At 54.9% G+C, this 108371-nt stretch overlaps 8 protein-coding genes across 9 annotated transcripts; 5 read left to right on the plus strand and 3 right to left on the minus strand.

Annotated features, from left to right (window-relative positions):
• Positions 1-36084: 36084 nt before the first annotated feature.
• On the minus strand, positions 36085-53088 carry PPCDC (phosphopantothenoylcysteine decarboxylase). The gene is made up of 6 exons (XM_086471568.1): positions 53059-53088; positions 51303-51469; positions 46250-46345; positions 43742-43870; positions 41541-41709; positions 36085-36761 (listed from the first exon to the last, which is right to left on the minus strand). The coding sequence occupies exons 2-6, from the start codon at positions 51453-51455 to the stop codon at positions 36676-36678; spliced, it is 633 nt and encodes a 210-aa protein (XP_086327694.1). The 5' UTR covers positions 51456-51469; positions 53059-53088; the 3' UTR covers positions 36085-36675.
• Positions 53089-56250: 3162 nt separating this feature from the next.
• SCAMP5 (secretory carrier membrane protein 5) lies at positions 56251-60149 on the minus strand. The gene is made up of 5 exons (XM_009951163.2): positions 60020-60149; positions 57761-57917; positions 56897-56998; positions 56563-56680; positions 56251-56445 (listed from the first exon to the last, which is right to left on the minus strand). The coding sequence occupies exons 1-5, from the start codon at positions 60048-60050 to the stop codon at positions 56251-56253; spliced, it is 603 nt and encodes a 200-aa protein (XP_009949465.2). The 5' UTR covers positions 60051-60149.
• Positions 60150-68789: 8640 nt separating this feature from the next.
• Positions 68790-69446, plus strand: RPP25 (ribonuclease P/MRP subunit p25). The gene has a single exon (XM_009950137.1). The coding sequence runs from the start codon at positions 68790-68792 to the stop codon at positions 69444-69446; it is 657 nt and encodes a 218-aa protein (XP_009948439.1).
• A 3052-nt stretch (positions 69447-72498) lies between these two features.
• On the plus strand, positions 72499-80493 carry COX5A (cytochrome c oxidase subunit 5A). Its single transcript, XM_086471665.1, has 5 exons — positions 72499-72583; positions 76298-76414; positions 77475-77596; positions 78994-79116; positions 80324-80493. The coding sequence occupies exons 1-4, from the start codon at positions 72499-72501 to the stop codon at positions 79105-79107; spliced, it is 438 nt and encodes a 145-aa protein (XP_086327791.1). The 3' UTR covers positions 79108-79116; positions 80324-80493.
• A 721-nt stretch (positions 80494-81214) lies between these two features.
• Positions 81215-85802, plus strand: FAM219B (family with sequence similarity 219 member B). Its single transcript, XM_086471631.1, has 6 exons — positions 81215-81292; positions 82886-82988; positions 83266-83356; positions 83761-83838; positions 84119-84167; positions 84527-85802. Exons 1-6 carry the CDS (start codon positions 81215-81217, stop codon positions 84683-84685), a joined length of 558 nt encoding a protein of 185 aa, XP_086327757.1. The 3' UTR covers positions 84686-85802.
• Positions 85803-86348: 546 nt separating this feature from the next.
• Positions 86349-89681, minus strand: MPI (mannose phosphate isomerase). 2 transcript variants are annotated; one of them, XM_086471636.1, is made up of 8 exons: positions 89666-89681; positions 89124-89251; positions 88584-88784; positions 88356-88497; positions 88006-88188; positions 87711-87884; positions 87358-87566; positions 86349-86912 (listed from the first exon to the last, which is right to left on the minus strand). In XM_086471636.1, exons 1-8 carry the CDS (start codon positions 89679-89681, stop codon positions 86694-86696), a joined length of 1272 nt encoding a protein of 423 aa, XP_086327762.1. In that variant the 3' UTR covers positions 86349-86693. The 2 variants fall into 2 exon arrangements, with proteins under 2 accessions (XP_086327762.1, XP_086327763.1); XM_086471637.1 differs by lacking the exons at positions 88006-88188; positions 89666-89681 and having other exon boundaries at positions 89124-89246.
• A 428-nt stretch (positions 89682-90109) lies between these two features.
• Positions 90110-103510, plus strand: SCAMP2 (secretory carrier membrane protein 2). The gene is made up of 9 exons (XM_086471853.1): positions 90110-90208; positions 95435-95515; positions 96179-96268; positions 97264-97381; positions 98111-98239; positions 98776-98935; positions 99445-99546; positions 101099-101216; positions 102284-103510. The coding sequence occupies exons 1-9, from the start codon at positions 90152-90154 to the stop codon at positions 102428-102430; spliced, it is 1002 nt and encodes a 333-aa protein (XP_086327979.1). The 5' UTR covers positions 90110-90151; the 3' UTR covers positions 102431-103510.
• A 355-nt stretch (positions 103511-103865) lies between these two features.
• Positions 103866-107205, plus strand: ULK3 (unc-51 like kinase 3). The gene is made up of 16 exons (XM_086471646.1): positions 103866-103967; positions 104230-104370; positions 104574-104694; positions 104810-104914; positions 105006-105149; positions 105241-105323; positions 105422-105577; positions 105650-105755; positions 105876-105916; positions 106037-106139; positions 106258-106322; positions 106445-106523; positions 106613-106653; positions 106733-106780; positions 106864-106918; positions 107181-107205. Exons 1-16 carry the CDS (start codon positions 103866-103868, stop codon positions 107195-107197), a joined length of 1407 nt encoding a protein of 468 aa, XP_086327772.1. The 3' UTR covers positions 107198-107205.
• The last annotated feature ends 1166 nt before the right edge of the window (positions 107206-108371 follow it).

Below are 108371 nucleotides of genomic sequence, written 5' to 3' on the forward strand. Positions count from 1 at the left end.
GGAGCCTGAAGCTGGCCAGGGGAGATCCTGGTAGGCTGGCTGAGCATTTCTCCATCCGTCTCCTTGGAAAAGCCCTGAAAAGCTCTTGGCGCTTTGGTTTCAAAGCCACAATGAGCGTCTGTTGCAGGCAGTGGGGAGCAAAGCCGGGTCGGCTCAGGTGAAGAGCCAGCAGACTGTGTCGGGGCACAAACAGAGAGTGCCCAAAATTCCCCCCCCTCGTTTCACTTTTCAAGCTGATTTGAGGCTTTTAGCAGTCTGCAGCTCAGGGGGACCCGCTCCCTTATGGTCTCCTGAATTTGGGCTGCCGCTGCCGTGGGGCCCGGGTGCTGGCCCGCAGAGTCAGGCAGTGCATGCCAGCAGGTGGAGCTGGCAGACCGTCCCAGCACAGCCCGATCTTCCCAGGAATCGCCCTGCATCCCCTAAGCAGCCCCTAAGCATCGCGAGTATCCTCCCAGTATCCCCCGGCATCCCCCCAGCATCTCCCCCAGCACTGTCCAGCATCTCCTGAGCATCCCACTGAGACACCCGTGCACTGCTTGTGCCCGAAGAGCATCACTGGACCATCACCCAATATCCCCCCAGCATCACCTGACGCCAACTGAGCATTGTATACATCACCCAAGCAAGCCCCAAGACCTGTCTAAGAATCACTGGACCATGGCTCAGCATCCTCCCAGCATGGCCAAACATCACTCAGCATCTCCCAGGCATGGCCTGGCATCCCCCAAACCCATGGCTGGGCTGACTGCAGTAAGATCTCATGTCTGTTCTTCACCCCCTCTGTGGTTTTATTTTCCTTTTATGGCAAGAGTTAGCAGAGAAGCAAAGAAGGAAACAGAGGAAGAGAGCATGGAGATAAGATAAAAGCCTTCTCCACAGAACGGGAAACAGAGTAGATATCTGGGGAGACTGCCGAGGGTAGCTAAGGGACCCGAGCGTGGTGGCTCTGCTCTGCAGCATAGCTGGAGTCCAGGGCCGAGCCGCACACCGCCTGATCTGGCAAACCACACGCTACACCCTGCCAGCTCTCCCTGCCGTGCAGGCAGAGCCCTGCCAGACCATGCACAGGCAGAGACAGAGGTCACAGCTCCACCGGCCACCCAGCCGCCAGTGTGGGTGCCCCTGCCCAGCTGCAGCTCTGCCACTCCGCATGCCCAGCCTGGCCTAAGGGGACACCAAGGGATGGTCCCATGCAGACCTGCCTCTCCCCAGTCCCAGCTCAAACCCAGTGGTTTTCCTCAAAACAGCAGCTCTGGCATGATGGAGCAGGCTGTGCCCCTCTGTCATTCCTTCAGGTTGGGTTTAAAGAAATTTGAACAATTCCTCACTTTTCAGGAAGGATGCTGCTTCCCTGGACTCCTCTGAAAACCTCTCTGGAGGGTTGATGCTTCCCTGCAGTCGAGAAGGAAGCCTATCTCCTTGCTTGCACCCTCAGAAGCTGCTCCCCAAAGAAACGGGTTGTGGGGTGACTTCATCATTTCCAACAGCTTTATCCTTGGGGTTATTTCCAAGATATTCAGTGCCAATTACATTTGCCACCACTTAGATCCAGGGAAAATGCTCACCTCGAATTGAAAAATATAAGAGAAAAACCCCAAAAACCCCCAAAACCCTGCTGGCCACACAAGACCCTGGCCCGAGGCCAGAGGTTGACCTGAACAGTCCCTCCTCGCCCCGGCCCGGGGCCATTGCTGCAGGCTCCTCCATCCCCACATGCTGGCTGAGAGATTTTGGGGGCCTGTGCCCAGAAGAAGTCAGCTGCACGTTGCCACATGGCCCCCCCAAAACTAGCCATGGGCCTTCCTTCTACCCTGACTGGGAGGATGTGAAGTGGAAGAGGGCTCAGCCAGATGGGGGGGTGTGTCTCAAACTGGATTATTTTGCTTTCCAGTGGCCCAGGAAGGATCTCTCTGGAAGGTGGTGCTTAAATCTCTCTCCCTTAGGAGATGCTGTGTGGGAGGGAGATGCAGGCGTGGGATCCCTTCCACGTGGTCACGATGCTCAGGGTGGACAAGCTGAGACAGAAACCCGTGATCTTGTGACTTCTGACATTTTCCTGCTGCTTTTTCCCCTTTCCCTGAAATGCATCGATCTACAAATCTGTCTTGGTTTGAAAGACAGGTGTCTGCTGAGGAAGGCAGGAGCCTCCCTCGAAATGGAAAATGCAACCCCCTTCCCTCCAAATTCTTATAATTTTGAAATTAAGGGGCCTTCAGGCAAAGATATGGGGAATAGGAATAACAGTTCTTTACTAATATATACATATATATATATATATATATATATATATAACACAAGGCAGAAAAAAACCCCAACCCACTGGTTTACACTGATAGAGTCAGAAATACAACCTGACCCCCTGTTAGGGTGGCAGTAGCAGTCCGATAAGATGGTGGCTGCAGTCCTCCTGAAGCGATGGATGTAGTTCTGTGGAAGCAGCGATCAGGTAAAAGGGTCTGGTCTTCCTCCGAAGGTCCAGTGGTAGGTAGGTAGCTCTTGTCCTCTGGAACTCCAGTGGGGGGGGAAAACTCCTCTGGGAATCCAGTGGAAGAAGGCTGCCACGGTGTTCGAGATCTCCGTTTTTATTTGGCATGGACTGCTTGGCTCCTTCCCCCCGGGCGGAGCATCTCACAATGGGATGGGGAGTCGTGAGGCAGTTCCTTGATGGGCCATTAACAGGAGATAGCCCAGGAGCGAGTTACCGATGGGTCAGGCGATAAGGCATTGTTGTGCCCATTGACAGGAGATAGTCCAGAGGGGGGAGGCAGGGAGCACCGCCCCACCTGGTCTCAACAGCTCCTGAAGATGGTAATAGAATACTTTTTGGGCACATCTTACACTGTAACCTAGGACATGGGGTGACTTCATCATTTCCAACAGCTTTATCCTTGGGGTTATTAGCAAGACAACCAGTGCCAATTACATTTGCCACCACTTAGATCCAGGGAAAATGCTCACCTCGAATAGAAATAGAGAAAACCCCAAAAACCCCCAAAACCCTGCTGGCCACACAAGACCCTGGCCCGAGGCCAGAGGTTGACCTGAACAGTCCCTCCTCGCCCCGGCCCGGGGCCATTGCTGCAGGCTCCTCCATCCCCACATGCTGGCTGAGAGATTTTGGGGGCCTGTGCCCAGAAGAAGTCAGCTGCACGTTGCCACATGGCCCCCCCAAAACTAGCCATGGGCCTTCCTTCTACCCTGACTGGGAGGATGTGAAGTGGAAGAGGGCTCAGCCAGATGGGGGGGTGTGTCCCAAACTGGATTATTTTGCTTTCCAGTGGCCCAGGAAGGATCTCTCTGGAAGGTGGTGCTTAAATCTCTCCCTTAGGAGATGCTGTGTGGGAGGGAGATGCAGGCGTGGGATCCCTTCCACGTGGTCACGATGCTCAGGGTGGACAAGCTGAGACAGAAACCCGTGATCTTGTGACTTCTGACATTTTCCTGCTGCTTTTTCCCCTTTCCCTGAAATGCATCGATCTACATGCTGGGGACGTTGTGCAACCAGCCCTGCCATCACCGTGGGACCGGGTTACGCTGCCGGGCATGTCGTCAGCGCCCACGCAATCGCCCCGTTTCCAAATCGCCTGCAAACATGGCAGCGGAGACCCACTCTTTAGCAGGGGAGGAAGGAAAAGGCTTGGGAACCCTGTTTCAAGGAGACCTGTCCCCTCAAGAGCCCCCCAGCCCCTTCCCACCGATCCAGTGGGGAAAGCGGGTGGCCAGCTCTGACTTCCAGCCTTGCTGGGGGGATGCAGAACAGAGTAAGTCACCCCAGAGCGGCCGCCAGAGCCAGGCACATGGGTTCTCTGATGTCTGAGAGGGCTTGAGCTCATTAGCCTCATTAGGGCGAGGGCACTAATGGGCTCCCTCTTTCTATGAAATACACTGGGGCTTTGCCCAGGCTGGCGCCGTCCCTACACCTGCACCATTTCAGACCCAAGCAAACCGCTCTGCTTTTGCTGTCACCGTCAGCCCCTTCCCCTCTGGGACTATCCCCTTGCAGCCGTCGCCTCCCTTTGCCCCAGTCACGGGATTGCTGGGGCTGGGGTCCATGGGGAGAAGGGCACGTGGGAACTGGGGCTGGGGGGATGCCTGGGCAGACGCTAACACGTGTGGCCAGCGCTTGCGATACTGAAACCCTACAGCTGGGGAAAGCAGTGGGTGGATTAAACACAGCCGATTTATTCCTCTTTTTTAATTTTTTTGAACTTTTTCCCCCCTCCCTCTTCTTTGCAGGGGTTTTTCCCAGCAGGGGCTGTATGGCTGGGAAGAAGGAAAGTAAAACCAAACGCAAAGGAGCACGTGCCGCCCCGCTGCGTGCAGGCGAAACCTGCCCAGTGCGGCTCGTGGGCCGCAGCTAGCTTTAGCTACCGTGGTTGGGGTGTCGAAAGGGCACGGGAGGGCTCCTCTGCCCCCTCCGCCGGGGCTCTTTGGCCTGGCGAGGCTGCCAGGCATGGCTGAGCCCTCTCTTTTCTGCTCCGACAGCTCCGAACGAGCGTGGCCGTGTCTGTTATCGCCGTCCGGCGCAGCACAGGGCTCCCCGGCATTTCCTCCCCGGGACACGGTGCCCTAACGCGGCACTAACAAGCGGGAGCCTCTCATCGCAGCCTCCCGCCTCCTCTATCGCCACGTGATGAGAGGCAACAGCCGCCAACTCCCAGCCAGCCTGCAGGAATCAAGAAATAAACCCCAAATCTCCTAAGCCCACTGGCATCGGGCAGCCCCAACCATCCCGCAGCCGCCCCCCGAGATCCCCCCGCCAGCGTCCCGCAGCGGAGGGCTGCTATCGGAGGGGGCTTTCCCCATGTCACCCCGAAGCAAGCGGACTTCTCCCCCCATATGAAGGCGGTTTCCCGTCCGGTTGCAATACCGGTTTCATAATCGCGGGGACTTTGGGTCCCTGCCAAGGAGGTCACCTTTCCCATCTCTCCGGTGGGTTTGGATGCGATCACTGGTAAGGCTCCCCGTGTTGAGGTCATTTGGGGGAACAAGCAAGAGGCCTCAGAGGTCCCAGGTCCCTCATTTCATACGTTATCCCTCTGCAAAAAGTTTGCAGCTCCCGAGCTTTTCCCAGGTAGGCAAAAGCGCAGCCGGAGCCTCCACTCGGACCAAGCCCGCTGCATTTTTAAGACGGCGTCCTCACCCAACACACGCAGCGAGCCATTGCTTGTATTGCAAATTAGGTTGTTATGCCTGGAAAAGCCTCGGCAATATTAACTTTTATTAAAAAAAAAAACAAAACACCTCAGTGAAGCGCGTAGCAGCCACCAGAAGGGCAGAGCGACTGCCTCCAGGACGACATCTGAGTATTGAGGGGATTAAAACCCCTCTCCGATGGATCCAACTCCGACCCACCCGTGTCACGTCCCAGTCGGCCACGGGCAGGCAGGGACACCCCCGTGCTCGGGCACCGCGGCACCGCCCGCTCCCGCCCGGCCACGAGGCAGGGACCCGGCGAGGGCTGGCTGCCCCCCTGCCCCGGGTGCCCCCCTGCCCCGGGTGCCCCCCTGCCCCGGGTGCCCCCCTGCCCTGCGCTCCGCACAGCCCCGGCAGCCGGGGAGGCAGCGCTGCCGCGACCACCGAACCAACCCCCGGCGGGTCCCTGCTGTGGCAGGGGGCGGCCGAAGGCGCAGTTTGGCCCCGCGTACACGCCGTGCATCAGCCGCGCGAACTAAAGTGTCCATAAATGGGTAAAAAACCCTGGAACCGGCGCCTGAAGCCCATTTATTTCTTCCCTGCATCCCCCAACGAGAACCAGATGATCTGCAGGAAGACGCTACTGTGGGGTACAGGGAAGTGGGGGGAAGCCCTCCTGCAGTGCGGACCCCCGCCCGGGAGCTCTGCCCGCCGAGGGGAGCTCAAAGGCAATCGGGGCACGGGGCGGCCGGGGGTCCCCGGTGCCCCCCCCTCGGCTCGGTGGGGGCCGGAGCGCCGCCTGCCGCCCCGCATCCCCCCGGCTCCGGCACGTACCCGGTGTCCTCCCCGCGAAAAGCCCGCCGGGGTCGGATCCGCACTTACCTGCGGCGGCGGCGCGGTGCCTGCTCCGGAGCATCTCTACGGGGCCGGGCGGGGGGCTCGGCGGCGGGGGGGGGGGCGGCTGCCGCTGCCCCGCTCGGCCGGCAGCCTGCATTGTGCGGAGGAAGTGGGAGGAGGAGGAGGAGGAGGTGGAGGTGGAGGAGGAGGGGGAGGAGGGCTGGGTGTGCGTGTGGGCCGGCCGGAGGAGGGGACGGGACTGGACGGGACGGGACGGGACGGGACGGGACAGCCCAGCCCGCCACATGTGCGCTGAGCTGGTCGGGGCTCTGCCCCGCTCCGCCCGGCGCTCTCGCAGCGGGGAACCCTCGGTACAGGGCAATCCCCCCGCCCCCCCCCCCCGCCCCCCCCCGGCACGGGTAAGACCAGCAGCGAGAATCCCTGTTATGGAAGGGTCCCCCTTGCAGCAAGCCCCCCGTTATGGAAGAGTAGCGGTATGGGCAGCCTATGCGGGGGGGAGGCTCCGTTAAGCGGAGGCCCCATTGTGCGGACTCCCATTGCAGACAGCCCCCGTTAGCAAGGAGTCCCCATTATGGGGACCCCTCCATTGCACACAGCCCCCATTAGGGAGGACACCCCCCCCCCCCATTAGGGAGGACCTCCATTGCAGGGAGCCCCTGTTAAAGAGGAGCCCTTGTTACAGGGAGACTCTCCCCCTCCCCAGCAGAGGAGCCCCGGCACAGTGATGCCCCCCCAGCCTGAGCCTGCCGGGATACGTACACGGGGACAGATGGGCGGGGAGGGATCCACTGACAGCCTGGGGTGGGCCAGAGATGGTTCCTTGGCTCCCTTCGTGGTCACCCCCCACCCCAAAGAAAAGACTCTCCTCCTGGCTTTAATACACCCTGGCCCTCGCACAGGGGACCCCTCCACAGCACAAAGGGTTGAACCCCAAGTCTGTTTGCTGGCACTAAAGTTTAACCTTTATCCATGGCTGAAAAGACCCACGCAAATATTCCCCAACTAATAATTAACCCTCACAAAAAAGGCCCGTAAATACGATTAACCCAGTGACACAGATGCTGTGAGATTAAGTGACTTGCCCAAGGACACAGAGTGAAGCGGTGGCAGAGGCTTAGCACCCACCCGGAGAGAGAAATAAAGATTTCTAAGTGAGAAATAAAGATTTCTACTTTTTTTTCCATTATAGACCAAGTTGCTCCTTGTGCAGCATGATGGTGCCTTAAAACACCATAATCTGAGCACGACTGTATTGGAAACCAAACCCTCCAAAAACATCTTTGGATGGCAGGAGGCAGAAGAAAGGGGAGGAAAATGGTTCCCTCGGAGGTTTCCCAAGAGAATGAGCTTTACATTTACTAAATGTAAAGGCAAAGCAATGATTATTGATGGGGAGCAGGCTATAAGGATCTACCCCAGCTCAAGGAGATGTATAAAGCTGCTCACACTCTTTTTGGCCCCAGTTCAGCACAGGGCTTAGGAATGTGCCTAATTATTAACACAGGTGATTAAGGACCTTATTGAACAAAGACTGAGAAGCCTGTGTTTGAATTCTCCTCTCCTTGGCCTCACAACCATTATTTTTCCCTTACGGCTTTATTTAATTTATAGCAGTTTTGTGGCAGCAGCCGTTGATTCCTGCAAAGAAAATAAGTAGCTGGGAGGAGCCGGCTCTGAATTTCCAGTCCCTTAGCTCTGATGTTTACACATGATTGCTTTGTCTGGAGTTCATCGATCATGTGCTGCTGTAGTATTTTCTTTGGACACATTGTAATGCAATTATATAATTATTATTATATATTTAATTATTAGATGTTATATGTTAGTATATAATATATAATAGTTACTACATATTAAAATGAACAAATGGGAGGATAGTGAAGCTTATTATTTGGAGTTATGGTCATGAAAAAAAATACCAGTGTTAATTTTCACCCCACTGGACAGAACTGCAGTTCACTCGACATGGAGGATAATCCTTTTAAGCTTGAGGTGGTTAATACATTTGCTTAACTCTACACCAGAAACACCCTTCCTCATCCGTACTTGGACACATGTCTGCTGCCAATCATTCAACTGAACTTTTAAAACTAAATCTCACCAAAACCTTCTCCCCAGTTTTTGCTCTGATGGGGCTTTTTTTTTTTTTTTTTTTAATCCGTAATTTCTGTGACATTCTTTTCCTCCTAAAAAGGCTTTTAAATGCTGTGACATGTGGCACAAAGTTTTCACAGCAGCCCCCTCTCATTTCTAGAGGATGATTTGGGTTTATGACAACATATTCTAAAACACGCATTATTTCCCATATAATCTCCCTCTTGAAACAACTCGGAGTCTTACGTTTCTCTAGAGCAGAGAGGGGGGTTTCTACCTGTCCTCTAAGAAAATACCTGCTCAGTTTTCTTCTTTTTGCTGTGAATTTCCCTCTCTCGCGACTTCCTGCGTGATTCATCTTTTCATTAGCAACCGAAATCGGCCGAGTGGCAACAAAGCTGCTCCGTGCCGAGGCATCAAACCTCCCGGCACCATGAGCGCAGCAGACATCGGCCTCAAAAGAAACGACTTTGTTATAATTATTTTTATTTTTTTTAAGACAACATGGCCTTTGGGAAAAGGTGGGTGATGATTCCCACCTCTGGTGCACCCGGGCCAAGGCTGAAACTCTTTGCCCCTCCAGCCACCAGCATCCTCCGTGGTGGGCGACCATCCGGGGGGCTCAGGGACCCCGCTGATGGGGAGCAGCACAGGCAGCCCTGCGGGGTTTGTTGGGAGCCCCGGAGAGGTGAGGATTTGACTGAATTAGTCAAATTTTGGCCGTGTGGTTTTTCAATTTTCTTTTTGAGGCTCCTCAGCCTCGGCAGCGATGGCGGCTATCTTCGGGTTCATCGCTTCAGCGATTTCATCTGTGGTTTGCCAGGAAACCTGCTGGCTTCAGATTGCCAGAACCTCCCTCCTCCAGGCAGCGTTTTGAGTTCAAGTGATCGCTGCTCCCCAGCCATGCCACTTCTCCCGTACCCCAAAAAGGGTTGGTTCTTGTCCCAGCTTGTGCTTCCCAATTTGTCCTGGTGCTAACTAAGCCCCTCAGAGGGAGTTAAGCCCCTTTAGAAGGGCAGAACCCAGAGTGACGCAGGCCAGGGATCCAAGCGAAGGGGAAGGGTGGGTGGGGGGTGACTCTGGGGTACCCGTCTCCCTGACACAGCAAAGACGTGGCCAGGGGAGAGATCCCTGCCTGTCTCCTCTTCCCATGGCGGATCAGTCCAGGAGCATCTTGCTTTTATTCTTTTCCCCACTTCTCTTTGATTTGATTCCCTGTAAAGTTGTGCTCTAGCTTCTGGAGAGCTGGTAGGCTTTAGATGATCTTGGTGACAAGGAGAGGTGAAATTTAAAGGTCGTCCAGTGCCCACAAACCCCACAGCTACCAAGATACAAGATACCAAAAAGGCCTTGAGTTTGCTCCTCGTACCTGGGCAGGCTTTGCAGCGGGACTGGCAGCTTATGTGGTGATGAGAAAATCCCCCTCGCCTCCTCAAATCACCTAGCATCCCCCAAATCATTCAAACGAAGCCCGAGTGGAGAATGAGAGATGCCTGCTGGCCTGGCGTCCCTGTGGATGCTTTCATGGGGGACACCGGGAAGCAGCCGTGGGGTCTGCAGAGGAGCTTGCCACCATTTCAGGGTCTCAGCAGCCCGTTGTCCCAGGTTTCCTCAAAAGCCTGAGGTCGTTTCCTGGAAACTTCTTTGATTTCTACTGGGCATTAACAGAAGGCAGCATGGGAAGGCGGTGGGTGGTTTGCCCCCTGGCCAGGGTCTCTGCCACTGGCAGCTCCCTGCCTGCCTGCCAGGAGCGGGGCTGCGGCAGCCGGGGAGGCTGCAGGGTGAGGTTTCGGGTTGTGCAGCCGCACGGCCTCCCCGCTGCAGAAGGGGATGGCTTTTTTGTCATGGGAGCCATTTTGGAGGGGAGCAGGTGATGGGGTCCTCTCCTGCCTCTGGAGCACGTCCCATGTGGGATGAAGGCAAATCCCCTGGGTACCGCAGGGAATCTGGGACACCCTCACCCACCACTTTGGCCAAGAGGACAAGACGTGGCTTTAACCCCATCCCACCTCACCCAGGGCTCCCACCAGGGACTGCCCAGCCTTGTTAGCAGCTCTTGCCTTGGAGATATCCTTGGAGGCAGCAACGTCCTTGATGAGGCTCTAATTATTGAGCTAATTGGAGCAAGAGAGCTGTGTGGACAGTCTTAATTTCCACTTTGCCTGTTCCCCAGGCTCAGACCCTTTGCCTGTTCCCCAGGCTCAGCCCAGCTGGAGGAGAGGCGCTGAGTCTTGCATCACGCTGGTGAGCAAAGGAAAACAGGGATGAAGGGATGGAGCAGTGGCAGGGGAGCCGGAGGGAGGAGGATGGACGATTATAAGGGATGGCTCACCAACAGCTTCTGGGGTGCTTGAGTTTAAAATACACTTACTGAGAAAAGAGAGACGTCAGGGTTTCCTCCTGCACATTTCTTTCAGCGCCAAGATGGGGTTGAAGGCTTGAGGGCTGTCAGCTCCCTCCAGCGAGAGCTGGCAGTGCAGGGAGGAGACCCAAGCATCCTCCGAGGCACCCGGTCCCATGTCTCAGTTCTGGAAGTCAGAACCCATGCTCTGAGGGCTGAGGTTTTTGGAAACGCTCCCGGGAGGGGGGGTTTGTTTGGTGGCAGGGGACAGCTTTACAGCTTCTCCCACCCCTCCTTGCTCTGGACATCCTTCCACCCAGGGTGAGATGACTTTTTAGGATCAATTAGGAGAAAATAAGGCACAGGTAGGTCTGTTTGCTTACTCAACATGCTGGCTTTGTCTCCTTTAGACCTTTGATTTACATCTCATCAGGGCCTACAGTTTTTCATAAATAAATAAAAACCCAACCTGCACAACTCACTGCCCCAGGAAAGCAATAAAGACAAGACCCAGTAATCTATAGGTGCAGGTATCTCATTATCTCTAGATAATTATCTGTAGATAATGAGATATCCAACCCCCAGCAACAGGGTATAAGTTCCCAAGGGACATAAAAGTATCACCTTCCCACCCAGAGGATGGGCAACACCTACATGACGGCAGTGGAATTGCCATTGCTTCTGTTGGGAGCAAACCTGACCAGCCAAGAGGGTTTTTCTCTGCTAAACCATGTCCTCAGCAAGCTGCTCTCGCAGGGGCATTGAAAACAAAATGAATCCTGTTTCCCCAGGGCGAGGAAAACAAAAATAGCCCTGCGGATGAATGAGCAGCACAAAGCAAACTGCTGAGGCACGGGTAGAGTTTGGGAGCTGAAAGCTCTCCAGCTCCATGTTCCTGCTTAAATTATTGCTTCTGCATTCACACGCTGTTCCTCCACTTAAAAAAAAAAAGCCCTGGTGTTTCTTTTCTCTTTTCTTTCCCTGTAAGGAAGCTCCCGCAGGAGGTTTTGCCCCGCAAAATCCTTGGGGAGGACATGGGGTGTGAGAAGCTGAGCAGCCCCTGGGATGCCCGGTCCTGCTGCTGCCGCCTTTCCCTGGGTGACAGAGCTTGCAATGGGATTATTTTAGAGCCCTGCAAAACACAGCCTCTCCCCTTCTTCATTCTTTTATTTCTCGAGTGCAAAAACAAAGCCACCATTTGACAGTTGGGGAGGTGATGAATTAGGGCTCTTGACAGCTCCTTGCACCCTGGGCGAGGGGTGGCTTCCTGGAGCAGGGCTGGCAGGAGCTCGGCCGCATCCGTGAAGGGGTGAGCTGCCAAGGGCCCTGCTTCAAGGCCATGTCCAAAATGCTCCCGCTGGGATGCTCCCAGACGAGTCCCGGGAGGCTGCCGGAGCAGTTGAGTTGTCACTCGCCCCTTGGAGCAGCTCACAGGCTGATGAAACCTCTCCAATGCTGAGGAAAATCACTCTTGCATCATGACGTGGGCTTGAAAGCCCAAGGCCCTGGTGCTGAAGCCCGGCAGCCGGTCTCGCTTGGCCTCGGCATGTTGGGATGCTCCGATCACGGGAAGTCCCAGGTGCGGGGCAGCCTCAGGGGTGCTCCAGACGCACTGTCTGCTCTTTCGGTGGGCAGGACAGGGGCACTGGTGTGCCTCACCCACCCCCTGCCTGTAGGAAACAACCTCGAACCCAGCGAACCATTAAATATCCAAGGCAGCCTCATGGCACGGCTTCTCACCAGCACCAGGGCGTGCACAGGAGCAGCAGAACCTCCTGGACCATGAGAAAAGGGCTTTCGCAGGAATCCCACACCCAGGAGCAGAGAACCCCAGGCCGGGGTTCCCCTGTGAGCTTCCTCTCCTTTCACCACCTCCGCATCTTGCCTGGGTTTGTTCCCTTGGGCACCCAGCTCCCATCACCTCCGGGGACACCCCCAGCATTCCCCAAAGCCTGTTTTGGAGGAAGAGGAGGAGAGCAGAAAGGGCAGGGAAACTACCTTGCTTAGTGCTTCGCGGTGAGGAATAGAGCTGTGGTCTTGAATAAAGGCTTGGATGTGGCCACAAGCAAGCTGGGGGAAGCTGGCAAGCTGCCCTCTGCTCTGGCTGGAGCAGTCATGCAGCTACTGGCCACAGGAGCACCAGGATAAGCACACACATGCAGGAGCCAGGCCCATGCCCGGGCACCCCTCACCTCCCAGGGCTCCAAAATCAAGCCAGGTCCCTCTGCGGGACCTGCTCCTGCCACTCTCCCATGCACCAGGATGGTGACCCTCCAGGGATGGCACTAGAGCTTGTTTCCCAAAGCCCCCAGAGAGGGGGTGACCTCTCTACTCCTCCTGTAGCAGGGAGCAGCCTGGCCAGCACAGCTTCCCAAAGCCCTGAGCCCTCAGCCAGGGAGGATGAGCCCCTCCAGAGCTCAGTCCATCACCCTACCCCTCCTCTGCTGCACCCTGCAAATTATGGAGCCACCTCCTCATCCTCCCCCAGTGCTGCCTCTGGTATATCGCTCAGGTCTTTTACTCCCCTCCGGTCTTTTATCCCCACATTTGGCCTCAATTCCTAACGTAAGACAGGTGGCCCAGGGCAGGGCACCTCAGTAACCCTTCATCGGCCGGCTCCATGTTCGGCTGCTCCCATGCGCCAGCCAGGCTGATTTGGGGCTGCCTGGGCTGGGCAGGGACAATGGGTTCCAGGCTTTCCAGCTTTTTGGGAAGCTGACCTCACTGGCCTGGCTGTGACAGCTGTTTGCTTGCAGGAGCCTGCTGAGATTGGGGTGCCATCCCCTCCTAGCCTGGCTGCTGGCCAGGGGGTCCCTACGTCCCCAGGGGCAGCGCTGCCCAGCCCCTCCCCTCTACATGGCAGGGGGTTCTGGCGCTGGAGCTGTCAGGGAGGCTGGTGGTGAGCTAAGCAACTGCATCCTTGGAAGGTGCAGACCTTCGAAGGCTCTTCCAGCCACCATCACTTACCCCACAGCACTCTCCACGTCAGCGATTTAGGGTGACGGTGAGGGTCCGGAGCTGCCCCAGTGCCGGGCTCTCCACTGGAGACAGTGGTGTGGAGACCTACCGCGTCCTCCCGCAGCAACACCTGTCCCCTGGGACCTGCTGTCCCAGCAGGGAAGTGGCTGTTCCCAGTGCTCACCAGTGGCCAGGCTGTGTGGGGGCCACGGGGGGCGGTGGGGTGCTGTGCATGCCTCCCCGGGGCAAAGCAGTGTGTTTGGGGGGGTGTCTCCACGGGATCCCCAAGGGATCAGGCGAGGACCAGTACCTATGGGAGACCCTCCACAAGGTGGCTGCGGGTGCAGCCCCCTGGTCAGGGGAAGCAGGAGAGGCAGCAGGGAGAGCACCCCAGGAGGCCGGGGGGGTCCCAGGAGGCGCTGCCGGAGCCGGCTGCCGGCTGGGCTGGGGCTCTGGGCTCCCGCTGCCGGCACCTAATGAGCACCATGATGTAACTCTGGGCAAACCTTGCAAGAGATCAGCCTGAGGAAGTTGCAGTTTCTTTGTCGGATTTGTTTACCTCTTTTATTTTTCTTTTTTTTTTTTTTTTTTTTTTTTCCGCTCTGGTTGAGGTCACCCAGTTTGAACCTCAGCAACACGTGGACCTTCCTCCCCTTCTCCTCCCACCCATGGCCGCAGCCTGCCCGCCTGGCTCACTCCCAAAGAGAAACCCTCGCCCTCTCTGATGCTTTCTGCACTCTCAAGAGCAAATGGGGGTTGTATTTCTTGCTAAACTTGTGGTTTGGCTGCCTCAGAAATGCCACCTATAGCCACAAATGCGATGACTAAGGAGGCAGGTCTGGCTTGCATGGCCCTGGGCTTTTTTTGCTGTAGAAGGAGCTGGGAGAGGACCGGTGGACCAAGGGACTGGCCTCTCCATGGAGCTGGTGGGGCTCAACATCCTCCCATTACCTGGGCCAGACCCCGAGGCCGTGGCAGAGCACGGCACAAAACATCCTCACCGGGAAACGAAGGCTCCTTTGTCCCTGGAGAAATGGAGATGGGAGAAACAGACTCACAAGGGTCCAGGGCAAGCAGTCGGTTGCTTTCTCCATGGGCTCTGAGGTTGTGAAGGATGAAGGTGGCCTCTGCCAGCCGGGCTGGAGGTTTTTCAGCTCCTCAGCTGCCTTCAGGGCACTGGGAATGGCAATAACTCCTCTGGGAAGGCAGGCAGAGGGGCATGAGGAGGTGGGAGCATTTCTGGCACTTCCTAACCAGCAGCAGGATCACAGGTGCCTTCCACACCCCAGCAGCCCAGCTTACATGGCCGGGGCAAACAGGGGATGGTACCTTGTGTGGAGCCACTGATCTAGAACCACAAGACACAGGGATGGAGGCAGAAGTCAATCAGGCAGAATATGGCCCCTGGGGGCTGACCAACATCCTGGGCATCACACTCCCCAGCCCAGAAGCTGCTCCCCAGTAGCTCCAGACCATCCCAGACCCATCTGCTCAGTTCCCACTTCCAACTTGCCTTTGCCCATTTCCTCCTGTCCTTCACCTTTCACCAGCAGCAACTGGTGAGGTTGGGGGTGAAGATGCCCAGGAACCAATCCGGCTGAAAGATCAACTGTCAAGAAGGGGAAAAAAAAGGGGCTGATTTCCAACTCCACACAGTTTCCAACTTCAGCGCGGTTTGTAGCCAGTGCAGCAGACCCGTGAGGTGGGATTCATTCAATGGGTTGGGTTTGGTTTGGTGGTTTCCAGCAGCAAACACTGAGGATGCCGAGCTGTGTCTGTGCCACCTAAAGCTCAGGCGTGGTTTATTTCTTTCCTAGTGTGGGAATGGCTACAAGACTCTGTAGCCTCCGGACTCCATTCTCCATCAGTTGTCTCTGATATCCATGTGCTTCGGTGCTCATTCGGGCCAACTTGCAGCATAGTGACCTGTGAGCTGCCTCCCACCCATCCAGCCTGCATAGGTCTCCCACGGACACACAGAGATGCTCCCAAAGTTTTTAAACCATTTCTGGTTCCCTCCCAGCTGGGGTCAGAGGTGGGTTCACCTCTCCAGGGTGTTTGCATGGCATTGCTGTGGTGTCTCTGACCCTCCTTCACCCAGTGTGGGAGGACAACAGCCGCATGGCATCGAGAGATGGAGAGTTTGGTCATTTTATTCTGCCCTTCTGCCTGCAGAAACTACTGTCTCAGGAGAGCTGGAAATCTTTCAAAGGCTTCCTGGCTCTGGTCCCACTTTGGAGGCTGTTCTCTTCCCTCTAGGGTGGTCCAGGTTGGTTTCTCCTCTTCCGCTGGGAATCCTCAGCATGTGGCACTGACAGGGAAGAGGACACCAAGATGGATGAAGGTTGTCTAGAGAAGAGCCAAGCTCAACTGCTGCCAAAGGCACTGAGCCACAGAGTTGGAGGCCTCCCGAGAGCTCTGAGGAGCAGGGTGTAAGGTGTCAGGGTGCGGCATCCGATGGGACTCACGGCTGCGGTGGTGGTCGCCAAGCCCCTGGAGCTCAGAGGCTTTTGCTGTGCTAGCAGGGAAGTCCCTCTCTAGTGGAAATCATGTCGTCTCCTTCCTCCTGGCTGGTGCTGGGTCTCTCAGCTGGACTCTTACCAGTTTGCTCCACTCCCCTCACGCCACAGAGCAAGTTGTGAGCATCGCTGCTGCTGAGCGAGCAAAGCTGAGTGTGATACAGGCGATAAAATATCAGAAGTGATGGGAAAGGGCTGCTTCCCTCCTGGTGGGACACCTCCAAGGAGCTCCCATGGAGGAGGGGGTGTCACAGGAGACTAACTGGAGCTACATGTTTTTCCTCTCCTGGGTGGTTTGGCTTGAGGTCTCACCAGAGGAGAGAGCAAGACCATCCCCTTTATCTGCTGGAGTGGATTAGGGCTCGTCTCCTCCAGCCTGCAGAAACGCAGCTTAATTGCTGAGGTGGGACCAGGAAGATGAGACTTCTCTGTTTACTCACATAGTTTCAAGGTGAATAACACAGACATAGCCTGGCTCTGGCTTGACTTCGGTGGGGCTGTCAGAGAGTAAGACCTTCCTCTCCCAGCTCACTCAGCCCTTGGATTGTCAAGATGGGCAGAAGCAGCTCTTCAGTGGAAGGACATGGGGCTTTCGCCCCTCTTCTGCACTGTCCCAGCTGGGGGCTGGTGGCCACAAACCCCTCCTCACCAGGCACAGCAGCTCTCTGTCCCCTTTTCCTCTCCCTTGTGCTTTGTTCTGCCATACAAGGAGCTGTTTTGATGCCCTCACAAGACAGATTTTCCACTGATAACTGATCCTTGTGGTTGCTCCTGTGACTGGCTGCTACTGAGTCATTCCTCCTGTGGGGAGAAACCCCAGTAGCTCCAGATCCCTCTGGCCACCTTGGAAATGGAGAGATCCTCTTTCCCTCATCTCCATCAGCAGCAAATGACCCTCCCGGGCTCCCAACCCTGCTCAGGGCTGCAAGACCTGACTCGGGGCTTAGCCGGGCCCTTGGCCAGCATGTCTCCAGGGACTAACTGCTGCTCGGTGTCTTGGACCACAGTATCAGCACGGGTGACCAGATGTGCCACCCACCTTGCTGGTGGGTTTTTTTGCTCACCGGCCACTGGCTGGAGCAGATGACCAGGAGAAAATATAAGACCTCAGCAAACAGGATTTACTTCTACACCCCTCATAGGAGCCAGGAGAGTGAGCTGGTGATGGTCCTTGTGTCCGGGCGGCTGTCTCTTCTAGGAATTCCTTTCTGAAGCCTTCCTCAGCCTTCTGCACCGTGCTGCCCTGTGGCAAAGTGCTCCACAACTTAATTGTATCGAGAAGCATCTCTTTTGTGTTGCTTTGAACCTGCCAGCTGCTAGACGCATTTGATGGCCCTAGTTTTACACAACAAGAGGCAGTGAGCAATCACCCCCTCATTTATCTTCTCTTGACTCGTTGTGACATTACCCCGGTTGTGTCTGCCCTGGTGTCTCTTTCCCAGCCTGTTTCATCACCCTTTGCACAGGAGCCTGAGTGTTCATGAAGGTGGACAGGGGTTCTTCAAGGGTGTTTGCTGCAAGGAGCTGCCGGAGGAAGGATGCTTGTGGGATTTGGGAAGCCTCCCTTGTTTGCTGGGCCACGCAGGGTGTGGAGAGGCTTGTCTGGGAACATCTTGTGCTCTCCAGCTGCTGGCAATGGGAGGTGGAGATGGCTCCTCATGGTTATTGCCGTACCGGTGAGGTAAGCTGGATTAGTGCAGGGAGGTTGGGAAACGGTCCGGACCCTTTTGCCAGAGCTGGGGCCATATTGCAGCAGGATCATGAGCAGCTCCTCGCAGAGCCCTGGGGGCACAGGAAGGCAATTACTGCCCCAGCAGCTGGAACCTCTTATTGCCCTCGGAGGAACCTCGTTTCACTCATTGGGCTAATGCCTTTTTTGGCTGGGGCCATTACAGTCTCATGAAGTGACCACTCGCCACCTCCCTCCCACCACCGCATCCCCGCTGCCCCCAAGCCTCCTGCACGCTCTGCCCTCACCGTGGCCTTTGGCAGGGCTTGGCTGCCAGAAGAAGAGCCAAGTTTTTCCTTCTTTTTCCTAAGGCAGCCCTCGAGCCCATTGGTTCTGCAGTGAGAATGAAGGGAAAAAAAAAAACCCAAACCCACAAAAAGGCCATTTTTTCCCCTCTTTTTTCATCCTGCACCAAACCTGCGAGTGCAAGGAGCTGTCAGAGCAGGAACACGCAGTGTCAGAGCAGGAACACGCAGGGTTCTGGCACAGCAACTGCTGGGCAAAATGCAGCTGGCCCATCCCATATATAGTGCAGGGGGGCCCGCAGGATCCAGCCCTGGGGAGCCCGCAGCCCACGCAGAGCTGAGGCAGCCGAGCCTGCCAAGCTGCCGGGGAGCTGGAGATGAACCTGAAGCCATTCCTTGACTTGGGAGCCAGCCAAGCAGTATTGGCCAAGTGTCTTCTTTATTCCCTTCCAGGCTTTTTCCGTGCCTGGGTGTATTTCCACAGCACGGAGTCGAGTGGAAAATTACTGGTGATGCTCCGGTGCCAGGTCCCTGCGCCGGCAGAGGTGAGCTAAGGCTGCGCGTTCAGCTGGGGAACTCCTCGCCACGAGATGCTGCTGGGGCTGAAACGCCTTGAAGAAGCAGCTAGATCGTGAAGACCGGACAGAAAGCTATTAGAAACAAATACATCCATTTTTGCTTAGAAAAGCTTCTCTGGAGAGATCTGTACATCCCAGCCCATGGGAGAAGGGTTATTGCAGCCTAACAGCTGATGGGGTTTGTTCCTCAGAAGTACCATGAGAAACTACAAATACATCCCAAATGGCACAAAGAAGCAGACAAAGCAATATAAATGATATATATCAACATCAACAGCCTGAAAACCCAGGCCTTGCGAAGAGCAACGTTAAAGAAATGCTCTGAAACCGAGGAGCAAACGAGCTGTCAAGTTTCAACTTGCGATCTCCTGTTTTGCAAGAGGTTTTCCAAGCAAGCACATGGCTGGTGTTGCTGCAGGGAAGGGGGTATATACACAGGGAAATAAAAGCAAATACCCAACCCAGAGGGAAGAAGGCAGCATCAGCAGAGAGCTTGGGGTGACAGGGACCACCTGGGTTTGGTGCAACAACTCAGGGATGGATGGATGGATGGATGGATGGATGGATGGATGGATGGGCAGGGACTAAGCCCTGAAGATCTCCTTTATGTTAACCAGGGTGTGATTCACAGACCACAAGGCCAGCCAGACAAGATGCTGCTCCTCCAAGGACGCAGAGGGGAACTTTGCAATCCTTCTGTGATGGGAAACCTCAGATTTCAACATGTGAACCAAGCAGCCGAGACCTAGTTGCTGCTTTCAGCTTGGATGCAGCATCCCCATGACCTGGGAGCATCTATCCTGGTGTGGTTCCCCATGGAATTTGCACCCACATCCTTTGATGCCTCCCAACGCCTCTTTGCTGGCATTTTCCTCATTAGAGGGTGCAGCAGGGAAGGTTTGGGACCCCCTTGGGCTCTTTGCAAGCACCAAGCAGATGCCTCCGAGCCAAGGGATGCTCACCCGACCCCGTTCCCATGCTGCGGGGCTCCGGGGCAGCTGAGCCAGGAGTGGCAGGAGGGATGGAACGTGTCCTGCTTATATCCAGGTCACTGGAAAATCCCCTTGGTTGGGACAGAAGCAGCACATGGACATCACATACCTCAGAGGGCTGAACCCGGCCTCTCCCCTCCACTCCCATGGCTCTGCACCTCCAGCCTTCCCAGTTTTCTTCTGAAACTAACCAAGTTCGCTAGTATTTGTGAACAGTTTTGGGGAAGTTCGCTCTTCCAGCCAGGAAGGGCAAGCCCAGATGTTTGGTGCCCATAAAAAGAAAACATCTGTTTGGCAAACACTGCAAAGCCATTCATCACCTCCAAATCTCCTTCTTCCCACGCAGCAATTTTCAGTGCCTGGAAAGGAAAAAAAAATTTAAAAAACAGTGAAACTCTTGGCTGTGCCTGCCACAGCACTGCTGGCTGCAGGCCCAAAGCTGGGGCTGCAGGACCTTCTCCAGTCTGATACGGGAGAGGAGGTCCTACCAGCCAACTGCTCTGAAGTTCAAGCTCTCCTTCTGCATCTCTCTGTTTCTGGGACGGGGACTGTAGGGCTTATCTGCTGGTCCCCAGGTTGCCTCAGCAGAGTTTTTATTGCAAAAACCCTCTGTGAAAATGGCTAGAAATTAGGTGGTGGTGGGATAAGCCATGCTCCTGGTGCCAGGATGGCTTTACCACCCTGGGTAGTGGAGAGGGATGGCTGCTCAGGGGTTAGGGCTGAAATGACCCTCTGCCCTGTATCTCCTGCTCCTGGTACCCACATCTTCATCATCTTACAGGTCATGGAAACCTATTACAAGGAGGCTTACCCCTGGCTGAGCCCTCCCTCGGGGATACCTGCTGCTGTCTAATCTCCAGCAGCTGGATCAGCCCTTCCCAACTGATGCCTTCAGGGAACCACTGCTTGGCCCCAGTGCAGCATCTCTGCCCAGGCTGGAGCACTCCCTGGCCCCAGCTAGCAGCTGACCTTGATGCCACCGAAGTCCCCAGGGACTTCCCAGGGCTGGCCCAGCTGCACCCAGCCCCGCCAGGGTCGGGGCTGAGCAAGAGCAGCCAGCTGGGGCTGGGCAGACTTTGAAAGGGCTCACGTTGTATCAGCCAGGCTTGGAGAAGCTGCCCCGGTGACACCCAGGGGTGTCCTCCTCCTTCGTTTGCTTCCTTGTGAGCTTTTTCTGCTTTGCTTGTTCTCCTTTAGCCCTGTTCAGCAGCCAGAAATGTGGAGACCATCCCAAAGCCGTGTCCTCCGAGGTGCAGCTAAGCCAGCCCTGCAGCAGGGCAAGCGACACGATTGCACCACTAAAAGCTGGAACCTGCCTGTGATGTTCCCACCATCAAGGTGAGATCCACATGTTAAAAGTACTCGAGAACCCCTGATCTCTTGTTACCTCCCCTATTTATCTATTCTCTCCCTTTGCCATTGCACATCACCTGCAGTTACACATCTCCTTTGATTTTTGATGCAATATAAACCCACTTACCAGGTATTTTCTTGGTCAAGTACTTTGGTTGCACCATCCCAATGACTGTTGGTATGAGAAGCTGCTGGAGAGATGTACTGGAGAGGGCAAGTTTTGATCAGCCCTGGCTTCACTCCTCATTTCTGCCACTGTGTTCCTGACATGCTGCTGGCATGCTCTGTGTCCCTGTGGACACACCCACATGCTGAGCATCCACACGTCCCCATCACACCAGCCAGGCAGGAGGTCTGCACTGGAATTACCTGCAGCCTTGATAAGGAGCTGTGTGCAGGTCCTGGCAAGATGTTACCTGGGGCCTAACAACATGGGATCGTGGCTGGCTGGAAGGGCTGCTGTTTTGATGGCTGTCGGGGCACGCTGTGGGCACCCCAGCAAGCACCCAGGCAAAGCCGTGGGAGATGCACCAAGCTCTGGCAGTGGAGCAGCAGACGCCCCTGCTCTCAGCCATGGCCGACGGACAGCAGCTATCAAAACCAGGGGCTTCATCCCTATCACCCCTGCGGACTTGGTCAGCCTGGCTGACAGTTTGAAAGCTGCTGCGGCACACAACAATATGGCTACAGAGATACCTTTGACTCAAGAAATCAGGTGAAAAGCCTTGGAGAGATGGTGTACACCCAGCTCCTGGTCTCTGGCTGCTAAAACATAAAGCAGAAGCCCTCTCTGCCACCAGAAGGACACCAGGTCTCCCTGGGGCACTCTTGGGTACCGTGGTGCCAGCGGGGATGGGGACTTCCACGAACTAGATGCTAACAAAGCCCAAATGCACAAGCTTTGTTCTCAAGCAGACAATTAGTGGGCTTTGCTTTTGCCGCTTGGAGAACCCCAGTGGCTCTGGAAGACATGCCAGGTCCTGGGTTTTCCAGGCCTTTCATCACTTGCCTGGTGACATATGCAAATCCTGGCCCAAGGAAATCCTGGGTGAGCTCTCCGTGTTCTCCGCAGTCACAAAACTCAGCACTTTCCCATCAAAGCTCAGCACAGGCAGAAGAGATACACTCAGTGCGTGGTCCCATCTGCTCTCCAGAAGGTGATTCCCATCTCAGGAGCCCACCTTAGCCTCCACGGGACCTTCTAGCCCCAACAGGATCTGTCAGCCCCAAGCAATGATGATTTTTTTGGAGAAGGTTCCACTGTCCAGCATGGCAGTGGCCATCCCACTGCCACTTCATGATACATGTTTTCCCCAACACCCTGCAGCAAACGGGCAAAATTCCCCATAGCCTTTGGTCCTCCCATCCTACCTCAGGGCAGCACCACCTTGGAGGCTTGCTGGGTGGCTGATCTGATCATCTCACTGCTCCAAACATCTCCTCCTCATATGTCAAGACAGGTGGGTCAGCGGGTGGCCTGGGGCTGCGTTGCCACGCCCTGATGGCTTTGCCTCTGAGGGACTGGGGACAGGCTGGGGAAGCAGCACGGGATGCCCTATAGCCAGCCTCATAGCTATGGACCAAAGCTTGGTGACACCATCATGGCCTCCATGCTAGGCTTGAGATGGTCATAGGATGGTGCCATTCCCAATATCCCCATCATCCTCCTCCCTGCAAAAAAGCGTGGACAGCACCTGGGGAGGTTCTCTTCCACATCACCTGGAAACACATCTTGGTACCACCTGCGAGAAGCAGTTCCGAAGTCCAGGAGAAAAAAGAAATCCCAGAGGATAAATCAATAAACTGCTCCCAACCATGGTTTTAATTATCATTATGTCCTAGGTTACAGTGTAAGATGTGCCCAAAAAGTATTCTATTACCATCTTCAGGAGCTGTTGAGACCAGGTGGGGCGGTGCTCCCTGCCTCCCCCCTCTGGACTATCTCCTGTTACTGGGCACAACAATGCCTTATCGCCTGACCCATCGATAACTCGCTCCTGGGCTATCCCCTGTTAATGGCCCGTCAAGGAACTGCCTCACGACTCCCCATCCCATTGTGAGATGCTCCGCCCGGGGGGAAGGAGCCAAGCAGTCCATGCCAAATAAAAACTGAGATCTCGAACACCCTGGCAGCCTTCTTCCACTGGATTCCCAGAGGAGTTTTCCCCCCCCGCACTGGAGTTCCAGAGGACAAGAGCTACCTACCTACCACTGGACCTTCGGAGGAAGACCAGACCCTTTTACAAGATCGCTGCTTCAACAGCACTACACCCATCACTTCAGGAGGACTGCAGCCATCATCTTATCGGACTGCTACTGCCACCCTAACAGGGGGTCAGGTTGTATTTCTGACTCTATCAGTGTAAACCAGTGGGTTGGGGTTTTTTTCTGCCTTGTGTTATATATATATATATATATATATATATGTATATATTAGTAAAGAACTGTTATTCCTATTCCCCATATCTTTGCCTGAAGGCCCCTTAATTTCAAAATTATAAGAATTTGGAGGGAAGGGGGTTGCATTTTCCATTTCGAGGGAGGCTCCTGCCTTCCTCAGCAGACACCTGTCTTTCAAACCAAGACACATTATTAATGCAGACTTTGATGGGAGGAAGGAGAGAAGAAGAGCTGGCCACATGCGGTCAGTAAGGCTGGAGGAGCAGAGGCAGCTCTGATTGACCGGGTTAAGCAACGTGCGTCCGTCTCCAATTGTTTGCAGGGAGCAAAGATTGAGAAATGGATTGATTGCGCAAAGCAGACGTTGACACATCTGCAACCCAAAAACCATGGAAAAAAACCCCAAATCCCCACATTCCTGCAGTGACACCCGTCAGCTCCTCCCAAACACGTGGCCACTGTCGGCATTGGTTCAACGAGCACAGGCAGGACCTGGCAGAGGAGCAGACAAACTGCCCCGCTGGGGCAATGGCCATCAGCCACAGAAGCTAGGGGATTTTTTGGAGTGAACCTGCCCGCCTTGAAAACACCTGCCTTGACCTTCCTAGTTCCAAGGGGCTCTTGCCAATGCCAGCTCATCTTGGGTGTGATCTCCCCCTTTATCTGCGGCTTCCCCATCGCCCCCGAGGCTGCTCCTTCCAAGTTTGCCCCACTGATCTGGCTGGGTGGCTGCTGCTTATCAGCATGGGCCAAGGAGCATCGCTTCCCTTCTCCCCTCCAGGGAGGCATGCTGAGCTAAGATAAGGATGCTGAGATAAGGATCCACTGGCTCCAACGCTGGGGCGGGGAGCGAAAGAGGACGCCCCTAAACCACACGAGTGGGCCCCAAGGACGAGGTGAAGGAGACTATCTGCCATCAGACACCTGCTCTGCCAAAGAGCCCGAGGGCACCTTGCATGGCAGCCACCCGCCTACACGGCTGGTGGGTGCCCATCGCCTGGGCATGCCTGCGAAGGCAGTCCGACTGCTCGTGGAGAGGTGAAAATTAACATAAAATGAGACAAAACCAAGAGAGGAGGTGCGAGAGAAGCATTGCGTTTTGCCAGTCATTTCCAAAGCCCTTTTCTCTAGAGCTGCAGTGGAAGAAAACTGATTTTCCTCCAAAGCTTTGTGCAGATTGAGACAAGTGGAGAACCGAGACCTTTACCACCCGCTTGGGAAAAATCAAACCCATAACCATGGTGTTTCGCATCTCATCCTCCGCTGGGCCTGGCAGGATGCTTGGAAGAGGGGAAGACCCAAAGCCCAGATGATGGGGGTCCATCTCCAGCACCTCCATGGCCAGGAGGGACCCTGCTCCTGTTTTCCACCAGCCTGCTCGCAAGGGAAGGGAAGGGGAGATGCTGGGGTGGGGGACCCTCCTCTGGAGCATGTCACCCCCACATCTGCGAGGGTGTGATGAGGGACATGCCAGCTCCGGGGCGATTTGGTGATGCCTGCGGAGCGGGGCTGGGAAGGGCTCCCGGGGAAGCATCAGGGCTCACCGAGGAGCCGGGGCTGAAAGGCAGCCTCCCCCGGCGCACTGGCCCGGCTGGGACGCGGCCGGCCAGGATTTTCAGCAGCTGAGTGAGCCGGCAAAGCAAACATTAGCAAAGAGCTCCCGAGTCGTGTAAACAAACAACCAATTAAGAGATGACATAAATCTCGCAGGTACATAACCTTTCTATTTAAACACCGGCCAGGCCTGGAACGGCTCCAGAGCATCTGACCCAGCGACACACACCTGTGATCTATCAGCCGAGCTCCCACAGGATGAAAGCGGTTGAGTTTTAGGGAGTGGCTTTAACTTTTCTGCCATTTTCCCCCCCCCAGTTATATTATTCTTTCTTTCTTGTGTGGGTTTAATTTAGAGGGAAAGCCCCCAGCCCCTTTCCTTTGGCAACCCGTTCCCCGCATGGAGCAGGACCCGGCAAGTTGCCACCTCCCTCCCCGTCCCAGTTCCTCCACCTCTGGAATAGGACTGACTGCGTGGACCTGTTAATTATGGAATTTAAAGCTGGCATATAGGAAATGTAGGGGCCAAATCAACCCAGCAGCATTAATGGAGGAGTGGGAAGAGAAAAGCAAGGCTTTAAATGGAGGGCAGACATCCCCGGGGAGAGCTCAGCCTAAGGTTTTGTGGGGAGGAAGATGCTCCTTCCACAGCAGGACAGGCCCTGGCTTTTTAAAAGTCAGAAATCTTGAAACAGGCTCAAACTGACAGGTGTATGTGGTAGGGATGTTGATTCCCCCCCAAGCCCTGTGTTTTGGGAATGCTTATCTTTGCCTTAAAGATTCAGGGTGGTGTGGCCTTCACATCTTACGCTCGCAGGACAGAGCGAGCAAGGAGCCGCTGTGTAAAACGGGAGCCAGGAAAAGCAGCAAGGAAAAGCAATGCATTTTGCAGAACTCCCCTTTAGGCAGGGTGAGCTGGGAGCACAGCTTCATGGCTCTGCCATCCTGGAGCATCCTCACCAGAGCTCCTCACCATCACCACGGCCCCACCTATAACGACAGGGCCGGCATGAGCAGCCTGCAAACAGCTCCCATCGCAGCAGGACCAAACAAGCACCATTCATTTAGTTGGTAGCCAAAGGCAGTGGTCAGTAGCCACGTGATGGGAGGTTAGGGGTAGGGTCCAGGCTTGGGGCTTCTGATCCACTCATTGGTGCTTGTCCTGATGCTTGTGAGGGTATTTAACAATAAATATATAATAATAGCCCAGCACCCAGGACAGAAAACAAACCTGGCTGTCTGGAGGGCTGCAACCTCCATCACCGAGGACTTGGTCCAGCCCCCCACCGTAAAGATTTACCCTAAAGATTTTACCATGGTTTCTGTCCCCGACAGCTCAGCTGATGGATGCAGGGGACAAACTCATGGCTGGTCATGGAGCCCCACAGTGAGCTCCCTCCTTTTGGCCTCCAACACTGTGCTCCCCATGAGCTGCCTCATTTGCTCTCGGTCTTCCCCGTGCAGCCGCTCTGCTGATTCAGGACCGCGGGGGACTCGCCCCAGCCGGCTTCAGCACAGCCTCTAATCCCAGGCTTAACTTTAAGCCCAGGTTTGGGTCCCGCAGAGGACAGCGGGCCTCTCCCCGGGCAGAAAGCCGGCAAACACCCCAGCTGAGGTCACGGCCGAGTTACACTGACCCTTTCCAGGGATGGGGGCGGGAGGAATGCACTGGTTTAATTCGTGTTGCTAAATGGGCTTAAATCCATGCACCTGCAGGCTTTCATGGCCCAAAATGAAGCGTGGCGGCTGCAGTGATAAGGACCTCTGAGGGGGAGCTGGGAGCATTGCTGCTTTTCATGGCTGAACGCTGATTTTCCACATCAGCGTGATGCCAGAGCCTCTCCACACCACCAGCACATCGGGTCTTGGCCATCCCTCACCTCTTTTTATTTTTGGAGAAAGAAAACACTTGCTTGACACCAGACTGGAAGCTCTTTCAACCTTTAGTGACAGCGTTTCATCTTTTAACAAAAATGGCTTTTACTGAAGTGCTTGACGTACCAAAGCACCCCGCTCTGCCCAGCTACCAGGCCTCCAGCCCTGCATGAAATATTTGGGGGCAGGGACTGACGGGAGACGCAGTCTGCTTAAAAGATTAAAATAACTCCTTATTCAGAGGCCAAACATGCAGACATTGCCCGTGCACCAGGGACCAGCGGCATGGCGGTCCCCCACTGGAGAGGGGATGCAAGGGGGGATATCTGCATCCCTGGCAGGGAGCGGGCACCCCCCAAACTCCACTGCACAGGGATGCCCAGTGGTACCCCCCAAATCCCACTACACAGGGATGCCCAGTGGTACCCCCTAAACCCCACTGCTCAGGGGTGCTCGGCAGTCCCCGGCTTCGTCCTTTTCAAGCCCCTGCGGCAGATGGGGCACCCACCTCTGGCAGCACTGACCCCACCCGCCCCAGGGAGGAATTTATGAGCAGAGACAGGGGAGGGGGGAAAATAGACTGAAGCCAAGAAAACCTGCCCAGACAGGGAAGTGAAAGCCCCAAAGATAGTGCTCCCATTCTTTCACATCGGGGCTTTCAGTAATCACAGCTGCTTTCACTTCCCCTTTGCCCCTCCGCCTGTTCCGCCGCCGGAGGGTTTTGGTTCCTCTCCGCTCCCCCGCCACCTTCCCCTTTTTGAAGCCGAGCCTTCAAACCGCTTCAGCTTTTATTTCCAGTTTCTAAACCGCAAGGGTGCTGCCAGTTCCCATGTCCCATGTTGGTCTCTGCCCGGCTCCTGAGTCACGGTCCCCTCCAAGGAGCTGGGGACATGGTGGAGATGGGGAATGATGCTGCAGCCATCCCAGGATCCCTCCCCCTGCAGCGGTCCAGCTCGGATGGGTGCTCTGGGGGAGGATCGATGCTCTGGGGGAGGATGGTCGCTGGGTAAAGGGAGGAAGACAGGGGTGAGAAATAAGAAGCAGAGCAGAAGGCGAAGTGAGCTTTCTCCGTGACTTTTCCCTGATCTTTGACTTCCAATAAAGCCCCAATAGATACAAATTTTTATTTATTTTTTTTTTTTTTTAAAGAATCAGTGAACAAAGCCGGTGCTGCAGGGAAGCGCTGCGTTTTGTTCTGCTTTTGGTAATTTTAGTGCAGACGCATGCAAACACTGGCAAAGGGTCAATATTGACTTTCTGCTGAAGCAACCGGCAGGGTTCATTGACTGGAGGCGTACGGGCACTCCAGCCCCGCCAGCCTCGCTCCGGGCCACACCCTGCCCGCACAGCAGGCGCTTTTGCCCTCACTGTGAAAATCCTTCCATCGAAGAGCAATTTCATACCGATGCAAAAATGCCGCTGCGAATAGCATCCACCCAGGGCCCTGAACTTGCTCCGGGGGGTGTGCAGGAGGCAGGCGTTCCCCAGGGATGCTGCAAGGGCGGGCTGCAGGCAGGAGCTCCCTGCCCTCGAGCAGAGCCAAGAGGTTATCCCTGAGTGAGCAGAGCAAGGAGCAGAGGTCTCCCTGCATATCAGCACCCCCAGCCCAGAGCTGAAGGTCTCTCCGATACGCAAACCCACCCCGCAAGCCCATGGCTTTATCGCCCGTGGTCTCCCCTCGCAGTGGGGAGCAGCCCAATTTTGCTGCCTTTATGAAGGGGCCGCACTTGCCAGGGCGAGACGCGTTTGCGCAGGGGTTGATGGACATGAGGGCAGCGGGTATCTGCCCGCAGGCAGCCGCTGCGTCAGGGCTTTCCCCACCACCCCTACCATCGAAGAAAGCCTCGGCACAGCGTTGGCTTCCCCGTCCATGTGTGAGGCAGGCACATGGCACAACGAGCGGACGAAGAGACAATGCTTCCCTCGCTTGCCACTCCTGCAAGAGCTGGGGCTGCTCCCCGCAGGCTGGGGCTGCTCCCAGGCCCCACGTTGGCTTCTTATCCTCGGGGAAGCGGTGCAGTTGTCTGGAGGGTGGCTGCAGCCCCGGGAGGGTCTGTGGAGCACAGTCAGCACTGTGCAAACACAGCAGCTTGGGTCATAAATTATTTCCAGTTACGAAGCTTGGCTGACCTGTGCCCGTGGAGTTTGCCTGGAGCCGCCCCATAGCCTCAGAGCTGCGGCAGATTTGGGGGACAAGAGCCTGGGCAGAGAGCTTTGCTTTCCCGCAGCAGGGATGGTTTCCAGCTATTTTTTCAGGCACATTACCATTTTGCCCCTTTTTCACGTCTGATCCTCCCCGTCCAGGGCTTCTGCCAGCCGCAGGCTGGGCTCTCTACCGGCCACATTCCTTTGGGTTGACGTGGCTTTTCTTTCTTCCCTCATCCTTATCATGCTCGAGTTCATGAATCATATTTCTCCAAAGCTATAAACCACCCAAGCGACCCGTGTAAACCAAGCGAGACAGAAAGCAGAGGCAGGCATGGGGTTTCAGGCCACTCCGGGGACACGACTCTCCTCAGGAAAGGCTCTTCCAGCCATGCAAGGAGCCATGCAAAAGTAAATGCCTTTTATAAAGCTTTTATCGCTGCGCTTGGTCCCCCCAAGGCCACGAATTCTGCTTTCCTTTGTTTCAGTGGTGGGAAGACGGGGCGGCACGTTGCCTGTGCCGGCACGCTCGCCTGCTTGTGCCAGTGGCACTGGAGGGAGGATGTGGGGGGACTTTCTGGCTACCTCTGCAGTTGGCAGGGCTAGTGCCAGGGGGGCCAAGCAGGTCCCTGGGATGCTAATCCCTCCACAGCCCTGCAGCCAGCACTGGCCACCGACAACTTGCCTGAGGCTGCACGCCATCGGTCCAGGGGCTAGGAGCACAGCGGGTACTCCCGGCTTTCAGACTGAGATGTCTTTGCAATCACACTTGATGGTGCCTGATTTTATGAGCCTCCACGGCACAGCCCATCTCTCTGCACTCCCTCCAGAGAGCCCTGGAGCCTGCGGTCAGGAGCAGATTGATTTTATCTTAACTGCAATGACTACACGCCTTTAAAGTCACCTTTATTCTGCATCTCCCTGGCCAGCATGAAGGCTTTCTGCTGGTTCTGTCCCCTTTGTCCTCTGTTTTCTCCCCAGAGAAGCCGAAAAGTGAGGTACACTGACAAAGCCAGAATTCACAGCGAAGCAAATCCCAGTCTCCATCTGAAGGACAGCATGACATCCCACGAACAAAAGCCCAAGCAGGGTGAGACCTAGCAGGGAACTGCCCTGATCAGAGTATTTCTCTCTCCACTCTGTGCGTCTCTGAGCATCCCCAGCCCCTGCATGACTCCCAACAAGTACAGGAACCCTGAGTAGCACAGCCCCAGGGAATTCAAGCTTCTAATTAAGCTCAATTACTCCTGGAAACAATTTTTAAACTATCCACTGAGGCTGCTGGCCAGGGCAAGAACACTGCACCTGCAAGTTTTAATTGCAAGGTTGTCACTGCCGAAGCCAAGCTATCAGCGTAGCTGGTGCCAAGGAGTCTGTGCCGAGCTGTGACGGGTCTTTTGGCACCGGCCTTATCGCAAGCCGGGGCAGCCTCGCTGCTTTCTAACTTCTCCTGAGCCAGGAGGGCCGTGCGGCAGAAAACCTGGTGCAGACAGAAGCGAAATCATGAGGGCAGAGGCTGGAAGAGCCTCTTTGAGTCCCTTCCTCCGGCTCTGCTCGCAGCAGGAACACCTGATGCCCAAGAGGAAGCAGAGCAGGAGCCTCAAAGAGCCAGCAGAAAGGAGACTGAAAATCTCAAAGCATCTCCCCGGCAGAGATACAGCACTGACCCCTCAGGGAGCCCAGGAGATCCTCGGGGCTGCCCATGGCAGTCGCTGGGCCACGGGACCTGCTGCACGTGACCAGAGAGACACAGAGCGCAGGATTTGCAGCTACTCTGGGTTTAGTCTAGGAAGAGCGATGTCGGGGAGAAGACAGGGCATCGTTCCCCTGATCGATGCAGGCAGCCGTCCAGGCAATACCATCCCGCCGGGGTGAGGCAGCGCTGCCGTACGTCTGAAGCAAAAGAGGGTTAACAGGGAGGTGTGAAGGACAGTCCGATTTTTTGCTTTAAACAACCCGTTTTGCAGATTTTATGTCTGTGTCTTGAACAAACCTGTTTTACAGTGCAAGTTTGATGTATTAGCCTTAAAACCAGCCTGCTTTGCAGTACATCTTGCTCCAGGGAGGGAACAAGCCCAGCAAAGGTGGAGCGGTGCTCCCTCCTCGGAGACAGGGGGATGAAGCGGTGCTCCCTCCTCCGAGATACGAGGGTGGAGCGGTGTTGTCCTTCAGAAACTTTAGTTGGGATGATCAATAAAGGGGGGCTTCAGTTGGAGCAGCTCCCCAACCTCCCCTATCCAAACACACAAACCCTGCAGAAAAGGGGTGTTTCTGGACTTGAGGAGGTCCACTCCCTTATCTATAGTGGACAGAACCCCCTTGGACCCCCAGAATGTTGTATACTGCCCCTGTGTCCTAATTAGCATGGAAAGCGAGAAGAGGAGGGGATAACGTGAACAGGACTCATGAATATTAATGGAAGGGACAACAAAAATACCAATAATCAAGACACAGATGTGCACCCACCACCAAAGAACCAAAGATCAGAACAGACCTGTGAGACATCGCTGGACCCCAGGGGTGGTGATATTTCTTTCTCCCTCCCTTCCTTCCTCCCTTCCTTCCTTCCTTTCTTTCTCTCTTTCCTTCTCTTTTTTTTACTTCTTTTTTTGTTTTCTTCTCTCTCCATATTATTAGACAGAATTAGAGAAAATCATACTTTTAGCTGATCTGTGAAATATTACTACTATTAAAGTGCATTATTGCTGCCAATGTACTGACCAAAAAGCATTATTAACTTGCTACCTTTGCCCAGCAAAGGGTCTCTGCCGTGCAAAGGAAAACCCCTTTTAAAAGGGAGGATACAAAACATTCACCTACCCCAAAACCCAGCAAGTGGGATGGGACAGGAGGCAAGACAGTGGCTGACGCTTTGAAACGCTCTGCAAAGGCCCCGACTCACCCACGGGCAGGTGTAGAGAGAGAGCAAAGTTAATCACAAAGTCCAAGTCAGGTACACCAAGTAGATGCATGCCTGGAAGCATGAAACTCAGCACTGGGCGAGGTGGCAAGCACTGGGCGAGGGTGGCAAGCATCACTAGATCAATATCTGATGTTATCTGGATGCCTGGAGGAGCGTGAAACGGGGCCCTGTGGTCCCAGTCCCCTGTTTTCTTTGCCCTAAACAAAAGAAGCCGCTACCTCCACCCATGCAGGTGTGAATTAACGGACTTTGTGGCATTAACGTCAGTGATAAGATTGTCTATAGTCATCCCCACCCCCACGTATACCCCGGAGACGTAATGTAAAAATTCGACTATACTGACAACTGGACAGATCGACGAATTCGCTCCTTCTCCATCCGCCCCACTCGGGACGCCTTGTGAATAAGGTTATTTACCTCAGCTAATGCTGAGAGACATACTTTTCCTCCCCGGGTGTGTTTCCCGTTTTCTCCTCAGGTGCATTCCTATGCTTCCCTGAGCGTATCCTTGGTTCTTGTTTGTCGCGACTTTACTGGCTCTTGTTCCACTGTATCCCTGCTCGATGGGCTTGTCTATTTGCCAGGCGGTCAGGCCTACAGCAGGCAAGTTGTTACTGTTATTGTTGTCAGTGTGTGTGTGTGTGTGCATATAGTGTGTGTTGGTGGTGTTATGTTAGTGATCTAAGTGATATTAGCTATACCTGTAGCTTTTAATCTATCACCAGCAATCCAAAAGAACCTGTAAATGTTGCTGTAAATAAACGATTACTATTTGTTTCCTGATTTGCATCTGTCGCACATTCGGTGCTGGCCGCACAAGACTGGACTTATTTCCCCGTTTTCGCAACAGCGGGTTAAACTCAAATACAGACGATATTATAGTGACCTCTCCCATGCCTGGTGCTCACCTTGCATCTTTCTCAGCCCACCAGCCCTGCCACAGGCCTAACAAGGTGGCTTTGAAGGGACACGCTGCGGGCTCGGGGTGGACAGGGTAAAACCCAAAGCCAGCTTTCTACAACGCGGTGGGTTGCAAACAGGTGGATCAGCAGTTCCTTTGCTACCAGCAGCGGTTTGGAGCCCGAGACCTAGGAACCACCTCGCTTTTCCACTCAAAAAGTACTTGTCCATCACTCGAAGGGAGGTTGCGAGGGGCTAGGCTGAGGATGGGGAGCAGGGCAGGGCAGGGGGCTGCAGCACTGGCAAACCCCACAGCTTGCCCAGCTCACCAGGGCCCAGCTTTGCAAGAGCGTAACAGCAAGCCCACGCTGCCATAGTCCTGCACCATATACAATCAATAACGAGCCTTGCCATCACCGGGTAAACCTTACAGAAGGAAGATTCGCTTCTCAGGGCTTTATTTGGGCATTTTTAATTCTGGCAGAGCAGGGAAAGCCCACCTGTACGAACACCCCCACGTTCTCGCTTGCCACCACCAATTCATCACCCCTTGGCAGCCGTCGCCTTCTCCCAGCACCCAGCCCCGCTGCGGTCGGGGAAGAAAAAACCGCTTCCTGCCGCCCCGTGCTTTCGAAGAGGCGAAGCAGGCGGTGTCCCCGCTCGGCGGGCGGGCAGGGCGGCCGGCAGCGCCGCCGAGGTGCGAACCCCGCCGCCCGGCTCGCTGCAGGCAGGTGTCAAATCCGGAGCCCCGGGGTGCGAAGCCGCTGCACGGCTGGGTCTAAGCGCAGGAAAGGAGGAGGGCTGCTGCCTTAGCTGAGCTTTTGTCCCAGCTCTTTATGGCTCCCAAGCCAGTGCTGAGAGAAACAGTTTTAAGCAGCGTGAATGAAATGGCAACGCAGCAGGTTTCATGGGGATGCTGCCTCGGTCATCAGAGAGTTTCATGGGAAAGCGAAACAAAAAATCAGCGTGCGGCTTAAAAAGAAGAGCTGGAGGAAAAGAAAAAGCACACAGGCAGCAACTCGGGCCTCCCCTGCGAAACACACACAAAGCTGCAAGGGATGGAGATGTCAGTCCGTCTGCCTCAAGGAATTCATCACTCGACACCTCTCGGTGGCCTCGGGGGCTGAGCGGAGCCCGGCAATCCCGGCTGGGCGGCGGCGAGGCCGGCAGTGCCTGCGCAAAGCCCTGGGTTTGAATCAGGTCCTTCGCTCATCGCCCCAAGCCTCGTCCTAGAAAGGCACTGGCCCAAAGCCCCCTCCTAAAGGTGAAGGACTCGCGCAACAAGACGGCGCTTCCCCGGCTTCGCTCCGTGCCGCTTTCCCACCGCGAGCCGCCAGCGAGGCGCTCCTGCCCGCAGGCTGCCTGCACCTACCTGGCCGTGGGTGGGGACGCGTGCCTGCGCTGCGGTGGAAGCTGCTCTTGCTTCAGCCCTCTGCCTCCGAAAAGGAATGTAACTGTTTCTTCTGTTTGCCCTGAAGCAGGGGTTTATCCCAACCTGTAACGCTATCATGACCCGCCTCCAACTAGAAATCGCAGCCATTACCCAGAGATCATGTAGCGGCACAAGGAGCGTCGGTTCCCGCAGCAGAGATGGGACCAAGCGGTGTCCTCTACAGAGGGGTTTTCTTTGTGGGTTTTTTGGCCGCTGTGAAGTGTTCCCCTCATTCCCTTGGGCTCTGCTCAGCTACATATTTGTACTGCTGCCCTATATACTTGCAGGAGCTCCCTTCATTCAGGGATCTGTGAGTTCTTTGCAAGCCTTAATTTATGCCTCTCAACAAGCCTGAGAGGCAACTCTCGTCTCAGCAGTTTCTTGCCACCTTACAGCTCAGCCCACCAGGGCTGGTGTCAGCTCTGTGCTGCTATCAGGTGACCCAGCATAAGTTCTGGATCTAAAAATGCCACATTATCCCCTTTCTGCCAAATTCCCAGAGCTTGCGCTCCGCAGCGTACGCTGTATGCCTTCTTGCCCGCTCCCCGGTGCCAGGAGAAGCCAGACGGTACCTGCCAACATTTCTGGAGCAGCTTAAGCCAGCAAACCAGACTTGTAGCAGAAGAACACTCTTATCAAGGACGTGGTGTTTCGATCTGGAATGAGGAACGTTGCTGTTGGATTTTCTGCATTGCCAAGGCAGCGACTAGGAGGAAGGATAAGCAACTCCGACCAGACAAGATATCCATGGCAGAGCCAGAGCAGAGCCCCAAGGTCGAGTTACAGTTGCGACTGCTAGAACATACATTTCTCTGTAAGCAACAACGCATGGAAACCGAGAAGCACCTCTTCTACCGCTCTCGATAAGCTTAAAGTAAGATCCTCTGATAGGGCTGTTGTCAAGAGAAGTGTTAACAGCCACAAACATTCCAGGTTTCCCAATCTGAATGGAGGGGTGGAGGCGTCAGACCTTGGTGGCACCAGACTAATCTCAAAGACAACAGGAGTATCAAGATAAGAGAATGTTAAATGTCTGTTTTCATATGTAAAATTGGGAGCGACATCGTTTGTTTTGCTGCACTTTATTCTTTTTCTGTACAAAAGACCCAGCTTATTTCTCAAACCCTGCACTAGCTCTGTGGAGTTACCACCCAGCAGCCTTTTCTGCGTAGAACTGCAATTAAACAGGTATCTCCACTCTCTGTGCTTCTCCGCTCTTTGCACACCGGGTAACAGGTGATTTTTGGGACAACAGGGGATAGCTTTCACCACGCAAAACGTGAGCCAATGCCGCGGGTCACACCACAATGACTTTGCTGACAAAACGCAAAGTTCACTACCATGGTCCCACCACGGCCCTTCGCATGAGCCACGAGCTCCGCTCACACAAGGATTGTTCTGACTTGAGCCCCAGAAGCTCTGAATCTCCAGATCTCTGTCAGTGGAAGGGCCAAAAATGGGAAAGTTCAGCGGTTTTTATTTGTGTGGAACAGATAAGGAAAGCAAACACACCCCGATAACCTCTTCCCTCGAGTGCAGCAGCCTGAAGGTTGTCCCCACAGCCAGGATGCACATTCTGTACCAAAGGCCTTAAATTTGACTGGGTCTAGTTAAAAATAAACTCTCTGGGTCAGCAGCGCTCTGCTACAGCGACGTGTTTGACAGCCCAGTTTGCTCCCATTCCCCTCAGGAGCGGGATCACATTTCCAAGGAAAGGCTGGACTGGGAGAGCCCCGGCTGGTCTGGCTCACAGGGTCACAGGATTTCCCAATTTTTTCATGCCAATCGGTTAATTTTCAAGACAAAGAGGATTGTCATAGGTGAAGTTTGACTTCACTCCCGTGGGAAACACCCACCCTGGCTTTCCAGAAGGGCCTGGTCTGTTCGTTTCCTGACAGGAGCACCCAGATGGGTGGCATTTTGGTTCACAGTTGACGTCTGCATCCCTATCCAGTCAACAGATACAAAAGGGCAAAGGGTAATTCAGGGACTAGATAGCTGCTTTCCGTCCATTTTTTCCCCATCACACACAGACACGATTTAGCAGCGGCGTTAGGCACAAACACCCCCCAGAGCAGCTACAAGAGGCTGTTCTTCAGGGGCAGAATTCAGAGCTCTCTTTTATTAAGTTCCCGAAGGGGAAATGCTTTTTGGACAGTGACTCCTGCTGGAAAGGTCAGCCAGCACAGCCACAGACCGGGCTTTGGAGAACAGGGATGTCCCCACACCAACATGCTGGAAGGGGCTGGCATTGTCCCCATCACCAGGACTCGCACAGCACTTTCCTCTCTAGCAGCTCTTGGGGGAACCACCGGATTCGAAACACATTGGCAATGGCTCTGCAGCCTCCTCGGAAAGGAGCCCGCGTGAAATCCTGGGGGCTGAGTGGCCTAGGGGAACGTTACTCCCTCTGCAAGATACCCCAGAGTTTTCCCACACTAAAGAAACACGTCCTTGGCTTTGGTTTCTGACAGTCTGCAGCGATGTACCGCGTTTCAGTTTGGCACCAGCTGGAAGACAACCGTTTCGCTCCTTCGGTTGAAGAGCACGCTGTAGGTATGCGTGCCACCTCGACCCAGTTTCCTGTGGTTTTATCTTCAAATCATCAGGGAGGCACACAAAAACAATTTACATGCCAAACCATCAGCTCTGCGTTGGCAGGCCCTGTTCTTCAAGGATCCTTTTCACGCTCTCCACAATGGTCCACACTTCTGCCATGGCACCTCGACCTGCCGGGTAAGACCAAAACCAGGCGGTGAAATCCAGGCCCCACAGAGACAGCAGAAGGCATGTGCTTCCTCGTCCCACCACTTCTCTTCTCCACACACCCCGCTGACGCACAACAGCGGCCCAGCACAGCAAAGCTCACCGAGCACCCCCACGGGGTTTCCTCATGACTCGCCCAACAGAAAGCAACTGCGGAGGCCAGAGGATCTGCTCAGTCCACCTGGGTCTGCAGGGGTTTTGTGGCACGGTCAGATGCCATCAGGGGAGGAGAGCATTCACGCTAACTTAGTTTGGCTCGTAACTCAGAAGCCTAAGCAGGAGCACAAGCTCCTTAGTCAATGGAGAGAGGCAGGAAACCTCAAAAGGCAACTCATGTGACCTTAATAAGTACCTCATGTTCTGAATCATCTCCAGAGGTGTTTGCATCTAGCCCTTGACTGCACAGGGAGTTACTATCTCAGCTCACACTGCCCTGAGGGCAAGTGTGCAAAAGCATCTCCAAAAAGCGTGCGGGTAGCAAAACACCCTACCTCACCTCCTTTCTCCAGTGTAAACACTGCATGTGTCCAATATCTTTTTGAAATGGCCCTTGCCTATAAAAAAAGACTTTCCGAATTCATACCATTCCCATGACTCTGCAGTTAGACCCACATTAGAGAAAGCTGTCCTGGATTCACACCAGCTTGAATCCTGGGAGTAATTCTTGGAGAAGACCGAGTGCTGGACAGAACAAACTGTAAAAGATTTTCCTTCTGGGCTGGTTAGTTGCCAGACGAACATCTAATCTACACTGCGCTGTTGCTTCCCTCTCAAATACTTTTTAAACTTAGGCTCAGAATTTTAAAGCCAGACATCATGAAATCATCTTGTCCAACCTTGTGTACTGAGCTCAGCACACATAATTCAGTCCTTTCTCTCCTGTAATTTGCTTGGGGCTGAGGAAAGATACTTCTCCCACCAGCATTTGTCTCCATTGGAAGACTGAAAAGACGTGAGTCTCTATTGATCTTTTGTCCTGCTGGCTAACTGCTCTAATGATTTAAAATATGTGCCTTATCAATCATCAGAAATTACTTCTGGGAGTTTTTGTTTTCCTCTTTTTTTCTTCTGGTCTGCTTCCACAGCTGAGTTAGCGAGCACACAGACGGACAGCTAAACCAGCAGCCTCCAAAGAGCAGTAACAACTGGTGAGAAAGGCAGGTGAGAGGCAGAGGGGAAGGGGAAAGGATGTCCTGACCAGCAGGGAGAGGTGCTCTCTTGTGGGCAAATCACAGCCCCAAATCTGCCCAGATCTTCAGTTTTTCTGTACAGGTGAGCCACCTGAGCCTTGTCTGGGACAGAAGGTGTAATCGGATATAACTGAGGATTTGAGATGACAAACAATACTATTGGAAGGTCAAGAAAAATTTGGTTTCTCTCCAAAGTAAGACTCGCTCTCCAGTACGCCTTTTTCAGACCTGTAAATCCCAGGAGGTCCAAAGCATCCTGCAGACAAGCTGCAGGCAGATTTGGGCCCTTCTGATCTCCTGACCTGGAGGAGAGTTGCTGCAGCTGACAGGTCCTGCTAAACAAGAGAAATTCCCTGACTGTCTCTGCACGGTTTGGCAGAGCTACACCCTTTGAGAACATTTCCAAGGCCTGCCTTTGTCCCTCAGCACCCACCTCCTCAACATCTTTGGCAATTCACAGCTGGATTTTTAGGTTTAGCAGAGCAAAATCTTGCTAAACAGCCTGTCTTACAGCACAGCTCATGCCTACAGGGAGAAATTTTCCAGTGTGCCAGGCTCCAGAAATCCAGCCAAGGATGAAGAAGATACTAGCAGTTTGGAAACATTTTTGCAAAGGCGAATTGCTGCAGGTCCACGCGGTACAGCACCTCTCAGAGCTCTCTTTCTATCGTGGCACATGGTTATAATCAAGGCCAACGGCTGGTAGGTTACATTTAACTATCCAATCAAGGAAACATTCGAGTTGTCAACTCAATTTAATTTGTTGTTTTAACTCTCTTACCTGGGCTCTATGTCCACCCATTGACTAAAGACAACAAATTAATCAGGTAAAGCATGTAATGCAGAAACTTGGTGGCAGTCAGGATCTGGCCCATTTCAGGTGAAACCAGCTGCATGAGCTGAGGCAGACAAACCTCTTTTACAGCAAGACAAACCACAATGTCAACAGACAAAACTGGTGCAAACTGAATCTCTTTTCTTCTGCACCAGATGCGTGAGCTTTGCTACCTGCTGCTTGGCTGAAAGATGGGCAAACCCCTTTGTGGATGAAACCCACAAAACCAAAGTTAGTGTGGAAGAGGAGGCCTTGGGGTGAAAGGCCTGAAAGAAGAGAGGAAGAGAGAAAAGAGCCAGTGATAGAGACTGTCTTGAGTCTTCAGAGACCTGGAGTCCATCACTGCTGTGCTGGTTTTGGCTGGGACTGAGTTAATTGTCTTCATAGTAGCTAGTATGGGGCTGTGTTTTGGACTTGTGCTGGACGCAGTGCTGATAACACAGGGACGGTTTCGTTACTGCTGAGCTCACACAGCGTCAAGGCCTTTTCTGCCCCTCACCCCACCCCACCAGCAAGTTACTGGGGGCGTGCAAGAAGCTGGGAGGGGGCACAGCCAGGACAGCCGACCCCAACTGACCGAAGGGATATCCCAGACCATGTGTCGTCATGCCCAGTAATAAAACTGGGGGGGAGGTTGGCTGGGGGGCTGCTCGGGGACTGGCCGGGCATCAGTCGGGTAGTGGTGAGCAAAGGTTTTCATTTGCATCACTTGTCTTTCTTGGGCATTCTCTCTCTTTATTTTCCTTTTCATTACAATTTATTATTACTTTATTTCAATTACTAAACTACTCACAAATTTTCTCACTTTTACTCTTCGATTCTCTCTCCTCATCCTGCTGAGGGGGCGTGAGCGAGCGGCTCTGTGGTGTTTAGTTGCTGGCTGGGGTTAAACCATAACAACTGCTTTGCCATAATCTTCCTACATAATGCCAGGAAAATCCTGGTGTTTGCCAACAGGAAAATCTTCCTGTGAATTGACTCAAAAACACAAGCGGAGCTGAGCCAGATGTGGCTACTACTGCGCCAGCTGTCCGCACCATCCCTCTCCTACAAGCTCCATCAGGAGTTGGTTCTCACAGCAGAGACAACGGAACTGAATATGAAGCAGCTCCCAAACAATTGCTGGTGGAATAAGGTAACCCGCAACCAGCGCTGGTTTACTTTGCCCTTCGGAGCTACAAACCCCAGCAATTCACGTGCTGCTGCTCAGGCGGCTCCCTCATCCCTGCCGCAGGGTGGCAACCCCCAGGAAAGGGGCAGGGCAGAGCAGCCGAAGGAAATCATGTCCGTCGCCCAACTCTAACCCGTTTGTGCTGGTGAGCCAACTCACACGGCCCTTTGCCGTGTCAGATCCCCACCTGCGAAACAGGGACAGCAACAGCCTCGGTGCACGGACCTGCAAGCACAAGCACAGGACCCGTCAGGAGGCACTCAGCTGCTTCCTACAGGAACAGAGATCCTGTACATGTACTAGAAAAGATGAAGGGAAAAAGCAAAGGACAAAGAAGATATGCCAGATGGCCTTTCCACTTCTGCCAAAATGTCTGTGCAGAATGACCTCTTTCGGGCGTTTTCCCTTAACTTTATTACAAGTACGTAAGAAATTTGATGTAAACAGGTCTAAAATCCCAGTGGAAGCATAACAGTCCAGGATATTTCAACTGATGCCTGAGTTACTTGACTACACTTACCGAACTGTAAATATTTCTTAGTCTCCAGCTCCAAAAAAACACTCTCCAGAAACATTGCACCCACCTAAGAATCCAGAAACTAAGCCAGTCAGAGAGTTTAACCATGAAGAAGGTTTTAACATCCTGTCTTTGCTACAGACTGTTTATTGAACTATCTGACAGAGCGGTGAAAATCCCGCTAGAGTTGGGGCTGTTATACAAAAGTACGAGTACACTACTGTGCGGGTAATAGCACATTTGCTATTATGGCAAGAACTGGGTGACATTTTACAGACAATTTGTCCAAGAAAATTTTGATAAAAAAGTGAATCGATTCATTCAAATTGCTTGTATAAAAACCCTTTGGAAACCCTCCCATTTAAAGCAGCTCCTAAAACACAAATGAGACCACTTTAGTGGCATTTCTTAGCACTGCAAGTTAAGTCTTTTGAAACTGAGCGTGATAACTTTCCCTATCCACCTCTTCCACTTCATAAATAAGTTTGATGTCAAAACCCCAAATCAAAACTCAATTGGGAAGCTGAAAAGTAACCCAGGCAACAAACAACAACAAATGTTAAATGCACCTCCAGCTACACCCTCAGCCACGTTGGCAAAGCACTTATTCTCACTGTCTGCTCTCAGGGATAAGATATTATCCCTATGTTAGAGATGAGATACTGAGGCATGATGAAAACAGCCCACAGTCACAGCAGAGGGCAAGGTCAGGACACCCAAATCCCAGGCTGATAATGCTCACCACAAAGCCTTCCTTCTCTTTCATCTACTCTCTTCTTGAATAAGTATTTCTTTTGAATATCAGGACCATCTAACAGCTCATTTGACAGCCTAGCTTGGATGGTCTCTTATGACTTCTTAAAAATTAATGAAGAAGAACAATATCTGTTTGTATAAACCCTGGCAGTGAGCACCTGCTCCCTGCAGTTCAACATCTCGAAGGCCACATGGCAAAAGAATGCACGTCCCTTCAGGAGAAGAACAGCGCTCATGGAGGAAAGGAGTCAGAAGACATGCAAAAGGACTGACCTTCATCTCCACACACTAGTTTCTTCACCACACAGGGGATCTCTGTGTAGCCAAAGCCTTTCAGCTGCCCCACCTGCTGAGCGGTGATGGGATGTTCCCACATGGCCGTGTTCATAGCTGGGCAGAAGAGCAGAGGTTTGCTCAGATCCCAGGCACGGATGACACAAGTCTGCAAGAGAAGCCAAGAGGTTCAGCTCTGAGATGGGTCGTCTTTCCTCATTCCTTCTCATCGCTTTGCTGCACAGAAGCGCTTTCCCAGCCTGGGTGTCAGGACAGGGCCAAAAGCCTCAATCTGTCAGTGCAGCTGGACTAACCCACAGGCAGCTCCCCAGGGCTGACACTAATTTGTCTCACAACCCAGAAAAGCTCCTCTCTGACAGGCAAGAGAGATGAGGGAGGCTACAAAGAGGATAGATCCCATCCTATTCCGGCTCTGGGCCAAGCAAGCAGCCCAGGCGCTGGAGCAAACCAAGCTGGAACACGACGTGTGCAGACTGCCAGCCTGTGTGGGAGACAGAGAAGCGGAGGGGTGGCCACAGATCATATCAGCTGTAAAGAAATCCCCGGGCAACACTTCAGGTAAGCCAGCTGTAGAGCTAAACACAAGTAGTTGGCAAGCGAGTCTTTTCTGAATGATATGCCAACTGGATCTGTAACCCCTCACAAGGGAAGCGCTGCTGCTTCCAGGATGCGGAGGATAACACCAGCGCATCTGGGCTGCTGAAGATGCTGGCAGATCACAAACCATCTAGCAGCTCCTGCGTGCTACAGGGAATCACATCTGACTCCTCAGCCATACAGAGCTTCCAGATAACCCAGCATCACCTCCTCTCCTTAAGAAGATAAATGCTGGCTGCTCTTAATGCAACGTGCATCAGTTTCCCTAGGCCTACCAGCATTCAAATCATGCAAAGGGAGCTTCCCAGGTAGCAACAGCCTCTGGTGCAGGGTCTCTGCTCAGATCACAGAGTACTTACGAGAACCCTGCCCATCCTTTTTTATGCCCTGCGATTTGAACCCTTCCCAGCACAGGAAAGTCTGCTAGAATCTGTTCTAACTTGCCAGCCAGCACCTCCAGCACTTGCTTTCCTTTGCTGGAGCTACCTCTTCCCTCCCCAAGGCTCTCTGAAAAGACTGGCAGGAGTTTGTGCAGCAACACATCCCTAACACCCTTCCTGAGTGCTTCCCTCTGCTACTACCAATCACATCTACGGTACCAAGGGGACCCCGAAGGACAAGACATTACTTGTGCCTCCCACAGCTCTTTTCTGGCTTCTCTCAGATCTCTGGTGATCTACTCCTAGAACTGAGGGCTGTTGCTCTGGCTCTACTTTGTTCATCTACGTGCACTTCCCCTTACCCGAACAGCTAAGCTGGTCACGCAGGGCTCCCCGGCCAGCTGATGTTCCCATCTCTAGTTCTAGCCTCCCTGCATTACTGAAGGGTAATGCACCCCGGCAGCGTTTGCAGATCTGCAGCTCCCTGGCAGGTCTTTTGGGTGGTTAATGCTTATGACTTCTCCTAATGACGACCTAACACCCAGACACCAAGCATTCAGGCCCGCTGAAGGGCCCCAGCACCCAACAGAGAAGCACACTGTCTTTTAATACACTTTCTGATCAGCCGTTGAGCCAGAGCACTTTTAATAACAGAAAAACAAGCCTGAACAAGTAAAATCCCCTGTATTTGAAACTGGAAGGTAAGTAAGTGTGAGCATGTTCGAGTTTCCGTGCTATGCAGTTAGGTGAGGGAGGAGGTGACGTAGCAGGAAATAAACAATTTTATCTGATCTCACAGGTGTCTTTCCAGATTGCATCTAAAAAATGCAGAGAGGAACTCTAAAGTGAGCCCAAGTGTGTGTGTACACGCATGACGGAGAGAGGGTGGAGGTAGAGAGAGAGAAACACCACCCGTCCAAAAGAGCAGCAAAGGCACAAAGCAGGGACTGGGAAATAATGGAAGAGACTGACAGAGCTGAGGAGTGGAAAGGGATGCAGGTCAGGGAAGGAAAGAACAACTGTTTGAGAAGGAATAGGGGAACCATACTGGAGGAAGAGAGACAAGCACTTGAAGCGGGAGCAGAACATGCAAATCTCACTGTTCTCGATGCTGCAGAAGCACAAGAGTTTCCATGAAAGAAAGGTCAGACAGTCGAACGCTGGGAGGCGAGAGAACTCTCGGGCAGAGCTCCAGTTACTCACCAGCAGGTTGTCACAGATGCCGTTGGCGAGCTTTGCCAGTGTGTTTGCATCAAGGGGTGCCACCAACATCAGGTCGGCCCACCGTCTGAGCTCGATGTGCAGCACTGGGTCTGAGCGACCTTTCCACAGCTGCGGATGAGACGAGATGCAGGTTGGCAAACCCTCACAACGAACGCCGTGAACAACAGGCACTCGATCAATTCCCCATCAGCAGCCACCATGTAAACTGGAGGGGAAAGAACCACTCTCACATCGAGGAAGATCTGACAGCGTGGGGAACCAGGGACTGCAGCCACTCCTCCCTTGTCTGATTTCCCCCCTCCTCCAGCAAAGGCCGTGTTGCAGCTGTGTTTAGGAAGCAGTTAACAGACGGCACCGATGTGCTCGGTGCTCTACAAATGGGTATCTTTTTCCCCCAAAGCCAATTCACATGCCCAACAACCACAGACTTCAACTCACAGGGAAGAGTTTTCCCCATCCACTTCCCATTCACATCATTCCTCAGCTTCAGAATTGTTCCTGAGAGCCCTCTCAACACGTAACATATCTCAGCGGAGAAAAGAGCTCCATCCTATCAGCCAACTGAAGCCAGACAGGACGAAACCAGGGGGTCACATTTCCTGAGGAACCCATGTGATTTATATTTCTTTCAAGTGAAGCTGTCTGCTGGCTTTTAACGAGGTACAGGCCCCTAACTGCACAAGTTGCTTTCAATTAGGATGCACCCCTTACGCATACTCGTGGCAGCAAAGTAAACCCTGTAAGTACAGTGGGGAGTAAGTGCAGTCCTGTTGGCTTTCTCAAAGATGGATGAGGTTTAGCCAGCTGGGCACTTTCCTCCTCTCTTGACTCTTAAGTGTATATTTCCATTTTCACTCAAGCTCTGAGTTGCTCAAGAGAGTCCTGGTCTTTTCTCAAGAGCACAGTTAACTGGGAAAGTGCCAAGAGAAGCAGCAAACAGTATCGGGCGGTTAATCCCCAGAGGACACACACAACCACAGGCCAGCAAGAGGTGCAACAGGGCCACAAACTGTTCCTTCTCTGAGTCACTGGGAACCACAACAAAAAGACAGCATCTGGAAAGCTGGTGCTTCCTGACACCTTTCCCAGCTCCTCCACTCACTTCTATTTTTCCTAGAAGCACTGAAAATTGCGGTTTTGTTTTCAGAGTAAAATATCTCACAAACAGATGCTGAGCAGGCTTATTTCCCACCCTCTGTCATAACAGTGCATTATAAGAGCTCCATGCGTGCTTTCCAGTGTGCCAGCAGACCTCAAAGCCTGACCTGCACCTCTTCTATCACCCCACCGAGGGCTCCTCAGAAATAACTGCCTGGAGCTGCAGCACCCTGGCACCCAGCAGATCTCCACCAATCTCCTAGACCAGCCAGAAAACTTCCTGGCCATCGCCGTTAGCGTGCCTCTCCCCACACAAAAGCGATGCTCATGTGTGAGTGCATCGGCAGGAGTATCAGTAAAGGGTAGATCACCTTGTGCTCAGGTCAGTCCTGCAAAGTAGAGGTAAAACATATATAAACATCAACATGTGTTTTACTACAATGAACCTCTTCCTATTCAGGGACTCTCAAAGCATGTCAGCAAAACTGTAGTTGGGAGAAAAAGTCATTTTACAGGGTCTAGAGGAGCTCACAGCCCTGACAACTGAGCTACCCCTTACTGGAATGCCTCTTCTATGTTTGCGCACAAGCCCAGATGCAGACACCTCAGAGAAACACCACTTCCACCAGGAGAACCCCTCTAACCTCCAGCCACCTATCGCACTGGTGCACGACACCTCCAGATACTGGCCTTCCTCTACACCGCTACACCAGGGCAGCCCTACCAGCAGAAGGCTCCCCAGGCAGACACCAGGCTGAGCCCTAAAGCAGTGTGGGGAGTTTCGCACACGTCAGCGAGGTCTGTAGATTCAGAACACGCAGTGTTAAGGAGAACTAAGCTGTTGCCTTCGTGACAAGTATGACTCATGAGCCAAACACCATCGCTGTGGCTGTGCAGCGGCTTTCTGGCAGGTCTCTGATACTCCTCTCAGGGCTGCGGATAGCGGCTGAGCCCCGGCTGGTGGGAGACCACTTCTACCCTCATTGCCTGCTGCAAGTCTGCTGGAGGGGTACCAAATCCTCCGGTACAGTCAGGGCAGCCTTTCTTTTCTTCCTCATTTACAGCAGGGTTGGAACCACATTCTTTGAAAGCCCTATTCCAAAGTATACCTTACTAGAACAAAGAAGTGAGTCTTGGCCCAGGATTAAAAAAAATATACAGATGTGGTCTCTCGCAAAGGAACTTAGTGGAACTCTTCTGTTTGCTGTTCAGCACTTAAAACTACTAAGAGAGTCTCCCAGGGAGCCTGCTTTTTTTCTGAAGCGTGACCCATTGGCCTTCTGGATGTCACGGGCACGAGTGCATGACAAAACTGCTTGCATTACAAAACATGTGGCCAGTGGGGACAGGTCAGAAGCCCTTGCAGTCTCCAAAGGAAGAACAACTCACCTGCCATTCATCTTCATCGCCGTAGAGGGTGACAGGAATCTCCTGGGCATTGTAGAAATGCTTTGCTCTCTCAGTAGTGACCACCTTCACTTCAAGCTAATCAGGAAAGACAGACAGACCTGAGTTAGACCTGAGGACAATCCTGTAAAGCTGGGTAGAGGAGGAGGGCTCGAGCCACAAAGATTTTGAAAGCTATGCAGATTCTCAGAGGACCTTCCCCTTTTCACAGTTGAAAGGCCAGGCCACCACAGACTCATTTCAGGCCACCTAAAATGGGCAGATGATTAGTCACCACCTGCCAAACACGCTTGCACGGCCAGTTCATAGCAGGGACAGCAGAGAGGACAGAGCAGGTCAGCATGAGATGCAATTCTGCACAGACCTTCAAAGAGACAGTATGAAGCAGCAAACCAAAGCTCTGTGAAAGACTCCCTTTAATCTCAAAACACGCCTGCCAAAGGGAGTAGGAGAGCATCTTGCCTCAGTGGATTCCCTTAACCACAGCACAGAGGACTGCCGAGGGGTGGCATGCCTACAGGGCGCTTGCAGGATCACTCTTCCCACACTCGGAGCCAAGAGGAAGCTCTGTGCCAAGAGAAAGCACAGTGCTGAGCGATCAAAAGAACTGTGGAGGGGCAAGAAGGTTAGCTGGGGCTCAGCCCCACCAGCACAAAGCAAGCCCACTTCTGCTGCACAAGGCTTCACAAGGAAGACGGGCTTCAGAAGACAGAGCACCATTTCTTGGTCGAACGGACCATGTTGGGCACCTCTCTCCGGCTCTTTCTGCCCCTGTCCCTCTCTCTCGATGACCTCCTGGTGCCAAAGGTGGGGAGGTAGCTATAGACTACTGGATACTACTTTTTAAAAGCATGTTAATCAAACCTGCTCCAGGCAGGGGCGAAAATACCAGGAGCAAGTTGGGACTGTGCTTTCCGCTATCTTCCCTATCAAGGTAAGATGCTGGACACATCGGGATCAGCCGCAAAGCAGAGGCAGTGTCGGAGCAGCTCCACACGCACTGATCACCTGTGCAGGGCATGCAACTCCGTTTCCATGCAATTCCTGCCAAGGATGTACCTTAAAACCTGTCGACAGGTGGGCCAACACATGGAGGGAGTGCTCTGAAAATACTGATGATGTGGAAGATGTACTTCAGGTCACCGATCGCAGCTAAAAAAATTACCCTTTTCCTTGTTACTGGCCACTTTCAACCACTCTCTGCTCCTTCAAGCAGTTCACAGTGTAACCCACTGCGTGATTCTATTAGCCCAACAGTGAGATGGGGAGAAACCAGCCTCACCAACAACACCTTCCCACTAGAAAACTGTGGCCTGAGGTACAAAACTGATGAAGTACTTGATCTGCACGCTCTTGCTAAAGCAGACTGCTGAAAACCTCCAACCTCCAAGAAGCTATCTTCAACAGCAGCGGTCGAAGTGACAAAACACGTTAACCTATCTCCCCAACACTATCTGTTCGACTGGGAACGGAGCAGTGTTGGTTATCTGCACCCTACGTGACTAGAATAACAGCTGGGAGCAGTGGACAATCCCAGCCTTGGCATATCACGGTCTTTGGTAATTTTTCCTGTTTCCTGAAAAAAAAGCAATGGGGAAATAGAGCTGTGTGCAGCAGCAGTATTTGGTACTTTGGTACAGTATTTGGTTCTTCGCCTCTTCTAAACATCTGCTTTTTTTCAAGTGACCCTAACTTGGAATCACAGCTGCATTTCTAGTGCTTTTGAGTGCGAAGATCATATTCACGGCAATCAGCCGACTTGCTTCCGTACTAACCTCAGCTCACAGGAAGCTGTTTGGCGCCAAGCAGCGGCACCCACAAAGGTGCTAACGCTGCTCTCCGCTATGCCGTGGGCTTCGGGGAGGTGTTAACCTCGCAGTCTGCAAGGCACTCTTTATCTGGCAATTTTAAAGAGCAACGTGCAGTTTAAAGGGGCACGTCTGCTCTCTGAAACGGTACCAGCAGGCCAGGTCTGCACTAAAGGTTTGCAGCAGCGATGTTTGTTAACTGTATTTTTATTTTACAGCCAGCCATAAGGGTATAGGGATTTTTAGGTGATACAACTCGATCTCCCACGTCCCACGAGCAACTTGGTACTTCAATTGCGCCATTACTCAAACTTCTCTAATCTAGAGCAGAAATACCCCTCTCTAAGGCTAAAGGACACAGAAAAATCCCCAAAAGACACTCTGCTTTTTTTTAAAAAAAAAATAGTTTCATACCCATCTCTGGTCTTAAAAAACCCCCATATTTCTTCAAAGCATAAGCCCAGGAACAGGGACCAGCTGGCTATCGAGTACTGCATCTGACCCACTACAAGCCAGAGCACACCAGAGGGATGTTCAAGGACTCCCAGTGGTGGTGACTCCACCACTCCCCCAAGAAAGCTGCTCTATTAGTTAAATATTCTCCCTAATTAAGGGTTTCTGCCGGGGTGGGCTCCTGGTTCCCTTGTTCTGAGCAAGTCCTTCAAGTCCCTCCAGCTACATTGGAAAGAGATCAGTGTTCTCAAGATCACTTTAGCCTACATAGTTTTTTCTCTCTATTTACCTGGCACACCCTCTGTTTGCCTGTGGATATAACTCTGCTTAAATAGTAAAGGCAGTCTAGCCACACTCAGAAACTCCTTTACCGGAGACAGTTTAGACTAGTTAAGAGTTCTTTTACTTGGACCACTTAAGCCAATTCTCCAGAGTGAACTTTACTGCAAAACCGCTCTCCCGTGTTCACGCAATGCTGTTGGTCTCTGCTGGAGGACTCTCCTGTTGCAGCTGTTTCTGCTTGGGGTAAGGGTGTGCGTATGATTTTTTTTGTTATCATAACTTGCTCAGTTTTGACAGTAAAATCTTTACAGCCAGACTGAGCTTCGGTAACAACTGCTGCAGAAGAGAACAAGCAGCTCCTCTGTTAAATGGCACCAACAAGCCGAGGCAGAGGCCACCTGGCAGGAGCACAATGAAACGACGTGATGGGATTTAAACCTAGAAGTCCAGACGACATCCTGTACCTTCAAAAGCAACACGCTTCACCCACAGAACAGTTTGTCGTGGCCTTTCTTTAGGACTAACCAATATCCTGCCAAAATGATTTTTGTCATCGTATTCCTGCCAGGCCATTCAAAAATTCTAGGAATCAGCCCAAGACAATGTGTGTGAGTGGAGCACAACCACGAGAGCTACCCGCAGTGTCCTGACGAGACACTCTGCGCTGTCTCCCCACAACACCAGGTGCAAGGGTAATAACCTGAAAGGTGTAGGCTGATGCCATCAGAATTTCCTGGATCTTCAAAGAGGTTAAACAAAAGGCAGTAAGATGTAGTCACATCCATTATCACCCTCAAGGAGAAGTTAAAGTTTAACGAGCGCAAAATCACACTGCCAAGACGTTCAACAAGGATTATTTAAGCCAAAACACCAATTTAAATTAACCACTCCGGTTTCAAGCCTCTGACCACATCTCCTTTGGTATCGCAGCCTTCCTCTGCTCCTGCCCTGCTTCCACCAATGGCTTTTTAACGTTCTGTTCCACCAGTAAAGAAATTGATGCAACGGGCTTGTGCAGGACTTAACAATCTCAAGGAAAAGTTACACTGACTCAGCAGGCTTTAGGTCAGGCCTTGAGATCACATCAGAAATGAGGAAATAAATAATTTCAATTAACACATTAAGTACCAGAAGCTCCTGGGCTGGATGCTTCACTTGCGCATTTTGTGTGACCCAGCCTAAAACCAGTGGCCACGAAGCCTGCCAGGGATGTCCCAGAGCCCACGGGCCTCTGCAGAGCCCTTAGGTCCAGCCGGCTGCGGTTGGTCATCACAAATCGAATGCTCAGAGAGAAGGATCATGCTTGGCCTCGATTCCCGCAGTGGATCACCTGCATTATTCCCAGCACCTGCAAAGAAGGCTGTTCCAAGAGCCAAGGAAAAGAGACACCAGCGAAGCCAAGCCAAGAGACAGAGGACTAGAAGATGCACATCCCCAGCTCTGGTCTGGTGACCCCCCCTTCCTTGGTATCATTTTTCTTTGGCCCTCTTACTTCAGGCTAGCACCTTTGGCCTCACTAATCATTTCAGGTCAAGTAATGAATTAACTGAGGCCCCTCTTTGCAACCCACAACACCAGCCCAACTGGCGGGACCTGTGCCCAACAGCTCTTCTCACTCTACGTTCATGTATCGACAAGGTGAAGCCTCCCAAATCATCCAAAAGGAGATCCATTAAGCCATCTAACCGATATATCTGCATACACAAATGCACCCTCTTGTTCCCGCCATTCTTTCACTTCACTGCTTCAAAATATTTACTTAATTTCTTAAAAGCGAAAGGTTTTCTGGCTTCCTCTTAACTTTATTCTACAGCAACAGCTAGCACATTTCCCTTCCTCACTCTAGTCACCAGTGGCCTCTGCTGGACACCTCTGTTACTCCAGACGCTAAACTAGTTAAAAAAAAAAAAAAAGAAGAAGAAAAAAAGAAAAGGTACAGACAGATAGAGCAGCTTGTATTGTCTCTTTCTGTTTTTACAAGATCTGGTTTCCCTTTGCTGGTCAGGCAGCAGGGCCCATCTGTGCAAACTCCACATCTCACCTAGGGAAAACTGCAATATCTTAATTAGAGATTTCAAGTTCCAGAAAGCATCACCCGTGTCTGCAGCCAGATCTGGTAAACTGACTGACGAGGACATAGTCTAGGGGGAAAAAAAAAAAAAAAAAGCAAGGACCTGTTTGATCATTTTTGAGAGAATTAAGCAAGCCAAGCTCAACAATAGTATTTTCATATTCCAGAATGGAAACACCCAGGAATAGGTACTGCTCTTTAAGCCTGATGTAAAGCTAACTCCTAAGTGTAGAGAAGTAGGAAATGATAGGAAAGAATTTTAATCGATTTTTAAGAACAGGAGGAATCCTCCCCCAACAAATTTTCAAGGGGCTCAAAGCCAGAAGGAAGTTTTCATTTCAACAGAAGCCACGTAATCTCTCCTCAAAAGAGCAACAGGATAACACCGAGTTTACAACACTCCACCAACAGATTTACTCACCCCAGGGATTTTCAGCAACTCGGCGATGAGGAGAGGCAGCTTCAGGGCAGCCACGCTTCCAGTCACACCCACCAGGACTCGGTATTTTTTCTGCGGCACAGGTGAGCTGTTTTCTGCAGGAACCCCCGGTTCTGGCAGGGAGAAGGGCTCCATGCTCCGATCAAACTCTACAGGCACAGAAAACCAAAGACATTTGACTCACGGTCCCTCCCAGCGAGGCCAGCACGGCAGCGCTCCGACACCGATGCGCTCCTGAGGGCACGGACCTAAGCCTGGACTCCGCAGGACCCAGAGTAACTCAGTCTGAAGATGCACGCTCAGAACCCGATCCGCAAAGCTTTCAAGCACCAGCAGGCCTTTAAGCACAGCAGCAGCCTACTCCTCCTGTTTTATTGCAATTTTCTCTCGGATACCGGTAAACAGAACGTTAAACCTGTGCGGGCAGGCCACACAAGTGAAGTTCTGGTAAAGCCCACGGCCCCCAAAACAAAGATAGGCTCTCACATGCTGAATTTACACTAAACGTGCCTTTTACACTGACTGCTGGGAAGACACGCAACCCCCAGCTGAGTCCCTTTCCCTTCGCACTCTCTGGTGAGTAATAAATGCAGGGAAACATTTTAATCATTAAAAATTGTGGGGCTCTGAGGCCTTATCATCTTACTTCCTATTGTTTCACTACGTATTTACAGCAGGGCTAGAAATCCCTCCCTAGCAGACGGGGAAAAACCCCACAGGGTGACAAAGAGGCAGAACACAGCAGCCCACCGTGTGCGAGTGCCTCCTCAGGGATGGGAAAGCCAGAACCGCTTCGGCAGGCAGGCTGAGTCAGCAGCCTAAATTCGGGGCTCCTGCCTCCTCCCAGCTTCCCCACGCCGCTGCCACACCGATAAATCACAACTGGAGGAAGTTACTTGGAATCATTCTGGGCAGAACAAAAAGGAAGGAAGAGATGTTTACGCTGCCCTTATTTTCTGTACCCCCTCGGACGTTGGATCCCCTAGAGAGAGGAACAGACCCCTTGGGACGGTTCAGCAGCAGGTTTAACGTAGGATCCTTCACAGATCACGCTGGTGCCGTGGTTACACGGAAGCCTGACCTCCACAGGAGCACAACATCCTTCCCACCCCCCTTGCACCCACCCCCTGCAATAACAGGTTCTTTCTCCAGGCTCTGCTTGGAGTCGACGTGTTTAACTTGGGCCCCTGAGGTTTTTCAGTGTGCTTATAAAAAAAGTTGCAGGATGAGAGCACGATTTCAGCTTGAGCTTCCAGGCACTGATTAGCGAGAGTAATTAGAGGCAAGGAAATCCAGCATGCATATTGGCTAGGCGGCTTCAAGACTACTGCAACACTTTACATGTTTATCTATATCTAATTGAGTTAATGCCGTCACAGCAAGGAAACATCCACTTCCCTTATGATTACTAAATGACAATTAATTCACCGAAGCATCCACATCTTAAAGCCTGGGGAATAAGACATAATTTTTTAATAGGCAGCTTTCAAAAAGGGCCATTAGCAACAAAAACAAAGCGCGACGTGCTGGGCCATGCTTTCCTCTCACCCGAACACGGCTCTGGGGAATCAGCTAAGAAGCCATTAGAAAGCAAGCAGTTTACAGGCCTCCACAGTTATTTTATTAGCTTTTTAATGCCGCAGTTACGCCAAAAACAACCTCAAAAGGCCGCCGAGACAGAGAACAGAACCGAGGAACCCCGGGGATTTCCAAAACGCAATAAACAACGCTTATGTACCGGCAGAGGCCCGACGGAACCCTCTCAGGAGGGACAGCAGAGGGACAACAGAGCGACAGCTCCCTGAGCTCCAGCCTCGGCGACCGCCGGGGCCGGGGCCGGCCCGCGGCCCAGCTCCCGCCGAAGCCTCCACCCGCCGTCGCCCAGCAACCGGGGCGCGCCCCGGAAGGCGAAAGGCACGCTGGGAAATGTCCCCCCCGCGCTGATTGGTGCTGGTTGCGCATGCGCGATGCGGCAGAGCGGCCCCGGGACGGGGGTGCGGCATCATGGCGGCTGCGGTAGTGCCGGCCCGCCCGGCCATCAGGCACCGCCAGCCCCCGGGGCGCTGGGTTCGACCGGCTCCGGCTCCGCTGCCGGCGCCTCAAGCCCGCCCGGGCAGCCCGAGAGGGGCTTTTAGGCTGCGGCCGGGGTGGTTGAGCCCCTTGGCACCGCAGGAACAGCCGCTCCCAGCGCCGGGGAGCAAAAAGCCGTGCAAGGGATCGCTGCAAGGGCAGGCAGGGGGTTTCGAGCTCCTCGGAGAGCTGCTGAAGAGAGGCTCCTAGCTCCCGGCAAGGCTTTAGCGATGTCGGAGGGCAGCAGAAAACTCACTGCTGGGGGGAAGGAGGAGGGGGGCGGGGGGGCCCAGGGCCGTCGGCTCCTTCTGGGTCACCAGAAGAGGTGGCGGGCAGCGCCCGGGGACAGATGATCCCCGGGAGGGTTACAGACCTTTCCTACAGGATGCGGGGCAGCCGCAGAGAGCTGGCAGGGGGAAAGCGGGTTAGAGGAGTGCTTGTTTGTTGTCTGAAAACGAGGCAGATCTGGGGTAGCGTGGGGTGGGTGGTCCCCAACTGTTCCCACGATGCTCTCCGGGCATCCCCTGACTGTTGGCTACAAATCAGCATCAAGAAAGAGGCAGAGGGCTGTGCCTCACCGACTCTGGGACATCGAAAGCAACAGCAGGACCTCGCTAGAGCAGCGGAGGCCATCAGTGAAACCTCAAGCGTGCTGTAGCCTGGAGCTGCCTCCGCCGGCTCTCCCAGCCTGCGGGTGTCACAGCCAGGGCAGTCCCCGCCTCAGGCGGTCGCAGGTTAGAAATAGGGGCGGTGAGGGCGGGGGTACGGTGTCCTGCCCAGCTGCTGCGGGAGCCGCAGGGGCACATCTGGGTGGTCAGCACTCGCACGTTCAGGAGACACGCTGGAGAGGAGGGTTAGGTGCTGAAGCAATGTCTGTTAGTTACAGCTCGTTACAGTTATTTATGCATCTTATTGTAAATGCAAAAGGTGAAGTCACTTAATCCATCATTTCTCAGACATGGATGACAGAGCACATGGTTTGGCATAGTAAGTTTTAGGCTAGCTATAAATGAATTGCACAATATTTAAACCTGATTAAGTACATAATAGGCTCAGCAGAGGATTACTTTTCTCCTTACATTTTATACATATATATATTCACACACAGAGACAGGCGTTTTATCGTTAGCTGCATTTTAGTCTTGTCAAGAGACGACTGCCTACTGCAGAGTGACTGAAGTGATACCCTTAAAAAGGAAACTATTCTGGGTGTGCTTTGCTGGAGAAGAGAAGTCCCTCTTTGGGGTGATTCTCGTGGGTAGGAGTCACAGACAAGCATCACTGGACAGCTAGAGGGGACGGGGGGCAAGGGCCTGGGGACTCGGTGCAGCCCTGGCTAGGTGGCACGCTGAGGGCAGGAGATACTGGAGCCAAGGGGCCGGATCGGATTCTGTTTGGGCTGCTTTTCTAAGACTTGGAGAAAAATTTGGCTTATTTAAAGTGCATTTCGAGTCTGAAAAGCATCTCTGAGAAGGAGCTTTCCCTACTCCTGCCCTGCAGTGTCCATCAGCTCCCACTGACGAACCCGTCTTTTCCAGGGTCTGCCAAGGGTCACCTTCCCAGCTGCCACGGCCCAGGAGGTGTTAGCCTGAGCTCCGCTGCCTCCCGCTAAGGTGCAAGATCATCATTGAAAGCCCGACCTCCCCTATCCGGGCAGGGATTTCTGCACCAGGGAAATCCTCGGCCACGTTTCACCGTGCTTTTTAGAAACGTTAAGCGAGCAGGAATCCTTCCCACCAGCCTGGAGGCTTCCTAAAGAGCCTTAAATTAGTGCCCACCTCAAAAGCCGACAGGGACAAACCTTGGCCTCGCTATTTACATAGTGAGACTGGTTGTATGTGCTTGCATACGGGGTGGCAAGATCTGACCCGGAGCCTTACCCAAGAATAGGTCCTCCGAGAAACGCTCTGCCCATTTTATAGCTGCTTTTCAAAATAGAAGCCTTTAAAAAACACAGCCTCGGGATGCAGACTCTGAAACGGGAAGGTTGTATCCCGCAGGGAAAACCTGTCCTCGCTCCCCAATGCATGCACACGCACACACACACACACACACGCACGCACGGTGCGCCGGGGCTCCTGCCCAGCCACGCACAAATACTGGTCTTCCACGTCAAAATGTAAACTACTCACACCACCACACGCTGAGAGAAGTTGTAGATCCTGAGCCAGGGGGTAGATTAGGAATCTCTTAGCTTCCAGCATATCAACAGCAGGATTGAGGGTGTTTTGTTTCTTTTTCCCCCCCTCCTTAATTTTTTTAAAATGCTAAATCAGCCAGCCACCTGCTAGTTAAAAAGCAAAAGAAAAGGGAGGATTCCCGGGATTGCTTGCCCTTGCTGAGACAGTGGCAAGTGGCTGGACACTACCAACTGAAAGAGAAAATTCGCACACGTTGGAAACCTGTGGTTCAGGGCTTATTCCAAGAGGGCAGATGGGTGCTGGTTGCTATTTTTATCTTTCCCTTTTGGAGGTGGGGGGGGGCTTTTGGCTGATATAGTTCTAATATACACCTATCACCACAGTAATTAAAAAACCACCACCATACACTATTTCACAGGGAAAAAGAAGACACGTGAACGTACACTTACTACCACGCACAACAAGAGCCCTGCAGGTCAACTCACGGCCTCTTCAAAATGAAAAATAAAGGAGAAAAGAAGAGCTCAAGACAGTAACAGGGAAAAAAAATTAAAAAAAAAAAAAAAAAGAAAAAATCCAAAATGATCTCGTTACAAACGGGAAAAGAACCGTTATGGTACACTCTGACTTTCTGAAATAGCTGCAGAAACTCAGCTCAGCCTTCCTCCTCCTTCTCCCTTCCCCCCCCGATCTTTCACCCGAGGACAGAGTCCTGCTGCTCACATCTCGTTGGAGTAGGTGTAGTTCGGGGTGGCCGAGTACTGCGTCTCGTGCTGCATCATGGCCCCCTGCGCCGCCCCCATCGCCGCGTTCTGTGCTGCCTGCTGAACGTGGGGGTTCTTCCACGCCCCCGTGGTCCACTCCTCCTGGGCTTTGCTGAAGCTCCCGCCGCTCCCCCGGTAAAACTTATGCACCTGTAGGAGGTTGGAAAGAGAAAATCCAGAGGCGCTGAGCGACCGCAGCTCGTGCTGACCCGCCGGGGTAGCGGCAAGGGCTCCCTGAATCAATGCAGCACCCCCTCTCCCCCGTACCATAGTGAGAGCGATGAAGGAGAAGACCGCCATCCCCGTGAACAGGACGGTGGGGATCAGCATCACGACGGCCGACCCCACGTTTGTGCCGAAGAAGGAAATCGCTGCAATCCAGCCGCTGCAAGGAGATCAAACCAAGTGTTGAGCAACCTGGGGCTTTCCTGGCTGGCTCTGCGCACCGCAGCCCGCCTGCGTCCCTCCCAGCTCCTCAAACCAGCTTTCCCCAAGGAGAGAAGCCACTGAGGCACTGAGGATATTAAAAAGCCAAGAGGCCACGACATCAGCACAACGGTGCGTGTCCTTGCACCCGACACGAGCGCAGCATCTTCCTTACCAGACACCCCAGCCAGGGATTCCCACCGCCTGGATAATGCTGATCACCAGCTGGGCCATGAAGGTGAAGAAGAAGGCCATGAAGCTGAAGGAACTGTCTGTCCTGCAAGAGAAAGCTCAGTCACTCCCTACACCTCCGTGCCTGCTGCACTGCAAGGGAAGGGAGATGCTCCCACGTCTCAGACCCTGCCGGGGCAGAAGCGGCTGTGGTCTAGCGAGAGGGCGGCGAGAAGCGGAGCTGCCTGCACACAGCAGGCACCAGAGCAAAACTAAAGGCAAGGGAGAAACTGCAAGAGGCTGAAGGTGGTGGAGGGGCGCCTGGGAAAGCCATGGGGCATCAGACCTTCCTCACGGCTCGACCAGGGGAGCCGTGCATCACATGAGAGGGCACCTGTGTTCAGACACAGCTCTCGGCTCACACCACCCCACCATCAGACTCGACCATCCCACACAGGGAATAAATACACCCCCAGTTTTCTAGATTTGGGGATAATGCACTGGGGATCGACCTCAGCAGCACAGATAATCAATACAAGCACCTTGAGGACTCGTGGAAAAAAAAGAAAAGAAGCCTCAAGGATGGGCGGTAGGGGAGGCAGAGTTGTCACCCCAACTGTATCCTCACCGCTCGCCCTGATGCTGCGCAGAGGCGCACGTAGGGTGTCTTTAGATCACATGGTTGGGGTTTTGGCCCTTGGGAAATCCCAAACACCCTTGCTTTGAAGGTTAGAAAGTAAAGCTAAAGGGCTGGACAAAAAGAGCAGAAATTCCCCCAAATATTCAGGCAATGCCCCAAGCTAAGCACTAACCGTTTCGGAAGGAAAACAAAACCCGTGAGAAGCCAGGCTCAGGTGTGACCACTTACTTGAAAGCTTTGTAAATAGGTCTAAACCAGCAGACATAGGAGCAGGGCGTAAAGAGAATGAGCCAGAGAATTGCCAGTCCAAAATTAACAGCTCCACCGCCTCCAATCAGCCATGCGAGGCAGCCAACGAGATTCACCGCCAAGGTGATGCTGTTCACTGCAAACACACACACACACACAGAGGGAGCAGAGTAGCGTGTACGCAAGGACATCGGTGCGATATGAGAGACCCCGACCCCAGGGATGCCCCTGCGGGGCTGACCTCCAGCGGGCTTGGCCAGCACTGTGCTCCCCGAGCTGGAGTGCCCTTCACTTAAGCTGGCTGAGTGTGGGGAGCAGCAGCCCCAGGCTGGCTCAGCCAAAGGGGCTCTAATCTCAGCTAAGGACCAGGAGGAAAAAAAAATAAATAAAAAAAATTGCTCAGAGTTGTGCTGTCTTAAGCAGCCCCAGGGCTCGTGGGGCTCTGAGGGCGGGGAAGGAGCCATACCCTCCCGCTGCCGGTGAGCCGGGGCACATTTCCACCAACAGAAGAAAACTGGAGGAATCAAAGTGAAGCCTTTTCGCTTACTTCCAGCTACAGTTTCACTGAAGTGCAAGAGTTCCCCGAGCTAACACCCACTCAGCTGAGAACTGAAATCCTGAACTCCCGGCCCCTGTCTCACCAGTTTGGGGGAGTGGCACGTTTGCTTCTCCCACCCCTGCTCGGGGTTAAGCGACACAAGGGCTACTACTATGAAGCTCAGCTTCGCAGACACAGGACAAAGCAGAGAAGGCTCATCTGCATTCTGACGCCTCCGATTTTTGAGAATGATTCATTATTTCAACGAGAATTAAAACCCTCCCACCGCTGCCTGCAAGAGAGCTGCAGCTGGCAAGAAAGGGAGCTCAGTTGGCCGGGCTGACCAGGCGCTCGCTGCTCCCTAGAGCACCCAAGGACACCAAGGGGATCTTTCAGCCTCTCTGCGCTTGCGTCTGGCTGGGTGTTTGTGGGGGAGTTGGGAAGAAAATGATCCAGAGAGGAGCTCCAGAGACAGAAACCAACAGACAGGCGACAGGCTCAGAGAGCTGATGCTTGTGCTGTGGGAGAGGCTGGAGCAAGAACCAAGCTCTATCAAATTAAGCAGAGCAAGGAGTCAGATTGAGATGGGGAGAGGATTTAACACCCCCAAGAGAGCTTCTCCAGGGAAGCACAGGGTTTTTTTTTTCCCTCCCCCTTCAGAGAAAAGCTATGCTAACCCTCCTGAAACGACAGGGGAAGTTATCCCAGGGTCACCTTCCCAATGGGACGCGACGCCCAAAAGCCGGAGCAAGGCGCCGCCCTAGGGGTGCCAGCCTGGTGCCGTGCCGAAAGCAGAAACGCCCGACCTCTCCGGTGCCAGCTCAGCTCCTCACAACCTGCCTCCAAAGCACAAGGCACTCCCTGGGCACTGATACTTCCAAAGTTCAGGGAAAACGCCTGATTAAGGAACTTAAGTTCTTCTAAAAAAAAAATAAAAATACAACGATGGTGGCAGCTTGCTCCAAGCTGCACACAGCAATTAGCATCACCTTCAGTAACACTTCCAGGGATGCTGGGGTGTGATCTGTCCCTCTAGCTCTTCTCCCCACGCAGGGATGGTAAGGAAGAGAGATCCGGGATAGTTCAAAGAGTTAGAAGATGGCGACGGCTCTGTTAGCACAGCACGGCACACAGAGGCATGCAAGAGGAACAGGCAAGACCCAGCTTTGGGGGAGGCTCTGGGCTCCCCTCTTTCAGGGAGCAGGCACCCCGGCCCTCCAGTCCAAGTGGCATCTCAGGCTGCTGCCAAAGGGCTCACGAGGAGCTTGGGGTGGCGGGGAAAGCCCCCATTCCCCAGCGTGGCTGCCGAAGGAAGCCAGCAGAGGCTTGGCAGCTCTCTGGTGAGCCGAGGCTGGCAGCCGAGCGAGACAAAGAGTAAATCCTTCGGCAGGAGGGCACGCGGGTGCTGAGCTGTCTCCTCCTCACAGCGGGCTCCAGCGGGATGTCAAGGTCACCGATGGCCCCCAGATGCCGAGCCAGCTCCACACCTCCATCCTGGAGGCCGGAAGGGCTGAAGCCCATGGGACGCTGCAGCCCCCATCCCATCCCCAATGGGTTGTAACAGGAGAGTCCAAGGCCTGGAGGGGCAGAAAGACTTCCCCTGACCTTGCTCTGCTCTTGCAATCAGTGACTTCCAGAGAGGCAGCCTCTGGAGAGGCAAATGCAAACCTGCCCAAGCCTTTCCCTGCCCAGCAACTCACGCATCCAGAGGTAGTAAAGCCGCTTGGCCATGGTACGGTGCTGTGGTGGGATCTCCGCATCGAAGTCCTGGTAGAAACATGGCTTCAAGGGGATGAACCTCGGCAGGGGAGGGAAGTTGTTCACTTTTTCTGCAATAAAAAGTTTCACCAGCATTGGGCACTGCACAGAGCTGTGTATAAATCAAGAGTCTTCCTAATTGGTCTTGTTCAGCCCCAAGAACTGATGAGGTTCACACAGGAATTAAGGATTTCCCCTTGTAGCCACCATCAACCCACCCACAAGCATCAAGACACATTTAGCCCTTACTGGCCACATGGATCCTGCAAATGTGGACACCCACAACCCCACTGTGGACTAACAAGGTGACATTATGGCCAGTAAAACCCCAGATGGGCTTCAGAGGTGAGGGACAGCCCTGTCAGAGACCCCCCCATACCTGCCATGCCAGCACGTGCTCAGCCTCTCCGTTCCACAGGAAAAGTAGGGGAAAAAAAACAAACTGGAAGCTTTACCAAAGCTGGAGGAAAAGGAGAGAAAAAGTGAAGTGGTCGGGTACTTCCCTGAAGAGCCTTCCCCTTCCCCCCCCCCGCTCCAAAATAGCTCAAGGACAGCGCCGTAAGAAGGCCGTGTGGTTTATTTACACGGACACTCTACACTATTCACACATCCAGGCTTACTGCTGGCACCTGGCTGGTACCAGAATAAATCCCAGCTCCTACGGCCCGAGGCTTACGCACCAGTTAAGGTAGAAGATTAAGAGAAGATGTGGGGCAGGGCGCAGGCTTAACCTCCCACTCCTGACTGACCTACATCCAGCGGATGGCAGGGGAAGGGACACGGCCCCATGAGTAATGAGGCAGCTGTGGGTGGTCTGAAATCCTTCAAGTTCATTACCTGGCCCAAATCAAATTTTATATTTTTTTTAATATTTCCTTTTTGCAAAGAGCTCCAGCACAGGAAACCACCTGGCTGCCTCCTGACGGCATCACTGCTCCCATCTCTGCAAGCCCAAGCTAGAAACCAGGCCAAAAGGGAGCAGGGAAATCAGCTGAAAATATCAGCTGGGAAAAAAATAAATCAGTGGTGATTGTCACTAATGAGTCACTTGAGTGCTGGCTTAAAGATTACTCATGTCATTTGGCACCCTGTGCGGTATCTTGCAGGTGGGAGAGGGGGGAACTCGGTATCCCAGGATGGTCCCAGACCATGTCATGCTCAGCGCTGTCCCAGCAGTGAAAATCAAGCAAAATTAAAGCAAAAATTAAGACCTGAGGTTTTAAACATAAGCGTGAAGATGGCCACTCTGCGTATCCCCACCTGCCTGCACGGCTCTGCCACACACTGCCTGCAGGCTCTGCCCTCTCCCAGGCTATCTCGGGCAGAGGAAAGGCAGCTGCGAACACGTTTCTCACGACGCAGGGTCCCAGCAGTCAGTGTTTGGGGCTCTCCGGAGGATCTGGGCGTCTCTGCCAGGGCAGCCCCCACTAAAACCATCACCCAGCGCCAAAGACACCAGCTAGGCAAAGCAAACCCCCGCGGCTCGCCTGCGTGCCGTCTCCCGACACCCGATGGCAGCCCACGGACAACTCCTTCCCCCCGGTGCTATAAATACGAGCTGCCTGCGCGGCTGACGTCTCCCCTGGCAGCGCCTCGGCAAGGCGGCCCCCATGCACGTGTGACGGGAGCAGGGACACGCGGCCGGGCGTGCCCCCCGCCCCGACATCTGCCCTGGTGCTGCAAGAGCTTTGCAAAAACGAGGGGCTTCTGCAAAATGGGGGGGGCTTTTGCAGAATTGGGGGAGGGCTGCAATTTGAGGGGGGCTTTGGCAATATGGGGAGGACTTGCAAAATTGGGGGGGAGGAATGCAAAACTAGGGGGTGGGGAGGGGGTTTTGCAATGTAACACACAGGTGATAACACCGAGGAGAAGGCCCAACGTCCCCGCCGGGTGCCCGGGGTGCCAGCCCCGCGGTGCGGGGCTCGTGAGGGGCAAGCAGGGCTCGGTCCCGGTGGGAATCGCTGCCCATGGTTTCTCAGGGGCGAAGGGCCGCGTACCCCACGCACCCCCCCGCCACGGCCCGGCGCTGGCCTCCCAGCAGCGGCCTGGCGAGGGGAGGCCAGCGGCTCGCCCCACGCTCGGGTCCCGGCAGGGCCCCGCACCCACGCGGGTCCGGGCAGCCCTGTGGGCGCCTGCACCCCCCGGCGGGTGCAGAGCAGGGGGGGCGGCGGCGCAATGGGCGGTCGCCCCCTCGCGGCGGGGGTGTGTGTGGGGGAGCATCCCACCGCTGCCCCGCGAGGCGCCTCCCTCCGGCCCTGGGACTCACCGGCGTGGCGTGACCCGACCCGACCCGTCCCGTCCGGTGCGGTGCGGTGCGGTGCGGTGCGGTGCGATCCGGTCCGGTCCCGCGGCGGGTGGCGGCGGCCGCCCGCCCGCCTGGCGCTGCTCCTGCCGCAGCAGCCGACCTCTCGCGAGACTACGGAGCCGCCGCCGGCCCGGGCTACGGGGGGGGCGAGATCTCGCGAGAGCTGCCGCCGCCGCTGTCCAGGGTCCTGCTGCCGCCGGCGGATGAGGGGCGGGGTCGACGGGAGGGGGCGGGGCCTCTATGGGGTGGGAAGGGCTCCGTGGGGTGCAGCAGTGCCCCCCCGGGGCAGGGCAGGCCCCATGTTGGGCATGGGTACGGTAAGCCCTACGTGGGTAGGAGGAGACCCTCCAGGGGGCAGGGGCTCTGAGGGGACAGCCCCTGGCAGGGCAGGCAGGCCAGCCTGCCCGGGTCAGCACGGGCCACCCAAAGCCAGGAGGCTAAGGGGAGCCTGAAGGTCCTACCAGAAGCACCAAATTTAGGGGACCCCATGTCCACACACCGCTGTGCTCCATGCCAAGGTGCCACAGGGCCAGTGTCTGCCCACGCTGCTCTGCTCTCAGCTCCATGTCACAGCAGGCACACTGCCCAGCATTTGGGGACCGTTACTACTTTTTAAGCTGCCTTCTCCATCCTTTAACGAAGCACAGCGGAGCTGCGGCAGCAGGTAGCCCGGTCCCAGTCCCACTCCCAGGGCTGCTGGAGGAGCTGCCGTGCCACTGTTTTTCCCAGCTCTCAGCCATGCAGCTGCAGGGCTGCTCATCGGGACATCAAAAAGCCCACATCATTTTTTCCAAGAGCAGGTCTGAAGCTACCGTCCCCATCATCCTACCTATGTTTCCACGGCGGTCTGCCTCGCACCCAGAGCTGCTCCATGCCGTAATTAATGGCTTGCACAAAAGGCAGAGGATATGCTGATTGCTTTTGCCAGCAGTGCCGAGGTTGGGAGGCAAAGGGCAGGGAAAGGGACTGGATTGACTCACAGGTGGGTTAGGACAGGGGCAAAAAGCTCCTAAATGTGACATAAATCCCAAACCAGCCTGATGACTCCAAGCAAGGAGGAGGACTCCAGAGGCAGTGTCATTGCAAGGAGCCCTGTGCAATGGACTGAGAGCATGTTGGTGCAATGTCATGAACCTGGCTTTAGTGTCACCTTTAGTGACAACTAAATCACCCTGCCTTCCCAGGGCCCAGCCTCAAGCTTCAGCACACTATTGTGCTTTATTGGGCACAGAGGGTCAGCGAGGACAACGTCCCACCACAGGAGGTGTGAAGAGCAGGGCAGGGAAGCAGCTAAATCTCTCTTTACGCCAGCGAGCCCTGGTTGCCAAACACCCCCACCAGATGAACAGCATCGCTCGGTGGGGATGCTAGGAAGGAAACCTGGCAGAAACAGGGAAAGCGCCTATCTCACAGATGGTAAAAAGAAAGGAAGCAGGAAAATAAACGTGCCACAGATGACCCCATACCCGAGGGCCCAGCTGTCCACGCTACACCCCTTCTGGGGCTTGGACCCTGAGCTGTCGTTCCCTGCGGAGATGACACCCATGCATCCAGCCCCATCCCCTGCACGTCAGCAGGAAAGCAAAAGGAGAAGGGGACGTGGTTGTTGGATGCCCGCTCTCGCCAAGCGCCGTTGCTCGCCCACGTGTGAGACCTCACGGGGGTGCTCTGAGACTTGGAGTGCTGAGCTGGCCCTGCCTGCACCGCCCTGCCTGCAGGCATCCGTGCAGCCCGCAGGCACCGAGCGCCCCGGGGATCTGGGGCTGGCTACAAACCCCGGCCTCGCTCCCTGCGGAGGATTTCTTGGTAGACTCAGCTCAGGTCCAATTTCACCACAGATCAGCTGTGAAATCCCACCCTTGGGCCCAGGACCATGGGAACTGCTTTGCACCCCTTATTTCTTGTCTCTTGAGCTTTCTCTCACCTAGATGTGCTCCCTAGCTGCTTCTTTGTCTGCCTCAGGTCCCCCAGCACCTTCTCATTCAGGCTTTGGTGACAGCCAACTGCAGAGCTTCTCACCACATTTCCATCTGCCTGCAGGCTTTATAAGAAGAGATATTCAGAAATCAAATGGATGTGTGCTCCCCTTGCCCTTGGGGGATGGCTGGGGAGCCAATGGTTAACACAGGGCAGAGTAAGAGCCTTGTTGCCCAGTGCCCATCCCACACTACCTGAGCAGGGCCAACTGGAAAGGATGGTCAGGTTCAGCCAGGAGTTCAGATCAAGCAGATGGGTCCAAAGCCAAGCTATAAAGTCAATCTATAGGTCAGGTCCAGGGGTGGTGTTCAGAGCAGCAAGGACCAGGCATGAGAAGGGCTACAGCTGACCTAAAGACCAGCCATGACACAGCTCAGACTAGGGCTAAAACCCCTGGGCTGAGCTTAAATAGAGTTCCTGGGCCATGGGCAGGATGTGGGTGGGGGGTCCCAGGTGGGGCTGGTCAGGACCATTAGCGTTTATTAATGCCCTCAGGGCCCTTATAATGTCTCTCTGCTCAGTGTGTGGGAGCTTTGCTAAGGGGCTTGTCCTACAGAAGGGTTTTCCCCCTTTCTCTTACTTCCTGCCCACTCCAAATGAGGATTATCTTGAGCTCTGCTGTTTTCTGCTTATGGCAGAGACAAGGGGTTTCCCCTGCTGGCTCAGTTAGCAGGGAGCTGGTGCTACCCTAGGATGTTCTTAAGGTACCTCTGGCCTCTCAAGACAGCCCCTGCACCCTGGGGAGCCTGGGGTTGCACCCTCTGGGGGCTGGTCCTGGGAAGCAGCAGATCTCAGACCCTAATTAGGATGGGGGCAGGAGATTGCTGTGGCTGCAGCACTCCGGGGGTCCATCTGCATCTCACCTGGGGCTGCAATCAGCTTGGGCATCAGCCCACCGCCAAGTGCAATGTGATGAGCGCTTGAGACCTGAGCCGGACCGATGTGACGCAGAGATGGACGGTGGCACCAAGACTTTCCTTGTATCAGATGCTTTGACTTTCTGACCTGCTCCCATGCAGGGCCACCTTGGATGAAAGAAAATATGAAGAAGGTAGGTGGAGGAAAAGGGCTCAGGTTACTGCTCCTCTCCAGCTGCCCTGCTCTCTGTTAGGAATAGGTTTCTGGGTTTTTCTCCCCCTTCCCCAGGCTTGGCTGGGGCTGCTGTCAGCTCTGGCTCTGTGCCGTGCCCTGCAGCCCTCCTCCTTCTGCTCCTCTGCCAAATGACCCTTCCAGGCTCACACCTCCTGCAGGGTTGGGGCCAGGAAAGAGGGTCTCACAGAGATGGGGTACCCCCCTGGGATGGGACTGCCAGCCCTGTGGGATGCTGGCAGCCTGTGCAACTGGGACATGGGATGCTCAGAGGGAAACTGTAATGGGGAAAGGGAGGAAGAAACTGGTCCCCGGGTCCTGGTGTGACCAGAGTGGATGCTCAGGGAGGACAGGCAGACGATACACAGCGTGCAATTGCTTCATTCCTATTTTTTCTCCATTCCTGCCTTTACCATTTGCCTCTTCTCCATTTTAAACGACTCCCCATCCTCTTTCCCAGTGTTTTTTTCCCAGACGCCCCATGGCTGGGGCTGCCTGTGCTTTTGTACCCCCATCCCCGCTCTCCTCCCTCTCGCACCCTGCTGTTCACTGCGGCTGAGCTCATTTCAGCTAGTCCTTTGCTTGGAATAACCGATCCACTCTGTTGTCCTCCAACAAATAAGCTGACAGGCTAATGAATGGCTTTAGATGGTAATTAGCAATGGAGTTGCTAATAATGAATTTCATTTACATTTTAAGCATTGCAGAGGAAAAGCAAGACCCTGTCATTAATGCCCCCCCCCTCCGCGCCGCAGCCTTTGCCTTGCAGGGAGCGTGCCCTCCGCAGCCCTTTGAGGGATGCGGGAAAGGCTTGGCCAGGATCGCGCCTCATCTGCCTCCATTTCGGAGGCTGCAATAAGCAGACTTTGTTAAGCAGCAATTAGAGGCGAGGGGGAGAAGCTGCTGCCGCTTCCGTCATCCACAAAGGCGCCTCGATGCCACGAAAAATGGGCCACAGGAGGCAGAAGCTGGTTCTGGGCCAGGAAAGAAGGGCTGGATGGTTCATCCAGCACCAGGGGTTCATCCAGCTGCAGGCTCGGCACCGAGCAGCCCTGGCTTGCCTGGAGCCCTGGCGCTGCCAGCCCTCAGTAGCCACGTAACCCTCCCATGCTGCTGGCGGCTGTTTCTGCACCTGAATAACAACTCGGAGGGATTTCTCAGCGCCCTCAACGGCACACGCTCTGTGAATGGTTGCTAAAATCCATCCTGATTATTTTCCTAAGGTTATAGCATCTTTTGAAGGCAGCAGTTTTCCTGAGAGGCTTAATCTATCCCTGCCTGCCCGAGGAAGGAGCCAAGCGCCTTCTGCACAGATGCCACAAATAGTCATTGAGTGGAAAGTGGGGAAAATGATGTTGTTTTGTCTCAAATGAGCGAGGGATTCATGGCGGAAGCGCAGCGACTAGGCATGCTCGCTACTGCAGAGCGCCGGGTGGGACTTGGGGGATTCTCCAAGCCTGAATCCACCGCCAGTGCTGGGGGTGAGCCTGGGAGCGTCATGTGCCCTGCTTCGATTTCCCTCTTTGTGCCAAAGGGGCCTCGTGGGGTGTTAGCTGGATCAGGAAAAGATGTTCTCCAACCCCTTGGGTTTTCCAGCACAGTAGGAGCATCCCATCCCACATGGGTGAGACACCAGTGCTGTCCTCCCATTACCAGTGGATGCCCCCAGACCCATCGAGTGGCTGGACAGGGGGTGTCCCATAACCCCCCCATTTAGGGCAGCAGTACCCACAGAAAGCTGCTTTGGGGACCACAGGGATGAGAGGGTTTGCGCCAGCGGAGAGGGCATGGACGCATCCTGCCTTGCCACAGCCATCACCTCCACGGGCATTGGATCGATTGATTTATTTATGTATTTTTTCAAGCCCTGCTCGGAGTGAAAACAATCCAGGGGCCTCCAGAGGCCGATAAGATTTGACTGCAAGTCAATACTCGGCATGTCTTTCCACTGTGCAATGATCCCCCAGCCAGCAGGGCGGGAGGCTGGGGGTGCCGGGGGCAGGCAGGGGACAGGCAGGTGACAGGGGCAGGCAGAGGGCCAGCCTGGGGCAAGGACATCGCCTTGGCCCAAGGAAGGGGTTGGGGGCGGAAAGGGATGATCTTCTTGCCTGTAATAGGTATCTCCTGGGAGGTATCGCCAGGGGCTCAGGCAGTACATATGATGGTGACCCCTCAGCAGGCAGCTCCATGTTAGGGACACAGGGATGAGCTAGGGACAGGGTCTGGGAGAGCAGCGGGGAGAGGGAGGGAGGGGGAAGGCACAGTAGGGAGAGAAATCACCCGTGAAAACCAGCTCTGCCGTGACATCTGCTCCTTGGGGGTTTTTGGGATGGAGAGGTTTTCCTGCGGGGCCAGCCAGGGCTGAGGCTGTGGGGTATCGGGGGGAGCAGAGCCCTGGCACACTCGGTGCATGCCCCAGCCCCGCAGCCGGGTCCGGCTGTGGTGCCATCTGCCAGGATTTGTCTTGCCCGCGGGTCCCAGGGCTGAGTGAAGTAGCTTCTCTGATGGCTAATAAGGATCGAGCTCAGGCTGCTGGCTTTCCCAAAGGCATCCCCAGGTGCTGTGTGGCTGGGACTCCTTGTCCCTCCGGGGGATGCTGCAGGGGAGGCAGGCAGGCAGGCAGGCAGGCCGGGCAGCTGCCTGCACTCTGCTGACATTCGCAGTCAGCTGTTGGTGTCCTTGAGCGGAGCAAGCACCGAAAGAAGGGACCAGGTTCTCTTTAAGGGGGCAGGACTCCGGGAGCATCATGAAGGCAAGAGTGAGCTTCTCCCTCTGCTTTCCACCTTCCCTTCCCTGCCTGCTGCTTCCCTGCCTGAGTGCTGGCGGCCACCGGGGACCAGCGCTCCCTGCCCACCCCTTTGCCTTCCCTGGTGCTGGGCAGGGATGAAGGCAGGAGCTGGGTGCTGGGATGGGAGGCTGAGCGAGGGGAGGAGGAGGAGGGGAGGAAGGGGAGGGAGAGGGGGAGGATCTGCTAATTACACAGAACAGCTCTGGGGGCTGCTGAAGTCCAGAATGAAGCAAAGAGCAGCAGAAGCGAGTGCTGCAGTGGGAGCGGAGGAGCCCAAGCATCACCAAGAGCCAGAGCCGGCCGTTGTCCCCACCAGCAGCAATCGACTGCACCCAGGGGATCCTGCAGCCCAGTCCCCACTGGGGGACAGCCTCTGGCACAGCCACCGAGCCAGCTGCTGGCTCCTCCACAGCCAGCCCCGGGGGAGGAGAGGGGAAAGGGCTGGTGGTCCCGGGGTGCAGGGTTAAACTCAGCCCTCAGGGCAGCGGAGCCAGCTCTGCCATGGTCCCGGGGGGCTAGGAGCCTGAGCGGATCCACCAGGAAGGGGTGAAGGATGGCTGCCGAAGGAGGGAGAGCCAAGCCTGTTGTCCAGTCCAGGATGGAGAACTTCCGAAAGGTGAGGACATCGGAGGAGGAGAGCCCGTTGCCCTTCCCCAACCTGCCCCCTGACGTGGTGGAGATGAAAGTGAAGGAGGGCAGCAAGATCAGGAACCTGATGAACTTTGCCATGGCCCAGATGGAGCTGAAGGGCAGCCGGCAGATCGTCTTCAGCGGTTGCGGCAGAGCGGTCACCAAGACCATCACCTGCGTGGAGATCATGAAGAGGAAGCTGGGAGGTCTTCACCAGGTCACCAAGGTACGCTACAAAACCTTGCTGGAGGTTTGGGAGAACCAGGACCCGCTGCCCGGCAGCCCGGCGCAGAACCTGACCGTCCACAAGAATGTCCCCTCCATCTGCATCCTGCTCTCCCGAGACCCCTTGGATCCCAACCAGACGGGCTACCAGCCCCCGGAGCCCCAGCACCCCCCCGGGCTGGGGATGCAGCTCGGCGAGGCAGGAGAAGACACGTCGGGCTCCTCTGCCAAGGGGCTGAAGCGGCCCCTGCCACCTCCCTGCGAGGAGCTGCTGACCAAGAAGTTGCAGGTACAGGTACCTGACAGCCCGAGGGGTTCAGGGACCACCGACTGCCAGCCAGACCACCACCACTGATCCCACCACCTCCTGCCCCGACCAGCCAGGAACATGCCCACTATATAGGCAGGAGATTGTACGCTGGAGAAACTCCGGGTTTTTTTTAGCTGCTTTGCTGTGGATAAAGGCAGGGTGAAGCCTGTGCCATGCTTGCTCCAGGGTCACCGGTGTGCTGCAAGCTCCCCCCCCCTCATCTCAACTCGCCGCCGCTGCTCCAGCTGAGCCCCGTGCATGGGGACTTGCTGCTGGGGGGGGCACCTTGTCCCCAGATTTGGGGTGAGGTTTAAAGGGTTAAACCCACCAGCTTTTGGTTATGGACCGAAGCAGGAAAGGATGTGTTGGAGGGAGCTGCTGACCCCGCGTTTGGCCACCCAGGGACAATGCCACATTTCTGCAGTGACTCCCACAGAGCCAGAGCACCTATTGCCTTTCCCCGAGGGGTGCCCGGACCGGGGAAGGCGGCTGCACATCATCACTCCCCATTGCGATGTCTCAGCCATCAGGAGAGATGGTTTTGCCCCAAGCCTGTTGGAGTAATATCTTCATTACCAAAACCACTGCCACTCTGCCCGGCGAGGAGCTGTCAGGTTTATTAATGCCGGGCTCAGCACCCCGCGGCGCCGTGATTCATCCTGGATAAAACACACAAACAAGCAGAAGGGTCGCTCCCTCCCTGTGCCCGTGGAGCCGCGCACTGCGCTGCCTGCCTGCGGGACAGCAGAGGAAAATAAAACAACCCTTCTTCTTCTTTCTGCATCAGATATTCAGGTCTTTGCTCTCCTGGAGGTGTTTGTAGGGTCTGGAGCTGGGGTGAAGCCAGGGTGCTGGGAGCTGGGGGCAGTGGGAGTGTTACGTGGGTGGTTGTTGTGGCTGGATGCGGTGCCCAGTACAGGACAGGGAGGTTTTGGGGTTGTGGGCTTGGCTGCAGAGCCCTTGCCACGGGCTGGCTCCCTGGGAAAGCCCTTTGGAGCAAAATCCCTGCTTCTTTCAGGGGGTAAAGGGAAATGAATGGAAAATAAAAGCTCTTTAGAAATAGTTGAACTGCATCTATGGGAAAATGGGGGGATTGTCTTGGTTGCCGACAGCAGCACAGATCAGCACAGCGAGGGCTGCTGCCGATCCAGGACAAGGGAATCCCAGCCAAACCCTGTCCCTTGGTGGAACGGGACCCTGTGTGCCCTGGCATCAGCCTGGCCCCCGCCGGCACGACAGAGCCCGGCAAAGCCCCTGTGCCAGCCCCCCCAGCCAGCACAGCGGGGACAGGGGCGATGCGGGGAGGGCAGGGGACGGGTTGTAGGAGGCCATGCAAGTCCCAATCCACCTGGGTCCCCTTGAGCCAGCCCAGGCAGCCCCTGGGGGCACTGCGGGATGAATTAAGTTGGTATTAACGAGCGCACCCATCCCAAAAGCCAGTCGGGAGGGAAGCTCCGGTTGCAGCCGCGTTATCTCCCCACTTCGCTCCCGCTCTCCAGGGATGGCGAGCATCCCCTCTTTTGTCAAGGGCTTGCTTGGCAAGTGCTTTCCTTGGCTAGGAGCGGGAATGAAAGGAGACCAGGGGAGCGAGGAGGAGGAAGCAGGGGTCTGTTTTGTTTGGCGATGACCTTGTTATCTCCCTCAGCAGGCAGCTGCTCCTCTGGGCCAGAGGCTCCTGCTTATCTGCCGTGCTGCAGATTGAGTCGCTTCACTTCTCTGCCGATGTGTAGGTTGAATATTAATTTCCAATTGTTATTTTGTTGTGATTATTTTTCGTGGGTTTGGGGCTGGGAAAGCTTTGGGCTCTGTCTCACCCAGTGATCGCTCTTCCCAGCCTCCTCTCTCCGGCACAGACACCATTCAGGTTCAACCCTCTGCCCCACACACGCATTGGAGCACCAGCTATGGGCTCCTACCCGACGTGTACTAAAAATCATGCTAATAAATAAAACCTTCGGTAACTGCTCTGGTCGGAGCCTAAAGACTGTTCACAGCCATGCAGCTGAGAACTAACAGCCCTTCGCCTCCCCACCCCTGCCCCGCTGCTGCCATCTTGCATTGCTCCCAGCAAGGAGAGGGAAAAAAACACTAATTTCTCCTTATTATTTTGTTAATGCACAAAATTATTTTTAATTGATTTTATATGCAGGCAATTTCGAATCTTGGAGGCAACAGGAGCCTGGGGATTTTGCACTCCTTGCTTTGCTGGCTGTCGACCAAGGATTTCCTGCACTGAGAAAATGGTTAAATAAAAAATAAATTTCTGTAACCCAAAATATGGAGCATTTAAAATAGTATGATGACATCTGGTTCCGCAGGGTCCTAAGGGGACATGGCAAGCGAAATTGTCACAATGCTCTCGTGCTGCACTGCCGGGGCAAAGCCCCAGGCGCCTGCAAAGAACCATTTTGGGGGTGATTTTGTGGCTGGGCCAGGCCTATCCTCCTGCTGGCACATGAGGCGATGGAGGCTGAGGGCAGCGCCCTGCAGTCAGGGTGTACAAGGTTTGGGGACAAGGCTGTGACGCAGGCTGCCTTCCTGGGTGCCACATCTGGCGCCAGGCCAGAGCCACAGAAAGGTGCGGAGAGCTGCTGGATACTGCAGCCAGAGCCAGGCTGGGTCCCATTTTCTCCTCACTAGGACGCAGCCTGGTGACTTTCCCTTGCCACCAGAGTCGGCAGCACGCAGTGATCACAAGCAGGGACAGGGACGTCCTCCCACTCTTCCCTGCGGCCCTGATCTGCGATGTGCGGCAGCCCACGCTGGTGCCATGCCTGCGTGAGCTCGGTTAACGGCCGACGGCAGGGAAACACCACAGCCACAACCCCTACAACCCACGGCGGCCCCGGCCGAGGCGGCCGAGGCTGCCAGCACCACCCCGCCCCCGCCACAAAATGGCGGCCGGCACCTCCCCGCGGGCGACGCTCTAAGCCCCGCCCCCTGCGGCCTTCCCGCCGTCAACGCGGCGGCGCGGTGTGTCCCCGCGGTGCCGCCGTAGCCGCCTCCCTCCCGCCCCTCCCCGCCCGCAGCGCGCGCGGCCCGGTGCCAGGAGCGAGCGGCGCGCGCCCCCGCTGCCCGGTGCTGCCTCCCCGCCGCCATGCTGGCCGCCGCCGCCGCGCTCCTCCGCCGCTGCGCCGTCTCCGGCCTCCGCGCCGCCGTCCGCCGGCCCGCCGGCCCCGCAGGTGAGCGGCCGCCCGCGTCCTGCCCGCCCGCTGCCGCCGCCGCCTGCCCCGACCCCACACCCCGGTTCGGCTCGGCCCGGAGGAGCTCGGCCCCGGCGGGGGTGGGAGGTGGCGGAGCCCGGCCGGCGGCGCCGTGTCCTTGCGGTGACCCGCCGGCGTCACTCGAGGGCAGGCCGCGCCTGCGGCCTAGTGCGCGCCGCCTCCGCCGGGCCCGGCCGCGGCCCCGCTCCCGCAGCCCCCGGTGACCGCCCCCCCCCCCCCCCCCCCACGCCGTTACCGGCCCCGCCGCCTCCTGGCGGGCGCCAGGTCCCTGCCCAGGGGCTGTAACGGGGGTGGGAGGCGGTGCTCTCCACGGGCCTCCCGCGAAGGTGACATTGACGGAGGTCGGCGGTGACCTCTGCAGCCGGGCGGCTCAGTCCCGGCCCCGGGGGGGCACCGAGCCGAGCCCCGGCCCCGGGGACGATCGGGGCGGGCAGCCCTACTCCAGCTGCTGGCCTCCTCCCGCTCTGCTTATTAACACCACGGTTAATAGGAGGAGGAAAAAAAGCAGCCCCAGGCAGCGCGGCGTGAATGCTGGCCGGGGCACCAGAGCTAAAATACAGGGACTGCAGAGAAGGCAGCGCCTGTGCATCTCACTAATAGCTAATTAACGGAGAGTCATCATGTCTGAAACGTGTGCGTGCCTCTCCTCTAGCGTGTGTGAATCAAGCAGTTGCCATAGGGAGTGTATTGCTGCATTTTATTAAAAATGCAGAGTAATGAGAGTGGTCGTTCAGCTGGCATGCTGGGATTTCTTGGATACTTCTTAAAGCCCTTTTTTTAAAATAAAAATCCGTTATAATTCTTTACTTGCAGTTCCTTTGTGCTCCTGCTGAACCCTGGCTGCTCGTGGCCCTTTGCTAACAAGCAGGCTCCGCGTTCTTCTTTTCCAAGGTCTTGTATTACAAACGTCCCGCTTAACACTTCTGACCCGACCCGCCTTTGCTGGTGGCCTCGGGGGCGGGGGTTGTGTTTCGGCAAACTGAACACGTTGGGTTCATCTCGTGAGTCTGTGGGTTTAGGTTTACGTTATACAATGCTGCAAAAAGTTCTGCAGGTGATGCAAATGCACCCCTGGGCTTCTCATTGCCAGCCTCGCCTTTTTCCGTAAATCAACGATCCTCTTGATGCGTGGTTTTCTTCTGTGCTCCTTAACAGGGAAAGCTGGCGAACTCTGTCACTTGGGGAAGCTTTATCATGTCTTTGTGTAATATTGGATGATTTTAGGCTTCTCAGAGCTTGTTGACTTCTCTTGAAAACGCACCTCTGCGAACATGGCTGCCCTTTGCTTCTTCCTTGCGTCGGGAATCTTCTCCACACGGGTGGGCTGGCATGGTTCGACTGTCACACACTCATCGTGTGTGTGTGACGGTGACCTTGGTGGACCCCACTGATGTGCGAGGCACCCAGCTGGCTCCTACAGCTTCTGCTTTGCCAGAGTGGCTCACAGGGTCTGGTCTCCAATGTAAAGATAGAAGCGTTACTGTGGAAAACAAGGGGTGGTAAAGAAACGTAATAGCAATTGAAAAATGCAGCTTGGAAATCTAGTGTTCAAATTCTTGTGGGTTTTTTTTTATAATTTTTCTTCAGGATCCTTTTTGTGTAACCAGGTTGTTCCTTTGTGTAAGACTAGAGGGACTTACGGTTTTGTTGAGGCGCCTCAGTGGAAAGAGACTTTAGTTTTTTGACTTAAAGGTGGCATGCGAGAACTTCAATCCAGGCTTTTCTGAAACTGAGATTTGCTATTTCTCTGTAGGATTTGCTTTGTGTTTAGGAAAAATATTCTGCCCCAAATGGTCAGCAACTGAGGGCTTTTCAGCAGCATCCTCTCACTCCCTGCCTGGGTGCAGGAGCATTTACAGAGGAGTGCTTTTGCTCTGAGCTTAGCTGTGCATGTAGTGTAGAAAGCAGGGTCAGAGATCTGTTTTGGAGCTGGGAAGAGGGTAGGGAACCTCCCTGTAGAACAGCAAAAGAGCATTGTAACTGTGGCTTGGCCTGTCCTTTACTCTTCCCTTACCTGGTTATGTAGGTAAAATAAATGAAAATGGTTTGGGAGGCATTGCATACCCCAGAATTGCAGCTGATGTGTCGGACCGTGTTAAATTTTGTTAAAAATCTGGATTGCGTTTGGATCGGTCTGCTGTTTGATGAGACTAAAGCTGTTTCTTGAAATTGTTGTGGTTCATTCCACTGTGTGTTCTGTAGAATTAGGATGCTGCTTCCCAGTATGCTGGTCACTAGGATCTTCAAAGTAGAAAAGTATATCTGGGGAGGATGCAAAAATACACCCCAGTTTGGGGGTTTCTTCTTTTATATAAATCTTGGTAGTTGCTCAGCATCCTAGCTTGAGAAAGAAAAAGTGACTGGCTGTGTCTGACTTCCTCCGAAGCGGAGCTTTGAACTGGCAAGGTGGTATGTGGTGTGTGGCCTCTCTGCAAACATCAGAGGAGTGAAGCTGCCGTCTGAGGCCAGGCTTGTGTCCTGCCGCTACGGCGGCCGCCGAGCGTTCGGGCTTGGCAGGGAGGATGCAGCACAGCTCTGGTGCGGGGGGAGCTGGCTGCACCCTGGGTTTTGGCGCCTTTTGCGAAACTCTTCCAACTTTTTGGGTTAAAAAAAGACAAGACCCACCAAAAAAAAAGCAATTTGTGGTGAAGAGTAGTGTTGAAGGAAGAGATGAGTTCATAATCATATTGGCCTAATTTGTCCATTGGAGTACAGCCCACTTTGGTGCTTTATTGATTATCAAATGTCAATGCAATCACAACCTTGAGACCCAGGAGTTTTACGCTGGATAGATGCAGAGACAGTGGTGATTTTTTTTTCTCCTTCAACCCGTCATTAGCCTTTGGCAGAAAGAGCTCTTGTCCGTTTGCTTTTGAGGGCCATTGCAGCTGAACTCGGGTCATTTTGCAGAGATTCCTAAAAGCACTTTAAAACAAGCCTTCGTCAGCTCTGGACTCGTGGTGGAATCAAAGACCTGCAGCTCGTTGCTACTGAGTCATCCATCAAAGTCAGTCTGTTGGTGGGGAAATCTGCTTTTCCTGGATTACGAAATCGGTTATGGAGCAATTTTGGGAGTAGGAAGTTACTCCAGAATAAACCAGTGTGTTCATCTTCAGTGGGTAACAGTATAACTGGTAGGATACAGGGGTTTATTTCTGGGAGGAATGCTACTGAAAAACTGGTTCACGTAGCTAAACTCGCTGCATGGGCAAGTCCTATGGTTTTGAGAAGGGTCGAATGTGGGGAACAGAACGATCGTGCCACTTTGGAGTGTCTGTGTTACGTTTCTCTCACTTGCTTGGCTCTGGGAAGAGGGAAAATTCCTGTATCTTGCAGAAACAGGGATCCCGGAAAACTTGTCTTAAGGAGTGCTTATACAGAATTGGGTTTTCTTTTGCATTTCCCCCCCTCATTAAACAGTTCTGCCCTGACCAAAGGCTCTGGGAGCGCTTTGGAAGTCTGATGTAGAACAGAAAATAGACACTTTGCCACAAAACAACCAACCGGTATTTAATAAGCTGTATTCGCCCAGTGCTTGTCCAGGCTGAGGGCTGATCCAGAGTGACTGTAGTGAGTGAAATAGGTACCTTATGGCTTTTGGTCTCTTGGTCAGGACTGAAGTACAGTTATTTTCTGTTTGCTCAAAGTCTCTTCCTTTCTTTTTGCGTTCAGCTGTACTGCATGCCCGCTGCTACTCTCATGGGTCACAAGAATCAGATGAAGAATTTGATGCTCGCTGGGTGACGTATTTCAACAAGCCAGATATTGATGCCTGGGAGCTCAGGAAAGGTATGTTGAGTGAAAAGGGGAGAGTGACACGGAGTAAATATAACTGCTTTGCCATAGTTTTGTGACCAGAAATAAGAACTTGTTTTCACTTCACTATTGGAGAGCACAAATAGTGAAAACTGGGAGTTTGGTGCGGGAGAACAGTCCTGTAAATACCCAGCTGGGGGAAGGCGCTCTGTGGGTCTGACTTGTTCTGCGTTACCTGGCTGCTCCGCCTGTGCCGTGGTTGGCGGGCTGCTGTTTGCTCAGCGCTCAGCCCGGTGCAGCAGGTGGTGGCACCTCGCCAAGCAGACACAGGGCTGGGGGGGAACCACGGCACGGAGCATTAGGGAGTGGGGGTCCGCGGTGCTGGGAGTCCAGGCTTTGTGAGTTTTAGTGCCCCAGGACTCACATTTTAACACTTGGGTGGGAGGGAGAGAAATGTTTGCTCTGAGGAAAGTGTTTGAGCTCAGCTGTTGCCTAGTCTGTAACCACACACATTTTTCTTTGGACTTTGACTCAATGGCTTGGCCATAACTCACTGTAGACTGTTTGCCAGTTCCATTAAACCACCCCAATTAGGCCTTAAAAATGTGTGTGCATAACAGACAGAGGGATCATTCCAGCATCACCTGGATGGGTAGGTGTTGGGCCCTTCCCTTGGGAGGGAGGGGAAGGGAATAGGCAGTAGCTCGAGGTCTAGTTTCATTACGCCCGTAGGAGTGAAGTCGTTTGGATTTGTTAGTGATTCCATAACTGATGTGCTGTGGCACAGACACTGACTCCTTTCGGGAGCATGGCTGAAACTGGCCCACTGGGATTTCATGAAATTTATTTAAAATCTTAGAATCTACAGTAGTGAGCAACAGTGAGAGAGAGAAGAGCAAAAGAAAACCCTTGGCTCTGTGTGTGTGTGTCCCCAAAATAGCAGTGAAAATAGTGTTCAGCTTCTAATGGCGACTGGTGCTGTGATAATAGTTAATTCTTCCGTGAGGTGGAGCAAAATAATGCTCAGCAGGTTCCTTTTGGTAGCATGATGAGCTGATGCCAAGTTCTTCTTGGTATTTCCTTATGTTCACAGGCATAAACACGCTTGTGGGTTATGACCTGGTTCCGGAACCAAAAATCATTGACGCCGCTCTGAGGGCGTGCAGACGGTTAAATGACTTTGCCAGTGCTGTCCGCATCTTGGAGGTTGTAAAGGTGAGTGGAGTGGCAGCCTGGGCTGCAGCGGCTGCCTTCGCGCTGCCCAGAGCCCGGCAGCAGCGGAGTCTTCTTGGCTTACGGTTAGTGGGGCAAAGGGAAACCGCTGTTGCCTGCTGCCAGCATCAGTAGCTTTATTATGGGCGTGGGTTTGGTGGCTTGAAATAATTGTTTAGGGGTGAGAGTGCTCAACAGCACAGCTTCAGGTATAACGTTCTTACGTTCATATTTTCCTTTCCTGATGCTGACTCTGATGGGAAAGTCTTTAAGGATTTCCCTCCCCCCCTTTTTTTTTTTTTTTTTTAAATAAGCATTGTGAGAAGTATTTCAAGCGAAGGCCGGTTACTGGCTCCTCACAGGGCTGAGTACTGAGCTGGCTGGGAGTAGTGACTTGGGAAGCTGCATAGGCTTGAAAAACAACATAAACCAGCACCTTGAAACTTGAGCCAAGCCTTCTCTTAACAGGGGGTTAAAGTGGGTGGGGGTGGAGGCAGGAGGTCTGTGTCAGTCGGGGAAGCCAGCAGCTATGTTCTTCTGGCTGTGTTTTACCACTGGTGAGGACTGGGGTGGAGGTCTCTGCCGCTAGCTGTCCAATACACTTGCTGCAAACTTCAGTCCACAGTCAGCTGCTTCTCTGTTTGCCATTTGGGCTTTCTGCATTCCTCTGTAGAACTGGAACTCTTTCAGTAGTTTTAGAGACATTAAGACAAATGGAAGAATCTTCGTATGTTTTCCTTATCTCTCTTTTTTTTTTTTTTTTTTTTTTTTTCCTCTCCCCTCCCCGTCCTTTTGTCCCCACCATCTAGGGGACAACTTGGTTTATCAGAACTTGGGGACAAGGATATGCTCCACCTGGAGCTCCACCTAAATATTACTCAAGGGGTGATGTTTCCCCCTGATTTCTAAGCAAGTTTTCTCCTAGGTCTGCCCCTAGAGACCTAAAAGCTGATTTTATTTTTCCCGATTTACTGCTTAGGTATCATTTTCATTCCATTTCTTGAGGTGTAAAGCGGTCATTGGGCTGCTTTGCAAAGCTTCCCTCCTTGAAGGAGCTTGGCTTGGCCTTTAGCTGTGCGGTGTGACACACGTGTCACAGGTCACATCAGCCTGATGTTAAGTGAGGGAAAGGTGTCAGAGTAACCTGCAAATCCCCGAGAGGGGAGTTCAGCGTTATTCTGGGGTGCTTTGCAGCCACGGTTGATTGGTGGGAGGACTTCCCAGTATAGTTTACGCGATGCTCAGGTAAAGCTGGGCCGTGCTCTCCCGTCCGGCGGGAGCTACCCTCAGGAGCGGCAGGTGGATCAGGCCACGGACCCTTTTGTGAACACACGTCATGATTGCAAACCTGACCTTGGCTACAGCTCGCTGTCGAAATAACACCGTTCCTTTTCATTTAGGACAAGGCAGGACCTCACAAGGAAATCTATCCTTACGTTATCCAGGAACTTAGACCAACTTTGAGTGAACTGGGAATCTCCACTCCAGAGGAACTGGGCCTGGACAAAGCATAAACCTTACTGGTAAGGGATGCTGTTGCTTCTGAGACTCTTGGCATGGGATTCCTGTACCGTAAGACTCTCCTGGCAAAGACAGAGTCCTCTTCCTTGCCTTCATGGGTCTGTGAAAGGCTGTAAAGTTCAAGCTTGTGACGTCATTCTCCAAATAGCTCTTTAACTATGTGTCTCCTTGAAAAGGAGCGAACTCTTTTCAATGAAGGCTTAAAAAAAGAACGGAGCAGTTGCTTGAGAAGGGATGGGGTGGTTGGCAACCCTACCCGACCTCCCAGAAACTTCTAGATAGCAGTTGCCGAGACAACGGGTGTTGCAGCACTTCATTGGCAGCGTGTCGACCTTTGCTCCTCATCCTCTTGTCCCCCACAAGCATTTTTAGCCAGTGGCAGGATCATTTCCAGTGGCAATGCGTGAAGTTTCGTTTCATCGTCACAGTCTGGCCAATGTGGAAAACCGGAGGCACTAATTACTAGCTTGTGCTAGAAAACGGGCCCCACGGGTGGTAGTCGCTCAACAACACTGAAGTTTCTTGACGTTACACTTAAAATAGCGTCTTTTTCTGTAATGAAACGCTGCTTTGGAGGGCCCCTTGCTCACAGACTAAACAGACCCGCTGTAGCATAGCCTGAGCTTAACTGATCTGTGCAGGCAGCTGTAACGGAGACGGGTGGATCTCCGTCAGAAATGCCAGCCTCACATGTGAGCTGCAGCGCTCTAAGCAGCAGCTTCTCCGGTTAATGAGAGTCTCTTGTTAAGTATAGGCAAGGCCTAACGTGCTCTAATCCCAGACTAAAATTAAGCCCTAAGTAAAGATCCTCATGGAAGTGAAGTTACGTAGAGGCAGTCTTTTAATTCTGTTTCTTCAGGAGATGGCCAGTGTCATACACTTTTATTTTTTTTTTCTTTTTTTTCTTTTTTTTTTTTAAATAATGTGCTTAGAATAGAGGTATCGTGTGTCAAGACTACCAGTAATGCTTAATTCTGGATCTTTTAAGTCCATACCCTCCTTGCCCTGGGATATGATGTCTTGGTGCAAGGGGGGCACTAAAACAGCTGTGCTGGGGATGCAGTAGCTGCAGTTGGGAGCTGAGTAGGATTAAACCAGGCTTTGAGTGTAAAAGGGAGCAATGGAAATAACTCGTGTGAGACCCCAGGCAAACTTTGTGGAGATACTGGGCTGCTGCTTTAATGGCTTTTCTGTTCTTTTCTGTTCCAGGTGCGTTACTCGAGCATTTTACTGATGCTACTTGATTGTACACAGTCGCCTGGAGACACAAATGTTAAAATATTACCTTATTTGAAATAACTTCTTCCTTTATTGAGTCACAATGTCTGTGATGTGAAGTTGGACCTAATAAAGGAAAACCTGGTTTGACTGATGGGATAGCGGCGGCTTGCGTGATTATTTCATTTTTCTTTTACGGGGAAAAGGAAGAAACAAACTAAACGTGCTCTCCCACGAGGAGAGCTCGTACGTCCTTATTTGCCGGGCGGAGCGTATGCCCGAGCACCGGCTCCGCCTTCGGGAAGGGACAGGTCAGGGCCTGGCTGGAGGGCAGGGTGCCCCCCCTGCGCACGGCGGGCGGGAGGAGCAGCAGGAGCGCTGCCAGGGCTGCCCCCGCCCTCGGCGGAGCGCGGTCGCCCTCGGCGGAGCGCGGTCGCCCTCGGCGGAGCGCGGTCGCCCTCGGCGGAGCGCGGTCGCCCTCGGCGGAGCGCGGTCGCCCTCGGCGGAGCGCGGTCGCCCTCGGCGGAGCGCGGTCCCCTCAGGGAGCCGGGGCCGAGCGAGGCGGGCGGGAGGCTCCCGTCTGGCAGCGCGGGGACCCGCTCCAGGGCGGATGCTGCCCTGAGGAGCCCCTGCCCCACGGCGGTGCCGGCGCACGCCGGGCTTTTGGCCAAAAAAAGGGGGAAAGGGGAAATTATGTCATTGTTTTTTCCCTGACGAAAAAGGGCATTTTTCAGGGAAACGGGGGCCTCCCGGCCCGGCGGGGGCGCTCCGCATGCGCGACGGAGGGGCGCGCCATCTCCCCGCGTCCCATTGGCTGGGCCCCGCCGCCGCTCGCTGCCATTGGCGGGGGGGGACGGCGCGGGGGCGGGGCGGCGAGCGGCCATGGCGACGGGCGGCGGTGGGGCCGGGGCTGCTCCCGCTCCCGCTGCGAGCAGAGCCGGCGGGCGGCGGGGCCCAGGGGTACGTGTGGGGGCGTAGGGCTGGGGTGTGCGGGGGGCGGTATGGGGTGTGTGTGAGGGGGTATAGGGGTGGGGTGTGTGCGTGGGGCAGTATGGGGTGTGTGCGGGGGGGTATTGGGCTGGGGAGGTGTGTGTGAGGGGCAGTATGGGGTGTGTGCGTGGGGGTGTAGGGCTGGGGTGTGTGTGGGGGGCAGTATGGGGTGTGTGTGAGGGGGTATAGGGGTGGGGTGTGTGCGGGGGGGTATTGGGCTGGGGGTGTGTGTGTGAGGGGCAGTATGGAGTGTGTGCGTGGGGGTATAGGGGTGGGGTGTGTGCTGGGAACAATATAGGGTGTGTGCATGGGCCTATAGGGCTGGCGTTTGCAGGGGGCAGTATGGGGTGTGTGGGGGGGGTATAGGGGTGGGGTGTGTGCGGGGGGGCGGTATGGGGTGTGTGTGGGGGTATAGGGCTGGGGTGCATATGTGGGGCAGTATGGGGTGTGGGGGGGTATAGGGCTGGGGGGTGTGCGGGGGGGCAGTATGGGGTGTGTGGGGGGTATAGGGCTGGGGTGCATATGTGGGGCAGTATGGGGTGTGTGCATGGGGGTATAGGGCTGGGGTGCATATGTGGGGCAGTATGGGGTGTGTGCATGGAGGTATAGGGCTGGGGTGCATATGTGGGGCAGTATGGGGTGTGTGCGTGGGGGTATAGGGCTGGGGCATACGCGCAGAGGAGCAGTATGGGGGTGCACGCGTGATGTGGCCGTAGGGGGTACAGGGTGGCGGTACAGCGTGGGGCAGGGGCAGTGCGGGAGCAGCGCGGGGGGCAGGGGCTGCGCAGGGAGGGGTGCAGCACGCACAGGGGGTACGGGGGTGCGGGCAGGGGTTTGCTGCCCAACTGCTTGATTCTGCTGGTCGGGCAGCCCCAGCTCCCTGCGCACGGAGTTACTCCCGCGACTAAGGCTCTGCCCTGCTAATTCGGGTTTAAGACACTTGAGGCTAATCCCGGGTGCGCTCTGCAATCACCACCCCAGGTCTGCTGCACTGGTTCTTCGTTAACTGCTTCCTCTAACTCCCTGTTCCTCCTGCACCAATTCTTTCCCCCTGTTTTCCGATTTTTGCTCCGTTTTCTTTGTTCGTTGGTCTATTTGTAGAAGTATCCCCCCACCCCGTTGTCATTTAGCAGTGCTGGCTCTCCTTGACGATAAATGCCTTACAGATGGGGCAGGCTTTTCCTTAAAGCCCTCTCAGACCTGATTATGTGACACTGCTTTCGTTTTAATGATGTGGGTTTATTATTGCATGGGGAGAACCTTGAAAGGCTCAAAACCTGTGGAAAAAAATTACATTTTGTTTGACGAACCTGCTGGTCACCATGTGTGCTTCTAATTTAGCATTGCCGTTCCCAAATAATCCCTTCTAATAGATCTGCTTATTGCTCTTCCTCCTCTGGCCACAGCACCGGAGCCGTCCCCTCCCAGCTCTTCCCCAGCTGACATGGTGGCAGCTTTCCCAAGTATGACCAGATCCTCTGAGATGACTCCAGTTTACTTCATCCCCATAGAGAGATGCTACTAAATATGCTACTTGCCCCCCCCCCCCCCTTTTTTTTTAAGCTGAATCGGGCTGAAAACAAGAGGCTGAACAAGGCGACGGACACGATGGAGAAAAGGGGACCGTACCTCGTGAGCAAGCCTCCCTCCATTCATGCCAAGCTCCGTAAGTGATGCTCACTGTCGTGCCAGCGACGCTGCTGGGATTTGGGGAGATATCTGCGCCTCTCACCCAGGGCGGGCGTGACCAAAACCCTTTTTATTCCTTGCTGGGATAAAACCATTAAAAACCCCCACATTAAAAAACCCATAAAAGCGCATAGGCACTGTCTGTGGAAAGCACTGCCCCCCTGCTCTCCTTAGGACCGACCTGCAATGCCTCTCCCCCTCCCAAAAAAAGACCCTTAGGTATTTTTAGCTGTGCCCCTGTGCTTGGCTTTCAGAGAGGCAGCGCGAGCTGGCGAAGGCAGCGCTGCGACGGCAGGGGCTGCTGGGGGGACCCGCGCCGCACCAGCCGAAGCCGGTGGCTAAAAGGTCTGATCCCATTTTTCTTCTCCTGAGATGATTTTTCACATTCCTTGGGGAGACTGGGGAACTCAGAGGACTTAAAAAATCAGTTTGGGACCTCTGTTGTGGCCAGCCAGCATCCAACAGAATAAAAGGTAGCACTTTTCCTGCAAAAGTTAGGAGTTGCTCTACGAGGGGCCACACTGCTGCTTCTCTTTGTTTTGGGGATGGTTTGGTGTTCTGGATTTAATCGGGGAGCCTAGAGCTTAGATGGAGTTTATTCTTCGCTGGTGGTGGCCCTGGACCATGCCTGGGTGGGAAGGGACGTTCAGGACAGGGATTCCTGCCCTGGATTCTCAGTCCATCAGCTCTGTGGCTGCATTTCCACACCAAAACATCTGTTAGGGACTCGAGCCTCTGCTTTCCGGCAGGTCGGTGAAGTTTAACAAGGGCTACACGGCGCTCAGCCAGACGGCGGATGAAAACCTGGTCTCCCTCGATTCGGACAGGTGGGGACTGGGCGAGTACCGCGGGATTTTGGGTGGGTGTTGCAGGCTCAAAGCTGGCTTTTTTGGGGGGAGTCGTTTTCCTTGTCACTTGTAGAGCATCCCTGATTGCGCTGGGCACCTCTCCGCAACGGAACACTCCTGTTGTCCCAAATTTAGCAAATCCCTTAGGGTTGCACTGCTGGCTCCCTTGCCCCCCTCCCCGCCCCGAGATTCCCTTGCCTGCACCCCAAGCACAGATGCTGCTTCCCGGCTGGTTCTGACCATTTCCTTCTTCTCGTAGTGATGGGGAGCTGGGATCCAGATGTTCCTCGGGCTACTCCTCCGCTGAGGCAAGTCCAGGGGTTTGACCCCGACAGCACGGTCCCCGCGGGTTGCCTCATCTCCCCCCAGACCCTGCAGCAGGGCAGCCGAAGAGCTTCGTCACAGAAGGGCGTCGCAGCCCACAGGGTGTTTTGGGGCACACGGGGTGTGTGTCGGGGTGCTGCAGCCCAGGAAAAGAAAGCTCTTTGGTCTTTTGCTTTCGTCTTCTCTGCTCTGGTTGTGCTGCTTCTCCCCATGCAAAGGCACTGGAGGGAGGACATGATGCCCTTCTTTCTCACAGCCCTGCCCTTTGCAAGTCCTGGGACCTAAATTTTAACTAAACTGGAGCTAATTTTAACCAGCTCTGCCTCCTTTGTTTCCCCTGCAGCAGGTGAACCAGGACCTGAGCCGACAGCTGCTGCAGGACGGATACCACCTCGACGAGGTCCCTGATGATGAAGATCTGGATCTCATCCCCCCAAAACCTGTCTCCTCCTCTTCTTGCCCCTGTTGTTTTGGAGAAAATCTCTCCTGCGTGATCCAGTAGATGCTGCTCGGCCGGAGCCGTGCAAGAACAGGTCAAAAGCCAGCACTTTTTTTTGTCCCATGGGATGGCTGTTGGGGTCTGTGTCCCACACCGGGACGGTGACACAGGGATTGAATGATGCTGCGATGCCACTCAAGGTGAGCACCAGCACCCGACCAACCCCAAAGGACTTTTCCTTACACTCAGCAATATCAGGGAGAGGTGGCACGGTGACATTTAGGTGGCCTGGATGGGACGTGTCGCCTGGCTGGAGTGGGGAGGGAGGAGAGGCAGAGCCCAGGGGTGTAAAGGGAGGGAATTGAGAGGCGCAGCAGCAAATGCTCTTCAGTTTGCCCGACCTCCTCTTTTCCTCCCTTAACTGGCCACATCAAGGATCAGGACCTGGCCCCAGGTTGCCTTTCCCAGCCCTCCCTAATGAAGAGGTGGTTGATGGTGGGGTCAGACTGCCGTGGTGTGGGGCGGGCTGGGAAGCCCTGAGACCCCTTTTCTATTTATTTTCACTTCAGTCACCCCTCCTCCCTGGCAGGCTGAGGCCAAGCCAGCGAGGCTGGGCTCAGTGCAGGCTGGCAGAGAGCTGCTTCATGTATCCATCTCATGCTGCTTCCAGTTAATTGCTGCTGGGTTCCCTCCTCCCAAAGCCTGGGCTGATCTGAACCAAAGATTGCAGCTCAGATGGAGAAGATAAGATGGGGGGAACCCGACAGAGTGGGTTGGGGCAGGCTGCTGAGCTTTAAGCGTCTGCATTTGTTACATCCACCAGCAGCTGCCGGTTGGGCTGGGACCTCCCTGCTTTCCACCTCTCGAGGAGTTAAGTTCTGGGTTTGAAGCTTGTTCCAGTTCTCCCCAGAGCTGATTTGATGCAGGTGAGGGGCAGCCCAGACCCCCATGCCAGCTCTGCACAGCTCTTTCTGGGTGCGCATTTGGGGTGGCTGGGGAGTCTACCTGCTGTGAACCTTAAAAGCTGCCTTAAATCATGGTCCTGCTCTACTACATAGAGGACAATCAGCTTCTTGCAAAGAAACCTTATTTAAATATTTCATGCCTAGAGACATGAACTGGTGGGGTTTTTTTCTATTTTACTTGTTAAAGGGATCACTCAATAAACTAGATCTCGTTACTTGGAGGGCGTGTGTTGGTGCTGTGGTGGGGGGCCGACCCCTGTTCCCCCAAGAAGCCCTGCTTGGGAGGGTTCCTCCCCTGATCCTGGTGCATTTTCAGAGCGATCTGGTTTCCCTCGTTGCATTTTACCCCGGTGCCCTGTTTCCCTGTGGAGCCGCCACGCTGCCCGGGTCGATGCTGCCGTGGGGCGATGCGGGGCAGGTCGCAGCTGGCACTGGGGGGATGCCGGAGCTGCCCCCAGCCTCCTCTGGTCTCCCAGCCCTGTGAACACCAGTGCCTCTCCCCGTCCTCCTCCTGCTCCCTACACCACGCTGCCCTGTGCCGAGGACAAAGTCACCACTTTATTCACAGCACCGGAGCCTCTCCAGCTCCATCACCCCACCAAGCAGCCCCCTGTTACAGCCAGGGAAAGGGTGACACAGCTCAGAGGGCTGCCTGCCATCGGCCAGGCTTGGGAAGAGCCCACCAGGCACCCAGGAGCAGCAGAAAGCCTCATCATCACATTCGCAGCAGGGAGCAGCAGCTCCGAGAAGCTGGGCAGAGATGCTCGAATCTCGGGGCACAGACCTCAGGCCTCCCTCTTGCTACAGAAAGGGGGGAAAAAAATAATAAAAGGAGTCACCGTATGGCATTAGCAGCACCCAGAGGGGATGACACTACGGGGACGTGGCTAACGAGCTGCGAGGGGAGATGTTCTTCCTCTGCCCACTCTGCTCCATGCCACGTCCAAGGAGTCGATTTGTGGAATTGCTCTTTCTACATATCTGATGTGGGCCGGTTTGGGGGTTTAATAGGTAGAGGGAAAACTTCCAGGTGAGATGACTTTGCCCCGGCCAGTTTCTATCTACTCAAATGTGGAGTGATGGGGAGGAAGCGTCCCGGGTCCCACTCAGAGGAGGCAGCAGGCTCGGAAGAGCAGCATCCCATCAGGTGAGGAGAGGTGGAGGGAGATGCTCTCGTTAGCAGAGATGAAGAGCACGGAGCCACGACGCAGAGTCATTTCGGAGGCTGCGGCTGTGGACGTGCCCACGGCTGTCCCTTGGATCACCAGCAAGATGCTGGCTGAGTCCACGGCGGAGACGAGGTACAGCTTGATGGAGGTGGGGATCTGCAATGGAACGGGTTACCATGGCTTGAGTCTCCCCCAGCTTTTCTTCCTGTCAGGGAGCTGGAAGGGGGTCACGCCCTTCCCACCCTGCTGCAGCCTTTGCTGTGCCCAGGCCACCCTGTGCCTGCAGCAGCCCAAGCCCAGGGACCTCGGCTTAGCTGAGGACACCCAAGCTGCACCCCGAGACCTCTTCCTGGTCCTCCCTCTGCCCGAAGCTGCTGGAGAAGGTGAGCGAGCTCTAGGCAGGGGGGAGAGGGGAGGGAGAGGAGCCTGCAGAGCTGTCCAGGGCTGACCCAAGCATCCCCCCATCCTCACTGGGGCACTAGCTACAAGGGTGAGCAAACCCATGCCAAGAAAAGCCCAGTCAACACTGAGATGTCCCACCAAGAGCACAGCCAAGACGGGAGAAAGCTGATGTCCCCAGAGCGGAACTGTCACTGCTCACCTCTATCCTCATGATGGCAAAGTCTGGCACAGGTGGGTCGTAGAGGTAGACGCTGGGGTCAAGCTGGCTCTGCGCAGCCGGGAAGATCTTGGAGCTGCTGGGCGCCGGCGTGTAGTTGAGCATCTCGCATAGGGTGAGGACGTCGATGAATTTGGGGGTGAGCCCGGCGCGCACCGTGTTATCCGAGCACGCCATACACTCCACGCAGTCTGAGGGGATGCAGCAGCACTGTCAGCCCACCCCAGCCCTCCCACATGTCCCCAGGGGTTCCAACCTTGTGCAGGAGACCATGGCCACCCTGGGGGACAGTCTTTGTGGGGTCCTGGGTTAGGAAAGCCCACCGCAATGCTCACCTCCGTGCAGGTAGGCGTGGGGCTCATTGGCTCCCAGGAACATGGCCTCCCCCGGCTCCAGCCTCACCAGGTTGAGGAAATAAATGGTGAAGCAGCCGATGTCCCCTGGGTACTGGGAGTGCAACCGCAGCAGCAGGTCCCCGTTGCTCCCCGATGTGTCCTTCCCTTCCGCCGCTGCGTGGGCAGAGACCAGGCGCGACACTGGGGAGGGAGCTGGGGGGTGCCCTGTCCCCTCCCCTAAATGCAGACCCCCCCAAACCATTCTTGGGGGCTGTGGTGGGCAGAGAGGACCCACCTTCCTGGGAGATCCTCTTCACCAGCATGTTCAGCTGGTCGACGAAGAACTTCTTCTCGCTCTTCATCAGGCGGGTGAAGCAGACGCGGAGGGCGGCCGAGACGCCGCGGGGGTCATCGCTCCCGCTGCGCTCCAGCTGCTCCGCCGCCACCTCCCCGATCAGCGCCCGCAGCTCGGGGACACCTGCCAGGATGGCCAGCCCAGGTCATCCCCGGCAGCTGCCACCACAGGGGAGCCCAGCACCTGCATCCCAAGGCAGCATGGCCACCGTCCCCAGCCCGAACCCGCCGCAGGGAGGGAAGGTGGCACCGAGGTCTGACCTCGCGACCGCCCTCCCTCGCCATCCTTACTCTGGAGGAAGGAGACGATCTCCTCCACCGGCCGAAAGCCGCACAAGCCCTCGAAGGGGGTGAGAGCGATGGCCATTTCGGGCTTGTGGTTGTCATCAGGGTAGTGCTCAGGGAACTGGGCGTGCAGCTTTGCTGCCAGCTCCTGGAGAGGAGGGGGCAGAAGAGCTGGGTGACCTCCCCAGGGACATGGGGTCCAGCCAGGGCTGCCCCTGCAGCGGCTCTCCCTACCTTGTTGGGGTGTGCCTGGATGGAGAGGGCGGTGTTGACCGACAGCACCTTGAAGAGGAAAGGCAGGTGACCCTGGAAGGCATCCTTCACCTTCGCCCCCAAGCAGGCAGGGTTGTCGGCAATCCACTGGCCCAAGGTCTTTTGGGGGATGCGGTTATCCCGGATGATGGCGTCACCCCGGGGGTGCGCACCCATCCAGAGCTGCGGGAGACGGACAGACAGACGGACCCCTGAGCCGGGCAGCCAACTGGGATGACTTGGGCTTTTCCGGAGGCTGCTTGGCCCCGGAGGCGATCGATGCAGCCAAGGCAGCTCCCTCGGGGGCTGAGTCACGCCGGGCTTCTCCTCTCCTTCCCCCCAGGCAGCCCCAGCGTCCCCTGGGGCTATAGGGGACCTGGGACAGGCAGGGGATCTGTACCCCTCCCTGGGCTGGCCAGATGCAGGACGGCAAGAGCTGCAGCCAGTTGGGATGGACACATGGATGGAACGGGACGGACAGACGGCCGGGACGGACATACCAAGGCATGGCCGGGCACTCACCTCTGCATAGGGCTGGTCGGGCCGGATCTGGACCAGGGGGTCACTGCTGGCCAGCAGCTTGGCCACTTCGCTCTCCAGGCCCACCTTTCCCCAGGAGTAGCTCTGCACGGCGCAGGAGAGGGGGAACACTGCGGGAGGGAAGTCTGACAACACGGAGCAGGCCAAAATAACCCTCTGCCCCCCAAAACCCCGCCGGGCGCACCGGCGGCAGGGCTGTGAGCCGGGCAACCCCAAGCCCTCCGGTATGAGGTGAGAGGGGGCCGGGGCAGGGTGGGGGGGCGGGGGAGGTATTTTAAATCATCATATAGGGGGCTTGGTGGTCCCTGGGCTGCAGGCAGGGGACGCGGTGCTTCTGCCCAACGCCCTGGGGGTGTCCGGGGGGGGCTCTCCATCCCCGTGGGGGTGACCTGCCCACCCTAGGATCCCCACCCCCACGGGGGATCCCAGCCCCTGGGGACAGCTTCCCCCCCAGGGAGGTGCCCTGCCCGCCGGGGGCACCCCCTACCCCGGGCGGCCCCCGCCGCCCTCCGGGCCCCGCTCACCTCGGATCTCCGCCATGGCACAGCAGGGCAGGCCGGGAGCCGTAGTCCTGCGGCGGCGGCTCCGGCGGCGGCACCGCCTCCCCCGGCCGGGTGGGACGGGGCGGGGCGGGGCGGGGCGGGGCCCTACGCGCACCCTATAGCGGCATATAGGGGGTATGCTATAGGGGACGGGCTATGGGCCCTACAGGGACACCGGCTGCACAGCCCGCCCCCCCGCAGGCCTCTCTATAGGCGCCCTCGCCTATAGGGTTAACACCCCCCCCCGCCCCGCGCTATAGGCGGTGGCCACTGTTGTGACGTCACACTGCCCCGGCCCCGTGAGGAGCACCGTCCAGTCCCCGCGTGGTGGTCAGGGCGCCTGCGCAGTGGGTAGGTCAGCTCACGCGGCTGGTGGCGCAGGCGCCCCGGCTGCCCCGGAAGTGCCTGGAGCGGCGGGTGGCGGCGGCGGCGGCGGGAGCGCGGAGCGGAGCAGCGGGGACCGCGCCCATGTCGGGCTTCGACACCAACCCGTTCGCCGACCCGGTGGACATCAACCCCTTCCAGGTGGGCGCGGGGACCCGGCGACCCCTTCCTCCCCCCGCCCGGCCCTCCCCTGCCCGCCGCCGCCGGGACGTGGCACTGACTGAAGGGTCGCTGGCCAATGGCGGCGCCGCTTTTCCCCCCCGCCGCCAATCAGGAAGAGGGGGTGGGATCGGGGGGGGGGCCGTGCTGGGGCCGGGGACACCCCCCCTCATCCCACCCCCCCCCCACCCCCCCCCCGCGGAATCGTCCTGCGCCCGCCCCGGTTGTTCCCCTCTGTCTGTGGCTGGGGGTCCCCGCCAGCCCCGGGGGTCTCCGCTCCCCCTCCCCAGCCCCCCGGGGGTCGCCCAGAAGCGGTGTGGCCCAGCCGGGGCCGCCCCGGCTCTGCCCGCTGGCGGTGGGAGCCCTTCCCGCCGTCGCTTGCCTGAAGCCCCCGTTTCTCCCCGGAACAGACCGCTCCTCCGTTCGAGGAGGGGGCTTGTACGCCCTGTGCTTCGAGCACCAGCCGCCCCCCACCTCTCCCGGCTTTGGGGAGGGGGGTTCAGCGCCTCCTGCCTCGGAGGATGCCGAAACGGTTGTGGATGCCCGAGTTGGGCAGGTATTAAAAATAACCCGGCGAGGGCCCTCCCTTGGCTGTGCTGCCCGGCGGCATAACCGACCCCTGGGTCTCTTTGGGGTCTGTTTTCAGCGTGCTGCAGCGTCAGGTCTTAAAAGTGAGCCTGGAAGGCAAAAGGCGTCCTCGGGCTGTGATTTTCAGGGGCCGAAGCCTTTGAAGTTCCTGGGGACTTAGTCTGCTTCCACTGGGTTTGTCCTCTATGGGATTCATCTCCACGCTCTGAAACGTGCAGTTGTTTATGCAGGGAGTGGACAGGAATGGATACTTGGACCTGACTTACGTGGTAGTGGTGTGAAAACCAGCATCCGGGCTTTGGCTTTCGTCAGCGAGCGGCTGTGGACGCTGCCTTACCTTTGCAGGAAAGGGTGATTTCCTGACCTCTGATTTCGTGGCCAAGCCACAGCGAAACTGTTTGTTGCTGCAGCCGAGTGTTTGAGGAATCGAAGTGTAATTGGAAGGAAAAAAATCCTTTCTCTCCCTCACCTTCATGTTAATGTGCTCTCGTGTGTTGGGAACAGGAAGGGTTTGGATGACCGTGTTCCTGTAATATTCCTTACGGCGGGGGGAATACAGGGTGGCTCACAGCTACGGTTGCTGTTCACGTAGGGATTTATTGCTTTGGCACTGAGGAAGTAAATATTCTGCTGCTTTATGCAATTAATCCTGTCCTGGTATCTGACCGAACAGGGCCGTGCTCGTGCTTTACTCGCTGTTTAAACAAAAAAGATTGGATGCGATTTACAGCAGGTAACTCTGACGTCAGGCTTACTTTTTAGTGAGGACAACGTACGTCGTGCCACAGGTGCCCCTGCGGCTGCCTGATAGCTCTTTGCAGCTATGGCTGGTCTTTGTGGCAGGTTTTATATCCTCCTTTCGGGAGTGTGAGGTTTTGTGTTCACCTCTGTCCCTTTCTTTAAAGAAAAACTGCCTCGGTCATCAGCAGCTGGACACGAGGCATCTCCGACTGCTGCTGCCCCGAGCCTCGAAGCGCCGTCTCTCCGGTTTGAGAATGGCATCTCCCCGTGTAGGACAGCGCTGCCCCGGTCTAGTAAATCTGGTGAAATGAGCCCCTTTCCTGCTGGGGTTTGGATCCGTGTGCTGGCTTGGCGCTCTGCAGGGCGAGGGGGACGGTTTGCCTGCCCGGCAGGCGCTGACATCCCCTTCCACCCGTTCTGGAGCTCTTGGTGGAAGACTAGAAGTGTCGTCACCCTCCCAGCCTTGCCACGCTGATGAAGGCCTCTTGGGCAGAGCACCAGGGTTGTCTTGTCTTGTTGTGGATCCCAATATAGCGCTTCGTACCCTGTGAATCCCGGCGTAACTGGGGATCTTTGCCTTTTAAGGAGACTTTATTCGTGATGTTCAGTAAGCTTGGTATAGAATAAGCTGGTTTGGTCCTGTTTAAAAATATCTCTGGCTCTTCTTTTTGTTACTTATTGTAACCAGTTAAAGAGAGGTGATGTTTATTCAGTAACCTGCTGTAAGGGGCAGCTGCCTCCGAAACTGATGCAACTGATCTTCAGACAGGGCTGGAAACTTTCACACTCTTTAGAGATATCGGTAGTAAAATCCTTGAGGTTTCTCTCGATGCATCTTCCAGGCAGTGCCGATGCTGTGAGGTCCGGTGCTGGTGGGTGGCTGCGGGACTGGCAATATCTGGGGCGGTTTCTGTGATCTTTAGACAACCATATTAAATTCCAGGTGATGCTCATTTGAGTTCCCTTGCCTTGATCTCACCTAGAGAAGCATCTCGCTTTGTTTTGTTTCTTTAACCTGTGAGAACAGAGAGAAATGGAAGAATATCCTTTCTTGCACAAACCTGTTGCATCAAAATGTGGCAGCAGCTCTGTCAGCTGACAGCAACTTCGTATTTGCGTTAAACACTGCGTTTGAAAACAGTTTTAATCTTCGTGTCGGTGCAATTTGGTCCAAACATGAAAATACCCTGCACTGGGGAATTTGAACTCATGAAAAATGCCATCACGTGTCCCTACGGCTTGTGGAAGCGATGGTAGGGAGGGCAATGAGTGGGGATCTGCTCGCCAGCATTCTGCAGGTCAACCTAATGACTGACTTGTGAGCACAGCGTTTGCGGCTGGACATACTTACTCGGTCAAGCGGAAGGTCTGGAGAAGTCAGGGAGCCTTCAGGTGCTCAGGTTCTCAGCTCTGAAGGAGGAAACAAGTTGAGAAGGATTGCTGAAGTTTAACCGGGGGTCCTAAGAACTAAACCCTCCGAAAGGAAAGGCACGTGGGGCCTGTGGAGCGGAGAGGAGAGCGCTGTCACTTCCTTGGAGGAGGGACAGCCGGGTACCATGGCTGCAAGGGGTTCAGGGGCTGAATTAAGTCCCTGTTTCCTTGTTTCACAGTGTAAAGGGTCAGGCCCGTGCTTGTTTCAAGAGGATCAGCTGCCTTTTGCTTTGTAGCTTGCGGAAAATAACTGTAAAATGTGAAGTTTGTGGGCAACTTCTGGTTCATCTCTGTGTTTCTCGTGCTTACTCATCCTCCGCGCTGTGCAGTCCAGGCTTGCGGAAGCTGGTGCCTTTATATCGCCCGCTGTTTCACTGCTGCTGTTTTCCTTCCTGTCCTATCCAGGGGCACATGTCCTAACACACTTCAGCTTTGTTGCAGATTCCCTGCTCTTCGTATATCTCTTTTAGACACAGTTGCACAATAGCAGGCAAGTTAAGCTGAGCTGCCTTACCTTGGCCATACTGCCTAATTAAGTAATTGTTTTTAAGCTACACAGTGAGATGAGAGGTCGTTTCCCTTTGAAACCAAACTGTTCTGCAGCTGGAAGTAGTGAAACAGGCTCTCCCTGCGCTGCCCAGGCCGCTGGCAGCCTGCCCTTTCGATAGCAGTGCTGCGCTGGGGTTAGTTCAGGGGCTTTCTTTTTGAATGGAGGTGAGCAACGGGGAGAAAGAAATGTGTGGTTTGCCTCGGTATTCTAGTGTTTCTCCTTATTTCTGAGCACTTTCCTCCCAGCCTGGCCATTCAGGCTCTTAAAGTGGTTATGCAGCCTTTGCTTTCCTCTTCCCGTACCTTTAAGGGAGTTTCTCTTCCTTGTGCAGTTGTCTTCTGCTGGACTTTAGTCAGGCTGGGACCTCACTGGTCTGGATTAAAGGGTATCGTGCTAGCATGCAGTAGCTGTTGTGCATTAGCTGACTTGTAAGCTTGTGTTGACAGCCCATGTGTCTGCAAAACTGGTTGAGCTAAAGCCTCCGGAGGAGTGAGTGGTGAAATAAAGCCTGTGCCTCGAGTCCTTGGCAGCCCTTATTGCCAGCGTGTTCTGCTGGTGCTCCCCATTTTTTAACAGCCTTGCCCGGCCAAGGAGTTGTACTTCATCAAGCAGCATCCGAAACCTCCTTGTCTGAGATCCCTCAGCCCAGGGTGATTCATAAACTAGTGCAACCTGTTGTATAGGGAGTGCCTGCTATCAAGGAGATGTGTGGAAGTTACTCATTAACTGCTCTTATGCGTCTTGCTCAGCAGAAGGCTGTGCTAAAACCCCAGGGAATGGCTCCAGTGAGTTTCAGACAAGTCAAATTACTTTTCTGCGGCGCATGGACTCGGTTGGCCCCCGCACGCCTCGATTGCTCACTCTTACCTTGTCGCAGCCTCAATTGCTTCTCACCCTGTTAACCACAAAATTGAAATGACTGATCTTGAGACACCAGTTACTGGGAGAGGGAGGGATAAAAAGCCACTTCTAATTATTTTTTTTTTTCTTACCCACAACCAGCTATCAGGCTGTTCTCACAGTAGGATTTGTGAGTTCAAAAAGTGCCTCGTTGCTTTAATAACTGGAGAGAGACACTCCAGAGGTCCAGGTCTGGCTACTAAAGAGGGATCTTTTATGGAAAGTGGCACATATAAAAGAAGAAATAAAAATAGCCAAGAGTATTGCAGGCGAGGGAAGAAAGGTGTTCTCAGCTGAAGGGCCGAGGGCCTTTTTTTAACAGACTCTTTGACGGAGACAAGTAGGAGGTGCTGTGAGTACAGGTGAAGGCAGCTGTTGTGCTGGTGGAACTAAAACCTCCAAGAGTAATTGGTGTCACACCTCCAGCTCAGCTTCCCTGGGTGTTTTGCCTTTTCAGAGCAATTGTGGGCATTTTAGCTTGCTGGTCCAAATGCCCTTGGGCAGCAGCCCAAGGTGAGCCAGGACCAGTTGTACCTGGAGACTCATTTTGTGAGGCTCTGCTGTGCGATGTGGATCCTCGCTCGCTTTGTGGTGCAAATGAGGTTTGGGAGGTGGTCCTGGGCATCCAGCAGCGTTCTAACCATGGGTGGATGAATCCCTGTCACTCTTCAGGTCTCTGGAAATTAGGGCTAACTCGCTGTAGGTAGGTGGTAGTAGCCTGCAGAAAGGGCTCCTGTGCTGAAAGCTTGTAGTTTTTTAAATGTAGCTCTTGGCTGAACAGGAGGTTCCTTCTGCCCACAAATCTTGCCTTGCTGATAGCCATCTCCTTGGTTATTTAAATTCGTTGCCAGCCACGGCCACCGCCTGTGGCAAGTGTGCTTCACCCCATCCGGTTCCCCGTTAACAAGTGGGTGGAAGGCAGGCAGTGTGGGTAACGTACAAGCTAACGATGACCTGTGTCTGATGCTGATTCGTCTTTGCTCTCTCTCTCCTTGCAGGATCCCTCGGTCACGCAGCTCACAAATGCTAGCCAAAGTGGCTTGGATGAATTCAACCCCTTTTCTGAGAGCTCCCAGCTGGTATGTGCCCCGTGTCGTTGCACTTGGTGGTGGTTTTAGCACCGTAGAAGGTCCCTTGGTAGGGGCAGCTTAAAAGAAAGAGTGAGGTGTTGGCAGCTGATTTCCCCATGGACGCTGTAGCTCATTGCGTGCATGGCAAGCTGCAAGCAACTGCTGCTGCACTGGAGCACTAATAAACTCCCAGCTGGAGCTCCCTGCTCACATGGAACAGCTTGTCTCAAACTCGCTGCTGGCTCACAATAAAGCTATATGAAGTGTGAAGGGGAAGATGTTTTGTGGCAGGACACATCAATATTTATTTGGTCTCCGGGCTGGGAGCTGAACTGCTGCGGCGATACCGCTGATGGATCGCTGTAGGACCTTCATTCGTATTTCCTGGCTGCTGACTTGTGTGAGGTGGGAAAAGGAGAACAGGAAACCAGGGTAAAGCGATATTTGAGGTTTAGACAACGGATCAAAATCCCTTTTTGTTTCTCCTTATTAATAGCTGTAATCCTCAGGTGCTGCTCCCCCAGTGCATTAAGGAACTAAGAAACTTTTCGAAAACACAGAGCTGCTTCCTGCTAGTGCTCTCTGGTTTGGTTGTGCTAAAACTTGAACTATCCTTTGCCAAGAGGAGCAATATGTAGTGGTTTTGCCTTGTTGCTTGTGATTTCTGTGCAGACAAATGCAGCACGGACGACGCCAGCCACGCAGCCCTCTGGCCACTCGCAGCCTGCTGTTCTGCAGACGTCTGTGGAGCCCACTCCCCAGGTATGGCCACCCCTCGCTGCTGCCTTCCCAAGAGCTGGGCTGGAGAGGGTGAAGGAGCTCCCGTGGGCCTCCGGAGGCCTGTGGGAATAGGAGGGGAACGGGATTCTTTGGGGTTGGGTGTGGGAAGCTGCAGGTGATCTTTTAAACTTGCGTTTGTCCCTGCCTTGTGAAGCGGCTCTCTACAGGGAACACATACACGCAATTCTTTTTGTGCCTTTTTCCCTGTCCCTCTGGTGGCAGAGCTCACTTTGCCTTGTATCCTCCTGGCTCTAGCTTCCCTCTGCAAACACTGAAATGCATCCTGCTAATGCTTTTAGCTTAGTTCTGGTGACTGGTCAGACAGGCTCGGTTCCAGGAGTGTAAATGCAGCCTAGCTATAGTTTGCAGCCACTGCTTAGACTGGCTGGCAAGTACCCGACTGCCAGGACCCCCTCATGCCAACAGCAGAGATGCTGAGGCTGCTAGGAGAAAGGGTCAGTTCTCAGAACAGTTAACAGGCAGAAGAGATGCTTAAGAGGCATGATAGACAGCTCTCTTGCCGTTCCTCTGAACCTCCTGTCCTAGCTGGGAAGGGAATTGTCCTGGGAAGCTTGGGAGTCTTGCTCACTGCTCTGTTGTAAGAGCGCGTGGAGCAGTGAGGCTAACTGGGAGGTAGAAGAAGCTGCAAGGAAACCACAGTTTTGCTGAAAGGGAAGGGCGTAGAGGATGGGTAACAGACTGCATAGCCTCTTGAGGGCTCTTCCAGCCCTCTCTTCCCATGGGATAAGAGAGGAACATCTGGGTGGAGTTCTGCATTGGTCTTGATTTCGTCCTCCAGCAGGTAAGGCCTCAGGATGTTTCAGATCGGCCATGGGTGTTCAGCCTTCAAATTGTCCTTAATCCTTGCTATTGAATTGCCTTTGCTTCCGTTCCAGTTTGGCATCTGGTGTGTTTGCTGGTGGTATTGCCCCTGCCTCAGTTAGGGAAGGACTTACCCTTTCCTCCCCCTACTTTAGGCTGTGGCTGCGGCAGCACAGGCTGGGCTTCTTCAGCAGCAGGCAGAACTAGAGAGGAAGGCAGCGGAGCTGGAGAAGAAGGAAAGGGAATTGCAGAGTAACGCAGCCAGCATTAATCGTGAGTACAGCTTCCTGCAGTGCCCTGCCCGCAGCGAGTGCGATGCCCAGAGAAGTCTGGGTCGCTCGGTTTGTCAGGATTGGGTGAAGGCTCAGCCTGTCCCCGTGTGTGTGGCTTTTTTGGAAGCCATGTGTCTTTCCTCTAGTCCTTCAAAGCTGTGGCAGCCCTCTTGGGACTGTATCTGTCGTCCCGTAACCGACAAGGTGGGAAATGAGCTCAGAGATGAGGTGCTGGAGACCAGCTCTGGTGGGTCTCTGCCCTCGAGCGTGCTCTCAGCATCTGCGTTTGGCCACATTAAGTTCTTTAAACACCGATTTTGTATCTGTGTCTGAGCTGTTGTGTGATGCTGCCACGTTAAGGCTTTTTGCTGAGAGCAATACAGCGCTTTTTCAGTCTCTTAACCAGAGCAAAACAGTATTTTCCCTAACCTTGATTTTTAAATGGCTGAATCTGGACTTGCAGTGCCGAGTGGTGGGGGCTGTGATGGCCCTGGCCACTGCAGGCGGATGCTGCCTCCCACAGAGGAAAGCCTCAAACCAGGCTGACCTGCCTCGCTGCTGCCAGCAGAGTTAACAGATCCCTGCTGTGCTGCCTGCTCAGACCTGCTCACTTACCAAGACCCAGCCTCTTCCAAGGTTGTAGTGTCCGTACGTGTGAATGGCTCCTTGCAAATGGATCTCTCGAGGAGAGAAGAGCAAGTGGAGAACTGCTCTTTTCTCCTTTCCACAGCGAGGCAAAACAACTGGCCCCCTCTTCCCAAGAAGTGTCCGATCAAGCCGTGTTTTTATCAGGATTTTTCTGCAGACATCCCAGCTGACTACCAGCGGATATGCAAGATGCTGTATTACTTGTGGATGTGTAAGTAATAGCCTGAACTGCAGTAAAAAGTCCTTTCTAAGGCGATTCTATATCAAATGCTGAGCTTTGCCCTTCGGTAAATTCTGTAGGTGTTGTCTGCAAGGGTAAAATAACGTCCCTTTCCCTTTTTTGTGCAGGCAAATGTAAAGGACTCCTAAGTTTATGCTTTGGGAATAGCTCATTCATGACAGAATTTTGATTGTTGTTTAATGGAGACTTCAACAGCTCTCCTGAGACTCTGAAAGATGGCAGATAGCGCAGTTCAGAGGTCGGGCACAAAACAGCCTCAACTGTATTTGTCGATTTTGGTGCTCTGAAGAGATTTAAGGTTTGGTTGTAAGCAGCAGGATCAGATGAGGGTCTTAGGTTAAGCTCTGTTTTCCTTTCAAGGGAGGGAAGGAAATTAGATGGCCTAAAGGCTCCTTAATTGCTGCAGAGCTCCATGTGTTCAGTGAGAGATTAGGGATGCTTGGAAACACTTCTGAGTTTTCCAAGAACTTACTGATGGTTTTTTCTCTCTCTCCCACCCCAAACAGTGCATTCGATTACCCTGCTTCTAAACCTGCTTGCTTGCCTGGCATGGTTCACAGTCCAGACGGAAAGAGGAGTAGACTTTGGTCTCTCAATCCTGTGGTTTATTTTATTCACCCCTTGTGCCTTTCTGTGTTGGTACCGACCAATTTACAAGGCTTTCAGGCAAGTGCTATTTTCTTCTGTAACGGGAATATATCCTTGTAGTGGGAGGAGCTTTGGTTTTATCTGTTCTGATCGTATATTGCCTGCAGGATTTTTCCGGCTCTTTGCGTAGTTAAATAGATCAGACCCACTTGTTCCTAAACAACATATTAGAAGTGTCTGATAGAACTTGATTATGGTGGTCTCTTTTAATCTTGAAATCCAAGCCTAGCCAGTCACAGGGTCCTATTTTTTATTAATTCCTGTTTGGTACTTCAATGTTTTGAGCGCGCTGTGTGTGTTAAGCTGCCTTCGCCCCATCTTGCCCTGGGCAGAGCGATGGTTTTGCGATATGCAGTGGGCCTGTTGTAAGTTGTGTTGCTGCGCGAGTTCCTTCTGCCATCGCCTCTCTTGGTGGCTGTCCCCTGGAGGAAGGGGCTCACTGAATGTGTTTCCCCCCTCTTGGAGGAAGTGAGTCTGTGCAGGAATCACGTCCCGGAGTTTCACTCCTGCTGCCGTCTCTCCTGCAGGTCTGACAGCTCCTTCAGCTTCTTCGTCTTCTTTTTCATCTTCTTCTGCCAAATAGCAATCTACATCATCCAGGCTGTTGGCATTCCTGGCTGGGGAGACAGGTAAGCTTGGTTTCGCGGGCTGCCGTGTCACAGCCATGCATGGCTGCTTTTTCTCACCAGGGCTGTGACTGTCAGAAGCTTTGGGGTCTGGTTCTGACAGCTGTCTGTTCTTTCTCCCGTGGCTTTCCGCTCTCGTCTGATGCACAGCTTTGGCAGGTCCCAGCTGGGCTGCCTCTCTCCTCCGCTCTTCCCCTCCTAGTCCCAGCAAAGGCATGTCCCTTTGCTGCTGCTGCGGGCCAGCGCTGAAAGGAGTATGTGAGATCTTCCACACCTCCTCTGCTGCCTTCCCCCTCACTTAATAGATATAAGATTTATCTCTTCTTGATGCTGAGCTTCTAGTGTTGCCCGCGTCTGCCTTGTGTTAGAATGGAGCCTTCCCTGGTAGAGGCTGTAGCGTGGGGGTGAGGGATCTCTGGCCCAGAGTCTGGGTACAGCTTGACTCGATACTGCTGCTAGCAGCCTGGTTCTGTCCCCAAACTCTTCCTGAATTTCTCTTGAGTGTGTTATTGGTGGGCTCTGCTTCAAAAAATAAGCAGAGAGGGTTTTACCCCCACCCTTTCATGATGGCATTGTACAGAAGGGTGAGTCTGGGCTTCTGGAATGGGTCCAACAGGGCTCTTGTCAGCGGTTGCCCCTGCAGGGAAAGCACAGGCTTTCCTTTCGCCTTGCTGCGTTGGCCACAGATCAGATTCCCGAGTTACTGTGAACAGTGAAAAGGTTAACAGCTAGTGGTTTTTTTTCCTGAGGGGAAACCTTCAGGTGATGAGCGCAGTGAAACTGCTGTCTATTTTTGCCTGCTGCCTGCAGAATGGCTCATGGGCAAAGCTGTCCTTGTGCTCCCTCCCCTGCTAGCTGGTGCTGCCTTAGTCATGGGGGACTGGGAGGGGGCACTCTGTTTTTAGTCTGCGTTGAGCTTTCTGCCACGTTTCCTCGAGCCAGGCAGCACGTTTATTTTTGGCTGTGGTGCATGGTGTGCCTTTCCGCTTCCTTGTCATGAGCAAGGAGTTGTGCGGCTCATCAAATGGGACGGTTTGGCTCCCTCAGTTCCCTCTCTCCTGGTAGCACATGGCTCGCTTGGTTTAGCAGTTGGAAGGATTCCTTTCTCCAGCACCCAGGAGGGTATTTTGAGTGAGGCATCTTGGTACTTTTTTTTTTTTTCTTTTATCCAGCCTATCTTTACACCACTTGGCTGAATTTTGAGAAGGTGCTCATGGGAGCCCTTTGGTTTATGACTGTGGCGCGGGTACTGATTTTGGTGCTGAAGGGGGGTGGTCCAGGGGCCAGGGCTGTAACATGGGTGGGGTGAGCACGATCCTCCTGCGTAGAGGTGGATTGCTTCTAAAAATGATAATGGAAACTCTGGCCCCGAAACGAGTGCCTGGATGAGCTCTGGGTCCCTGTTTCCGCAGCCGTTGTGTTTGGTTTTGCACTTCCCTGTAGTCTTCCCCCGAAAAGCTCTTGTGCAACAGTCGGTGCCTCTTCTCCCTCTGCTCCGTCTCATCCTGTGAAGCGAGGGCTGGCCGTGCTCAGCCCGCTCTCCCCTCTCTTGCAGCGGGTGGATTGCGGCGCTGTCTGAGCTGCACGGGAACCTGGCCGTGGCGGTCATCATGATGGTGGTGGCAGGATTCTTCACGCTCTGCGCGGTTCTCTCGCTCTTCCTCCTGAAGCAGGTGAGTGGCTCGGAGGCAAGGCGAGGTCTCGGCTGAGTCGCAGATCCACACACAATTCGGGCTGCTCCCAGGGCATCCTTGGGTTGCCACCTCCTCTCCTGCGTCTGGGGATTAGCTGGCTTTTGAAGATGTGATCGGGGCCCTGTCAAGAGCTTTTGATGAAAGTATTTATGCTTGTGCTTCCTGCGCCGGTGCCAGGTTGCTTGAAGGGGACTTGCAGGTGGGAAAGTAGCCTTTGGGGAGGGAACGAGAGACAGATCAGCCTCAGGAAGGCACGCCATTAACCATGCACGTTAGAATAAAGGAGGGTGTAGTGAGGCTTGCTGTGTTGGCTGCTGTCGAGAGAAGATGGCCAGTGAGGTCCCAAATGTCATCCTCGTCAAACATGGCCATCAAATTTCTTGCACTTCCCTTTAGCTTGAGTCTCTCCAGAGCTGGCTGTGCAGAGCCATTGCTTTATTCGGGTGTCCAGGGCTTTACAGTCACTGCTGCCATGATGTTGTGGGACATTTCAAAGCCAGGTGGGATCCAAACGAGTGCCTTCCCGCTGGCTCCCAAGCACAAGCCCCACTTCTTCCTTCTGACCCACCACACGAGGGTTGCATTTCTGCAACTGGCAGCACAAATGTAGCTTTGGGGAAGGCAAGGACAGGCTGAACTGGTCCTGTCGCTATTGCTTCCTCCTCCTTTTCTCCTCAGTAATGTCTTGAAGGAAATACCTGATGCTTGTAGTTGCAGGCACCTTCAGGTCCTTCCCCCTGCGACTGTCTGTAGACGCAGGCATTAAGTGTCAACAGCATCACAGTGCAGGGAGAGGAGTTTTTGGGCTGAAACCTGCCATTTTGCTGAGAGCTCCACATTTCACAACAAATAAGTCTCGTGAATTCTGCAGCATCACATGCTGGGCGAGATGGAGCCAGTGGCTCCAGCCCATCCTCTCTAGCTGCCGAGAGAGCTGATGGGTGACGGGGCTGAGGAATAGCAAACTGCCAAGCGAGGGGGGTGCAGCAAGCCCACGACTGCACACTGATTTTTAATTTTTTTTTTCCTCTCCTTCTGTTTCCCAGGTGCATTCCCTGTATCGGCGCACGGGAGCCAGTTTCCAAAGGGCCCAGGAGGAGTTTTCCCAAGGCATCCTCACCAACAGGGGCTTCCAGAACGCAGCTGCTGGCGTGGCCTCCTCAGCCGCACAGAGTGCTTTCCGGGGCAACTAGCCCTTCCCGGGGCTGCCTCCCCCTCGCTTCCTCTGCCATCGTCACCCCAACCTTCTTTATTTTTTTTGTTTTTTTCTAAAGATGCACTTTTTGGGGGTACCGTGTTAGCTCTGTGATGCCGACTCCAGATGAGGTCCAGTTTTTAGCTTCAGCTGGCCTACGTTTATGACTATTAGTTCTCCATGTCTTGTTTTAGGGTGCGGGGAGATAGGGGGGACATTCTCTGGAGCAAATACATTTCTCTGTCCAGGACATACTGAGTGTTTGTCTCTCTCCCTCCCCTCACCCTGTCTGTAGCAGGAAGGTGAGGGGAAGCAGGTTTTTGATTTTACTCTCTCTCTTCTGTTGGCCTTTGCTATGAAGAATTTGATTATCTGCTGTTTTGGGGGGGTTTTGTAACTTGCATGTAGTTTGTGTCATTAATTTTAAGAGCAGAAACTGTACTTTTGGGTTATTACACTTACAAGATGCTGCATTTTGACCTCTTAACGGCTTCGCTTCCTGAGAGTCGGGGTAACGAGGCATGAAGGAAAACCTGGGAGCAGGTGGCGTTAGAGAGGAAGGGAAACATCTTTCTCCTTATCCCCCTCCTCTGCTTCCACGGGGCTCTGCTGCCCTTTTGTCAGCCCTGGGCATGGAAAGGGGGAGAAGAAATCGGTGGGGGCTGAGTCTTCCCATGGCCTTGAACTGGGGGAGGGAGGGGAAAAAGGGATTTTTTTGACTGCTCTGGGGGAGCAGCAGCACTGAAGCCGCCGGCTCAAACGCCAGGCCCTGCCTGTGGCATCCTTTTCCAGCTAACCTTGAGAGCCCGCCAGCTGCCAGCATGAATGGATTTTTCTCCAGGGACAACTCCTCCCCCGTACTGTTCTTTTCAGCTGGGAAAGAACTGGTTTGATGTGCATTTAAGCTTCGGAAGCCGTGGCCAGGGCTGGGGTGGCCCTTGGCCTGAGGCTGTGGTGCAAAGTGTGATGGGGGCTGTTCCCCCCACCCCAGCTCTCCACCCCTGGGGGGATAATGATGCTGGAGCGGGGGGGTTTACCTGCAGCCTTGACTTCTGTGCTGCCCCTTTCCTGCATTTTGTACCCCCACAGTTTGCTGGGGGCGGGGGGGGGCGGGGGGGGGGGGCTGCCCGGTGCCCTCCCATCCCCAAATTGCTGTTTTTACACCCCTTCCCTCCTGTATTGTTATTATTTTTCCCCCCTGATCTTTTCATGTACAAACAAAATTAATAATAAAATGTAAATGTGCTGAGAACGAATTCCTTCTCCTGCCTGCGGGGGGGCGTGGCCAGGGCCGGTCGGGGGCGTGGCCAGGGCCGGTCGGGGGCGTGGCCAGGGCCGGTCGGGGGCGTGGCCAGGGCCGAGGCGCGCCGGGAAGGCGGAAGCGCGGCCGGGGCCGGGGCCGGGGCCGGGCGGGGGCGGGGGCGGGGGGGGCCATGGCCGGGGCCGGCTGGGCCCCGCCGCGCCTCGACGGCTTCATCCTCACCGAGCGCCTCGGCGCCGGCACCTACGCCACCGTCTACAAGGCCTACAGGAAGGTAGGGCCGGCGTGTCCCCCTCCTGCCCCCCCAATCTGCGCCCCCCCCCCCCTCCTGTGGGACCCCCCCCTTTTTTTCAGCCCCTCCACAAGGGGTGCCGTCCCGGTAGCCCCTATATGGGACCTGCTGCCCCTAGGCTGGGACCTGGCACCCTCTTGCCAGGGGTTCCTTCCCCGCGGCAGGCTGGGGAAGGACCCCCGGGGTGGCTCTTTGGGTGGAGGGGTACGGGGGGGCTCCAGAGTTGGCCTCCCTCCCTTGGCAGAGGGACACGCGTGAGGTGGTGGCGATCAAGTGCGTGAGCAAAAGGAGCCTCAACCGGGCGTCGGTGGAGAACCTGCTGACAGAGATCGAGATCCTGAAGACCATCCGCCACCCGCACATTGTGGAGCTCAAGGACTTCCAGGTGGGGCTGGGGGCTTCCCGGGGGGGGTGGCACTGAGCCAGCACTGGTCCCTCGCACGTCCTGGGGTCCATCCTGCCTCCCCAAGCTTGTGTCTGTGGGCTCGGTGCCAGCAACTGGGCAGACCAGTCCAGGCAGACCTGGCGTGGGTGGGTTATGTGGCGGGACCAGCTGGGGTGGCATGATGGGGCCCTCTTGCCTGGCAGTGGGACAGCGACCACATCTACCTGATCATGGAGTTCTGCGCCGGGGGGGACCTCTCCCGCTTCATCCGGATGCGCAGGATCCTCCCCGAGAAGGTGGCGCGCATCTTCCTGCAGCAGCTTGGTAAGGGTGCCCTGCCCAGTGCCCGCGCCAGCTCTCTTGGGCACCCTTCCCAGGGATTTTGGGGCGCAGGGCTGTGGCGATGTGCCCCCTGCCACATGCCCATCTGCCCACCCAGCCTGTGCCCTGAAGTTCCTCCACGACCACAACATCTCCCACCTGGACCTCAAGCCGCAGAACATCCTCCTGAGCGCCCCGGAGAACCCCCAGCTGAAGCTGGCAGGTCAGGGCAGGTCCCCAGGGAGAGGCTGGGGGTGACAATTCCTTCTTCCCTCCGCCCCTCAAAGGAGCTCCCCTCACCCTCTCCCCCGCAGATTTCGGGTTTGCGCAGTACATGTCGCCGTGGGACGAGAAGCACGTTCTGCGGGGCTCCCCGCTCTACATGGCCCCCGAGATGGTGTGCCGCCAGCAGTACGACGCCCGGGTGGACTTGTGGTCGGTGGGCGTCATCCTTTATGGTGGGCTTTTGCTTTTATCCTCCCCGGGGCTTGGCTCGGGGCCGGTTTCCCCCTCTCCATCTCCCCTCGCTGCTCCCTTTCCTCCCCGCAGAAGCTCTTTTCGGGAAGCCACCCTTTGCCTCCCGCTCCTTCGCCGAGCTGGAGGAGAAGATCCGCAGCGACCGGGCTGTCGAGGTAACGCGGGATGGGACAGAGCCGGCTGGGTTCTCTCAGCCCATCCCTATGCTGGGGCTGTGGCAGGGCCGGTGGTCTCAGCCCCCTTCCCTCCCCAGCTGCCCAGCCGGCCCCTGCTCTCCCCGGAGTGCCGGGATCTCTTAGGACAGCTCTTGGAGAGGGACCCTTTGAAACGCATCTCCTTCGAGCGCTTCTTTGCCCACCCCTTCGTAGATATGGAGCACATCCCTGGCCCTGAGAGCCTCTGCAAGGCGGTGAGTGGGGTGCTGGGGTGCTGGTCCCTGGGGACGAGGGCCAAGCCCTGAGCTGCCCCTCATCTCCACCAGACTGAGCTGGTGGTGGAGGCGGTGAAGAAGGATCAGGAGGGGGATGCCTCCACCGCCCTCTCCCTCTACTGCAAAGCCCTGGAGTATTTTGTGCCAGCTCTGCACTGTGAGTCCACGCCGAGGGTCCTGGGCAATGCTGGGTGCATTTGGGGTGGGGGCAGCACCCTGGGGGGAGGCCAGTTTGCAGCCCACCCCCACCTGTGATCGGTTGCTCTCTCCCTCCCAGATGAAAGCGATGCTCGCCGGAAAGAAGCCATCCGGGCCAAGGTGAGCCCAAAATCCCTGGGGAGGTGGGCGACAGCATCCCTGTGGCTTAGCTCAGCAAGGTGCCCCCCCATCCTCCATCGCCTGTGGCGGGGGTCCCCTCACAACCCCTGCTGTGGGCAGGTGGGGCAGTACATCTCCCGAGCAGAGGAGCTGAAGGCGTTGGTCACCTCCAGCAGCAAGAGTCTCCTGCAGCAAGAGAACCCGGCCAGGGAGCTCCTTAAAGGTAGGGATTTTTTGGGGACCCCCCAGCATCGGAATGGGAAGGGGACAGCTGGTGGGGTTTTGGGCTGAAGGGTGCTCCCCCTCCCTGGGGTGCTCCCCGTTGCAATGTCCCCTTGCAGAGATGGCCAAGGACAAGCCTCGGCTCTGCGCTGCGCTGGAAATGGCTTCTGCTGCCATCGCTAAGGTGAGTCGTGGATTTGGGTGTCCCCTCTCCCCTCGAGTGGGAGGGGAAAGAGCAAAGCCGGGTGGGGAGGGAGCCGGCGCATCCCCCCCAGGCTGCAGCCTGGCCCCCGGGCTCTCTTGTAGGAGGAGGAAGGCAAAGACGACGGTGACACCTTGGAGCTCTACCAGCAGAGCCTGGGCGAGCTGCTGCTCCTCCTGGCCGGTGAGTGGTGACGGTGGCGGGTGCTGCGGGGCAGGGGTGGATCCTGCCCCCGTGGCTGAGCCGACGGCGCGTCCCTCTCTCCTCTGCAGCGGAGCCTGCGGGGAGGCGGCGGGAGCTGCTCCACGCGGAGGTGAGTGCCAGCCGGGGGACGGTGGCGTGTCCCCGTTGGCGTGGCTTTGCAGGGACTTTCTTCTCTGTCTCTCCGCCAGATCCAGACCCTGATGGCCCGAGCTGAGTACCTGAAAGATCAGCTGAAGGTACAGCTGCTTGGGGGGGGCTCTGGAGCATGGCGAGCGGTGCCGAGGGTTGCAGTCTGGAAAATGTTCCTCTCCCCTGGCAGATGCGGGAGGCGCAGTCCCTGGGCAAAGAGGCGCTGGCGGAGCCCGTCCGGAGCAGTGAGTCCCCATCTCCATCCCCTCTTGTCCCGTTAGAGGGGACTTGGTGAAAAGGGCCTGGGGAAGCGTCCACCCTCTCGTGGCTGCAGTCCTGTGGCGGGGAATATCCCTGCAGCTGCCGCGGCTGTGGGGATATTCCTGCCCGTGGGTGTTCCTGACCCCGCACGCCCTCCTCCTCCCCCAGCGTGGGACCACCCGTGCCCAGGCTGGGTGGCGATGGTGTGCGCAGCCGAGTGAGTGCCCTCTGTGCCCCCCGGCACAGCCTGTACCTTGCAGTGATGCCGCGGAGCCGGCCGGCGGGATGCTGCTCACCGCCCTGGCCCTGCCGCGCAGAGACGTGCCGTCGGCGGGCTGGAGGAAAGACGAGCCTTTCGTCCCCACCGCCTCAGGGTAACCACCTCGGGGGGTCACCCTGGGGCTCCCACCCCCGGAGGGTCCCAGCGGTGGGTCCGCAGGGCCATGTGCCCCTCTCCCTGGGTGCTGGCGTCGACTCATTTCCCGACTGCCTCGACCGTCTGCTGCCGCAGCCTTCCCTGACGGCGGCGGGCGGGTTATTCCACTCTAATTCCCTCCGACGGGCTGGGTATTTTTATCCTGGCACCGAGCTCCGGCAGAATATCCCCCCTGCCAGTTGCATACGTCTCTTGCCTCTTCGGCTGGCTGTTCCTTCCACCTCCCAAATTCTCCTGGGGAAGCCCTGAGCGTATGCACAGCCCAGACCCACCAAACCCTGCTGGTAGCTCCAGGCTGTGGGTGAGGGCAGCAGGCAGGGGGTCGGGGACGCTGCCTGCGCCTGCCCTCCGCTGTGCCTTTCTCACCCAGCAACTACCTCTCTGCGCCCACCGCCGCTCGTCCAGCCTCGAGCACCCGATTGCACTGCCCCAGCCCGGCCATACCTCCCTCTCGCTGCTGGAGCATCGGGGTCGAGGCTTTTATTTCCTAAACCTGCCTGCACCGGAGCCTGGCAGGTACTGATGGCATTTGTCATTTGTGTCATGAGGTAGTAGCGGTGCTCAGCGGGGACTAGCTGATGGTGCATGCTCTTCCACGGGTGTAGTCGTCAGGTAAAATAGATGAGCAGAAATCAGTCACCTTCAGGGACAGTCATACGGCTGCAAACAGCGATACCTCCCCGAAGGCAGAGCTTCGGCGGCCTGCCTGCTCTGCTCCTCAGGGCTCTGACAACCTGAATATCCAAATTATATTCCCAGGAGCCCCCCCCAGCCCTGCAGAAGTGACTTATCTGGGGTGGGGAGGGCCACCTGTCCTGCAAATCAAGGGGCTTGTCTCGATATCTACTGTATTTCAAGGGAATGTAATTTATTGTCTTTAATAAACACTTATTAAATTTTAAATTAAAAATTTAAACACTTATTAAATAAAAAGATTTTGGTTTCTTCAACTCCACCAGTCTTGGGTTTGTGCTTTAAGACCTGAGAAGATTCTTCAGCTA

Source organism: Leptosomus discolor, chromosome 11 (genome assembly GCF_034619465.1).
Source record: "Leptosomus discolor isolate bLepDis1 chromosome 11, bLepDis1.hap2, whole genome shotgun sequence".
Classification (NCBI taxonomy): Eukaryota; Metazoa; Chordata; class Aves; order Leptosomiformes; family Leptosomidae; genus Leptosomus; species Leptosomus discolor.

What these genes read in the sequence shown, in the direction of transcription:
- PPCDC (XM_086471568.1), bottom strand. Translation starts at nt 51,455, where the DNA reads ATGGAGCCCTTCTCCCTGCCAGAACCGGGGGTTCCTGCAGAAAACAGC. An exon ending in GCATCTGTGACAACCTGCTG is followed by an intron (nt 41,710 to 43,741) that starts GTGAGTAACTGG and finishes CTTCTCTTGCAG; the next exon opens with ACTTGTGTCATCCGTGCCTG. An exon ending in ACTAGTGTGTGGAGATGAAG is followed by an intron (nt 36,762 to 41,540) that starts GTCAGTCCTTTT and finishes CTTACCCGGCAG; the next exon opens with GTCGAGGTGCCATGGCAGAA.
- SCAMP5 (XM_009951163.2), bottom strand. Translation starts at nt 60,050, where the DNA reads ATGGCCAAGCGGCTTTACTACCTCTGGATGC. An exon ending in CCTATTTACAAAGCTTTCAA is followed by an intron (nt 56,999 to 57,760) that starts GTAAGTGGTCAC and finishes TTTCTCTTGCAG; the next exon opens with GACAGACAGTTCCTTCAGCT. An exon ending in CCTTCATCGCTCTCACTATG is followed by an intron (nt 56,446 to 56,562) that starts GTACGGGGGAGA and finishes AACCTCCTACAG; the next exon opens with GTGCATAAGTTTTACCGGGG.
- RPP25 (XM_009950137.1), top strand. Translation starts at nt 68,790, where the DNA reads ATGGCTGCCGAAGGAGGGAGAGCCAAGCCTGTTGTCCAGTCCAGGATG.
- COX5A (XM_086471665.1), top strand. Translation starts at nt 72,499, where the DNA reads ATGCTGGCCGCCGCCGCCGCGCTCCTCCGCCGCTGCGCCGTCTCCGGC. An exon ending in CCGGCCCGCCGGCCCCGCAG is followed by an intron (nt 72,584 to 76,297) that starts GTGAGCGGCCGC and finishes TTTTGCGTTCAG; the next exon opens with CTGTACTGCATGCCCGCTGC. An exon ending in GCATCTTGGAGGTTGTAAAG is followed by an intron (nt 77,597 to 78,993) that starts GTGAGTGGAGTG and finishes CTTTTCATTTAG; the next exon opens with GACAAGGCAGGACCTCACAA.
- FAM219B (XM_086471631.1), top strand. Translation starts at nt 81,215, where the DNA reads ATGGCGACGGGCGGCGGTGGGGCCGGGGCTGCTCCCGCTCCCGCTGCG. An exon ending in GCGGGCGGCGGGGCCCAGGG is followed by an intron (nt 81,293 to 82,885) that starts GTACGTGTGGGG and finishes TTTTTTTTTAAG; the next exon opens with CTGAATCGGGCTGAAAACAA. An exon ending in CCGAAGCCGGTGGCTAAAAG is followed by an intron (nt 83,357 to 83,760) that starts GTCTGATCCCAT and finishes GCTTTCCGGCAG; the next exon opens with GTCGGTGAAGTTTAACAAGG.
- MPI (XM_086471636.1), bottom strand. An exon ending in CCGACCAGCCCTATGCAGAG is followed by an intron (nt 88,785 to 89,123) that starts GTGAGTGCCCGG and finishes CGTCTCCCGCAG; the next exon opens with CTCTGGATGGGTGCGCACCC. An exon ending in GAAGAGGATCTCCCAGGAAG is followed by an intron (nt 87,885 to 88,005) that starts GTGGGTCCTCTC and finishes CTGCCCACGCAG; the next exon opens with CGGCGGAAGGGAAGGACACA.
- SCAMP2 (XM_086471853.1), top strand. Translation starts at nt 90,152, where the DNA reads ATGTCGGGCTTCGACACCAACCCGTTCGCCGACCCGGTGGACATCAAC. An exon ending in CCAATTTACAAGGCTTTCAG is followed by an intron (nt 98,936 to 99,444) that starts GCAAGTGCTATT and finishes TCTCTCCTGCAG; the next exon opens with GTCTGACAGCTCCTTCAGCT. An exon ending in CGCTCTTCCTCCTGAAGCAG is followed by an intron (nt 101,217 to 102,283) that starts GTGAGTGGCTCG and finishes TCTGTTTCCCAG; the next exon opens with GTGCATTCCCTGTATCGGCG.
- ULK3 (XM_086471646.1), top strand. Translation starts at nt 103,866, where the DNA reads ATGGCCGGGGCCGGCTGGGCCCCGCCGCGCCTCGACGGCTTCATCCTC. An exon ending in TCTACAAGGCCTACAGGAAG is followed by an intron (nt 103,968 to 104,229) that starts GTAGGGCCGGCG and finishes CTCCCTTGGCAG; the next exon opens with AGGGACACGCGTGAGGTGGT. An exon ending in GGGAGCTGCTCCACGCGGAG is followed by an intron (nt 106,654 to 106,732) that starts GTGAGTGCCAGC and finishes TCTCTCCGCCAG; the next exon opens with ATCCAGACCCTGATGGCCCG.